The sequence below is a fragment of the Megalops cyprinoides genome, chromosome 17 (assembly GCF_013368585.1).
Source record: "Megalops cyprinoides isolate fMegCyp1 chromosome 17, fMegCyp1.pri, whole genome shotgun sequence".
NCBI lineage: Eukaryota > Metazoa > Chordata > Actinopteri > Elopiformes > Megalopidae > Megalops > Megalops cyprinoides.
In genome coordinates, this window is record NC_050599.1 from 29,714,032 (window position 1) to 29,835,927 (window position 121,896).

The window sequence follows — 121,896 nt, forward strand, 5'->3', positions numbered from 1 at the left end:
TTCCACTGCAGTAATTATTCAGTCATTCCAGTTAAGGGCGATTCCAAGCATATATTTGGGATAATGAAATATTTGAAAATGTTTAGTCAGGTAATACTGTGTGCATGTGCTACTGTATGTTGTTATTTAGGTAGTCAGTGTAATGTGTGCATAATGAATATGGTGAATTGAAATGAACGTTTCACAGAGTTTGCTGTTGCTGTTTGAGTGAGAGAAACCAGTGCACAAAATCAGTGCACTTCCCCAGGATATATTTAATGTAATCAGTTAAAAGAGAATGTGTTGAATCTATGAATGTTTGTTGTTTCTGTGCATGTTGAGTTCTTGCACTGGTAAGAATATAAGGGGGAAAAAAGAAATATGCTTCAAAATAATTCTGACCATTCAACCTTTAACATTAAATGTTGCATCTTCTACATTCTACACAGAATCTAGAATAGTTTGCTCCCGGCCCAGGTAACCCGAGGCCTGAGCGGGTAACATTCTTCCACAATGTAGCTTGAGTCTGATTTTTCCATACAACTTGTTCCCACAGTTTCTGCAGTCCTGGGAGTAAAGATGTCATACACTAATTTTAGGCATTAGTTGTCATAACAGTAAACTTTATGGTTAAATAGTGTTATGCGCATACAGCAGATTTTGCCCAAATAGGGGAAAGGTGTGCCACCATAAATCTGCTCCTATGTACAGATTGTACTGATGCCTGGCACAGAGCTATCTGCAAACACTACCAGCACTTCAAAAAGAAAGGAATCTGTAATGGGATGCATGTAGTTGTTTATGAGGAGAATGACTATGACAACACAGTCCTCATAGTAAATCTGTTACAAATTTTTTTAGCAGAGTCTGGGGAGGAGGAACAACAGTCAGGGGACTATGTAGACCAGAGTTTCCCAAACCTCTCCTGGAGGACCCCTTGTCCTGCATGTTTTAGATCTCTCTCCGTTCCAACACAGCTGATTGAAATGATCAGTTTGTTATTAAGCAGCTTCAGGAGTTCATAACGATGGAGGGACTCTCATTGTAGGAAGTTGAGCTGGTGTTCACTCACCTAACATCCAGAGAGCCCTCATAACACTGATTTTCTCTGTCTCTCTTTCCAGATCACATCTCTTCAGTCTCTTCAGACATACTTAACTGGGTAAGAAGGACACAGTCACTAGTTCTGTGAATAATTTTCTTTGTGAAAGGGAGAATATTCATTCCTTGGTCATTGCTTCCAGGGGAGAGCCTTTGCCTTACGGAATGTTGTGGCAGCAGAGAAGAGAGAGGTGGCCTATCTTCAGAAGCAGTGAGTTCATTTTCCACTAAAAGTTGATTAAATGGGCTATTAACGTGCATATGAAATGGTAAAAGATCTACATGTCTAACAACCTGTTTCTAAAAGTGTTATCAGCAGTAGAGATGGGTACAGTATATTCAGTGGGCTTCTACTAGTACAAAGTAATACTGTCTGAACGGTGTGCTTCTGTTGGTTTGTAAGCTGGAAGAGCATAAAGCTGAATTGGCTGAATGGAAGAAACCAGTCAGCAAGCCAACACCTGACTTCTTTAACCAGCAGCCCAGCTGTCCGATTCTCAAAGAGGTGAACTCTTGCCCACTGAAGATTTATCTTTCCTGCCAAAGTTACATGGTAATTAAAATACACTCTGCCCTCTTTGAGTGCAGTTTCTGGTGTCTTGTGGGATTCTCTGTATTTCAAGTCCCATAGCACCCCTCTCATGAGCAGACATACTCAAACACAATCTGCAAATGCAACAGATTGTAATGAAATTGATGTTATATCTTTTCTACTTTATGTAGTTTGGTTAGATTGTTGAACTAGCTAAAGACTGGCCAAAATGTATTGTCTTTGTACTTGAACTTGTAATTAGCTACACTATGGTCAACATTAGCACTATTCACAGTATTGAGGTGAACAGGAGTATTCAAGGAGGCAAAGAGTTTACTTGCCAAGAATCTGAACATTGTAATTCTGTAATCTGAGTTAATTCCCAGGTCATCGTATGTTTTCTTATGCAGGTAGAAGACAACTGTAGTTCAGGAAGAACGATGGGCTCGGATCTCTATGAGATTTCTGTCTGAGAAGAGTCAGCAGCTAGAACACATACTGTAGATAATATACACATATACTGTAAATAATATTTCCTGTTACATGCAATTATTCATTATTATAAACAAAATTATTCAGTTTCCTTGTCTGATTTGTGTCAATTTTTGCTCCAGAAAAAGTGAAGATGCAATGAGATAAATGTGCTCTGAGCAGCAAGAAATGTTGATCTAGTGATGGTATGAACAACTGTTCCTCATGTGTGCCTAAGTTGAGTATAGTCATATATTCAGCCTAGATGTTTGCTGAATTTAACGTTTAATACTTTCTGCCATAAGCACATGGTAGCTAAAATACACGCCTGGATTTAAATCTTTGTCTTGGAGATGGGATTGTCAGTTATGCAGTGAATGGTTTAAATAATTTAAACAGATTTGTAACAAGTTGTTTGTATGCAATAGCATCGTCGTCGGGGGGTCGGGGAGAGAATACAAGTCTGACAACTAGAAGAGGGAAATAAGTCTTCACACCATATGCACTGGCCAGAACAGTCTGCTCTACAACCTTGGAGCAACTGACTGTCCCTTCCCAAAGGGGTCACTCTTCCTACCCAAGATGCCTGTCTGGACTAGCTCACCAGTGATAGTGGTGGTGGTAATGGTAGTGCATGTACTTGACTTCTCATAGTTTTCTGTTTAGTTTCAGGTTAGCACAAGTCATCTTGTGGTGGTGCTTGAATGGTGTTCTAGTCACACTTACTGGTCTGAGAGTGTTGATAGCTTGGCCTGACACTGTTGCTTAACTTGGTGATAAAAGACTCACATCAGCACAATACTGTTTAATTTACTTATTACATCTGGCAGGAGAACTGACAGACTAAACACAGGACAACTCAATTGCAGAGTTCAGACAGCACTGTGCTTGCAAGAGACTAATGAAAACAGGTTTTGGGAAGAAAAAGAAATGAAAACATCTTAAGAACATGAGTTTTGAATATAAGGCTTCGATTATTATATAGATGTTGATGAGAGAGAGAGAGATTTCTCAATGGTTAAGCTTGGTGCACTGCAACTGGCTAAAGCAGTTTAGCAAAGCCAAAGGCACAGATTGGATTTGCACAGCTGCTCCAAAACCCTTTTTTGCCATTTTCCTTTCAAAATGACCACCAGGAGGAATCCACCATGTGGACATAATCTTTGTAAATCTATAAAACATAAGCTTGTGCTCACAGTGACATACCAGCAGCAACAGGCAACTTTTGTTGGAAACATTTGTTAGAGATTCTGCTCCATGCTGACATGATAGCATCACGCAGTTGCTGCAGATTTGTCGGCTGCACATTCATGCTGCAAATGTCCTGTTCCACCACATCCCAAAGGTTCTCTATTGGATTGAGATCTGGTGACTGTGGATGCCATTGGAGTACACTGAATTCATTGTCATGTTCCTGGAACCAGTTTGAGATGACGTGTGCTTTTTGGCATGGTGTGTTATCCTGCTGGAAATAGCCATTAGAAGATGGGTAGACCATGTCATAAAGGGATGCACATGGTCAGCAACAATACTCAGGTAGACTGTGGCATTTAAACGATGGTCAATTGGTATTAAGGTGTACAGGTGTACCTAATAAAGTGGTCACTGACAGTGTGTGTGTGTGTGTGTGTGTGTATATATATATATATATATATATATATATGTACACATGTGCCTGTGTAGAAATGCAGAATGCAGAGCCAGAATCTACAGTGCAGAGGCAGAATCACCATCTAATTATTAGCCACATCAAAGTAAAGGTACCCCCTCTCCTGTATCAGCAGTATTAACCATAGAAATTCTAGCAAATACAAAATGATGGATGTCTTGCATTTCTAGTGAAAGTGAAAGTGCATGTCTACACAGGCACACGTGTCTCGTCCCTGTCTAGGGACCCGGGAAGTAACAAAAAAAAAAAAAAAAAACAATGCAGCAACAAAATTATGGATACTCTTAACTATACTAGAAGAAAAGAAGAAAATAGCCAAGAAAATAACTACGGCTCTCTCTCTGCGACGGCTCTTCAAAACAGTCTCCAGTACCACTCTTCAAACACCAGAAAATGGGCTTTTTAAATGTTGGCACCAAAAAGGGGACCAATCACCTCCGAGCAGGTGGAGTGATTAACCAAATGCGAGAACGGGCATGCCTGCAAGGATTGACACATGCACACACACGCACACATACACAGAGAAAAAAAACAGCATCCAGAGCACCCATGGGACGTAACAACATGGCACTGCTAAAAGCCTTCTGGCTTCCAGCCACATGAAAATAACACAATGCCCCAGGTCTGAGACAGTGACATAAGCCATAGCAAGTACACAAAAATACCATGGCAGCTAAGCCAAGAAGAAATCAGGTAAAAGCCTACTACAGGTGACACTACCCTCATGATTGCACGAACACTGGATGTAACACATCATAGAAATGACCTCACAAAACCATAGCCAGTCATATCCTACAGTTCAAGGGCATGAACTGTTGTCACTAAATATGCCACTACAACTCATAGAACTCAAGCTCACACTCATGTCTCTGCATTTAAACACAACAGCATTCTATTGGAGTATTGACTCAATAGGTACAGTATGAGGCACATCACATTGGCAGATCCAGAATCCCAAATGGAGCAAATGTCCAAAGCAGTATTGACGTAGAGCGACTCCACCTCAGAGGCCTCACCAACCCCCACCAAACCTGCCTGCATGTTAACATACAGAAGCATGTGGCCCAACTCCCACAATTCCTTTTATCACCAAAGGCAAGTTGGAAATCAAGAGAGAACTTTGTGTCTCTCTGGGTCCTCATGGTAATGACTGTTTGGGTTACATGTTGTATTGTTTCTGAGGAGAATTCCTCTGCACTATGTAATCTTCTCAGTTTAATAACTAGTGGAACAAGGAACAGCAAAGGGATTGAAGCTACAAGTAAATTACTGACCCGTAGGTCATTTATCCTTTCTGGGCAGTGTTTTTCTTAGGACCAGATTCCATCAAATATATGGGCTTTGCATTTAACTTTGAATGACTGGATGAAGAGCGCAAAGAATTAAATAGCCCCTGTCCTCACTTAAACATCCACAAAGCCAGTCTGTGTATGTGAAAGTGTAAAGCAGACAACATAAAAAACTCAACACCACTTAAATAGGAATGTAGAATCTTCTACAACTTTGTAAACCTGACCAAACATGGAGACACATTTCATCACATGACACCTCTAAAGGATAAAATAGTTTTATTTATAGTCTTATAGTAAAGGTAGGCCTCAACTTGCAAGACAATTGTTGGCAGTATGTACAACATACCTGTAACTTCCATGGAATGGAATCAGACAAACAAAGATCTACTCCGTACACACTAATCTTGTCCAAATAAAGAAAAAAAAAAAAGGGAAAAGCGATACACATACACACATCCCCCAGAAAGGCAAAATGCTTCGTGGGGAGTCTTCTTCTAGAATTTAAATCGGCAACATTTAAGTTTACAGTGTAATGCACAAAACACTGACATGGACAATTCTTCCTCCTTTAATGAAAAAAATAAAATAAAGGTAACTACCTTCAGTTGTATTGATATAACATTCAGTATCTATTTCATGTGTTGGGAAACTAAATATAGCATATTAGTCTATTCCCACTGGCTATGAGAATAATGCAATGTACAAAACATCATGGAGAACCTGTGAAAATATCATATCAGAAGCCTAAACTGTTGAGCCACCTAACTCCATTCACTAGATCAAGCTAAATGACAAAGTACAATAGAGGTCTGCAAATTCTTTCAATACATCACCTTCAGTATAGGGATTTTTATTTGAAACAAATTCAGTGGAAAACCTCAGCCACATTTTGGGCCTGAGGTGGGTTGCTTATACATTTACATTTGTTTCAAAGTAACTTCACATTCTTTTGTGGAAAAAGTATAAATATTAAAAAGGTAAACTACGTATCAGGACAGATTTTCTAAGGTAGGTGAGTAAAGCTCTCTTTCAACAGGCTCTTACTGATCTGAGGAAAGACCTCACCACTGTTTTGATCTTGCAGTACTTGTATGTATGCCATCCATATGACTGGGAAGCAGGGTGGGGGGGGGGGGTACAAAAGCACTGAGTCCTTTAATAGCGAAGCTGCCATATTTGGATTTTTGGATAGTTGTCATTGCTGACATGTGAATGCTGGGAAATCAGAGAAAGCAGGAGGAGAGGGAGAGAGAGAAAGGAAAAGCAGGGGTAACATTGTTATGGTTCTTCTTCCTTCTTGCTGGTTTCCCTCTCTCCTGGGCTAGCATGGAGGGAAGGAAAAGACAGGAGGGAGGGCGGAGTCTCTAGTTGAAGCACACAGCAGGCGGTGGGGGGTTGAGACAGCACCGGGACAGGGGTGGGAAGGCGGGGGGGCGGGCCTAGCTGGACTCCACCCGTAGCTTTTTTCTGTTGGGAGGCTCCTCTGGCTCAGACTCGGAGCTGGAGTCAGACCCCCCGTCGAAGGCAGACACAGCACTGCCTTTGGGGTTGGTGTACAAGCTGCTGTCGGGGGAAGAGTAAGAGGCCTGGAGCTGCGTGCTTCCCTTCACCTTCTCCAAGGCACGAACTGTGGACCACAGTACAGACAGGAGGATACACAGTCAGCTCACTTGTGAAGCTTCTGTTCTCTAACAAACCCTAATGTGTGAATTTACACGTTTTTGTGCGAAGTAGAACACTGTCCATGGCTCAGCAGGACGAGCATGGAACACTGACCAAAGTGCTGAACTGTACGATAACCTCAGATATGCTGCATGTTGAATCTGTGATGCCTTAACCTTAGTCTCAATCATGGCACAGAACATGATGCATCCTATTTCACTAAGAGTGCCTTGGGAGGAGGGCCTACAGCCGAGATGGAATAGACACATCCATTTTTGGTAAGACAGGGCTGTGAGGGGAGGGCCTATCACCAAGGTGGACAAGGGGCACCTGAGCAGCTCACCTTGCTGCTCTAGTAGAGCGTTCTGTCTCTTCAGGTCGTCGATGTCCTGCTGGTGCGTGTGGTTTTTCCGTCTCATGTACTGGATGTACTCTGTGGCTTTGTCTAGGATTTGAGCACGGGAGGCCTGTTTGATAGATTGCTGTCAGCGACAAATGATAAACTAAAATATGACGTAAGGTTGCATTATTCTTATTACACTGCCAAACAGATCCTACAGCAGTGCTCCCCCTGCACATACCATAAGTCTTTAACAGTGTAGGGACATCACTGAGCCTCAACAAAAATACTCAAGGGTTCACACAGTTCACACAATTTTGCCAATCAATTTATCAATCACAATAGCTGATAATCACTGTGATACAAAAGTATGATTTTGTCTCAACACTACTCTAAAACTGCACAGGGATGAGCTGTAAAATTCCCTTCAACTCAACTGCAGACTCAATGGACTTAATTGTGATATTTGACATCATCACTTTAACATCCCATTATGTTCCAATTGTGTATTAGTAACCAGATTTTGGATCAGATCTGTAACACAACATATATAGAAAAATGACTTGCCAAGACTGAATTATCTTGAAATTCAGGTAATTCTCATCCCATTGCTGAGCCAACAGTGAAGTGAACAGTCAAGAATTTATGGCAGACAGTCTGGGCACATAACTGTATAATGCTAATGAACCAATGCTGTGGGACTGAGCCATGGGCTTCTTTTACATGCTGACAAACACTATGGCAGTCATCCAGCTTTATATTCTGAAACATTCATGGCTACCATCATTGCAAAAAACATGACCTAAGGCATGCAATTTTAACCGTTATTTCAATTGCTTAGTGATACAAGCAGTCATGGGTACACTTTAGCTAAGCAAATCTTCTGTCCAACTAACAATCTAGGCAGATATGATCCAACAGTGCAAACATTGTAACTGGCACTTGTGTCTTTGTGCAATGAGATCACTGCAAAACATCTGCACAGCACCTCGCTGACACTAAGGAGTGCAGAGGGCTGGAATGTCATGGAGGTGGGGGGACGGTGTAAACTCGCCATTATGTGCACTCAGACCCTCACATCAGATGGCAAAACAAGAATAGACATTAAATTTCCTCAAATTCTTAGTGTCAGTGGTGCCGTTATTTGGTTTGCGCAATGCACCCTTCTGTCTGGACTCTGCAGCTTCCTCTCTGAACTCTCTCTTGCATCCTCCTGCCTCTTGCCCTCCACAAGCTCAGAAGGCCCCGTCTGGGAAAGAACCCCTGGCATGTTTCTAGGCTTCGGCCTACCACATGTTCCGATGGGACTTGCTGTCTCATTCAGATCTGGTATGCAACGCGGGGACTCTAGGGTTTCAGCAAAGGCATTAAGTGGCAAAGGGGTGTGCACTGCTTGGGGAGCTCTCAAATGTCTCCAAAGATTTCTGTGGGCACTTGTGGCAAATGTGACCAGTAGCCACATCCGTTCAACATGAGTGTGCAGTTCTTCACAGGAAGACTATCCTCCATCCCCCACTCCCTTTCTTACAGGAAGTAAGCTGGGATGTCAAAGGACAGTAACTACACTAAGATCTTTACAATTAATTAGTGCATAGTTACTTTTCAGGGCTTTGCATTTTTAAACACAGTCTAACAACAACACATTTTACATTATCAACATGTGTAATGTGTCTCTTACATATTGATCAAAGATGGGGACTTGAGGCACTTGAGCGTGTTACTACAATGACACATTACCTATGCACAAGAGCATTGCTTTACAAACGGTAATCTTAATATAAAAGTGCCTATGGGAGTTCACCTGCTGTATTTTCAAGATATACCTTATATCACATAACATCAAAATCCAGACCATTAAAATGGGAAATATTTCAAACAACATACCATATGTTCATTCTCTACAAAGGAACAGTTAATGATAAAAATGAGGAAGAGCAGAAAAACTGTAAAAGAGGCTTTTCCTATCATGCTGTTGTTCCAGTGTGGCAAACACTGATCAGTTGCAGCAGGTCTGTACTAACCTTCTCCCCTTGCAGTGCAGGCACAGAGTCCCGTAGACTGTGGAAGCTGTCTTTGATGTGGTCCCTACGTTTACGCTCCAGTGCATTGTGATGTGCCCGTTTGTCTGCCTGCAATGAGAGATTCACATTCCTTTCAGCCCTGGCAAATTACACTGCTTATGATGCTGACAATGCTAAGTGCTGGATGACAGTATGAACACTGCTTATGACGCTAACGATACTAAGCCCTAGATGACAGTATGTGCACTGCTTATGATTCTAACAATGCTACACACTGGATAACAATATGGACACTGCTTACAATGCTATGTGCTGAACAACAGAATACACACTGCTTACGATGCTAACAATGCTAAGTGCTTAACAACAGTATGCACACTACTTATAATGCTAACAATGGCAAGTGCTTAATGACAGTATGTGAGGACTCATTAATGCAACAGCTACTTGAAATGATGGAAGGATGGTAATTCTTTCTAAACCAGTCACTCACCAAGCCAGGCTGATTCTAACAATAATGTGACTTCCCCTTCACTTGTAATGCATATCGAATTTAAGCAAGTCAAATTCATCAGTTCTAACACAAAATTATGATTTTGCCACTGGCTGATATTATCAACTGTGACCAAGCTCCTAGGTTTAACAGTGAAGTGCACTGCAGATAGATTGAATACACTGAGTCCACTAACACCTTATCACAATAAATTACCCACCCTAAGACAAGGGTATAGTTTGCCTTTCGTAATGTGAAAGGGAGGCATGCACCATTATTTACACACAATGTGGAGACACTCAACCCATCCTCCACCAGCTTTTTCCTAGCCTTCCCATTACACATTCAAAAAAAGCCACTTAATCTGCTTTAGACATATTACCAATGCAAGCAGTGTAATAGCTCAGAGCAAATGTTTGAATAACTTACCGATACTACATTTATTCTGCAATTGCATGTAGGCCTAACACTACTGTGGTACTGAATAGAAACAAGGAACATGTAATTATCCTCTTGGCTTGGAGGAAGTAGCCCAAATGTAAGGAGGGCCAGCACCGACACCTAATAAAAACACTCCAAGCTGCAAACAGCACATTTAGCTATTCTTAACTATGTCAGGTTCAAGATGTGGAAAACGCCAGAGAACCAGACAGAGTGACACTAAAACAGACAAAAGCTGAAATCTTCATCAGGTTGATCTATCAAAGCATTTAAAACTCTGCTATTTCTCTATTGTTGTATTTTTGGACATGGAAAGATATACCTCCATGAAGTCTCAACATCAGTGTCTGGACCAAGCAGACTCCTCACCTTCTCTTTTCGTGTATTATTGCAGAGCAGTGTGAGAGTGCTGTTTCACAGGGACATGAAGAAGACACATCTACTCAACTCCAGAGCTACCAGGCAGCCGGCCAGTCTCTTCTCTCAACCCACAGGATGACTGACTTTCCTTTGCCTGTGCTACACATGTGCTGACTTCAGTATTACATTCGTACCACATTAGTGCTGATATAATAGGATATAAGATGCAAAATATAACTGATTAGCAGAATACTTGATTCAGTGCCGAAACATATCAAAGTAACAACACCCTCCAAAGGCTCAGTCAGTTAATATCACTCTCTAAAATGTCTAATGCCTGTTTGTTTTCATTTATGGGACATAACTTCACTCTTCTCAGTTTCGCTGGCTTGATTCTTCTCCTTTTATGCTGCTTTGATTAAAAACTGCCAACTTCGCCTTTTGTTTTCTGTTACCAACCTTGTAATGAAATTGCACAAACTGATATCGAAAATCGTATTTCATATCTCTCCAAACAAAAATTCAGACAAGAAATCTACCAATGTAGTCCATCCCCTTTACTTTTCTGTCAGGGTACTATCAGACAGGACTGAAACCAAAAGTGTGTGGCAGAATTTGCAACATAGGTCCCTTCAGTAGGTCTGCTATACTTTACGGATCCGCACCCTGCATGGGGTTAAGGGTGGGGCTGAAGCTGGATTGGCACATGCCAGCTGACCCACAAACTAGGAACCAGTCAAAACTGAGTTATTGTCAAAGTAGTCCATCTCTGTCTTCAAGAAACATTTGAACACACAGCTCTTCCACTCTCACCTGAGCACCTGAAACATTACCATCTAAAGGAATTTTGCATATCTCAAAACTGTTTCCTACTAAACTTTTAAAAATGTAATTTAAAGGTTTAACACACCAACTAGCTTGTACCTTGTCTGGCCAACCATTGTAACCTGGTCATGCAGCACTTCTAATATTGTTGACTCCTTACCGTTTTTTGTTTGTGTTGTTTTGTTTCTGCCTCACTTGTAAGTTGTTTTGGATAAAAGCGTCTGCCAAATGAATAAATGTTAATGTAAATGTAATTTTTCTGCAAAGGCCAAGCCACTACATATGAACGACTTGCTACCCATGAAGGTTGAGTTCAAATTGAGCCTAGAATGATATTTTTAGTCAAGAGTTTTTTCCTGGTCACATATCAGATTACTGTGATTTCTAAACTCAGCATGTAAAAAAAAAAAAAAGGAAAGGAAAAAAGAGGAAAAACTCAGACTTTACATGCATTTTACCATGTACACCTATTTGGATTCTCTCAAACTTTCTCAGAGACTGAGAAAAACAATCATTCAGAGATCTGTAAATGGTGAGTCAGGATTGTGCAAGGTTTTTTTTTCCTACTTACTACATAGGCTAGGCTAACAGCAGCTACCAACCACAGCTGGCACTGTGGAGCCCTGCCTGCCTAAAACCCGGTGTGTGAGGAGGAGGGCTTGGACACTTTGTGCTTCAAAGAAACGAAACCAAAACCAAGTAAAAATAACCTTCACATAAACGCCATACCTCCCCCTCCACAATCAGCCAATCAGGAGAGGGGCAAGAGGAGCCTGAGCCTTAGTTAACAACAACACTGGACCTTTCAGATCATAAGCCTTTCTTTCTGTAGTATGCCAATACCCCTCCTTGATTAGGGGTGGGTATTGGCACAGATGCCCCGATTCGATTCCGATTCACAAGCTAATGATTCAATTCAATCTGATTTGATTCGATTTCGATTCGATAAGAATGAGATATGAAATACTATACAGCAGCTTTCCATATTTGGAGAGATGTTTAAAAAGCTCTAAAGGGAACACAAATTTACAAATGCAGAGTCACTGGAAATTGTGAAAATCACTAAAGAAAAGGCCAAAGGCTTGTACAGTCATGCGCCGCTTAATGTCCATTCGGACAACGTCCGTTCACATATACGTCCACAGTCCCATAAGGTTATAATAAAATTTAAAAATCCTGATCGCAGAACGGGACGTAGTGGACGTAACCGGACATAGTGAAGGCAGTGCTTCCCGCACGCAACACATCTATCTCATGTCTCATGGAAATAAAGAGATTGTGCTGCCAGGCGTATAATGGTACAGTACATAGTATACCATATAACACATATGTCTTAATAGCCATAATAAACGCCTATGCTTACGTCTTACGTAGCCTATGTACTGTACTTTCTATAGTTGTTTTAATGTGAACTTTGCATACTTACAATTAAAAAGTTTGCCGTGTAACAGTGCATGTTTCGACTCGTAAGCAGCAGCATCCAATCTTGTGCCTATTCCATATAGGTTTGCTAAGTATATAGTATGGTGTTTGCACAATGTCCAAATCACATAACGTCCTATCTCACAGAATGTATCGTGGACGTTAAGCGACAAATGGCTCTATACCAAAGTCTTTTTATTTGAGGAACACATGGGTATAGTTCCTTAAAAACAAAACCAACCTGCATCATTGCCTACTTATTAATGACACGAAGCAGCAATGTGTTTGCATTAGTTAGCTCAGGGAAAGCTAGTTTGTAAGGTACCTACAATGACTGACAAAACATAGCTGACTGCCAGTAGCAACTTTGCAATTGTGAACGTTTTCTTGCTAGCCCAATATAAACAATTAGCTACCTAGCTAACGAACATGAACAACTACGTTTCTCTTGAATCGCGCTAAATTACATTGTATTCATTAGCAAGTGTTGCGGTTCAGTTTAGCTAGCTAGCTAGTTAGGTAGCTAGGTAGTGGTTGGGCACTGTTTAAAGTTAAAGCTAAAAGCTGTGACTGCAGTGCACATATATATGAATATGTATACCAGGCATCTCCACGATTTTGGACACCCTTCTCCATGCATGTTTTTTATTTAGGCTATATCTCTGTACGTATCAAGAGACAAATTGTAGAGCATGGGGAAACCCGACACTGCCACAATAAGCTTCTCCTCCATGTTTCACTGGAACCAAAATGTTGGATCATTTGGTTCAGCAACGTGTGTCATGCTGCCTTCGCCGTGTCGCATCACTCAGTATTTGCATAAACCAGACCTCGAGTCTAGTCTATTTTAGCCCCATCTAGTCACCTAGCTGGCTTTCCAATGGCCACTTGTCTCTTGTCGCTGTAAATCGCCAATTCTCACTGAAAATGAATGGCAGCCGGTCGCTTTGTCTCTCTCCTGTGTCATCCGTGTGACCGTAAGGTTAACCATGGTGAACTTTGAGAGGTCATATCTTTGGGGGGGGGGGGGGGGGGGGGGGGGGTCAACTCAAGTCCCTTTAGGGGCTCCGTAGATTTGCACTTAAAGGATTTAGCCTAAACAATTTGCTTATTTATTTTCGTTTATATTTTATATCTTGCCTAGGCTTAATCCTTTTTTTCATGAAGGAGAAAAGGCATGTAGCCTACCTTTTTTTGTTACTGCGCCTCATTGCCGTTCTGTGTTCTGCATTTAACAATAAACAAGTACTGTAAAACTTCCAATAATTGCTGAGTCTCCAATAAACGCCACTCTCTTATAATCGCCGGTATGCCCAACCCTTTCCGTGAAATAAACGCCTGAATCAAATAAACGCCGGGGAAAATTATATTTATTTTTCATGACTATAAAACGAAAGAGCAGTGGGTTAAAATGCTTACAGCAGTCCTATTTATTTTTTGTGGCTAAAAAATAAAATAAACAATTTTTTACATTAGGCTAAATGAGGTTGTTTTAGTGAATTCAATTTGCCTTACGCATGTTCATCTTTTCACGAATTAGATTAAACATAAATGAACAAAACAAGCTGTCTTTCGGATCATGGCAGCCTAAATTCACAGTGATACTGCTATTCTTACAGACTGTGCTCTCCCGTCATAGGTTGCAATGACAATGTTTAACTTTCTTTATTAGTGATCCCTGTTTGAGTTGCTACTAAAGAGCGCTGTTAATGTATAATGTTTGTTAAGTAGGCTACTTGGGGAAAAAAACATGGTGAATTTTCCTGGTCAGTTCAGCTACCACTAACTTGCAGAAGCCTGAGGGCTCTGGGGTGAAATAAATGCAGGTCTCTTATTATCGCAGAGTCTCCAATAAACGCTGGTAAAGTTAAGTAATTAAAGCAAATAAACGCCTGGTGTTTATTGGATGTTTTATGGTATTTAATTTGTTTTAAAACTGTGTCATCTTTGTCATTTAAAAAGCATCAATATACCTAATAATAGCCTAACAATAAAGCGTATTTATATAGCACTAAAATCAGGATAGATTAAGTAATTTGGAAAAAAAAATGGCGGTAATACCACAGGGGAAATTCCTTCACAGAGACAGCCTTAGCAGTGACCCCAAAATTCCTTTGCCCACCTTTAGCCATGACGCTCTGGTCATACACTGTACAGACCTGTACTTCTGGATTAACCTCAGCAGGCCTTGTACCTGCATCTAACCACACAATGCAGGGTCTAGATTAATGCTATGCCTATGAGCAGATTCTCATTGGTGGCTTCTGGCAGCCAAAAGGGAAAGCTGTGACATTGCTATCTGGCCGCTGCTGTTTACATGTAAATCCATGCTGAGCCACAGGGAGCCAATGAGTTCCACAACACACGGGTGCATGACATGAACGAGCAATTGATCCTTTGAGACTAAGTGTGACCAACTGAAAGTGGCTGCACTGTCAGGAGGTTTTATGATTAAGTAATACATTAAACCATAATGAGGCTTCACAGACTAACTGGACAAACACAGCTAAGTGGAGAGCTAGATCAGAGGAAGCACAACCCATTGTGAATCTGTATGCTGCTTTTTGTGTGAAGACAGACCGCCGAGTGCATTCCCTGAACCCCTTTGTGACACATGGAATTTAACTTCATGATTACAAACATGCTGTGTAACGACATCATAGAAGTGGACTATTCACTGTGACAGGTGTCTGCAGCTGATGAACCCACAGAAGCTAGCAAGCCAAAATATGAGCTGGCATATGCCAGCCAAAAGTACTCCAACTAACCTAAAATATTGAGAGAATAAATTAGAATGGTCTTGGATTTCATACGATTTAGATTTAGATTCTTATATTTGACAAGAACTACTGATACATACTAGAGCCTGACCGATAAATCGGAGTGCCAATATTATCCGCCGATATGAGCTAATTGCAGATAAATTGGTACTGGCATTTATAATGGCTGATAAATGACAAAAAAGAAATGGAAAGAAACGGAAGATGGATCCTTCAACCATGTTATGAGTGTTGTTGTTGCAGACTTTGTCCACCAGAGGGCACATTGCAACTCCTCTGTTGGCAACACACATTTGGAATGCCACAAATCACAACAATCAGCTGATACTAGCAGAGTCGAGCAGAGTAACCCATGACGGAGATCTATGTTCATGGTAAACTGATAATTGTCACATGAAATACATTACTTAAATCATAATAAATATCCCCCATCACTTCTCCTCATAGCCTAAATAAGCCTGACGACATTCATGTCAGCCATGCCTGGTTTTGCTGCAGTAACATGAAAGCCGGTACCGTCAGTCAAACATCAAAATTACACTTAACGTTACAGTAGTTGAGTGATGTAGGCTAAGCTGCTGACAAACTTGATTGTAGGTTTATTTATGAAACAGTGTGGCAGTTCTATCGAGTAAACCAACAACAGTCCAAGCATTTCTCCCTTGTCACTTGTCTCTGGCAACATCACTTACAGCAGCTTATAACGCTGTCCACTGCTAAATTAGGTTACCCACAAAGCTAGCTAATGCCATGTTTATCAGTGGAAGACTGCTAACGTTAATGAGCGGTTAAACAATAGCGTTTACTTATTCTGCCTAAATGAAGCAAAGGTAAATATACAGTATCTGCGACTCACATGTCTGTAGTTACAGTTGGTGCATTGGAAATTATTAACCCTTTAACGCGTACGGTCACACCGGTGTGATTAGCCGTTTAGCGTGTATGCTAAAACTGGTGTGATTAGAACACTAGATTGGATAAATTCTAGTTAAATTTAGCTTTGATGAAACAGCCATTTAACTCTAAGAATATGGCAAATGCTAACTGAAAACTATGAGAAGCTTAATAACACTAATGAAAATATAACGAATCATGTAACACACACGCTACATAGCATAAAAATTAAGTTACGTGCGAAAGGGTTAAACCAGAGGGGACACGTAAATAAACGTTAGCGGAACAAGTATCTAACATGGCTTGGTAGCCAAAGTTATCTAGCTCCTCTTTCAAACGTGTAGTGTGAAATCCCAAAGTCGCAAGTCCTCGTTACAGATAGTCATGTAGTATTAGATGCATTCAAAATCAGCGTTTACTCTAGGTCACTGTATCAGTTTACTGCATATTTTAAGATGGCATATTTTTTTAAACACTTTTGTATTTTTATACATTTGACTCTTATTTATCAAAACTTTAATATATTTTGTTGTACTTTTGTTAAAGTACTATTTATAACAATAAAACAAGTTTATTTTTAAACTGTATCATGTCATGTTATCTTGGTGAGGACTCAAATAACTACACATAACAAATGTAAGGGAAAATCTTTGTTTATGTTATGTGTTTCTGGGGAAAAAAAGAATATCGTCCGATATGTCATTATCGGATTTTTAAATCCTCAAATATCGAAATCGGTATCGGTCTTAAAAATCCTATATCAGTTGGGCTCTAGTACATACGCCATGTACTCTACACATCAATACTACATGCATGCAACTCAAGAAGCAATAACTTAATCTGTGCCACATTTTTTCATATGCCTGTTCGCTTGGCATCGACTGTCGTTCGTGAAGATACTATTTGAATTTGACCAGTGCGTAACCCACGACAAAATGTGGGATTAGATTCGCGCTAGAATCAACAATGACAATAAAATTTTCCCTATTTCAAATCCCATTTTAACCTAGCCTGGAAGCTAGCTAGGTCATAAACGTCCACGACAGTCAGGAATCCTGTCGACCTCCGGGCATTCCAACAATAATGCTGTCAGGTAGTGATGCAATGACGTTATCAGTCATTCCCTACACGCAGTTTATTGTGATCAACACATACATCAACCCAGCCTAATCAGAAAATCTGACAGGTGTTCCAGTGATTATCTTGGCAGCATTCAACAAAAAAGCTACAGATACCTAGATAACGTTAGCTAGCTAATTGGCTGCCTAGCTCCTTAATTTATCTGAAGAAATGGGTTGTCACAGTAATTTAGTCTAAATCTAGGACGCGCTGTGACTTGTGGGATGGAATTGCCATGTAATGTTTAAGAATTTTCAAAAGCAAATTTTTATTAGTATTCATGAATGCCAAATATAGCTACATTATGGATGGCCATATATGATAAATATCAAACATGACAACTGCCTACACGACTGATGCCAGCTAACCAGCGCTAGCTAAACGTTTTCCACATCCGCCTCTGCAATGGCCTATGTAGCCGTAGCTAGCTATAGCGACCAGTCCCGTTTTAAGCAACAGCAAGGTTGGGACTAACTAGCTACTTAGCTAACTCACATTGCTCTTCGGCCACTGCTTCGGCTTTAGAAGTCCCTCAGTTCCAGCAATGCTTGCTCAATTGCCAGCCTCTATTTACTTTACCCACCCGGAAATAATCTCATATTTCAATGCAGGATCTACGTTCATCATTAAATTTCTAAACGTGACATATCTCTCCGTTAATTACGCACCACAGAGTGAAATCTCGGTGATTCTTCCTGTAAAAAAACAGAACAGAAAAGTGCAGTTGTATAATTGTAAGAAACGTTAATAATCGCTAATAACATTAGTAAACTAATGCTGGGAAACAGACACAGATTATTTGAAGCCGATCGTAAATCTAGGTAGCTAGCTAGTTATCCAGCTAGCGTTAGCCATGTGAACCGCAACCGCACTGGGAATCTCACTCAAGGCTGCCGATCTCTTCCTTAATCTAGCTACCAATCAGCAGTCACAAGACCAAAATACAGAAAAGCACAATGCGTTCTTATTCTCACCATTTAGCTAGGCAGCCAGCTAGCCAGCTAGCTACACAGCTCGACAGCTAAGTAACTAATTTTAACTGAAGTACACGATATGAATCCTCTACTCACGTCACTGTCGACCTCGATGTCATCGTTGTCACTCATGCTTCGGAGAAATATCGGATCAAATAAAAAAACAATGCCTAAAAACAAAATTAAATAGACAGAAATCTTAACGATATAAACACCCTACCAAATCTTACTGCAGGGACGGGACGAGATCAACGGACTCTTTCCACACGTGACTCGCCTACACACGGACATTTACAATTACACGACACGCATAGTGCGGCTGCCGTCAGGCGTCTGGGGATTGTAGTTCAAAAAGTTCACTTGCCCTCACCATGGAATGGAAACAAGTAATTTTAGACTACATTCCCCACAATGCCCATAAATTTTGGCGCTTCCAGGCAACAAAAAGCGGAGCGTTTCTTCCGCATAGACACAGGGAATTGTAGTTTATGAATTCACTGGGTACAGAGGCCATGATGAGGACACGTGGATAGACATTTCCAAGCCAAGTTTGAGGCTCGCCACTTTCCCGGCGGCATATGTGGATGGCAGCAGATTATCAATTAAAACATGTTGTTATAACTCAGTTGACAAACAACAACTGTGATAGACTGATTTCGTATGAATGTGGTTGTCACCTACGTAAAATGTAATCTGTAATTGCCATCAAAAACAACAGAGACAGAGGAATTAGTACAAACATATTCAGAAATGGACCCTTAGGTTTGAACATAAGATAAATATTGTATCATGACGTATGGTGCAGGCACACATTATCCATTTATGTAGGTGAATAATTACTTAACTTTCAATTCAAGTTAAGGATCTTGAGTAAGGGCACAGCAGAAGTGACCCACCTGAGACTTGAGCCTGCAACCTATAGGTTTTGAACCCTGCTTCTTGCTGCACTGTGTAGTCATATAATAACAAATGTCATGATATATGTATCATTTGTGTCAATGAAAAAGGCTATGATTTATTTGAAATTTTGAGTGGATAATACCAAGGGCGTAGGTTTGGTCTCAACATTGGTAGGGACACAACCACCGAGGGCACATCAGAATTATCTAATGTGACTTCACTCCAAAGATAATATTGGTAGGGACATGTCCCTACTGTCCATATGCAAACCTATGCCCTTGGATAATTCTGTATTTACCCTTTAGAAAACATATGCCTTATATTTTCATTGTATGCTTAATTTTGGAATAAATTCTCAATATAGAGGAGATACGTTGATCCTGATAGAAGCATGAAATAGGATTAAGTGAGTTATGGATAGATCAGTAAAAATACACAAAAATAATCCAGCTTTCAACAGTCAATTAGCAGAGGTCACAGGGTGAAGTGCCCTGCTTTGTCCTTCTTGCAGATGTTATGCCCTACCACTCCAGAAGTGCACACACTCATGCAAAATGGGTGCACAGTGACGAGGTTAAGAAACAACATGGCCTCCAAAAGGATGTCAATGTGGTGCTTTAATGCCAGCAATGACATTTTGATTTATTCATTCAGCAAACACTCTTTTCCAGAGTTACTTACAGAGTAAAGGACCATTAGTATATGTAATTAGGCCACTTAAACAGCGGTACAGAAAACATCAATATATGTCAATATATCAGTGCTATAGCAACCATTTCTATACTGAAAATAGAGACTAAGTACTATAGCAATGAAAACCTCCACAACAGCTAGCCTCAATGTATAGACCATCCCTAAAGGCATGTGCTACAACAGTTAGATCTGGTTCATTCTAGTTCAAAAACAGCATGACCTCCAACAAGAAATCAAAATATGTTCATCATCATCATCCTGCAATACTGACCCATTCATGGCCTCTTTTGACTAAAACTGTAGAGGTAATGGGGACACCTGCCTGCTGTTGGAACAGGGAAAAATTGGACAGGTGCTCACTGTTTCCACTGAGTTTGCCAGTGTATGTTGCATGTGTATGTATTAATTATCAGTTGCTCAAGTTTATTAACAAATAAAAAGTACAGTAACATGCACAATATGGAGAAATGTCCCCTAGGGTAACTAATATGATTGCATCAACTGAAGTGAGCTGTAATCACAGGTGGTTAGGCTAACTATATTCTCAGATATTGACTTTTAGGCAACACTATGATCTGGATGTGCCAGCAGCACCTCAGGCTTGAATCAGGGTTCTGTGTCCCACAGATAAGTCAAGTGATGGTGCCCCCCTTCTGAGCACATTCAGCACCATGACAGGGAGCTGTCAAGCATTACATTGCTGAACCTGACCCTTACTTGTGAGCACTTACTAACTCAAGCAGTGAGGTACATCATGTTCTCCTGTCTTGTCTTCCTAATGCCTTACCAATTAAGTATACATTAACCTTTGTTTTTTCACATGCCATGTTCTGATTGGATAGATATACTGATTACCATACACTGGCTTGGAGGCAAAAGCTCAGAGTAATTGTCAGGAGTGACACAATGCCCAGCCAGTTCGCCCTCCTAGGGATCCGCCCGCCACAAGAACGCCAGGACAAGGTGAGTAGGATAACAACTTTATTTTATTGGGTTAAAAAAAACAATTTTAATAAAACAATTCATAAAATTTGAGACGCCGCTATCCCTCTCCCAGCGAAGCCCCTCCCCCTATCCTTCTGTCCACCCCTGTCTGCCCTCCCCGGCTACAAACAGGCGGGAACGCTACCCAACCGCACACACAAAAATAAAGGAAAAAAAAAGGAATCTCCACACACACACACACACACACACACACACACACTTAGCCTCACTACAAGCACCCCGTGATCTGGCATCCCCGCCCACCTGGACACCGGGAGAGAGAGGACCGCTCAATTTCACCACTGAGGGGAGTGCTGCCGCTGCGGGGGAGGCTCCTCACACGCACGCACACGCACACCACACAAGACGAACAAAACGAAAACGAAAGTATAAGGGGGGACGTAGCTCAGCCCACGCCACGATGCCAGGCTTCGTCCCAAAAAAACAAAAAAAAAAAAAATTAAATAAACTCCAGACAAGGCCCCCGCGTGGGCTGGCGGCTCCGGCGGTGACCCACGTCTTCTCTCCGGTAGTAACTCCGCCGGCTCCGCGGGATCACACTGAGGGAGACAGAGCAGCAGCCGGTCAGCCCTCCCTCTCCACCCCGTGCTGGTGACTCACGCACTCTCTTGAGGTTCTGCGGTGCCACCTCCCTCCCAGCTAGGGGATCCACCTCCCCAGCACGCGCTTCCACGGGGTGGGGGCTCTCTTTGACCCCGGCTGCGTCCGGAACCAAGTGATGTTTTCCCCGCTCCCTCAGGGATTTGCCGCTGGAGCCCCTTCGGTCGCCGCTCTTCTGAGGCCGCCTAAGACACACTCGGCCCAGCACACCAAAGCAAAAGAAAAAAAAAGGAAATTTAACCAAGCAAAGCAAACTCAAAACCCGCTCTGGGTCGCGACTCCCAGAGCTCAAACTAAACGCAAAGGAAAAAAACAGCAAACCAAAAAAACAAACCCTAAACTCGGCCGTGCCGGCACGTTCAAAGGAAAAATCAAAAAAAACCTAACTCCACACTAAAACCCCGTGTGACAACCTCCGTCAGCGTCTCTCGAGTGCTACTCCCACTCACCTGCCTAAATAGTCCCGGCGAAATCACTATGGACAGGCAACAGGTGCGGAGCACACACCAGGCAGCGAACACCGTCATTAGCTAATTATTCAACCAATCATTCAGCCGTGCTGCACGCCTGAGCCCCCTCGCTCTCCCAGGGAGTGCAGCGCGATCATGTCAGGAGAAACTCCTGACATAATGGCCATGGAAACCCCACAGAGACCCATACTTAGCAGGGCAGGCATGGACCCAGTCCCCTTGAGCCTCTCCCACATTTGGCTTTTGCAGTTTCCCTGTAAGGCTTTGGTAGCGAAGTGAAGTAGTAGTGAAGCACAAACTATTATAGCAATCAGTCTGCCATACAGTGGTGAGATCAGATGTGGGGACTCTGTCTGTGTTCTCAAGGCTGTGTTTGGATGGCTGAAGGCCATAGGGCTGGGTAGCAGATCAGAGTTCAGGTCCTCAGGGCTGCATGTGGATGGTGGAGAGCCATAAGGCTAGACAGATCAGAGTTCAGGTTCTCTTTGCTGCTCATTGTTGTCGGTTTGGGGTGATCCTCAGCAATTTTTGCAATGTCTGGGGGCCAAAGAGCCTGTGGCCATGCAGCTGGGAGAGACAAGAGAGAGGGTTTGAACCTTAGAGGTATACAGTATACAGTTGACCCTCCCACATAGCGGCTTCAATTTTTTCGAGGGTCAGCAACAAACAATTAAATGAGATTTTCTTGGGAGCTTTGATGCTTTGTGCGGGAAACCGCGTAGCACTGCAGACGATGCACGTAGGAGGTGAAAAGTAAAGAAAACGTAAAAAAGTTTAGTAAGTCATAAATGAATAAAATATATTTATAATAGTAACATATTTTATCATTTAATACCTTAAATATACACTATATATATATATATATATATATATATATATATATATATATATATATATATATATATATATATATATATATATATATATATATATATATATATGTGTGTGTAAAATTTTACATATAACCCCCGCAATGTGGGAGGGTCAACTGTAAATGATTTTTGCTGCAGTACTTTAGGTTTCATTCAAATCACCTAGGCTGTCATTGTTAAATTATAAAAACTGGTCCTACCCTACAGACAATGATTCACTTTGAAAAAATGCAGGATCTGTGGAGTTCATAACAACATGGGGGCCATAACAACTGACCCAAACTCCATTTTAGCACAACCTGGAGTCAGGCCCCTTAGCAAAAGACTTTGACTCTGTTTTGGGATGGCATGGCCTCATTTTAAAATATGTCATTAATATGTCACCTAAAATATGTCATCATGAGTCAGAGTCAAATAGGAGACAACTTCTGTTCCTATCATCACTGTGTCACAGGATGTATGTATTCTCCAAATGTCAGTGCATTTATATTTCCAAAAATAGGTCTACTACTGAAATCACTACAGTAATGTCAGTACAGTCATGCTAACACATTCAAACCATCACGTTCATTATCTCATTCACACTAAAGTGGCACCATTCCAAAGAAGTACTACCTAAAGTTTCTGTCATTTGATCCTGTCATCTAAAAGGACAGATAATGTACACTGTTGAATCGTGAGACAGTTCTATAGGTTGTAACAAATGCCTTGATTGTTTCATAGTAAGTGGTATTTTGTATTGTTTTGCACTTTTTAATGAAAAAGCATAAATTTGTGATCCAGTCCAAATGGATGGGTTTACTTGATGTGGTCAGTAACTATGGTGAGTCATCCAGATGATTTAAAGATCAGAGGATATCCACAGAACCTTGATCCAGAAAGCAGCTCTATCATTCTGGTCTGTTTCCACGTAAATGTGCATTAGCAGCCAAGCCTGCATTGATCATTCAATAGCGGGCACTGTGGTGGAGAATGTGAGGCCTAAAGCACTAGTATGCACTAAAGCACTGTTATTAATGAAAGGCATTATATTAAGTACTACAATAATAAGCATTACATGAAATTGTTGATTTACTACATAAGCACTACAATGAATAAACATTTAATGATAGTATTGATTAAAGTGCCGCTATTGGAAAAGCATTAAGTACTGTTATTAATATGCTGTGATTCTGTATGATCATGGGTTTGGGTAAGGCCAGGGGTTATTCTAGGTTATAAGTATTTGAAAGCTATTGCAGGACAGTTGATGCCAGGGTATGCAACCTTGAAGAAGGAACACTGCCTTCAGCATTGCCCCTCCTTGGACGTCACCCCAGAACCTTTGTGCGCTATGTTGTTGTTTCATAGTCATGCCTTCTCTTCTCCTATTGGTTCCTAGTCTACGCTTATTGTATCTTTTTTCCCTTCTCTTCTCCTATTGGTTTACGGTCTACGCTTATTGTATCTTTTTCCTCTGACTCATAGTCATGCCACCTTCGCTTATTGTATCTCCTCCCCTTGACATGCCCCTACAGCATGTCAGCCTGTTTTTGCCCCTTTAACATATGCATCCCATTTTAGTTTTATATTTTCTTTTATGAGGTATACAGCTAGAAAATAACAGCTGATTGCCTGCATTGGCCTAGCTGACATCTACTGACAAAATGCTTGCAAACTGTATGTGGATTTACTGCAATTTGTCATAGTTGCCCATCATAGTAGTGCTGAGCTAATGGCCCCCCTTTGCAGGGTTCAGTTCTTCTGGCCCATCTCCTGGGCCGTGTCCAGACGGGGCCTAGTTCTTACATTAACCCTTTGTTTTAAGGCCTAACCTTGTAGCTTATGGCACATAGATATCTGTGTGCCTTTTTACAGTCTGCAGCACCGCTGTCTGGCTAACTGAGTTATTTGACCCTTAAATAAATACAAATAATGGTGTATAAAATGGAAGATGGAGTGATCTTGAAGGGGGAGCCTGGGAGGAGTCGGAAGTTGGGGTCTGAGATGGGAGGAGTGAGAAAAGGCATACAGGATGGATACAGGGGGGGGGGGGGGGGGGCAGAATGCTTGGGGATATGCTTGCGAATGCATTGTAACCTGTTGCTCCGCGGACCAACCCGGTTTGCTGTATATGACTGATCACCATATGCAATAAACCAAAAGCTTAATTACATCAGACTCTGTAAGAACTCTTATTTATTTCCAGAAGGCACCGAAGTGTGGAGGAAGGCCCTTGGTCCCTCTGGCCCAAACCCGGAGGATAGGCACCACAGCACTCCCAGTCTTTCAAGACATTGGGATTTGGGAAATGGACTATCCCATGAGGCAAGAAAATCTGCAAACACATTTCATGTGTTGAGATGACTTGAAATGACAGATTCTCAGAATATGTTTTGCTCCCCTGTGTTTAAATTAATTGTAGAGATCTCAAATTGGAGGTTCCATAGTAGTCAATGATAAAAGTTTCTCCGATATGTCTAGTCATAAGAGAATTATTATACAGACTAGTCAAAATGTATAGTGCCTTGAAAAAGTATTCAGCTCCCAACATATGAAGTTATTTTTAACACAAGCATAAAAGACAGTTTTGAAAGCAAATTTCTCGCACTGCAATCAAAAATCAAGTTTGTCTTTTTTGTGTCACAAAAAGGTTTGATTGCGAATAAGTCCTCTTTGGCTGCATTAAAAAAAGTTTTGCTTTGTGGGTCAAAAAGTTTTGCTTGCAAGTTGAATTGGACGTCATGGGCGGGATCTACGCTTATGGATGAGAGAAGAGTTTCTATTGGTGGATTTGACTTGGACCGACAGCATGGCTACACCACAATTCCCTCGCTCCCAGTAAGCACTCGACTGGAGAAGAGAGATAACGTTATTGCGTGTTGAGCTACATGGAGGTAAGTTGACATTAATGTCACTCTTTTTTAATGAAATGCTTTTAAATGTATCATAGCAAGATTCCCGTATATAATGATTTCTATTATTTATATTTCCCGCTGTCAATCGATAATCTACCGCTATGTCATTTTTAAAGAATGACATGGATGGCTAGCCATCTTGGCATGAAGCTTGACTGGCAGCAGTGCACCCTCTGTGGGCTAACATTACACACACTACTTCAGAGACATGACTATGGTAGCTAAGGTTAGCTACTCATGTTTAACACATTGTAAATGAAATCCAATGAGATTAGTTTTCTGTGCCCGTGGTAGTTGAAGTTGCCGAGGTTTTTGACAGAATGACGAGGTTACGACTATGGTAGTGTTTTCCATAAGACTCAGCTTAGCTAGCTACTAACCAGATAATAAACTACTAACCAACGTTATTAATAATCGTAAGAGATACGTTTTGGCAGTATGGGTATAGCTAACTATCCCTTTAATGATCATTGGACTCAAAATAGCATGTTTTTGGACATATCCGCAATGTCAACGAAACAGTGGAAAGCAATGTACAGGCACGCGGAAGAGAGTACGAGGGAGATGTTTGTATTCTTCCGGTTTCGCGCCAGTCACACAATCGAAATGTCATCAACACGCCCACTCGCTCGATTCTCCGGAACCTTGCCTGCTCTATTCACACATGGGCTCACTCCGACATGAGGCGGACTTTGTACTAGGGAGCTGGCAGAACGAAGTCCGTCACATGTCCGGTCCGACTGTTTCGGTCATTTGCGTTCTCACATACAGCTCCTCCGGCTAAGGGCCGGATACGTTCCGGCGTCCAGTGCATGTGTGAAAGGGGCTTATGAGTCCTCAAGACTGTTAGCCGGCTAGCTAACCATACCTCGACAGTCACCAGATAAGCGCAAAAACCACTGAACAAACATAAAATGCATACGCATTTCCTGGGTGATAGGACTAATTTTGGACCCTTCTCTATGTACGTAGTAAGTAGCTGTAGCTTCAGCATCTATCTTAACTTTGGCCGTCAGCCTCAGCCGTTAAACATGTAAAAACAAGATAAGATAGACCGGGGCCGAGGGTGCGGCTGCCCCGGGCCCACGGTTCCACCCAATAACAAAGGGGCCCACCTTGCCTGACTGAACATGCATTTTTGTTGTTTAGTTTAATATTTTGAATAAAGTTTGTTTGTGTGTCTTGATTGCCGCAAAAAAATAAAAAGTCAGACTGAGGGCGTAATGGTTTCGACCGACCTCTAGCTAAGTTTCTCGCCGCGATATTTATTTTGAATGAGCAGAGACAAAATAAAGTTACAGAAAACTTTATTCGCTTTCCAGTATTCTTGTGTAAGTGTACAAACAGGAAAAATTACGCCCTCTGTTCGAGTCCCAAAGTAGGAACTAGGCGATCGACAGCTGTCTTGTTTTATTCCTATCGCCGACACTGCTGATGAAGCCGCGATATTTAGCTATTTTGAATGAGCAGACACAATAGTTACAGAAAACTTTATTCGCTGTCCAGTAGCCTTGTGTAAGTGTACAAACAGAAAAATTACGCCCTCTGTTCGAGTCCCAAAGTAGGAACTAGGCGATCGCCGGCTGTCTTATTTGCCATCGCCGTCACTGCTGACGGAGCAGCGGTATTTGAAAATGGTCCATGAGAAATAGCACACCTCACCGTAATCCGCATTTCTCTCCGTTCCGCCCTTCTGTCTCCGTAAATTTCCCCTTGGATCTGTCTTGCATCTCCATACAGCCTGTAATAGAAGTTATGCATTCCTGACATTTATATATTTATATCGACGCCGGGGAAATAGGCCTACACACAGCAAAGCCTGAAGGCATACAAAAGCCGGGACATTCGAAAACGCTTAACGTGGCATAATGTTCCAAAACTGCAGTCAGTGATCACCAAATTTCTCTCGGACATCTCTTATCAGAAACACTTCATTCTGTCAAAAAAATCAAAACCGAAATCCTAGGAGTATGGTCGTTATCTGACGCGCTTTCCTCTCCATTGACGCCCATTATAGGGAAAAAGCTTAACGTCCCAAAACAGCGATCAATGATCACCAAATTTGTCTGACATCTCACATGTCATAAACAGTATCTCGTATCAAAAAAGCTAAACTCGCCATTGACGCCCATTATAAGGAAAACGCTTCGTAGCTTAATTTTCCAAACAGCGATCAACTAACAAAAAAGCAAAACTGAGAGGACAGCACTTAACACAACGTCGGCCTAACTACCATATTCCTTGGATTTTAGTTTTGCTTTTTTGGTGATCATTGATTGCTGTTTTGGAACATTAAGCCAAGTTAAGCCATTTCACGTTAAGCGTTTTAGAATGTCTGCAAACGCCTTGATGCTTGGTCGTACTTTAAGACGGGATTTGTTGGCGAAAGTGACGAGGACACCAATGGATATTCCGGTTGTATGTGGACAGGTTTGCACAAATATTTTTATTTTATTACAACTTATATTTGGAAAAACGGTTTTGATTTTTTTTTCAGGTGAAAGTGTTTATGACAAGAGATGTCTGAAAGAAATTTGGTGATCATTGATCGCTGTTTTGGAACATTAAGCCACGTTAAGCGTTTTAGAATGTCCGCAAAAGCTTGGTCGTACTTCAAGGCGGAATTTGTTAGCGAAATTAAAGTGACGAGGACACTAATGGATATTCTGGTTGTATGTGGACAGGTTTGTACAAATATTTTTTTATTTTATTACAACTTGTATTTGGAAAGCTGTAAGCTACACGTTTCGGTTCCTGGATTCCAGTTGTTTCTGCGAATTGAAGCGATCCATTTGCTTCTCTTTTCTTTAGCTTTCGACAGTCTGTAAAAAGATAGCTCCGATTTATTGTTGAATCTATTTATACAGTCAATCGTACGGAGCCCCGGAAGGGACATGGAGGAAAAAAATCAATGGGTGAAAAAAAAAGATGTACTTTTGTGAGATCTCGCAAAACCTTTGGAAACCACAACAATGGAGCGAGCACACACACACCCGTGGGAGAGGGCCATTGAATTGTATTTTGAGATTGGCCTCAAATATAAAGAAATTACATCAGTGCATTAGCAACCAACTGCAGTACTCTGGACAGCTTAACGGATACCGGTGGATGTGCGCTAAATGCAGAGAACATGGTCTACGTGTGAGGAAAGAGGATGTGCGCTTGGTGTTGAAGGAGCTGGATCCCAGAGGAGTGTCATTAAGGCAAGCAAGACGTCTGAGACGAAGGAGCTACTTCTCAAAAGGGTCGAACTTCATCTGGCACCTGGACTCATACGATAAACTGAAGCCATATGGCATTTGTGTCAATGGAAGTATTGATGGATGTTCAAGGAAGATAATCTGGCTTAATGCCTACACAACAAGTAGGCCTAATGACCCAAAGTTGATCGGAGGGTATTACATTGAAGCAGTACAGCGTTTAGGGGGCTGCGAGTTGTGAGAGGTGATCTTGGAACTGAAAATGGCTGTTAGAGGCTTTCAGCGTTTCCTCGTCCCCACTTACCCAGAGGGCCCCATTGATAGTTACTTGGAAGGAGCCAGCACCGCCAATCAAAGAATTGAATATTGGTGGGGTTTTCTTCGCAGCCAGTGCATGGAGTTCTGGTTATCCTTGTTTGCAGACCTCAGAGACAATGGGCTCTTTGATGGTGGGTTTCTGGACAAAAGCCTCCTTCAGTTTTGTTGCATGGGACTCATCCAGGTGAGTTAATGAATTATAATGTTTTCATATGTGTGTGCGCATGTATGTGAGTGAGAGAGGAGGGGTAGGAGCAGGAGGGAAGAAGAGAGACCATAACCATACATGATTACCGGCAACGGACACTCATACAATAAATTAATAACTTTCTGGGTATAGTTTTATGTTCGCAAGTTTATTTGAACATGTGTATGAACGTCCTTGTGTCTAACTGTGCTAGCTACCTAGCTAAATGACTAGCTAGTTGCACCTGACATTAACCTGCTAGCTATATAATACTGCTACATATCTAGCTATCGCTAGCTAACTTAATGAAAGAACTAGCAGAACTAGCTTCATCTGTTCAAATTAGTTGAAACTAACTGTACACAGCTGTACTGTTAGACTGTTTTGACCCTAGAGCAGCATTTCTCAAACCTCTCCTGGAGTACCACTTGTCCTGCATGTTTTAGATCTCTCCCTGCTCCAACACAGCTGATTCAAATGATCAGTTTGTTATTAGGCAGTTAAGTCCAACGATCAATTGCAAAATGCCAAGGACTGTGTTCAGAATGGTTCACTCGTTGACACACGATTTTGAACACAGCCGCATTGTTTTGTTTAACAGCACATCGAAATTGCATGATAGAAAATGTGAAAGGTGCTGGAGAGAGGGAGGAGAGAAAATGGGCAGAGAGAGACAGGAGGGGAGGGAGAGAAACAGAGGGTGGGGGGTGTTAATGTATGAATGCCATAATTTAGTGCTCTATTTAAGTTGATATGTATGTACAGTTGTTCCTGAATGTATTTATATATTCTTTTTAACAGGATGAGTTGAATGACACTGCACAGGTTTGGAACGCACACACCATCAGGCCATCGAAAAATCTGAACGTCCCCAGTGGTTGGCCCAATGTGATGTATGCATTGCCTGCACTTACGGGACAAGAGACTTCCTTTCCCCTGTTGACGATGAACATGTTCAACTGTGCAAAAATGAATGTGTCTTTCGGCTGACCAGACCATGCGACCCCAGATGTTCATGAACTATGCCATATCTTTATGGCTGAGTCCCATCTGACTCCACCAACAGATCCATATCAGGCTGTGAACTTGTATATGCACCTAAGAGAGGCCATCTGCGCATCTCTGTAAATCAGAAGTAGAGTATTTAGTTGTGTCCTGGAGGGGCCAGTGAGTTGAGCTGCAAAGTGAGAGGAGCTGTTGGTTCCACAAGTATTTTTCCTCTGTAATTTCCCATTTTAAAGTTTTCTTTTAATAATATTCTCAGTATTTGTCAATATAGAAACACAGGGATCTCCTATAAAATGTAACCATGTTTATGTTTATGTTCTATTAGTTTAAATTATTATTAAACTTTTTTTGAAGAAACATGTCTGTTTGGCTTGGTGTATGGATCAAAATACAACACCAATGATCCTCAGCTGGTGTTTTAGAGATAAAGCCTATCAAAAGTGGAATAAAACTTGTGCAAAATGAGCTAGTACTAAAACAAATAGTCCATTTATTACTTAGTCAATTGATGGAAAATTAATGTCACAATTTTGAACTATTAAATTGTTACTGTTCAAACAAAAATGTGAAAAATGACAAACAATGGTTCCAGTTTCTGAATGTGTATGTTTTCTGTTTTTCTCAGCCTTTTACAATAGTACAGTATCTTTGGGTTTTGAACTGTTGGTCAGACAAAACTAAAAAATGGATGTTATCTGTTGGGCCCTGGGAACTTCTGATGGGCATTTTTAGTTGCAACCCTATTCAAAACACTGTTGTTGGAACAAACATGCTGCCTTGGGTACTGAATTCATCTGAAACAGACCTAGAATCTCAAAGTAAACTTATTTAAGCTGTTGAATGTTAAAGTTTCTGTAGAAACCAGTTCTGTTAAGGTTTTATGAACTGTAAGATGACTCAAATACTACTTTGTCAACACCACTCCTCACTTTTGTGAGCATGTGATGGCATGTGTTTTAGAACTGGGAAACAAAAATCCTTACTACTTCTAGAACCAAGTAGTACAAACATCAAGTGGCATGTAATTGACAGAAAAGCACAGTGAAGATATCTGTGCATGAACAACCTGTGTTGCCAAGCATTGTAATGTCAGAAAGGGGTAGAAAATAACAAGCGCTTGATCTTTTTAACAGTGAGGAAATATTTTTATTAATAATTATTCTGTATTGTTATCTAGTGTGAAATCCTGGCCTGTAACCCTGATTAAATTCAAAATTTGCCTAATCAGCTTGGTTTGTCAATTAATTAATTAAGACCAATTGAGAACTTAAAAATATTAAAAATTGCACATTATGTATAGGTCACTTCATGGCAAAATGCACACACATTCTATTTAAATAATCTGTGATAGCATAAAGTTATAATTTGGTGCTGAGTTAAGACAGTAGTAAATGAAAGTGATATGTTGGAAATATTACATATACATTCTGAAGGCCAATTGAGCATATTAGGGCTTATAGTTAGAAACTGGTCTTTTCAGGCTACATATCACATAGGCCACATCAGCTTTTTGTAAACAGGATCTCACATAGGTATCTTCAACATTAACTTTCAAACAGTGTTTTTCCCTGAATGATCAAAAAGGTATGACTCCTTAACACCTTAACATCAACAATTAATTAACAATTCTACCAGTGATGGACAACTCTTTCTTATTAGCAACATAAACACAATATTAACCTCAGCCTCAATGCTGGGTTAGGGTCAAACTGATGGAAGTGAAAGCTGCAGTCATTTTCAAAGCATAATAAAAAAATAAAATATCCTTGTGAAAACTAATGCACCAACAGAAAACAGAATTGCAGACTGCTCATCGCATGGTTCAGTGCATCAGATGTTTCAATGACAAAACAAAAAACAAAAACAGACAAAAATATTAAATAAAACATAATACTTGATACCAAAATGACGCCTGTTACTAGTAGGCCTGATAAGGACTGCTCTCAAGTTCAAAGGATATCCATTTCAAAGTAGCTGCTGGACAGGATGTTGTCAAATTCAGTGCAAAATTCAGGATAAGAACTGTAAGTACATGGTACTTCAAGGGTAGCTCCACAGGTATGAGCAACAGGCCTTCTGTTGAGCCCAGTTTCAGCATTAAAGCATACCATAATTTTGTCAACACATATGACAGAAGAACCAGTGCAGAAATGTAGGATTTTTTTCAGCTTTGGTTTGGTCAGCATTTTTCACATAACGCTGGAGATAAAGGAGTTAAAGGTTGTCTGTTCTCTCTGAGAGAGCACCACATGTTTCAAAGAGTTGCAACACTCTTTTGCCTGTGGCCTTCTTTGACACATACAGAGACAACATACTTTCCTTTTCTGACAGTTTCAGCTGTACAAGTGCCATGGGTGTGGAGAAGCAATCAACTATATATTTTGGCTCTTGGAGAATGGCTTTATGAGCCATTGTTTCGATGACAGGCTCCATGTTGTTCTTTGGAGGTAGGAAATGGGAACCCATCCTTGTAAAAAGGTTGAGCAAGTCCTCTTCATCACTTTCCTCCATTGTGCCCTGGAGAGCCTTCTCAACAGCTGATCTGTCAACAGGAGGGAGGTAGTTGAGAAACAATGTCATCAGGATGTCTACATCAACTGAGTCAATTCCATGGATGCAGGCTAAAATGAAAGCTTTTGATAGCCTCACTGGCATGACACCATGGTCTAGTAATCCCAGCCTTGGAACTCACTCTGTTTCCCCTTCACACTGTTCGAGAAATTCCTCTCAGAATGCAGTGTAAACCTCCCTTGACAATCCAGCATCATCAATAGCTTTTTCATTTACAAAGTCCATCTTTAGAGTAAATTAATTATGCTACTGTCCATAAATACAGCCAAAAGATCTTCAACAACCTTTATCCTCCGAATTGATGCACGTCGTGGGCTCTCTGGATTTCCAGAGCTGCCAGCTGAGGTTGATGGGGAAAGTTGGCTGCTTGAATTTAAAGGCAAATCTTGTGGTAAGAAATTCAGTCCACTGTCCTGCTAGAAGAACAAAACATAGACATGACAAAAAAGAATGGTCAATGAATGAAGCAGAGGCCAAAATATCCTAATTTTTAGTATGTTTAGTATGAATCAAGGTCCAATTAATATTGGATCATATGTTTCCCATAATGCAACTCAAAAGCATCTCTTCATAAGACCCTCTTTCAAACTCCACACCTCCAGTTTATAACACAGACTTTCTATTCAAAATTTGTTGTCTCCAATCCCAAGCCAAGGTAAGCCTGACAACTTCAGTATGACATCATCACAGTTACTTTTTCAGACCTGACAGCTCCTCCAGAGCCTTGCAGGACATTATACAAATGTTTTTACAGGCCGCAGTTATGTAAAATCATACAGTAGTTTAAAGGATGTGTTCAGGGTTTCTTGCAGTGATGCATCTTACCTGTGCAGTTTGCACTGCTTCCTCATGTATGGACTGTACATGTAGTGTAGGCAGGCCATTAGCTGAAGACGATGGGAGTTTTAAATCCTGCATAGGTACTCCATTCAGCTCGGCACTCTGAAGGATGAATTAAGCATACGGTATTAATTGACAGCAGACACTTTGACCCTACAAGTCTAAGATGTGATTGCAGACTGTAATTTATAAAAGTCTTTCCAAACAAGTCTTCTACATCAGCCTATCTTCTATTTAAAACCAGGAACACTCATGAAATAGTCTGTAAAAATTCCACTTAGATTTTGAGAAAAAGACAAACCTCTTAAATTTCAGAGACAGAAAAGTATAATAAAGTCACAAATCAGTGTTGATAAAAACTGCTGCACAATCCAAGGAATCAAGTCAAAAGGACTCTTGACTTCCACTACTACTGCAGCCTGCTAAACTGCACTATTGCTATTTGTTTTTAATACAAGTTGTGCATGACTTTGCTATACCACTATACACTAGAAATGGAAGTTCAGGAAAAATATTTTTATATAGAAATTAGATCTAAAAAGGGAGAATTTTGAAGTTGTGAAAGCCAATGTGTCTGGCTTATGAGAGTAAAATGATATCTGAGTGGAATTCCACAGGTTTTCATCAGCTCTTGTTTGATTTGTTGCAATTTAAAAGGTTCTAAAGCAGCATAAGCAATTAAATGTTAATCAATTATTGCTGCGGCAAAATGAAGCTCTAAATAAACAAGGGGTGAACTAAGATTACAGTAAGTACAGTAAGTGTTTTACAGCATTGTAGGTTATTTCAATCGTATGCCCACAGAATAATGGGGGAACAGAACGGTGCATATGCCATAAAAATATAGGACATGGTTAATTTTTTTTTGTAATGTAGGAATGCTCATTTCACTTTTTGAATGCATAGAATCAAATTTTCTGACTATTAAAATCTAACCAAAACTACAGTGTGTACTTGAATTGAATTTAAGGAGCAATAAATTTCTCTATTTTGTCTGTTTTTACTGGTTTTAATACCTGTATTTGTATTTCTACCTCCTTACCCAAAAACATTCCTGATCTTATCACATTACCTGTATGACATCCTCATTGTTGACATTATTCAATGTTATCACAACTGTCTCATCACCATCTGCTCTGGTCATCTTCTGCATCCCATTCAACTGTATCTGCCTCATCTAATTCTGGAACATCTTCACAGATGTGCTCAGGCTCTGTTTGTGGGGAGTCATTAGGAACTGCACTGGTCAGATCAATACTTTCAAAGCAGTAGTCAGGGAAATCATTAGAAGGCTGGAGATGATTCCAAACTTTATCATCAGCATGATCACTTGAGTTGATGTCCTGCCCCTGGTCAATGTGAGTTTTTTTAAGGTCTGTTGGGGTTGAATGCAAGCGATGTGATTTTTCTGGACCTTCTGCTGCCACAGTCTCAGATGTTGCTCTTTATTTTTGGGATCTTGGTTGCATCTGGAAATGCAGATTCGGCAACAAATAAAAAACACATGTTTTAAATGTTGTTGACATCAGTAATTTTGGCAGGGAGAAACACGTTTCACATTTAATATTAAATGGTGCGCAAAAAATACATATGGCTCAAAGAAGCTCCACCAAAGCCTATTAAGAATAAAGGACAACTTGTGCAATATTTTTTAATTTTCTTACGTCTTCCCTCAGAGTCTCTATGATACATTGGCAGCAAACATATACACTGGGGTCCAAAATTATTGGGACACTCACTTTTTTTCTGAAAACCCACAATATTTTTGCTGCATATTCGATCAGATATTGGGAAAGTCATATTTATGTCAATGTCAATTTCAGCTTCATCTTCTGTGATCATGTTCCAACCTTGTTAGGTTTATACAGGCTTCAGTATGAGTGTTCAATTAGGGGCCAGGGCAATGTTCAATCAGGCCTAATTGAAGTGATGGTCATTTTTTGTTCACTTGACTGCACTCAATAAGTATGTAGGTACCTTTTAAAATTAAGTTAATGTCATGGCATTGTCAGTTTGTTTGGCAGAATTAATGTCATACATATTAAAATGTTGGAAATAAGGGTAGTCATCAGGCAATCGTGTGCCAACCACCTAAAGAGATGTTTTGAAAATGTTAATAGTTGCCAAAACATGTAACTGTTTTCGCCACACCATAAATTAGGTTCGATTGATAAAACTAATAACTACACGGACACATCGACACTTGACCACAAAATACCCAGGTGTCCCAATATTTTTGGACCCTAGTGTACATACAGTATGTAAGTGATATTTTTCATTAATAAAATGTTTCTTACTGGTGAGAAAAAAGGTGTGTACCACACTCAGCCAATGTGTTAATGAATACAAACAAGTAAGCCTTGTACAAATATAGTTATCCAAAAAAAACATTAAAAATAAATGTATTAAGGTGCAAAAAAATGCAACAAAAATGTACCTGACCACACATGTCAACAACAAAGTCCTGGAAAAATTGCATCCTGCAGAGGTGCAAGTATATGTAGATATACAGAAAGTTGCTGACGCACACTGGAGTGACTGCTGGCACACAATGGAACCTATCTTTTAATGAAGTTATTACCTTAAGTTTAATCTTAAAGCACCATCTCTTTCCATCTGTCCCTGTCATTATCATTACTTTATTTATTACAAATATATTTTCTACTCCCACAAACCTGTTCGCTAATGTCACTGTCAGATGAATATCCATGCTCCAGCAGATCTGTAATCAAATCATCTCCATCAATGTGAGATCCATGTTTAGTCAACTGTGAGTCTGCTCCCTCAGTGATGCGGACAGATAAATCGTCAGATAAGGAATCTTCACTACATTCATCCACTTCAGATGGGGATTGATCTGTTGAAAGTGCTTCTTCTTTTGTGCAATTGTAAAATCTAAGCAGCTTCAGTTTGGTTTGTTCATAAAGCCTGCCAACAGTGTCATCTATAGGAATCTGGTTTCTTTTAAAATCACATGAAAGGTAAAGTCTTCAGCTCGCCCTTTTGTTGAGTGTCCATCTGGGAAAAATAGCTCCTTTCCCATTGCCAAAATCTGAGCAATATTGTTGTTTTTTTCACAGTTGCATGTCTTGTTCCTCCGCCATTTTTGGTCCTCACTTGATGGTATTCATTACTGCTAAAATGAAGCCATCCAATTTCAATCTTCCTGGAAGTCTTTTCTCCTGCATTATTTCTTTGTCTTGCCATCCCTTCACCTTGCTTTTGGAACACACCTGATGTACCACACAGCGCTCCTTTTGTCTTTGATCTCATTTTTAGTGTTCCTATTTCAAGAGTCTCTTTATCTGTGCTGCACTTTGTTTGTTGACAGAAGGAGAGGACAGCTACTCAGTCACCATATGAAGTGATATATTTTGCCATCTGTTCATCAGTCATACATGCAAGCAAACATAAAATATTAGAAGAAATACTTGAAATGTTTACTTTGAACATGAATGATAAATACACACACACACACACACAAAGATCCAAAGGCAGCACTCTCTTTATTTAAAATGTTTTCAGTGTTTCAGTGGTAACCACCCCCGGGACATAACTAGTTTTATTTGTTCGGCTAATGGTGTGACCATACAAAATACAGCTACATAGATATTGTACATAGAGACGTCAAATAGAAATCTAGCTTACTTCACACAAAGTCCATTATATCCATTTCTATTCTGAAGAAATCTAGTTTTGTTTTGTTTTTAATTAATTCGGTGTAGTTTCCAGTTTAATAGTAAATGAACAGCCCTGCAAGTGACAGCACATTTATTTCTTCTGCTGCAGAAAGGTGTTCATGCTAATGCTTCAGCAAACGACAGTGCTCTGTCAGTGATCTGTTGGTTGATCCAATTGCCTGCAAAGTTATTTTGAGTTTAGTAGTTTTGGTCTTGTTTAGACCTGGCCAACATTAGGTCATTAATAAAATAATCTGCAAATGGAGACCGAATTGTGTTAAGGTTTCTGTTCACTGCTCGCACACAAAGTACGATCACTGGCAAGAGTTGCTTTGCTATATTCTATCTTGTTCAAAGCTGGCAAGATCACAGCCTACCTCTTTTAGCCCTTTGTAGCTCAAAATTTGTCACACTATGTTAATTATTTTCTCTTTACTATGTGAGCCACCGATAAATTACTGGCAGCAAGACATATTTGTAAAGCTGGTCACAAAAATACAATTTCGTGACAGAAGTATTCAGTTAGACCAGCCTCTGCAGTGCGTGTTTCTTGCCATGGCGTCCAAAGTTACCATGATAGCCACTTTTGACTGAGATTAAAAATACACAGCTCGACATAAAGCAAAGTGAAATTTTATAACATCTATAACCCTAACGACTTATGGTTGTTGGACTGGTATAACATTAGCTACAGCTAGCGTAACATTAACGCTAGCTCCATTTTTCACTAAGATAGTCACTTTCCCGGGCTCTGTGTTGTTAATGTAACTTATTGCGTTATTGACTGAATTTTCTGCCCACCTTCTCTATTTGCATTTGCATGATGTCCTCTTGTGGGACCTCTCTTGAACGCAGGAACTTTTCCAAATCCTCCTCCATGACTCTTCTTTGAAGGTGTCCAGAGTACTGCAGTTAGTTGCTAATGAATTCAACCAGCGTGATTTCCATTTTGCCGTATTGCCGCCAATCTGACCCGGAAGTACACTGACCTAAATGAAAACCTTTGCGAGATCTCGCAAAAGTACATCTTATTTTTTCACCCATAGATTTTCTTTTCTTCCATGTCCCTTCCGGGGCTCCGTACACAATCACACAACAGCTCTCTCCCATTTTAGATGCGTTTTTTTGTGTTTTCGCGGCATTCAAGCTGAACGCTGCCACTCAGTAAGTCTTTCTGCCACTCAGTGGATGTAACCCGCAGTGACTCAGCCTACTCTAACGTCATGTGCATAATCTCTATTGGCTGTATAAGGGCCCACTACAGGTCCTCGCCCCCTCTGCAATGAGCTGTCGGCTCCGCCACTGAGTAACATTGTTAACACTGTGCTACGTTACAGAGAAATACAAAACCGTGATAATGAGCCTTTAAAATATAAATTTTAGGCTACAAGCGCAGGCATGAAGCGAGCCGCCTGTTAATGACAATGCTAACGGCAAAAGCAGTAATGATTCTGAATGTGTCGGAACAACCAGCAAGGAGACTGAACATTTTGTTAATTTATTTCAACACAGTATAACATACTGTACGTGCGACAGCCCATTAAGTTTTATTAAACTGAGTGATAAGTTTTACGGTCGGAATGAAGGATTTACATATACTAGGCAGCTAACGCTCAGCATGAACTATACAGACATATTAATACTACATTCTTTCACATAACAGGGAAACATTGTCCGTAACTGGTCCTAAAAACATAAACATTGCAGTACTTACATTTAGGATGCACTCCTAATAATTCACAGAATAATTGACACCAATCGTAAATAAATGATTATGCTGGCGAATCAGCGCAGATTGTCTGTAGTTTGTGTGCTTGCGAAAGCTACAACGTGAGATTGTTTAATCAACAAGGATGGCATTTATCGATGTAAATTACTTTAAACGCTCATGACACATCACAGCTTTTGTGAGGTCTGTATTCTAAACATTACTGTTCATTGCACTCAACCTAACCTGAAAGTTTATTCTGTTATTTCAATCGATTTAACTAAATTTAGCTCCGTTTTGTAATTTGAATTTTTTTTAACACAAAAAAGTTATAACTTGAAACATTTAAGAGAAAGCTTTGGGATTACTTGCCACTTCATTATTCAAATTGCCATCCTTGTTATTTTGAGCATTTAAAGTAATTTAAATCGATAAAGCACACAAACTACAGACAATCTGCGCTCATCTATGACTATGAAAGGAGATGAGAAGCGAGTGATGACGGTATCACAGAGGCAAATACATTTATTTACGATTGGTGTCAATTATTCTGTGAATTATTTGTGTTATTGTTAATCAAGGAGGATAAAGGGAAACAGGCTGAAAGTAATGATAGATTTAAAGGTAGTGTTTCCGCTTCCCCTGTTTCCAGCTCACCTGCAGCCACTGAAAAACATACGGGAAAAAACCTAACGCCACATACCGGGGATAGCTGTTATTGCGCTAAAAATAGCTGTGCAATACATCGCGATGGCTGTATCGTTCAGCCCTACTTAACGTGTCCTAATGTCCCTGTGGTGGAAAATTTTTGATAAAGTGTATACCCCATATGTAAATTATGAGTATTGCCACTTTCACCACCCCCCCCCCCCCCCCCCCCCCCCCAGAGAAAAGCGGAGCTTGACGTGGTACGATTAAGCTTGTTACATGGTGGAAATAAGTTATTGCCAGCAAACACCATAAGCATTGCCAACAGATGTTAGCTTTTTAACCACAGTTATTGACATATTAACTGAAGTTATTTTTTTTTGTAATTTAAGTTTTTATTTTAACTTTTTAAACAAAGATGGTACATAACTCATGTTGTACATCATATAGAAAATAAAGAGTAAAACACATGGTCAGACATTAAAGTTAGAAATTAGAAAGTGCTCCTGGATAAAGACAATATCCATATATTGTATACATCTGCATGCAAGTTTTACAACATACAAAGTATGACCTTAATATGCATAATTTACAAAGAGAATGTTCAGCTATGTGGTAGTCTCTTACACTTATGCCACTAATCAGAGGTAAGGTACTCTTGAAAGAAGTCCCAACTGCTCAACACTTCAGGCCTTTTGCCTCTTATTCTGGTCAACATGACCTCATATGACACAGTTTCAGTCATCAAAACTTTCCATTCTTGGAATGTCGGCTTATCAGGTGACTTCCAATGTCTTAGTATAATTCTAGCAGCTGATGTTAGCCCTACTATCAGCACAGTGTGTGTATCTTTTGTCAGTTGAGGTATTACGGTTCTATCTCCTAGAAGACACAAACGTGGGCATATTGGGAGGTTTATTGTTGTCCATTTCTCCAAGAACTTCAATATGTTACACCAGAATGGCTTAACCATGGCACAGTCCCATATGAGATGTAAAAGCGTGCCAGTTTCCTTTTTACATTTCCAGCAGATATTATTATTCATTAAACCCATTCTAAAAAGTCTACATGGTGTCCAGTAAAACCTGTGTAGGATTTTGTATTGAATAAATTTACATCTAATTTCTTTGATATATTTACCATTATCAGCCAAAATATGTTCCCAAGTGTCTTTGTCTATGTCACATTCTAGATCTCTCTGCCAGATCATTCTTAAGTTTTCACATGAGGTACTGGTCAAACAAATCGAGCTATTGTAAAACACTGAAGCCTTATGATTACATGGCAATCGGAGATAGTCAACAATTGGGTTGTCAATGTCATTTGGTTGAGGTATTTTTAATATGCAGTTTCTGATCTGCAAATACTTCCAGAAGTCACTCTTTTCTTGCAGATTGTACTCCTGGGCTAACTCAGCAAAGGATTTAATAGTGCCTTCTTTGTAAAGGTCATTAATTGTGTGTATTCCGTTCTCTAGCCACTTTTTCCAAAACACTGTTCGTTTCCCAATTTTGATTTCTGGGTTATGCCATAGTGAGGCATATTGCTGTTTGTAATGAGACAGTTTGTATAACTTATGAATTTTCACCCAAACCTCCCTTGAGTGTTTAAAGACTGGGTTTCTATCCTCCTCAGAGTTAGTCACCTGTTGGGATAATGTCTGTATAGGATGAAAGGGTGTGGCAAGAGTCTCTTCTATAGTGGCCCATTTTAAGCCAGACACCATTCCACTCCAATGTTTAGCAGTCTTTGCCATTTCAAAAGATAGGCTGTACAGTCTAATATTGGGTAAGCCTAGCCCACCTTTATCCTTGGGTGCAAATAATTTGCTCAGTTTAAATCTAGGTTTTCTCCCTGCCCAAAGGAATTCTTTGATGAGATTGTCATACTGTTTAAAAATGTGGTCTGGTATGCTGAGGGGGAGCATCATGGATATGTAATTAAACTGTGGAGCAATCACCATTTTAATAACATTCACTTTACCATACAAGGTCAGATTTAACTTCCCCCACTTTCCTATGTTTGTCTTAATTTTTTGAAGCAGTGGTTCATAGTTCAAGGCAATCATCTCGTCAAAGTCTGGGCTCAACTTGATGCCCAGGTGGACCATGCCCTTTGACAACCATTTAAAGTTATATTGAGTGATTACCTGTGGATGACAATATTTGGACACTGGCATTGCTTCAGACTTAGTCCAGTTGATTTTATAGCCTGAGAGCTGAGAATATTGACTAATAGTGCTCATCAAAGCAGGTAGGGAGTTTTGTGGGTCACTAGTCAAAAAAAGAATGTCATCAGCATAAAGCATTAGTTTATGCTCACTACCACCTCCATCCACTCCTTTGATGAAGGAGTTTGCTCTTATGGCTATCGCCAAAGGTTCAAGGACAATTGTAAATAGAAGTGGTGATAGGGGACACCCCTGTCGTGTTCCTCTGGAGAGATTAAAGAATGGTGAGATCACCCCATTAGTCATAACTGCTGCCTTAGGATTACTATACAGTATTTTAATCCATTTCATGAAACCATTTCCAAACCCGAATTCTGACAGGGCCGAGTGAAGAAAACCCCACTCGGCCCTGTCAAAGGCCTTCTCAGCGTCCAATGAAATGGCCACCACTGGCGCAGTGTTAGAGGAATTGGACCACATTAAGTGCATGAGCCTTCTTAAATTATCTGTAGACGACCTGCCTTGTAAGAAACCAACCTGGTCTGGATGTATAATGTCTGGTAATACTGTTTCCAGCCTCATAGCTAGTACTTTGGCCAGTATTTTGCTGTCCACATTAATTAGGCTAATTGGTCTGAAATTGGCAGGATCAGTATGATCTCTGCCTTTCTTAGGGATCACTGAAATGAGCGCTTCATTCAGAGATGGTGGAAGAGAGCCTTTCTGAAAGGCCTCTTCATACACTTTAGTCAAGACAGGGGTAAGTATATCTATGTATTCTTTATAATATTCAACAGGAAACCCGTCGGTTCCAGGTGACTTCCCTGTTTTCATAGATCTAATAGCCTTCTTCACCTCCTCCTGAGACACAGGTTTATCAAGACATCCCACCTGTGCAGGTGATAAGCATGGAAGAGCTATGTTAAGGAAAAAGTTCTGCAGTGATAGTTTGTTAGGCATGCCTTCTGACCTATACAACTCCTCATAAAATGTTTTAAAGATGTCATTAATTTCTTTGGAAGATGTTACTAGTGAGCCCCCTCTTCTAATTGCAGGAATTACATGAGCACAACTTTGCTCTTTGAGCTGTCTCGCCAGGAGTCTTCCCGTTTTCTCTCCTGCTTCATAAAATGTTGTTTTTAACCTAAATAGGGCATATTCCGCTTTTTTGTTAAATATTTCATGTAATTTAAGTTTACTTCTACAAATATTATTAAACAGACTATCAGAGTAATGTTCTGCCAGTTTTCTTTCCATTATGATTAAATCTGCTTCCAATTTTTTAATGGTGTTAATATGCTCTTTTTTCTTTTTAGACGTTTGTGCTATAATTTTACCTCTAATATATGCTTTTGAGGCCTCCCAAACCATTGCCATACTGTCTGTGCTACCTATATTGATCTCAAAGAATGATGATAGATCTTTTGCCAGTTCATTATGAAATACCTCATCTTGCAGCATGGAGGTATTCATTCTCCATCTACCTCGCCTGAGTCTGTCTGGATGTATTTTTATACAGAGTACAACAGGTGCATGATCTGACAGAGAGATGGCATTAATGTTGCTGTCAATTACAGCATTGATTAGATTCTGAGAGATTAAAATGATATCTATACGTGAATAGGACTTGTGGCAGTGAGAATAAAAAGAATAGTCTCGTTTACTTGGATTGACCACACGCCATATATCAATCAAACCATTGTCTTTCATTAGCATATGAATAGCTGCTCTATCCTTAGGTATGGAAGATTGGAAAAATCTGCTTTTATCTAATGCACTATCAAGAACCTGGTTAAAATCTCCAGCTAATAGCACTTGTCCTTGTGCATTCCCCAATATTCTATTAACCTCATGGAAAAAAGATGGCTCTTCTTTGTTGGGGGCATAAATGTTACACAGTGTTAGTTCCATGCCATTTATGATGGTTTCAAGGCAAATAATTCTGCCATTAACATCCGCAAATTCCTTTACTAGTGAGAAATTTAACCTTTTGTGTACTAAAATAATAACTCCATTTTTCTTGCTTGAGAAAGAACTGTAGAAAACTTGTCCTACCCAATCTCTTTTAAATTTTTTAGCCTCATCATCTTTTAAGTGTGTCTCCTGAATAAATGCTATGTCTGTTTGTTGAAGTTTAAGATATGAAAGCACTTTTTTTCTTTTTACAGGGTTACTGCAGCCATTAATGTTCCAGGACACTACCTTAACATAGGAGCTATTTGCCATTCAGGCTTTTAAAGTAAATAAAAATGTATATGGGCAAATAAAAGCAATTCAAATTTGTCTGACCTTCATAAAACAATATCATTTTCAAAGCTGTTGTTGTACCATCGCTGAACAATTCCAAAACGTCTATAACTAGACAGAGAACAAGCATGACCAAACTGGTCAAAATAATCCCCCCCTTATCATTAAACCCCCTAACTGAAACAGTAGTCATACTTAAGAGACTCTTAACTAGAGACTCTTCCTTGTTAAATCTGTCCAAATGTAGAAAAATAAAAAATAAAAAGGAAAAAACAAAACAAAAAGTTGAGCTGGTCTGTGGAACGTCCAACTAGTCTCCTAGGTTCAGACAGCTTCACAAGTTATCCAACCACACCATACCTTTCTCAAAGTGTCCCTTAGTGGTAACTGTCTATACTGGATCAATCCTCACTGACGTTGTCTCTCTCATCGCTCTCTGCCTCTGTCATTCGTTGTTCAATGAACTCGACAGCCTCCGACGCATCTTGAAACTTTCTGCTCCTCCCCATCCATGTAAACCGGAGTGTCGCAGGGAAGGCGAGGGTGAACTTCACTTTCTTGGCGTGCAGTAGTTGTTTGGCCGCTGTGAAGGCTTTTCTGCTCTCAGCCAGGTCTCTTGTCATGTCGGGGAAAAGCGAGAGGTTACATCCACTCCACGTTGCTCCACCTTTTTCCCTCGCTGCTTTAAGCACTTTATCCCTCGCGGAGGAGCGCAAGAATCGAATCATTACTAACCTCGGAGATTTGTTCTCCTCCGGACGAATTCCAGGGGAACGATGAGCCCTCTCAATTTCAAATTCACTGTCGATATCCATGCCTAAGCCCTCAGACAGGATCTTTTCAATGCAAGTCTTTATATTGTTCCCCTCCTTGCCCTCCTTCAAGCCAAGCAACCTAATGTTATTGCGGCGACTTCGGTTCTCTAAGTCTTCCACACGGCTCCATAACATGTCAATTCGCTTACGATGTGCCTCGCGGTCATTGACAAGCTGTTGTGTGGTGTCTTCCACATCGGATATTCGAGTTTCTGCCTCAGTCAATCGTTCTTGCATGGCACTTACAGTGTTTTTCAGTTCCGTTGTTGTTTCTTTAATCGTTGACACGTCTGTGGCCACTGTATTAAGCGTGGAGCTCATCTTGCTCACTTCGGCCAAAAGGTTTTCAAGGCTAGCATTCTTCTCAGAACTTTTCGGGCTAGCACCACCAGCATCCAGGGAAGGCTTACCACGTGTGGGCTTGAAATATTTGGAGGATGAAGCCATAGGTTGTATTTGACGGTCAAACTGACGAAAAGACTATTAAAGGATTGTTGTTGAATTTGAAAATAACCACAAATAAGGAGATATTGACGGATAAATTACATTATATTGGTGAGGCTTCTGGACAACTTCTAGTGAGCAGCCATCTTGTTCGGCGATCCCACGTGACTCCATTAACTGAAGTTATTGATATATTACATTAGCTATTTATTTTATCTTTACTGTACATGTGGAGGTCTGGAAGTGTATAAGGAAATCAGACAATCTAATATGTTAGCCTTAAATAATATGTATTCTATTATACTTTGTATAGTGGAAAATATTGTTTGCATTAAGCACTACTACTGAAAAGTAATATGATGTGATTCTATGCCTAAATAATGCTGGGGGTTACCCTAGGTCATAAACATTGCATGTAGGTCATTGTAAGACACCGCTAGGGGGGTAATCTTGGGGGCTATTACAGGACAGTGGGTGACCTTGGAAAAGGAACACTGCCTTCAGCATTGGCCCTCCCTGGAAGTCACCCCAGAACCTTCGTGCACTATGTTGCTGTTCTATAGTCATGCCAACTTCTCCTATTGGTTCATGGTCTACGCTTATTGTATCTTCTCTCCCTTCACTTCTCCTATTGGTTTACGGTCTACGCTTATTGTATCCTTTTTCTCTGACTCATAGTCATGCCACCTTCGCTTATTGTATCTTCTCCCCCTGACATGCCCCTACAGCATGTCAGCATTTTTTGCCTCCTTTTAACATAGGCATCCCATTTTAGTTTTATATTTTCTTTTAGGAGTCATACAGCTAGAAAATAAGAGCTGATTGCCTGCTTTGGCCTAGCTGACATCTACTGGCAAATGCTTGCGAACTGTATGTGAATTTACTGCAGTTTGTCATAGTTGCCCATCATAGTAGTGCTGAGCCAATGGCCCCCCTTTGTGGGGTTTAATTCTTCTTTGTCTTGTTCCTGTGGCCCATCTTCTGGGCCGTGTCCAGACGGGGCCTAGTTCTTACATTAACCCTTTGCTTTAAGGCCTAACCTTGTAGCTTATGGCACATAGATATCTGTGCCTTCTTACAGTCTGCAGCACCGCGGTCTGGCTAACTGAGTTACTTAACCTTTTTTATTATTTAAATGTGGGCCTGGAAATAATGGTAATATTCCAGGCATACATGCTGTGTATTATTTAATTGTGTTTAAAAATCATATAGGTGTGGAGTGGAAATAATGGGAAATTTCAGAAGTGTTATGTTTAAAAATAATATACAATTAATGACTATGGAGTTTATGGGGCTTTCCAGGCGGGGTAAATGTAACAGCTTAAAAATTAAATAATGGTGCATTAAAATGGAAAATGGGATGATCTTGAAGGAGGAGCCTGGGAGGAGTTGGAAATTGTGGTCTGGGATAGGAGGAGTGAGAAAAGGCAAAAAGGACGGATGTAGGCTGAGGGGAAGGCGGAGTGATTGGGGAGTGTTTGTGAATCTATACACACTGCATATACACCTGTTGCTCCGCGGACCAACCCGGTTTACTGTATGTGATTGATCACCATATGCAATAAACCAAACAACCATGATTACATCACTCTGTGAGGACTTATTATTTTCTGGAAGGCATCAAAATGTGGAGGAAGACCCTCTGTCCATTTGGCCCAGACCAGGGGGATATCCACCACACTATATTTTTAATGTTAAATCGTTGTTTCCTAAAAGCTAAAATTAGCTAGAATTTTTCTAATCTAGTGTTTTAATCGCACCGGTTTTAGCATACGCACTAAATGGCTAATCACACCGGTGTGACTGTACACGTGAAAGGGTTAATTGAAAATTTGCATAAAGGTTCTAAATAAAAGGAGAAAAATATTAAATCGAGTATATAATTCAAAATGTAATAAGAAATAGGCCTTTCCATGTGGTCATTTATATAAACTATATATATTCAATGAATTAACAGAAAATGTGCTATATCGTGATATGTATCATTATCGGGATATGAAATGACCTATATCGGGATATGAGATTTTGGTCATATCGCACAACCCTACTCCGTACCATGCCCGGGACTGCTTGAAGAGGTGAGCTCGGGCACGGTTCAGTTGGACTTGGGCACAGTACGCATCAGTGTGATTGCTAACCGTGCCCGAGCACAAAACTCAAACATGACATCAATGATGCGACTGTCCCATTTAACAAATATATCCGTTATAGCAACAGTCAGCTGGATATCTGTTAGTTACACACCCAGTCATAATAAATCTTTTAAATCATCATTTGATTAGATAGCTGACTTCCTTAAATATAACAAGGTGGCTACCTCCAAAATGATCTTTGATTGGATAGTTCTGTAGATCTATACCTAAAAATAACTGTGTGGATCCCCACATTAACTTGATTATTAGCAAACAAAAGCAGCCCCTGACATTGCTGTTGTCAGGGGCTGCAACGCAGCGATTTTCAGTCATTATGCTAAGTGACAGACCAATATTTTGTGTCAGATTGCAGTAGCCTAATCACAATAATGTTTGCTAATGTTAACCAGTTAGGGCTGTTACTTGTGTGTGTTGCGCTATCATTACAACAACAAGCATCATCTATTACTGCTTGAATAGTACACTTTTCAATTCATTCGAGAATATTTTTTTATGCTGTTATCTCAAGATCACAAGTTAATTATTTCGTTATCTCAAGATAACAATGCTTGTTTTCTCAAGATAACGAGATAATTTATCACGAGAAAATGACTTTTGTTTTCTCGAGATCATGGGATAATTATGGAAAACTCGAAAATTAGTGTCTGATTCATTTGATCAGCATTTCCCAAACCTCTCCTGGTGGACCCCTTGTCCTGCATGTTTTAGATCTCTCCCTGCTCCAACACAGCTTTTAAATGATCAGTTTATTATTAAGCAGCTTCAGGAGTTCATAATGAGTTGATCATTTGAATCAGCTGTGTTGGAATAGGGAGAGATCTAAAACATGCAGGACAAGGGGTCCTCCAGCAGAGGTTTGTGAAATGCTGCATTTGATCACACCTGATTTCAGCCTTCGCTATCGCTCTCATCGCTATCATGACTGTCGGGGAGGATCTGAATGGAATCTCTAACAGAAGGACACAATGCAATTTATGCCTGTGTTAGACCTTGACTGAAGTACAGTCTGATGCGTTGATCACTAATGGGTACGCATGACATTTTCAGCTTCTGCACTCCTGATGTCTGATAAACATTATCAGTAATAAGAGGAGACGACCTTTTGTTTTCTCGTGATAACGAAATAACTAACTTGTTATCACAAGAAAACGAGCTTTGTTATCTCAAGATCACAAGTTAATTATTTCGTTATCTTGAGAAAACAAGCTTTGTTATCTCAAGATCACAAGTTAATTATTTCGTTATCTTGAGAAAACGAGCTTTGTTATCTCAAGATCACAAGTTAATTATTTCGTTATCTTGAGAAAACGAGCTTTGTTATCTCAAGATCACAAGTTAATTATTTCGTTATCTTGAGAAAACAAGCTTTGTTATCTCGAGATAACAAGATAATAAACTCTTGATCTCGAGATAACAGCATAAAAAAAATAATTGCAAGCATGGCCACGGCCGTTCTCGGCTTCCGTAGATTCTCACCTTTGATGAACGTGAATTGTAGTTGGTGAGTAAAGCTCCAAATTCCTCCCTCAACGTCAGCTGCCTCCATAAAAATCTTCTTATATGTGCAGCATGATTAACTGAAAATCGGTGCGTCGGTACCGTCGGTACAAGGCAACCGGTGTTCTGATTTTTTGCGTCCTTATCAGATTTTGCTACTGGTCGCAGGAATTGATAGCGTAGTCTATAAACTATTGCTAACTTGTCAAAAAATGCTACCGGAAGGCAGCAACTTTCACATGATTTTGACGTGTTATAGAAACAGTAACGTTAGTGATAGGAAGCACATTTTGATAAGTCAAACGTTAGTAAAGTCAGTGTAAGATAAGTAAATTGTGTAAATTGTATCAAAGTAAGTGTATTTGCCTATTTGCAACCCCCCCCCAAAAAAAAAGTCTAAAATGACCTTAGAAGAGAATTATACCATCATAAAACTACTGATAGCATATTTTGATAGTGTAAACACTCATCAGAAAATGCAACCAGTGTTTTAGCTATAACGAACTGTGACATATAGCACTGAAAACATTAGCCATAACTTGATGACCTCATTCGCTTTGATCTAGCATTACAGTAACATAGAAAATATTAAATCAAACAAATTACCTCTAGTCAATAGCCTGATACCATGATAAAATAGACAAAGTGCAGAAACGTTAGCTAGCTAGCAACATGTCATGAGATATGAACAGGTACATCAGCTAATCTTTCTGACAAGGTAGTCTGAGCACACCATTAACACTAAGCTAGCTAACTAAGTTTTAGACCACATGGTCATATAAATGTAAATATCGCATAATATGTCATTTTGTAGACATACAACAGAGAAACAATAGATGGCTAGACAGATAGTTAAGTAGTAAGTAGCCATCTAAGAAACTATTGTTTAAAAATAGCAAGAGAGTGTGGGCTACATCTACCATCAGAGGAAGCAAAAAAATTATGGGCGGGCATTTGGTACTGTCAGCTGTACTGTTTGCGCATGCCTATGCATGCGCACTACCTGCTGGTTGCATGTTCTGATGGGTCGCACCACCGGGCCTAGTGTGACTAATAATCTACTGATTGTGAAACAGAGCTGAGGTCTCGCCATGTACTTACGTAGTTTAAACCTTCTGTTCCTGTTTGTAGAGCTGCTGGTGAAATATTTGCTCTAAGCATAGCTCAAGGAGGACCAGCACCATGATTTATGCAAGAATGGCGCTATGACTACCTTGTCTCTGGGAACCTTTCATCTGATTGTGTTCATGACTCTACTTCATCACCATAAATAATAATGATAAGTTGAATTTTTAGGACATTATACCCACAGATTCATTACATCACACTTCAGTGTTTCAATTATTTGTTTATATAGTGTCATAAAGAGTTAATATTGTCTTAAGGTTTTACAGAATATTCTCCATCTACAATTAACAAATGCATGTTACTCTATGCCGCTGTAAACCATGGGTTGTGGTTTCCTGAAAAATTGTATGGTATGTTGTGAATGCAAAGCTTAAAAGTACAATTGAATTTTTTGGGTCTGATTATTTAAGATTGAAGATGCATTTAACATGAGTGCATTACTGGTAACAAGACATTCTGGATTGTGGCTACACAGGGAAAGTGCTACTGTCGATGTAACGCATTGCAGTGCGGCCTCAGATAATCACCATGTGCGGTTTGTTTTTTCTTCAAGAAATGTGAGGATAATGGCAAGCTCTTTCTGAAGTAAAGAGAAATGACCTCCAGGCTAAGGCACTCCTATTAAAACGCTTGAAATTTCTTCATTTTACTGACATGTCCATGTAGGAGTAAAAGGAAATAGTGTTGCCCACATGTAGCAGCAAAGCCTTCTTCAGGGCCATATTCTTCAGCCTGCTGCTGAAAGTCTTCACTGCTACACCTAGGCAACAGTGTTTTCTTACCCTGGAGATGATTTCTCTTAAAGTTTATTTCTTTTTTATAATATTTTATTGATTTTTAACACCAAATATCAGCAATTAACCAAAAATAAAAGTAAAAAAACACATGACAGCACATCCTGTATTACAACACATTTGCAGACTTTACAAAGATTTATGACAAAAGATGGACAAAATAACCTGTCAAAATCAGTTCAGCGCAGATCTGAGTGTAATTCATAGTCACATCACCATGAAATCAAGAGCCATGAGGTAATGCGGAGAGGGCAGGTGGACCCCACTTCAATTTTGGCTTCCCCTTCAGCAACAGATCAGTAAGGTCGACAGGTAAGTAGTCTAACAAAGGTTGCCATATTTTGTGGAACTCATCGTCATTACTCTTCGCAGTGGCACTAAGGCGTTCCATTGGAATGACCCTGAATATTTGTTTATACCACTGTGTGACTATAGGGGGGGGTTCCTCCTGATCCACTGAAACAATACACATCTCCGGGCTAGGATGAGGAGCTTTTTTATTAAATTACACTGCATTGGTGACAAAGAGGGGCCCCTCAACAGGAAAGCTCAATAAGAACAAACCTGGCTGCTGTTTTATTTCAGTTCGAAATGTAACCCTTTAAGTTCTTTAGCGATATTCTTCAAGAATTTGGTAATCAAAGGGCATTGCCAGAAGTAATAATAATAATTTCCTACCTCTGTCTTACATTTCACACAGAGTGATGAAATTAACAAAATTAATCAATTTTGTTCAAGGTATAAGGGGTATGTTGGAGTCTATGGAGGATCCTGTATTGGGTCTCATAGATTTGATTGCATGTAATTGCATGTTACAACTTTGATTGCATCTGACCACACCTGATGTCCTGGCTCATCTCCAATATCCTCCACCCAGGTCATCATTATCCTATCAATATTATGGCAATCCAAAGAGTAAAGTGGGTCATAGAAGGAGGAGATAATTTTTTTTTTATATTGTCAGGAGTGAGGAGGAACTCCTCAATCAATCAATCAATGGTGCTCCTCACTGGTTGATTCGAAGGGAATTTACAGTGAGAGAAAATGTCTAATCTGTAAGAATGCACATGTTTATGGGGCATACCATATTTGGTTTGGATTTGTTGGAATGACATAAGGGTACCTCCCTCATATAAATCACCAATGAACTTAATCCCTTTGCGTACCACTCTTCAAATATACTCCTACCTTGGCCTGGGAGAAAAGCCTTGTTCTGAGTCAAAGGACACAAAGCAGATGAGTAACTACGACGGCCAGCAAACTTCACAATATCATGCCACGTTCTCAGCGTATTTGTCATAATTAGGTTCTTCCTGATATCACGAGGAAGTTGTTGAATTTTATCTGAGAGATAGCTAAGTAAGGTGAAGGGAGAACAGCACCATGAGTCTATATGAGGTTCTGCGGAGTTTAGAAAGTTATGAATCCAACTATATATGTTATGTGCATGGCAAGCCCGGTTATAATAGAGAAGGTTGGGTAAAGCTAGCCCCCCTCTCTCCACTGGGAGTTTTAGAGTCTTAATACTTATCCATGGTTTCTTTCCATGTCATATAAGCTTAGACAAGGCCTTTTCAATGTCTGTGATAACTGACTTGCTAACCCTTAGTGGTAACACTTGCATAGGGTACAGGATTCCTGGAAGAACATTCATTTTGATAAGACTTATCCTACCTATCCAGGACAATGGGAGGTCATACCAACAGCTGAGATCATACTTAATTGCTGAAATAACAGAGGAAAAGTTGAATTTGTATAAATCTGATAAGTGTGAGGAAACTTTAATACCCACTTTGTATCTGGAAATTTTGCCAAAATCATTAATGGTGGACAGGAGTTCTGGAATTGAGGTTTCCAGGGATGTAAAAAACAGTAATATATCATCAGAATAGAGTGCAACTCTGTGGTCAGTCTTCCCAATTTTGACACCACTGATCCCCTTGAACACCAATTAGACTTATAGGCCTGTAGGAGGCGCAGAGATCAGGGGGCTTGTTTTTCTTCAAAATTAGGAAGATGTTAGCTAGGTTAAGAGTTGGCGAGCGAAATCCTTTTCAAATGACTCTGTGAACATCCTAGTCAGGGGTCCCACTACTAAATTAGCCATTTTCTTGGAGAACTCTGGACCAAAACTGTCAGGACCAGGAGCTTTTCCATTCTGTAAGCACTGAATTGTTGCAAGATGTTCCTGCTCAGTGATAGGTCTGCACAAGTCATCTCTATCTTCTTTCGATAATGGCGTCAGTTTAATTTGGTCAAGGAATCTTCCCCTTAGCTCTCAGATGCTCTGACATTCAGATGAGTATAAGCCCTATTAATATTACTAGGGCTGCCCCCTAATAGTCGACCAAACGTTAGTCGATAAGAAGAGTCTTAGTCGACCAAGTTTTCATTGGTGGGTTAGTCGCAGAAACCCCCCCCCCCCTCTCAAACTCCATTCGGGAGCTGTGCCTTGTCATTAAAAAATTATTAGACCATGTCGGGCAGGAAATCATCTAAAGTATGGGATCATTTCAAGTGTGTAAAGGACTCTGCATGCAAACTCTGCATGCAAAGATTCGCCTATCATTCGTCGACCTCAAACATGACTTATCATCTGAAACATGGGAGCTGGGACGAAAGTAACATGGCGATTTTCTCCGAGCCCATACAAGTCTGATATGCCTGACTGCGTCGGCATGTGCAGCATGCAACACTTACCAAAACCCGAAAAAACGCGTGGATACATATACGAGAAGCTGTTTTCAATGATGGAAAGTAAATTCACTCAAGCAGTCATTTTTTTTGAATGACAAGTTGTGTCTATTGTTTCATGTGTCATAGTCATGATTTGACAGATTAATTAATACTTTAACACATCCTGAAGTTTGCCATGTCAGAGTTTCTCACTTTAGAAGCAAGTCAGGTTTAACTGTCAGGAGTCATTGTTGAGACCATTGTAACAGTTGTTTCGTTTTTTATTGTTTTGTCCCTCTACAATAACAACTATACTTATTATATCATTATACTGAAGTCATTCCACATTTGTACAAAATAGTATCTGGTATTGATAGAACACACACATGAGTTGTTGATCACAACGAAAATTAGTTTCTGTCTGTAACGTTATCTTTTAAAATGACGTTTATCTGAAAAGTGTTACTTTCGTCCCGGCTCTCCCCTAAGTAGCCTAACGTTATTATCCCTTTCGCACGTAACATTTTTATACAATGTAGCGCACTGTTAAATTACATGGTTTGTTATGTTTTTATTAGCGTTATTAAGCTTCTCATAGTTTTCAGTTAGCATTTGCTATATTTTTAACGTTAAATCACTGTTTCCTCAAAGCTAACATTAGCTAGATTTTTCTGATCTAGTGCTTTACAGTTTTTCTGAATTGCTAAAACACTAAACCCCATTCTCTGAACCAAATGTTCAGTGGCTTGAACCTATTTATTGAATCGATCACTCTTTTGGCAAAACCATAAACAATTTTCATCTAGTTAGACACAATTTGCAGATCTTATTTACTCTTTCTGCAAAACTCTAAACACATTCTCACTCACTAACACACTTGTGATGCATAATGGTAACCACAGGTGGCAGAGGTTAAACACAATTACAGCACAAATGTCATAGCTTACACACAACGACTCAAAATGGTTCACACTTGTTGTTAATGATGTGATGAAACCAATATAAGCCAGTTCAGAGTGCACAGGGTGAGTTGAAGGTTGATACCAACAATGGATGGAAATAATCTGAGAGGCAGAGGAGGAAGAGTGCGTGTAAGAGGTGGTATACAAGGAGGACGAGGAGGAGGACAAGGCAGAGCAAGACCAAGACCAAGAACAATAATTTCAGATGAAATTTGAGCAATTGTGATAGACCATGCTCTTGTTCATGGAATGACAATGAGGGAAGCAGGACAAAAAGTACAACCCAATCTCGGCAGGTTCTCTGTGGCCACCATAATCAGGATATTCAGAGAAGAGAACAGGTAATTGTTTTTTTTTGGTCATTGAAAGTTTACTGTATACAGATGTTTCAGTACATCACTTTGCCAGTATAAAGGAGACTGGGGGGGAAGTCCATCAGTGTTTTTACTGCATATATATTTTTGTAACTGGACGTTCCTTTTTTGTAGAATTGTAAGACTGCCACGTGAGGGTGGAAGGACTCGTATGTTCTCCCAACAGCAAGAGGCGCTCATTGTTGACATGGTCCTTCAAAACAATTACACTGCGTGAAATACAGCACCGATTTGTTGAAGACAATGCAAATTTTGAAGGAATCAACAGTGTCAGCCTTGTCACCATTGACCATGTCCTCCAACGCAACAGGGTGTGCATGAAGCAAGTGTAGAGTACCCTTTGAGCGCAACTCAGAAAGGGTCAAAGATCAATGATTTCAGTATGTGCAAGTAAATGTACATTCAAACAGACACATTTAGTGCTGACTGTTTATAGTACAATACCATACTACATACTACTGTCAAGCGGCACTATATTGTAATGTATGTAAATCAGGAGTGCATACACTCAGCACAGCATAGGTCTGTCTTTCTGTAGCACTTACAAAAACTATATCTATTTTTATGTATAGAGAGTGTTTGAACTGGATTCCATGGAAAGACCCCATGAATACATTTTTGTGGATGAGGCTGGGTTCAATCTGACGGAGAGGAGAAGGAGAGGCCGGAACATAATTGGCCAACGGGCCATTGTCGAAGTCCCTGGCCAGCATGGTGGCAATGTGACACTTTGTGCAGCCATAAGTAATTGTGGGGATTCTCCACCATCATGCCACCTTGGGGCCATATAACACCCAACATCATCTCACATTCCTGGGTGGTCTTCAGGATGTCTTGTTTGGAGGTGAGCAGCAGGATCATGAGCAGGCAGAGCATCCTGTCTATGTCGTAGTTTGGGACAACATCAGTTTTCACCGCAGTGTCCTGATATGGGAGTGGTTCAACATCAACCAGCGATTCATAAATGTTTGCCTTCCACCATAACCCCCTTTCCTCAACCCAATAGAAGGGGTTTTCTCTGTATGGCGGTGGAAAGTATATGACTGAAAACCCTATACCACAGAAAATCTCCTATAGACCATGGAATTGGCCTGTGGTGACATAGGTGTGGAGTCTTGCCAAGGCTGGATCCGGCACACTTCTTGACTTTGATTTTGCAGTTACATTTACAGTGTACTGTAATGTGCTTTTCATTTACATTTTGTCTTGTCCTTTGGCCTTTTGCAGCACTGCATTTTTACTGTATGCAAGTGTTGAATCAACAGACATTCAATACTGTATTGCTTGCAGTACTTATAGTATGCAATCTCTAAACTGTGTTACTGATTTGTGATTTTTTTTTGAAAATGCAAAATGCATTTACTGTATTGTAAACAATAAACATTTTTTCTGGAGCTACATGCCCTGAACACTGTGCTTTCTGTTTTTTGATGTAGTGTGTAATGTGACTGGCTTTGTGTATGATCTGAAAACATTGTTTGATTTTGAGCACAGATAAAACTGTTTTGAGGCGATTGTTTGATTTTGCAAGAAGAGTTAGAGGTTTGGTGAATGTAGTTTGAAAATTGGATTTTGTGTTTACAGTTTTGAGAAAAGGGTAGAAGGTTTCAAGAATTGTGTCTTAGCAATTGTGAAAAACTGTAATCGCACCAGTTTTAGCATATGCGCTAAACGGCTAATCACACTGGTGTGACCGTACGCACGAAAGGGTTATTCCATTATGCTAAATAATTAATGGCCTAATGAATTAATGAATAATGAATTAATGGCATTAATGAATTGCCAAGTTAAGGCTATATGCAGCTAAATAAATATATTCTATATATTTACTGTAGTATACAGAATATGTATAGTCTATATTTGGCATAGAATATGGCACTTTCTGCCTTTTGTGTTAAAAGTTGGTTCAGAGAAGAACAAGTAACTTCAAATTTTTGAAGAACAGATATGGAAGATGAAGATTTAAATTTGTTTTCTAATTTAGTTATGTTATCTTCTAGCTCAAGCTGTGTACTAAGTGCTTCTCCTGGCTTAAGTGTATGATATAATAGAACCTCTGATATGTGCCTTTGTTGCCTCCCATGCGGTTGATGCTGAGACATCATAGGTAGTGTTTTCTGAAGTAAAAAGTTTCCATTGTTCTCCTAAATATATCACAAAAAATGGGTCACTAAGGAGTATAGGATTTACATGCCAGTGTCGGGACAGTGAGTCGTAGTAAGGTGGGAGCAGATCTATACTAACAGAGGAGTAATCAGATAGAACACACGGGTTAATATGATATGTTTTTGTCCTATCCAGGGCCAGTCTTGAGATGAAAATATAGTCAATTCTTGAAAAGGAGAGATGAGGCCTGGAAAAAAAGGTGAAATCCTTATCTCTTGGGTTAGTTACTCTCCATGCATCGAGCAGGCCAAGGTCAGAGCACAAATCCTTAGTAGGATTGGGGTTTACTTGCTGCACTGCCACGAGACCCTCAGTTGACAAGGGGCTGGTGGTGATATTGGGTGGGTGGGCTAGCAAATACATTATACCCATCAATAGTTCATGCTGCAGCAACAGCAGCATCACATCCGAGATACCAAGTTACAGCAACAACACTATATACCTTGTTATAGCAAGTGCTCTACAACAACACTCTGGCCTGATGCCAAAAAAACTGTTTTTTTCTTTCTCTCTCTCTCTCTCTCTCTCTCTCACACACACACACACACACACACATACACACACACACACCATTTGACTACTTTTCTCTGTACGCATTAGCACATGCCATTTTTAACGAAAACAAAATATGCAAGAATGATGGAATGATGGGCTATATGATAGAACAGAAAGCTCTGTCATGTAGCCTACAATGTCAGAAAAGGGTTCACCTAGGGATGCACTACACAAAACGTGTTCCAACTGTAATGACTGCCAATAGATACTGCAACTGTTTTTACCACAACCATTTTGCAAGACATTGTGTCAAACATCTTGTCCCGAATAAAAAAATTTGGTAACCACAGCAAAAATAATGGTCATTACAGAAAAGAGACAAGATGTAGACAGGAAGCTAAAGGAAACGTGTGTGATGGTCTTTTAAGAGGTCTATAGGCTTGGGCCTACCTTATTTGAAGAGAAGCTCACATCGATGACCTTTCTGGGATGCAAACAGGTTAATCACCATGTCATTGAAGTCCAGTGATTTTTGGATGAAGTCCCAAAGGCTCAAATAGTTCCTAATAGTGGCTAGTCACAAGCAGTGCTTGCCATTCTTTGAGGTATAATCCGAACAAAAAATATCCAGCAACAACGTAAAAAGTTGAATCATTCTGATTTTTTAATGTTGAACTTGCTAGATCAATAAGCTTAATCTGAAGAAGAGTCAGGGATTCATTTAACGGGAGTATTTCCCGTCATTTAGCTAGCGTTTTTAAAAGCTTTGAGGGATAGGTCCAAAATCACCTCTTATTTTAAGCAACAAAATAAGCCTTCAATATATCATCACTATATTAGATGGTATTACTGATAGCTATTTGACAATACTAGCTACCTAACGTTGGTTGACAAATAGTGAAAAGGTTATCTAGCTAGAAAGCTAGTGATTAGGGCTGGGTATTGGCACAGATGCCCCGATTCGATTCTGATTCACAAGCTAATGATTAGATTTGATTCCGATTCAATATTAATTCGATAGGAATGAGAAATGAAATACTATATTGCAACTTTCCATATTTGGAAAGGTGTTTAAAAAGCTCTAAAGGGAACACAAATTTACAAATGCAGTGTCACTGGAAACAAATTGTGAAAACCACTAAAGAAAACGCCAAAGGCTTGTACAGTCATGCGCCGCTTAACGTCCATTCGGACAAGGTCCGTTCGCATATATGTCCGTAGTCTCATAAGGTTATAATAAAGTTTAAAAATCTGGATCGCAGAACGGGACATAACCGACGTAACCGGATGTAGTGAAGGCAACGCTTCCCGCACACAACACGTGTATGTCATGTCTCATGGAAATAAAGTGTTTGCGCTGCTAGGTGTATAATCGTACAGTTCATAGTATACCATATAATACATATGTCTTGATAGTCATAATAAACGCCTATGCTAATGCCTTATGTACGTACTGTACTATACTTTATATTGTTTTAATGTGAACTTTGCAAACTTACAATTAAAAAGTTTATCGTATAACAGTGTATGCTTTGACTCGTAAGCAGCAGCATCCAATCTCGTGCCTATTCCATATAGGTTTGCTAAGTATATAGTTTGGTGTTTGCACAATGTCCGAATCACATAACGTCCTATTTCACAGAACGTATCGTGGACATTAAGCGACGTATGGCTGTATACCAAAATGTTTTTATTTGAGGAACACATGGGTATAGTTCCTTAAAAACAAAACCAACCTGCATCATTGCCTACATATTAATGACATGAAGCAGCAATGTGTTTGCATTAGTTAGCTCAGGGAAAGCTGCTTTGTAAGGTAGCTACAATGACTGACTGACAAATGTAGCTGACTGCCAGTAGCAACTTTTTGTGAACAATTGTGAACTTCTTGCTAGCCTAATATGAACAACTAGCTAGCTAGCTACCTAGCAAACAAACATGAACAACTATGTTTCTCTTGAATTGTGCTAAATTACATTGCATTCGTAAGCAAGTGTTGCTGTTCAGTTTAGATAGCCAGCTAGGTAGTGGCTGTGCACTGTATTAAAGGCTAAAAAGCTGTGACTGCAGTGCACACACATACGAATATGTATACCAGCCATCTCCACAATTTCAGACACCCTTCTCCACGCATCTTTTTTTATTTATATCTCTGTACGTATTGTAGAGTATGGGGAAACCCGACACTGCCACGATAAGCTTCTCCTCCATGTTTGACTGGAACCAAAATGTTGGATCATTTGTTTCAGCAACGTGTCACGCTGCCTTCACTCTGTAGTCGCCATATCGCATCGCTCAGTATTTGCATAAAACAGACCTTGAGTCTAGTCTATTTTAGCCCCACCTAGTTGGCTTTGCAACGGCCACTTGTCTCTTGTCACTGTAAATCGCCAACTCTCACTGAAAATGAATGGCAGCCAGTCGCTCTGTCCCTCTCCTGTGTCGTCCGAGTGACCGTAGGGTTAGCCATGGTGAACACTGAGATTTAATTCTCTGGCTATGTTTAGCCATTGCGGAAATGAACCTAGAAAACCGGGAAAAAATGCACATTAGCCTAAAAGATCGATGCACAAATTTTTCGGATCGATATCGAATCGGACGGATTTTAAAAAACGATTAATCGAAAACCGATATTTTTGCACACCTCTACTAGTGATAGCTAATGTCAGCTATTCACTAGCTACCTATTGACAGCCACTTTTTTTAACTACTCTAATTTTGCCATGATCATGTGATTATTAGAGGAAGTGTTCAAAACAGACAGTCAATAGATGTCAGTTACTTGTATCAGTTTCACTGGACTTTCTCGGATACTTCTCAATAGTTTCTGTTGGAAAACGATATTCAAATTAACCGGCACGTGACCACCTGAGACTTCCGGGTACTGGGCTGAATGAATTAAGCTCAAATGATCAGCAAATCAAGGGGCGTGCCACGAAATTGTCACTCACTTGACAGAAAAAATAAGCCCATTTAGATATATCCTGTGTTCTTCTTGTGACTATTTGGTGCTGTTGCTGCTCTAGGTTCCACCAAATTTTCTTTAAAATATCTGTTCTAAGGTTTTTTAACAATAATTTTCTCATATTTATTGTAAAAGATAGGGAGGGGTTAGCCCTGTTAGCCCATTTATACCAGTGACGAACCGTGCGTATCAGAACTGGGCCATCTGTACCTCCCCAAAAAAATAAATCACTAACAAAAAATACAGGGCGTCCCTAACCATTCTTCCACTTTTGGCAAAATATAATTTTACTGCTCCATCTTCGAAAATTGCGTTGTTCTAGTTATGCGCACGCTCTCACACACACACACACACACACACACACTATCGGACATCACGGAGGCTGTCACTTTATGTGTGATCTGCATTCACACAGGTAGCTCGCTGCATCGTTACACACAACAATTACTCCACTCAGCCACGAAAATGATGTTACATAGACAAATGGCTGCCACAAAACCACACCTTTGTAACAATTACCAAGAAAGACCAAGTCAAGACTCACAAATTAAATGCACAACAACCAATGCTTAAATTCAAGACAGACATCCATCATTCAACAAGTGTATGGAAACAAAATGCAACCAGTTCAACGAGATGCAACACTGTAGCAAAACCAGCGATAGAAATTCAATTTCACTCACCAATGAAGACGAAATCCATCCTCCTGTCCTTTTGGATGAATTTTTCAATAACCTGATCATAAAGCATTGATCACTGGTTTTCAGATCCATGAGAACTTGCTTTTCAATAGCTATGGAATCTAATGCAGAGAGTTGAGATTGTCCTGTTGTGTTCCTCGCATATGTTTTTATCCGTCTGAGGGCGGAAAATGTCCTTTCCATGGATGCAGTGGTGACAGGGATCGTTAAAACTAAACAAGTTAGTGCATATAGCTGATGCATGCTGTCACACAGTCCTTTACATTGGAGGAAGAAGAGGAAGTCAGATGGGCTCTTCCCCTGAAAATCTGCCATAGAATACATCACAGACAGCTCCGTTTTCAGCCGTGGCAAGTCAAAGTGCGGCCCGTAGCTGTCTGTCAGGCTTGAGAAGGCAGTTTCAGGGAATGTAGTCTTAAAGCTGGTGAACTGTTGGGGGTCCAGAAGGGAAAGGAATGAAAGTTTTTTGTGATCTTTAAATCGATTTTGCACTTGATTTAAAATATTGTCAAGAATGTCATCGTGCAGCTTCTTGTAGTGTGAGCGAGAATCTCTGTGGGCTTTCCGTCCAGTTGGCACAACCGGTGTTCTGCACAGTCTCGTCATATATTTGATCAAAACGTTCCCTCTGCCCCTCAATGCAAATACAAAACTCATCCACACTGGCCACAAAAAACTGCATGTCAAATGACTTATTCTGTAAAATGTCGAAAAGCACATCTGCATGTGCAAACATTTCGTTAAAACTTGAAAGTAGAAAGCAAAATTCAAAGTTGCCCAGGTTTGATATGAAGCCATCAGCACTGTGTATGGCAACATCTTCAAATTCATCATGGTGGTCAACTATGTAATCAAACAGATCCTTACAAGCATCCTTCTTTTCAAATACAGTGTACACCAATCTTGATGCAAAATTCCACCTGGTTGGTGCCATTCCTGGCAGTCGCTTCCGACATATTTCATCAAGCAACTGCATTCGTTTTGGCGAGCTAGAAAAGAATGCAGCCAGGCCAGAAAGGTCTGAGAATAAAATTTTGCATTCTCTAATTTTTGCTACACCTTGAGATAAAACCAAATTAAGGGCATGTGCATAACAGTGTATGAAAAACGCCTGTGGGATCTTTTCCTTCACCTTGGCTTGGACTCTGTTCAGCCCCAAGGCCATAACAGCAGCACCATCATAGCACTGGGCTACAAGTTTGTCCATGCATCCATGTTCCTCCAAGAACCCAAGGACCAGGGCTGCTATGTCCTCTGCCTAATTTTACTGCTCCATCTTCGAAAATTGCGTTGTTCTAGTTATGCGCACGCTCTCACACACACACACACACACACACACTATCGGACATCACGGAGGCTGTCACTTTATGTGTGATCTGCATTCACACAGGTAGCTCGCTGCATCGTTACACACAACAATTACTCCACTCAGCCACGAAAATGATGTTACATAGACAAATGGCTGCCACAAAACCACACCTTTGTAACAATTACCAAGAAAGACCAAGTCAAGACTCACAAATTAAATGCACAACAACCAATGCTTAAATTCAAGACAGACATCCATCATTCAACAAGTGTATGGAAACAAAATGCAACCAGTTCAACGAGATGCAACACTGTAGCAAAACCAGCGATAGAAATTCAATTTCACTCACCAATGAAGACGAAATCCATCCTCCTGTCCTTTTGGATGAATTTTTCAATAACCTGATCATAAAGCATTGATCACTGGTTTTCAGATCCATGAGAACTTGCTTTTCAATAGCTATGGAATCTAATGCAGAGAGTTGAGATTGTCCTGTTGTGTTCCTCGCATATGTTTTTATCCGTCTGAGGGCGGAAAATGTCCTTTCCATGGATGCAGTGGTGACAGGGATCGTTAAAACTAAACAAGTTAGTGCATATAGCTGATGCATGCTGTCACACAGTCCTTTACATTGGAGGAAGAAGAGGAAGTCAGATGGGCTCTTCCCCTGAAAATCTGCCATAGAATACATCACAGACAGCTCCGTTTTCAGCCGTGGCAAGTCAAAGTGCGGCCCGTAGCTGTCTGTCAGGCTTGAGAAGGCAGTTTCAGGGAATGTAGTCTTAAAGCTGGTGAACTGTTGGGGGTCCAGAAGGGAAAGGAATGAAAGTTTTTTGTGATCTTTAAATCGATTTTGCACTTGATTTAAAATATTGTCAAGAATGTCATCGTGCAGCTTCTTGTAGTGTGAGCGAGAATCTCTGTGGGCTTTCCGTCCAGTTGGCACACCGGTGTTCTGCACAGTCTCGTCATATATTTGATCAAAACGTTCCCTCTGCCCCTCAATGCAAATACAAAACTCATCCACACTGGCCACAAAAAACTGCATGTCAAATGACTTATTCTGTAAAATGTCGAAAAGCACATCTGCATGTGCAAACATTTCGTTAAAACTTGAAAGTAGAAAGCAAAATTCAAAGTTGCCCAGGTTTGATATGAAGCCATCAGCACTGTGTATGGCAACATCTTCAAATTCATCATGGTGGTCAACTATGTAATCAAACAGATCCTTACAAGCATCCTTCTTTTCAAATACAGTGTACACCAATCTTGATGCAAAATTCCACCTGGTTGGTGCCATTCCTGGCAGTCGCTTCCGACATATTTCATCAAGCAACTGCATTCATTTTGGCGAGCTAGAAAAGAATGCAGCCAGGCCAGAAAGGTCTGAGAATAAAATTTTGCATTCTCTAATTTTTGCTACACCTTGAGATAAAACCAAATTAAGGGCATGTGCATAACAGTGTATGAAAAACGCCTGTGGGATCTTTTCCTTCACCTTGGCTTGGACTCTGTTCAGCCCCAAGGCCATAACAGCAGCACCATCATAGCACTGGGCTACAAGTTTGTCCATGCATCCATGTTCCTCCAAGAACCCAAGGACCAGGGCTGCTATGTCCTCTGCCTGATTTTTCCCTGTCACATCCTCAAATTTGATGAACCTCTCTTTCACGCCACTGTCTGTTATTAAATGAAGAACAAGCGATAGCTGTGCAGTATTGCTGACATCTGTTTCATCCAGCATTACGGCTGCAATGAGTGCTTTCCTTATTTCTTCTTTGATGGTCTCAGCCATCACATCGGCAACAGCACTTATCAAGTTGTTCTGTATTTGACTTGAGGTTCCAATAAACACTTTGGATGTGGACAGATGGTAGTGCAAGTCTGGATCATAATCCGCTAAAAATGATAGAAGCTCCAAGTAATTACCACAATTCGCTGATTCTCTGCCCTCGTCATGGCCTCTTGAAAGGTAACTCCCGTTTCCCAGGGAAAATCACACAGTGGATCAGACGTTTCAAAATCTCCCTATGTTTTTTCACCTTTTGTGCATCGTTGTTTCTCTCCGCCTCTGTTCGTCCAGCTGTAGACCAATCGTTGTGTCTCCAAACATTTTCATGGTAATCTTTGCCTTAAGATGACCTTGTGTATTTTGGTGTTTTTGTGCAGCCTTAGTTAAACAGCTAAGATTCTCGTAGCCTTTCCAATTCCACGCACCCTTGTCGGTCCCAAACAACAAGCTCTCCCAGCAGTAGAGCCTCCTGTGTCGAACTGAGGCTGTAAGCCAAGTGTATCGTTCCCAGTTGCTAGCCTGAAAATGGCGAACATAGCCTGCATTTGATGGTTGATTGAGCTCGAGATGTTCGGGCGTTGGGTGGCCTTTTTTGTTTTAAACAATGTCCATCTTTTCATTGAACGGTCGTCTTGAAAAGGGCACTGATAATAAATCCGCGACAATCCTGTTGCCATTTTCGACGTCAGCTATCAATCGCTAGTTAGCACTTGTGTCTGAGCGAGCGAGCGGGTCTTCTAGAATAACCTGGAGCAGTGTTGCAGATCTCGCAAGAGAAACAAGCGACCAGGTCTGTGGAAACAAGCCCAAAAGAAGCAACTTGGCTCTAAAAAAAAGCCTTACCTACCACAATGTGTGTGAGAGAGGCCACTTTATATCAATTTATATATATATGTATGATTTTATTTTGCATTTCATTAGCAGCCATTTCAAAAATATCGTAACTAGTAATTTTACATTTTTCTTTTTAACTCTAAAGAAGTTGAACAAAATAACTGGCCAACAAAAAATGAGGAATGAATGAAAATGAAAGTAAAGAAGCTGCATATTACAAACTGGTCAAGTAATTATATCAGTGAAGGCAAGACATAGATATCTTGAACATGCATGGAGCAACTGCATGGTTGATTAACGCTGTGCATTTGGTCCGGTGCATTTTGATTTCTTTATCACAAGCAGATCCAGTCAATTCGCCAAGATAGTCAACAGAACTAATGGATGTGTGACAGGCTATGTAGGGTACTACCTTCAGCTCACTTCTGTGTCTTGTCTCGTTTGGCTTTGAGACTGTGAATCCAATGTCCGTAAGCCTCATTGACAAGAACGGTGCTGCATTTCTTTTATGTTTATCAGTGCTGGCATGTTGAACAAGATCTGCATGATGTGCACGTATTTCACACTTACAGAATCTGCACACTGCCTTTGAATCGTTCCCCACTTGAGATCAAATCCAGTCTTTTAATCCACTCTCTTTCTCCCACTCTTTGTTGTATTTTTTCCGTATTTCACCCACTTAGTCGCTGGCATTGTTTGCAAACTAGCTAAAGAAACTCCATCATTGATGCACCATCAATCGTGCGATTTTGATTTTTCATTTGTATGGGGAAGGGGAGGGACGGAGGGAACAGGGTTGTGGACGGATCCTGCAACAGGACAAACTAGGCAGTTTCGCTTTATTAAACAGGTATAGTGGAGAGAGGCAGGAGATAGGGAGCAAGCCCAAATAAGTAACAACACTTGAACCACAACCTGCGACTACCAATATTTGCAAGCGACTTTACAGAAAAACAAGCCCAAAGTCGCTTATAATAATTGGACTTGGCAACTGTGCCCTGGAGCCGTGGGAAAATCTGAAAGAATATGCCCATTGGCTACAAATCCAAATATGATTAGTTGACCAAATTGTTAATCCAAATGTACACTCTCACTTCGTTTAATGGTCAGGGCATTCTACCAAGGATATCCACAATATTCCAAAGTCCCATGATGCCTTGCACGGAATATGTGCAGAACTTCCGGTTTAGCGTAAACAAATGCTATGGTAACGTCTTAAAATGGCAGAAATTTGGGAACATACACAGACAACACTAAAACGACTTGATATTGTCCTACACCACCATTCTACCATAGAAGGATGAGAGGATGATATGAAAAAGTGGCCAGGAATTACGTATGGTAGTATTTTTAGTTACTTTGTCGAGTCTTTAGCAAGCAACAAAGAAGCTATGAACAACCTGAAAAGCTCAGAAGCATATTAGTATCTTCACAGCAATAAGGTTGGACAGGTTCTGGTGAAGACTGTAGACAAATACATTTATTTAAAAGCGGACATTAAGCCTAGCCAGAGCCTGAAGAGTCCGTACCACCAAGCATGGGTGGTTACTACAGAGACGGGAGGTCCAGACAGCAGGGTGCTCACGCATCGCTGGACTCGGGAAATCATGCAGTCATGCAGCAGTTGTTTATGGAAGGTTAGCTGACAGCAAGCGTAGATTGATAGATAGTTCATGAAGTAAGATTAAATCAATTTAGACACGTTTACGAATGTTGACGCTCATTGGGGAGAACATCCTCCATTCAGGATATTCTCCCCAGGGACTCAGTAGAACAATATCTGATTGGTTGCATTTTTTTCCAACACAAAACCACTCAAATGCGCAATGCATGGACAGAAAACAACGGATACAAGTCGGAGTAACACTGTAATATTATGGATAAGCAACACAGAGACCATTTTTATTTATTCATTTTATTTAAATTTTATTTTATTTTAATTTATTTATAGAATTAATCAGATACGTTTTTTTATTTTTTCATCTGAGGATTCCAGGGCCTTCTCTGAATACCTGGAAGGCCCTGACGGTTCACCACTGATTTATACCAGCCGTCCCTGATTATAACCATTGTCTTCTCTTTTCACATACTGTAGAAGATCTGATATTAACTAGATAACTCCTGAAGGAAATACAGTGCTTGCAAGTAGGCATGGGCAGTATCTATGTTTTTCATACCTTCATACCTTCCAGACATTTCACAAAGATGCAAACTCCTCACCTTTTGGTGAAATTCACTGTTTTGAGAAATTCATTTTGGGGGGTCGGTCGGGTGACCAACAACAGCAGAAGTTCAGAAACACTTGTTTACCTTCTCTGTGGACTGCATTTTTTTCCCACTCGCATTCTGCGAAGACCCGCCAGCCTCTGAATGGCTCTGACCCTGATATTCTTACCCTAACCATCTCACTCCTAACCAATGAAGGCAACGAGTACTAGGCAATCAGAGAAGGTAAAAAGAAAACAAAAAACAAAAAGTCCTGTGCGTTCCATTCGTTAGGCAGGTGGCTTGGTAGTCACTGCCTTCGTAGGCAGCATCTTAACTCGTAAGGTATCTCAGAAGGTAATGGTAGAAATTGTGTTTGGAATGCCCTTAGAAGTGTGAATGCGTCATATGAGACATTTACTCCCACATCACCGTCTTCATCAAACAGTAGTATTGACACTACGCGTTCACAGTAAGCTTTACAGGCACCAAACAAAATTACATTTTGTTTACACCAAAAGGATAAACCCTAAATGATAATATTGCCTATTATAATATTAATATATTATTCAATGGTGTATTCTCCCATTCATTTTCTGGTAGGAGAATCATTACTAGTAGGCCACATCATTAATGCTAGCTAGCCGCGGAAGAAACCGCTAACCTTGATGACTGTGAAGTCTAGCTTGCCAAACTTTTCGACCTGAGCCATCCAGCTACGACGAAACGTTTTGCCCTACAATGGATGGATGGGTGGTTGCTAGGGTGTTCATAGGCGTGACATGGTAAAGTGGTTACTTTCAGTATGAGGTATTTTACATCTACTTCCTTTTTTGGCATAACAATATGGATACTGTGTACACTGATACTATCACAGTTCTCAGTAGGGCTGAATGATTTATTGTTTGTTTTCACCCCCCCCTCCAAAAAAAAAACAATTTCTCCTCGGATCTGCACTAATCTCGTAGATGACCTATTTTGATCTCAAAACGGTGAATATGAGTATGCCCATCTGGCAATGCATGTCAGCTGGACCATTCTTGAAATTATGCCTGCACTATCAACTCGCTGCAAGGACAGCTTCACTCTCCTCCAAGTGACACGGTATCCCATAGCTAGTAGAGACCCTTTCACAAGCCTATAGCCTGCATCAGGCATTCTGGCTTTGATGGCTCTCACCTTCTGATCTAGGACACTGTCAGGTATATCAGAGTAGCAGTTTCTGACTGAGAGATCATGCTCTCTCATTCTCCTGTACAGTGTGGATCTTGAAATGTCATGGACGTCAGCTAGAATGGTTATTGGTAGGTTCATGCTTCGGGGATTTTCAAGGATGTCCCTATTAATGCTAAATTTAGGTCACCCCACACTTCCATTCCACTCAACTACAGCTACACTGTCAAGTAATGGAGCAACAGTGCTGTCTGAAAGGTGAGACTTTATCACCGCACTGAGATGCTGTAAGCCTACTACACACTGAGGAATGTCTATATAAGCTGCCCCTGCTCGAAGAAACTGCAATTCCTGAAAGCTAACCAAGTGCAGGTAATCAAAATCAATGGGCTCCCTACTGATTACTGTAGAAAGCCTATCCCTGACCCTTTGTAAGAGCTGCCATCACATGGCTTCCTGCAAGAGGGAAATCAGCAAGAGAAAATTAACTAGGACAAGGTGACCAAAAATGGTCAGATGTGCATATTACACAGATTATTAACCTTTTGGGTAAAGAGGTCCACATACCTGAACAAAAGATCTTGGTGGACAAGGTTCCATTCTGTAGAAAAGGGCATTATGACACCATTGGATTATTATTCATACACATACCACACTTACATCGATCCATCCATTCAGCGCTGTGTGTGTTTATGAGGAGATCGGGACTGGGACCTGGCTTTGTTGGTGCTTTATTCAACCCAACGCAGACATCTGTTACACATGCCTATGTTTTTGTCATCATGCCTAAATACTCTCACCGCATGTTACATGGAATATTAAAGCCACTAATATTGTCTCTCTCTTTCTGTCGCTCACACTGGGAAAACACATACCGTTAGCCTACAGCATAGCCAGTTAGCAGCAAAAAAGATAGCTGCCGTTGATGCTTTAGCATAAGCTCTTGATATTATTGATTTAAAAAGAGATGGTGATGGCGACAGACTCCATGACATTGACAAGATGACATAAATAGTGAAAATCTTGCTATGCTACATTTAAAAGCATTTCAATTAATAAAAGTGATATTAATGTCAACTTACCTCCATGTAGCTCAACACGCAATAATGTTATCCCTCCAGTCGAGTGCTAACTGGGACCGAGGGAATTGTGGGTGTAGCCACGCTGTCGATCCAAGTCAAACCCACCAATAGAAACTCTTCTCTCATCCATCAGTGTAGATCCCACCCATCAAGTTCAACTTGCAAGCAAAACTTTTTGACTCGTAAAACTTTTTGACCCACAAGCAAAACTTTTTGACTCGCAAGCAAAATTTTTTGACTTGCAACCAAAGAGGACTTATTCATACCCTTCGTAATTATAAGGCTAACCTTGCTCAGGTGGAAGATGTTGTCTTATAAACTCATCCAATTTGTTGATGGTCTCCGCCTGTGTAGGTAACAAGTGGATCACCTGTTTTGAATTATTTCATGAGCTTAAATACCTTTCCTCACTGTAAGGTCAAACAGTACAGTTGGATTTTCAATTGAACAAACCAAAATGAAGAGAAAAGAGCATTCAAAACAAGTGAGGGATATAATTGTGGAGGAGCACAAATCTAGGGAAGGATACAAGAACATTTCAAAGGCACTGAACATACCTTGGAGCTCAGTGCAGTCCATCATACAGAAGTGGAAGAAATATGGAACTACAGCCACACTGCCTAGGGCAGGCTGCCCCCCTAAAATGAGTTGCTGAACAAGAATGGCACTTGTCAGGAGGCTACTGTGATGTCAACTGTCACTCTAACTGATCTACAGTGCCTGCCAGTGACTACAACTGAAAATGATGTCCAAACACCATCCCCACAGTGAAATACGCTGGTGGTAGCATCATGTTATGTGGGTGCTTTTCAGCAGCAGGTACTGGCAATCTGGTCAAGACTGATGGAAAGATGAATGCTGCACAATATATGGAGATTCTGGATAAAACCTACTTCCCTGAAAGTTTAAACTAGGTTTATGTTTCAGCAGAACAACGACCTAAAGCACACTGCTAGAGCAACGCTGGATTGGCTTAAAGTGAAGAAAATTGACATCTTTGAGTGGCCCAGTCAGAGTCCTGACCTTAACTTGATCAAACATCTGTGGAAAGACCTCAAAATTTCTGTCTACCACCGCTCCCCAACTAACCTGGTACAGCTTGAGCAATTTAGCAAGGAGCAATCGGCTAATATTGCTCTAACACGTTGTGAAAAATTAAGAGAGACAAAAAGTCTGATGGCTGTAATAACTGCAAAAGGTGGTTCAAACAAGTACTAAAGAAGGGTGATGAATACTTATTAATTGTTATACTAATTAGATGTGTGAAAGCATGACCTCAAGCAACAGAGGAAAGATGGTTTACATTTGCAACTAGGATGTGGCTAAGTGGTTGCTAGGGTGTTACTAGGTTGTTGCCAGGGCGTTACTAGGTGGTTCCTAGGCTGTTGCTAGGTGGTTGCTAAGGTATATAAGGTGGTTGCTAGGATGCTGGTAGGTGGTTAGTAGAGCGTTGCTAGATGGTTACTAAGGTATATGATTTGATTGGTAGGGCGTTGTTGGGTGGTTGCCAGGGTGTTGCTAAGTGGTTGCTAAAGTGTTGCTAAGTGGTTGCTAGGGCATTGCTAGATGGTTACTAAGCTATATGAGTTGGTTGCTAGGGCATTGTTGGGTGGTTGCCAGGGTGTTGGTAAGTGGTTGCTAGGGTAAACAATATGGTTGCTGGGCATTGCTAGGGCGCTGCTGGGTGGTTGCCAAAGTGTTGCTAACTGGTTGCCAGGTGGTTGCTAGGGTGTTGGTCAGCGGTTGCTATGGTGTTGCTAAGTGGTTGCTAGGCGGTTGCTATGTGGTTGCTAAGGTATATAAGGTAGTTGCTGGGGTGTTGCTAGGTGGTTGCTAGGGAGTTGCTAGGGCTTTGTTGGGTGGTTGCCAGGGTGTTGCTAAGTGGTTGCTAGCTGGTTGCTAGGGTGTTACTAAGTTGTTGCTAGGGTGCTACTAGGTGGTTACTAGGGTAAGCAATATGGCTGTTGGTTCATTGCTAGAGCGTTGCTAGGTGGTTGCCAGGGTGTTGCTAGGTGGTTGCCAGGGTAAACAATATGGTTGCTGGGACATTGCTAGGACGTTGCTGAGTGGTTACCAGGGTGTTGCTGAGTGGTTGCTAGGGTAAACAATATGGTCACTAGGGTGTTGCTAAGGCATTGCTGGGTGGTTGCTAAAGGGTTGCTAATTGGTTGCTATGTGGTTGCTAGGGTAAACAATATGGTTGCTAGGGACACACCCACCTTTGGTGAGTGTTGGTTCACATGACCCAAAGCAACATATCAGGTCCTGTGGTTATTGGTCAAGTGGTGACCAAGCGGTAAGACTTTGAAAAATGAATTGATGTCAATGGCAGGATGGAAGAATGAGTAAACAACAAAAAGACGAGTGCGGATCAGTATGGGTTTCAATGAGTATTGGGTGGCATGACCTGAGCCAGCATATGAGGTACTATGGCTGTAGGCCGAAAGGTGACCGAACGGTAAGACTTCGAAAAATGAATTGAAGCCACTTGGAGGATGGAGGGATGAGTGAATGACAAAAAGACAAGTGCGGGTCAGTATGGCTTTCAATGAGTGCTGGGTGACATGACCTGAGCTAGCATATGAGGGATGTTTGTGTGATAGTAAGTGTGTGATAGTAATAGTTGATGTAAGTGTGACCGTGTGATAAGGCTTTGATAAATGAATTGAAGTCAACGGCAGGATGGAGAGATGAATAAATGAGTAAAAACACTGATGAAAAAAATGACAAAAAGACGAGTGCGGGTCAAGACGGTCTTGGATGAGTGTTGGATAATTTGTCCCAAGGCAACATCTGAGGTATGGTGGCTCTGGGGTGAGAAGTGGCCAAGTGGGAAGGCCATGAAGTGTGAGAGGGGTGTTTTTGAAAATGAAAGGGAGTCCATGGGAAAAAAGGGATGAAAAAACGACAAAGAATGGAGAACGACGGGGGTACGGCTTAGCTGTATACAAGCACACCGATCGGGGTCAGACCGGATGAGTTACAGTTGGTTTGGGGTCAATATCTCGAAAACTGTGGGAGGAGAAGCGGGACAAAATTTGGTGGAATAATAAGAAGAAAAAGAACTAGAAAGTGCATTTACTGAAGAAAATGCAGAGTGTGATTGTAACCCGGCAGTGAAAACGTGGTAACGTATAAGAGACGATTGCTAGGAAGTGGCTAAGAAGAATAAAACTATCGGATAACAATAGTTTGCTTGAAATGCTTCGCATTGCAAGCACACTAATAAAACTATCATAAAACTATCAGATAACAATAGTGAATAGTTCAGATAACTCTAAAAAGAAGAAGAAGAAGACTATCAGATAACAATACTGTGGAAAGTCATGTCAAGAATGAAAGAATAAGCCTACAAGGTTGAGGGAACTTGTTTCATTTGGTGATGAAAATGCAGACATTGTAATGACCGTAGGGCTGTACTACGAAGGGAGTTTGACCTACTCAGATCTAACTCGGGGTTATCAAGGAAAGTCAGGGTTGACAAACTCTGATTGCCTGAGTTGGTGTTAAACGGTACTACAACAGTGATTAAGATGTTGGTTAGTTGATTCGGTGTTGACTTAATCAGAGTTTGTTCGCATTAAAAAGGGGCGTGTTTGGCAATGCAGAGTTTTTGCATAATGGCTCGTGCTCTGTATTTTTCCCCAAAGAGTGCACGTAGGTAATCTTAGGGTATGAGGAGTTTAAAGAAACGTTAACAGCTAAATCTAACACAGTGGCGGCCAACAAAGCCAGAGAGACTTGTTGGCAGCGCATTGCCGACAGAGTAAATTCGTAAGAACAGTGTTCTTGTCGTATGTTCTCTATTTTGTCTTACGGACTCTTCTTTGATTTGTAATATGATTGAGATGTAAGTACACGTAGAATAGTATATCTAAATATGTGAAAACAATTAGCATAGTTTAATTATAACCTACACATGTTCTGACATTGACCCGTTACCCACTGTTAATGAATTAAGATTTACTCCCCAAAGCACCTAGGCTGTAGGGCTCCCTGTATGAACGTAATGCTATTGTGTTAAGAATAACTTCATTCTAACAATCTGTCAGGGCTCCGCCCCCTTAGCCGCGGTGTTCTCGTTTGTTTCCCCTGTGTCTTAGCCCCGCCCCGCTGCCTGTCTGCTCACCTGCACCCCATCACCTCGTCATCCCTGCCCTATATCTCCTCTGCGTGTCCCTGTCTGTTTGCTTGTTCGTTGCAGTGAGTTTTTTCCTGTCTCGTCCCCGCTCTAGCTAACCTGACGTTTGATCACTGTTCTCGGATTCCTGCCTGATTCTCGACTTCGCCCTTCGCCTGCCGTTTTGGTTCCGTCTGCCTGATTCTTGACCACCTGGTTACTGACTCCGCCTGCCCCGACTCCTGATCCTGGATCTGCCCCCGGACTGCCTTCCCGTGTCTCTGAACCCTGCCTGCCCCTGTACTACGAACTGCCTGACGATTTGCATTAAACGCTTGATTTCGCTTACCCGGTGGTCCGCGCTTGTGTCCCGATCCCCGTTCCTGACACAATCATTTCAGCTGCATCCCCAGTGGAAAGCATACCTGGACAGAGGACAACAGAGGAAGGCCCATGATGGAGGGGGTCGAGGGGGCAGTCAGTTCTGACCCTGGTGGCAGCTCAATGTCCACCCTTTATGTACAGGGTAATATAATATCAATAGTTTTGATTGCCCAGTTTAAAAGAATTTTATGTAGTTTACATGCCTGTCTTATGTACAGTTGATACTATTGATTTCCTCCAGCCACCAGCATGCCCCTCATCTGACTCTCAGGTAGAGGTAAGTGTGGAAATATTTGACGAGTTCTGTGGATTTATCAATGCTGATATGTTGACACAACAGTTTTTCTTTTTTTTTCAGGAGGACTTGGGTGAGGAGACCATGTCATCCATGTCTGACACACACATCCAGGTTGAGCCATTTCATCACTTGTTTTTTATGTCTATTTAACAGTGACTAACATAGGCTAATACTAGGCTATGTATGGCAAATTGTCATGAGCTGATATGTCCAGTCATACATCTATTGAATGAGAATGAATCTTCAAGAGAACAAAGCTTTGGTCAGTTGACAATCGCATTATTGTCTTTCAGGAGGAGCTAAATCAACCACTCTCCCCACCCATAACTACCTCATCTCAGAGAACTCAAAGGGTATCTTTTCCTTTGCTACTTAAGGATTATTCATACTGACAATATGTAACACTAATGATGCCGAATCCTGCATGCCATGTTCGTTATCTCAATGTGTTTTGCTGTGCAGGCTGGATCTGACAATGTGCGGTTGCTCTATAAGTGTATGCTTGAGCTTGACTGCCAGAAAAAAATGCTACAAATAAGAAAACTTAAACTGGAAATAGAAAAGCTGGAACATGACAAAAAGGTATTGCTATACATTGACCATCCTTTAATCAATATGTCTCTACCATCTGTAACTTTTTTTTTCTTTTAATTTTTAGGAAAAGGAGATTGCCAATAAATACACGAATCAAGAAAGAATAATTTCATGTGTCTTTTTTTATTGGTGAAAAATTGATTTGTGATGGCCTCTCTAACAGCTCTTCCTGTTGGGTGATCAAACATCACTGTGTCCACTACATCTGGTGGCATCGACAGCTGGCATGGTGCTATTTCTTTTCTAAAAGTGGCAATGTTATGGAACACCACACATGCTGCCACCACCTCACATGCCCGCTCCGGACGCACCCGCAAGCCTTGCAGGCAAGCAAAGCATGCTTTGATGACCCCAAATGTCATCTCTATCCTGACCCTTGTGTTACTGTGAGCCACATTATATTTTATTTGTATCCTTGTTTGTGGGTGAGGATAGGGGGTCAGTGGGTAGCACAGACATGGGTACCCTCTGTCCCCAAGCAGCAGGCCATCAAAACGCCCTTTGAACGATAGAAAGAAATTTTCACAATACAGCATGATGTGTGAAATATAGGGTGGTGGTTGTCTTACCTTGTTCACATCTCTGACCAAGAGTGGATTCCCGAAAAATGTGTGAATTATTCACCAACCCAGGCCACCTAGCCTCCAAACCGGTCACCATTAAATGGGGATCACATGTCCTCTGGCAAAGGATTTCAGACCATTTTAACATACTACCATTATAAGAAAATCACCACCTAATGTGTCTTTAATTGTCTTGAATATAAGTAGAAGTTTTAAGGACAAAATAATGTCGACTAGGCTACATGTCAGATCAAATACAATATGAGCAAATGCCTGAACACTGATGCTGTGAAATGACTTCCTATTCACATAATCCCCCTCATGTTCTCCCAGGGGCGCACTAATGGGGATATGCGTACAGTCAATTGCACTAATCACCCTCAGGATTCCTATGGAAAAAAATTGTTCTGTAAATAGGCCTAGCCTATGCATATTAAAAATAGACCAAGTATTTTTATATTGTGAATTACCTGCCATCGCATAAAAAGCCTCTTTGATCTTTAGAATGCTTAAGTGGTCAGGGAACACAACAAATGCATCCAGACGTTTAGTGAGAGCAAGTACCACCTTGCGAACTGCACGGCATACAGTATTCTTGCTCAGATGTTCAGCATCTCCAATGGAATACATGAAGTGTATATCGTAAATATCATAAATATCGTAAAGCAAGGCACACTGTCTGTTCAACAGTGAGGGCATTACTCCAGCGAGTGCCATTGGAGATGTCTGGCCCTAGAAGCTGGCAAAGATACTGAATTCCCTCAGATGAGAATCGATATCTTTCATAGGGAACATCATCAGGGTAAGCTAGAGGAGTCTGACAGTCTCTAAACACCCTCGCCCTGCGGAGTGAGCCTCTCACAATCTGTGTACCAATGTCGACTGAGTCTTCCAAATGTACCGGCATTTTTCTCGACAAGATTGTGGGCGGAAGGCGCGGTGCTTATATAGGGTAACATTGGGTTAACCACGAAGATAACCTGCTCGGAGCAGTTTAGAGATGCGGCGTAAATTGGCATGACAACATACGTCGGGTAAGACTTATCCACCTTTCGTAGTACGAGTTAATCGGGAAGTTACACCCAACGTCAAAGTTACTCCTGAAGTTACCTGGATAAGCCAGTTACCTCACTTCGTAGTACAGCCCTCAGATGCAACAAGTTCCAAGACATTGAGCTCATGTGTGATATGTTACCTTTATTGGATTTTCATTTTGGTGTACTGTTGCCGAGAGTATCTATTGCTGGCTGCTCAAGATTTGATCACCACGAGGCATTGACCAGAATGCAGGCTCTTTTGTGTCCCCTTTGTTAATCTTCTCCACAAACTTGAAAGAATGAATGTGTTCTGGGTATATGTGTAAGTGTGTGCATTAGGTGTGTGTGTGTGTGTGTGTGGTGTGGTTCTGTAAACAAACAGAAATGATACAGCAACAGCAACACAGTACAGATTCAATAGCTAACAATTAAACAGAACTAACATGAATGACTGCGTTACAACTGTATCCATATAAACTACCTAGACTTCTAACATAGTAATGTGAAGCCAGGTAACATTATATTAATTTGCCAACCGGCTAATTCTCGTTACAAGATGAGATGACGCTAGTCGGCTAATCATACAGCAACGGATCTAACCGTAAACTGGCATTAGTATCCTATACGAAAATATTAACTAACAAAACAATTTGCTATACCGAGAAGACACAAAATATAGTCTTTTACCATATTAAGTTACTTACTTCAGTGGAGCACACTTTTACTTAGGTGTCAAAATAAACGAACTGAGCTTAACATTTAACGAGTGCGAAAGGGTACGCACCAGGGGCCTCATTACAGAAACTTTGTGTACATTCTAAACATACATACAGGCATGACAGGACGACTGCCGATTGAAACATCGAATTTACAGTTATAGTTAGGATTTCTTAAGATGAGATAGGAGGTCTGAGATAGGATAGGACACAGCCATGAGTTTAGGAATTGCTTCTGTATTAGGAGATAGGATTTCTCCTATCTTTGAAACATAAGTTAAGATAGGACAAGCAGTTAGGATATTTTTCTGTAATGAGGCCCCAGCTGCCTAAGGCCGGGGCCACACCAGTTCCTTCGCGTGTGCGTGGCGGTCGCGGAAGGTCTTGATTTTCATTTTGGCGCCCATGTTAACGGGTTAGAGCAGCCACACAGCCTGCATACTTCAGGTGTTTGTCCTTATCAAGACGCAGTTCAGCAGCAAGATGGTGAAAAGCTCCAAGTTGCCTCCTTCTCTGATTTATTGGGTGAACCCACATTCTTCAACGGTTTCTCCTCCGGATCATTCGGAGTAAAAGATAAAGCGCTGTCTATAACTCGCACTAAAAACCAACGAAGAATAAATTAACCACATTAATATTATTTAGGAAATGCGAATAGACAGGTAGCCTAAGAAAAAAAGTAGCATTACATATAAAAAAGAAGAAAATAAATAGATAATAACAAGTTGTCCTAGGCAGTCTATTTTCTTCATGATCAACATGCTGTTTTACAAAATATTTTTCAATTAAACAAATAACAGAGGAGCCTACTTTTCCATTTGTAAGGGGAAAAATGTCGAACTTGAAGCAAGATATAGTTGCAAGATAAACACACCGCACTTCTGATTCAACAGAGACTGAACCCAAGACATCTGCTTCTACAGTTTTAGATTTGGTTTGACGTCTATAACATAAATTAAGGTCCCGCGATACTTCTCGATAAGCCCACCCCTGGAAACCTGTAGAACAGAACTCCGAAACCCCTCATGGAAATGGCTTTTAAACTGAGCCAGGCCAAGTGAAGAGGGATTGCTGTATTATTTATTTATTTATTTATTTATTAACTTTTTTTTTTTTTTTTTACAATTGAGCACACACTTCTTAATCTTTGTCTGTCTAAACTAAAAATAATTATAACTGACTCGCGAGCTAGCAGTGCTGCATTAATATAGGTCCGTCAGAAACGGCAACCAGACCCGCGCACTTCATAACATGTACATTTTACATAAGGTTTTAGCTCATAACAAAGGTAAGAGGAAAAAAAGATGAAACAAGTGAAAGAATGTTTAGAAAATTCAAGGAATTTTCCACAGTTCAGTTTTACCTAATTAAAAGTCAAATCTTTCAACTAAAAAAAAAATTAAAGCCTGTTATTTGTCCTGAAGAGTATATATTTTCATTGATGATAAAGACAATTAAAGGCTTAGAGGGAAAAAAAACAGTATGCAATAAACCTGTTAATACCTATAAATTCCCATAAATTCCTGTTAATTCCCATGGAAACTTTCCCATTTGAAAATTCTTGCAATTGTGCATTTAACAACTGAAATTATGCTATTGTAAAATTAAAGCGACTGCCTCTTGTGTACTTAAAGTCATCTTCCGGGATGCAGAAATGAGTATGATAACTTCACGGACACCAAAAAAGTTTGTATTGATAACTTTATCTCAGAGCCACTCCACAACACACTCCACACACTACTCTTTTCTTTCTTTTCCTCTTTTCCTAGCCAATCACAGAGCAGAACAGAACAGTCAATCAATCTCCATTACAATCAAACTCATTGTAGAACACTGAAACATTTTCCAGTTCCTAGACTACTCCCCACTGTGGGCTATTGTATAGACCACGCAATAGCCCACAGTTCCTGGTCATAAGTCAACCAGCGCCTCTCTGTTGGTGTGAGTATGTAGCTGCCATAAGCAATGACATTCTCCATATTACTGTCATTTATTTGCAAGAGCACACATCCAGTTGAGGTACTGGAGGCATCAGTGAAGAGCAAGAACTCCTTGGAGAAATGTGGATATGCAAGGATGGGAGTATGAGTGAGTGAATGGTGGAGAGCATCAAATGCTCTTTGTTCAATGTCAGTCCGCACAAAAGGTTTCCCCTTCTGAGTAAGAGCATGTAGGGGCTGTGACATCTTAGCAAACTGATATATGAATCGTCTGTAATATGAGCACAATCCTAAAAATACCCTGACCTCAGTGGGGTTGTCTGGAGTGGGCCAATCCCTGACTTTCTCAACGTCTTTGGGGTCTGGCTGCAAACCAGCAGAGGACACAATGTGCCCTAAGAAGGTCACCTGTGGTTGAGTGAAGGTACACTTTGATGGTTTTGGTTTCAAGTTGGCAGCCCTGATACAATCAAAAACCTCCTTAAGGCGCTCAAGATGCTCTTTGAAGTTCTTGCTGTACACACAAGACAAACTCTCCAAGAAAGCCCTTGTAGTACCAGTTGCATAAGGTGCTGAAATGTTGGAGGTGCATTTACCAATCCCGTAGGCATGACCTGGAAGTGGTATAAGGAGCAGCTGGTGGTAAATGCTGTCTTTTCTTTGTCTTGTTCATCAAGAGCAACCTGCCAATATCCTGAAGACAAGTCCATTGTGCTGAATACTGATGACCTTCTGAGCGCATCTAACATGTCATCTGTTCTGGGCAAGGGGTATGTGTCCTTAACAGTGACTGAATTCAGGCCTCTGTAATCAATGCAGAAACGCCAGTTTCCATCTTGTTTCTTAACCATTACAACAGGCGCAGCCCATAGGCCAGCATATCATCTACCTGTGACTGGATCACAGCTTGCATTTGGGGAGAGGTGCAATAGGCATGCTTTCTTATTGGGGTGGGTGAATTTGCGTTGATGTTATGTTTGACTAAACTGGTCCTCCCAAAATCATTGGGGCCGTTGCTGAACACATCAGTGTAGGGTAGGAGCAAAGACTTCAGGTCTGATAGTTCAGGGTCTGAAAGGTTGCCACATTTCAAATCAAAGGGCAAGGAGAGTGGTACAACAGAGGGGGCTGACACCAGACAGACTGAGCCTGTATCTGCACTGACCTCATCCTCTGATACAGGGGTGAACTGTCCAAGCTGCATACCTGGCTGAAGAACAATGGGGCTGTTTGCAGGATTCATGACATTCACTATGGTAAATCCATTTTCAGCCCTGGATAGTGTGCGAGCTACAGCAATGCTGTCTAAGTCAAGTTGATGAGGCTCAAGGAGACCACAGTAGCCGTCTGGTGTGCACCAGTTAACAGCAGAGGGTATCAGTTTGGCTGTACAATGCATCTCACATTGTGGCAGTACAGTGGTGCTCACTAAAGTCTGTGTCATGCAACTCGCTGGGGCCATTTCGGCGGTGCTCAGCAGCAGCAAATCCTGATGATAAAGGCGACACAGTCCTTTCCCTAGATCTAAAACAGCGTGATTCTGTTCCAAAAAGTCCCAGTGTAATATGATGGGTTGGCTCACATTTCTGATCACCTGTATTTCATGCAACAGGTTAAGTGAGTCTAGTCTTAAAGTAATATTGACAGTGTCTAATGTGTCTAAACTTTGGCTTGTCACTGACTTTGACAGAATAAAGTTCTTTTTGAGAGGCCTTTTGCACAGTGTTGGAATTGACATTCTCAAAGTCTCGCTGATAAATGAGATGCTTGAACCAGTGTCCAACATTACCTACATGTCAGAGCCTTCAACTATTCCGTTAATGAATGCAGTAAAGTCTCTTTTCATTCTCTGGCAACAGAAAGTGCATTGTCCTTGTAGTTTGTATATGTACTTTTATCACCAGTAGGTGGCACTGTTGGGTTGTAAGTAACAACTATCATCTGATCTCCAGACTCTCAGGCTTTGCCAAGATCCTTGAATCCCAGGTAAATGCTCAGAAAACAAAGTTCATGGTCCTCTCAAAATCTTGCTTACAGTTGCTTGATGATTTTAGCATTTTCACGTCCTATGGTAAATCCATTGAAAGGGTGCCCTCTTACAAGTATTTAGGTATATGGACAGACAACAAGCTTTTATTTAATGTACATATTGACAATCTAGTTAGGCAGCTCAAAGTGAAGATTGGCTTTTATTTTAGAAATAAATCCTGTTCTACTTTTAATGCTAAGAAAAAACTTGTGGAAGCTACTTTTCTGCCTGTGATCGATTCCGGTGATATATTGTATATGCATGCAGCCTCCTCCATTTTACAGAGCCTTGATTCAGTGTACCATGCATCAATACGTTTTATTACAAATGCAAAGTCTCTCACTCCCCATTGCATTCTTTATGGTTTGGTGGACTGGACATCACTAACCACTCACAGACAACAGCATTGGTTTATTTTTTATCTATAAAGCGATACTGGGTAAACTTCCAGCTTACCTCTGTACCTTTCTCTGCCTCAGCTTGGGTAGTTACCAGCTATGCTCTTCTAGGTGGTTGCTTTTTAATGTACCCCAGGCTTTAACAGATCTGGGGAAAACTGCATTTTCTTACCATGTACCTTGGACATGGAATAATCTACAGAAAGATTTTAAATTGGATACATTTATATCCGACACAGTCAACCACCAGACACTAATATCAAAACTGTCAGAGATGGGCATCTCTGGGACCGCCCTCTCTTGGTTCAAGTCCTACCTGACTGGTAGATCTTCCCAGATCTACTGGAAAGGTTCCACCTCTGCACCCACCCCTCTCACTACAGGAGTTCCACAGGGTTCAGTACTGGGACTCCTACTTTTCTCAATTTATATCAACTCACTTGGCCCACTTATCAAATCACATGGCTTCTCCTATCACTGTTACGCTGACAACATCCAACTTTTTCTCTTTCCCTCCCTCTATCTACCTCTACCTCTAAGTAATCAGGGTGACGGTTGGGTGAAAAACTAGTTGATCCTAAATTCTCCTGCAAATGTTTCTTTGTAGCTGAGAAAGAACTTTGCGTTTCAGGTGTTAAATTGTCCCAAACAATAAAAAGTTCAGGCAGTAATATAGTAGGCAGCTCCACTGCCATAATGAAATCGAAATTGACATCTACATCTCTGTAGTGCACTTCCTGGATTACCTCGTAGCGGTGAGCCCATAGTTGAACGGATTCACTGCCATTATGATTTCGTAATTATCATTACGAAATGGAGGGGGTCAGGTTGGAATATCCCTCACAGCTTTCAGTGGTTTACGCAGTACAGCTCCGGCGGCAGCTCCATTTCCGGATAGCGGCATGTCCTGGTACTTGTGATTCTTCATCTGACATAACTGAGACGGTAACTAAACTTATATGGAGCTAATAAAAATAAAAAATGATGGCTAAATATGTTAGCTTGATGAGCGTCTCACAACTAGGATCAGAGCGTCTGTGGCTGCTTGAGAAAGTTCAGACGAATCTCGCAACCTGAATAAGACACCACTGCAACTAGTGTAAAATTAAAGTGACTGCCTCTTGTGTTCTTAAAGTTGTCTTCAGGGGTGCAGAAATTGGTATAATACCTTCACGGTCACCAAACGAGTTCGTATTGATAACTTTTACCTCAGCGCCACTCCACAACACACTCCACACACTACTCTTTTCCAGAACCATGTAGAGAGAGAGTCGCGTCAACAGAAGTTCAAAATGCCTGATCGTCATGTGATTCATGTAGACTTCAGATAGTTCCAGGAAGCTTTTGGCGGGCAATTTGAATGCGTAAATACAGAGAGACAGAAATTTTGGTAATTAGTCGTTACCTGCCTTGTTGACATATTTTAGGCTAACGTTACCTTGGATAAAGAGCATGTTACTGTTGTTTATTGCTTTGAAATCTTTTTATTATTATCATTATGTTCTTAAACTTGTATGCTAGTCAAGAGCAATCGTATCTTAATGTTTATTGATATATTTAGAGGGAGGGGAAGGGAAGGAATGTTTCAGAATTCAGATCAGATTAATTTTCTAACATGGTCTAACATTTTCTAATTCATGGTGGTTTCAGTAATCCCATAGTAATTGAGGGCCTAAGTAATCTTAATGACTAATGTAATCTTTATGACTTTCAGATAGGACAGAAGGAGACCGACAGGTGACTATCAATGATTGTCATGAATTCATTAAATAAATCTCTAATAAACTCAGAAACATGAATAGCATGTCAAGCAGTTTTTCTGTGCTCTTTCCTCTGTCTTGTCCTTGCATGTAGTCTCCACCATGGTTTGCTGTGCTGCATGGGGATGCCCCAATCGCTCGGAGAAAGGAGTACGAATATACGGTTTCCCCACTGACACAGAGAGGAAAAAAATGGTTGGCTCAAGTCAGCAGGAGCAATCTTACTATCATCAAGATTACAACAACAAAAAATATGTGAGGTAATCATATTAATAGGCTGTTCGTTATGTGTTGCTAACTTTATCCAGTATCCTAGCCTAATCTGTTATCTAACTTTCCCTAAATCTACTAATTTAGTGGGGGATAATCCACTAACATGCTTTAATGCACATGTTAATTTGATTCAGATGTGCTGATAATATACTATCTGATTCTTTAACGTCTTACACTTTAAAGTGCATCACAAACGATCTATTCTGCTGCAATTCTACTGCGCTGCTAGTATTTGATGCTAACTTCTGGGAACTATTGAGAGGCTCCACAATCCGCCATTGCTGTAAAAAAATGGTCCATTGGAGCGAACGGAGTTGTCGCGATTCTCTCTCTACGTGGCTCTGCTCTCTTCCCAGCCAATCACAGAGCAGAACAGAACAGTACAGGAAAAAACAATCTATCTCCACTCCAGGCAAACTCATTGTAGAATCTAGAACACTGAAACATTTTCCAGTTCCTACACTATTATCCAATTTTAACTGAAACATGAAAAAACACTGTAGACAATTGGACGGAGTACACTTTGTCTTTATTGGTTTTATAAGGATGGATACCTTTAACAAGACCAAACAGACAAGAAGAAAAAGATTAAAATAAATACAAAATAGGATAAAAAAAATGTTACAATGTTTCAATTCAAATTGGTCAATTGGTCAGATTAATTTACAAGGTTAAGATGCAGACAGATCCATTCTATTTCACATGTTCAGTAGCAGATTAAGATTCAATAATTCTGTTGTTGAAAACACCAATCTCCCTTTTTCCAGAATAATTAAGGAAGGTGTCCCATATATCTCTGAACTCTTTTAGTTTACCCTTTGTAAAATAAGTTATCTTTTCTAAAGCAAGGTGAGATGACATCCCCTCCAGCCTCTGGGTTACCAGGACTCTCCTCATTTTTCCACATACAAGCAATAGCAATTATACATTTAGCTTCAAGCAGACATAGAGTAACTAAACAGGATTCTTTTTTAATTCACATTTAAGCCATCAGGAAAAATATGAAGAATGCACAGCTTTGGACTCTGGGGGATGTCCTTGTCAGTGATTACTGAAATGGAGTCGATTACCTTTTTTCAGAAACAAAGGACCAAAGGGTATTCCCACAAACGGTGAAATAGTATACCTTTCTCTGTTTTACACTCAATATACATATCCAGAATATTAGGATTGAAGCGATGTAATTTGGAAGGGGTAATATACATTCTGTTCTACCACTTAAATTGGAGCAACTTTAGACTTGTGTTAACGGTCTGGGTTTGGGCTTTGAGACAGGAGACTGCCCAGTCCTCCTCAGATGTTTCTTCCTGTAAATCTTTATTCCAGGCTTCAAGGTTATGATTATTTGATTTGATTATTTAATTATTTGATTATTCTTCTCTACTAAGAAGTCATACAAGATGGAGACTTGGCCTCTAATTTGCAAGTGATCTACGACTACTTTTTCTAAAGAGGATAGTGCTGGGGCTCAAGGGAGTGATGTCTTGAAAGAACAAAACTGCTTACTTGAAGATATTTGAAAAAATGTTTAGGGGGGATATGGGTGTTTTTAACTTCTTCAGAGTTCATAAATTTACCATCCTTATACAGGTCAGAAACCTTACATAAACCTTTCACTGACCAGAACGTAAGGCCTACATCGGATCTTCCAGGATGGAAAAGATCATTTCCATAGATAGGATTAAAGCGAGAGAAATGTGAGGCTTCTCCAAGATAAGACAGGACTTCATACCAGACTGAGATAGTGTTTTTAAGAAATGGATTTTTTGTTCTTTTGATGAGCTTGCTGCTTTCTGATGAGAATAGATACAAGCTTAGTGGTAGATTTTCTGCATGTTGTGATTCAATGGATGTTCAAGCTGGTGGAGACTGTAGATTCTCTTGAAGTAGATTCTCTTTCCAAGGTGGCAAATTGTAAAGAGTTAAGGAACGCTGACTATTGTTGTTCTTAAACCTCTGCATATTCTGAATTGTACAAAGTCTTATAGAATGATTTAAATTGTTTATTTCTTCAGGATTTACTGTAATGCGACCTTCATTTCCTTCAATAGCATTGATTGTGCTCTCTGATTGCATCTGTTTAATATGCCAGGCCAGAAGTTTCCCTGCTCTCTCTCCCTGTTCATAAGAGTTCTGCTTTAGGCGCATCAAGCACTGAATTTCCCATTTTGAAGATATTTCATTATATTGAGATCATGATTTCTGCAGTATAGATACTATGTTAGAAGTAGCATTATTGGAGAAGACTTGTTCTTCAAGTTCCTTAATTTTGTTCTCCAGGTTTTTAAGATCTAGTCTGGATTCCTTAGTTTTACATCTTACATAGTTTATCAACTGACCCCTTAGAAAAGCCTTAAATGCCTCCCAACGTATCGAAGCTGAGGTTTCAATAGTACTAACTTCAAAATAAAAATCTATCTGGCTGTCAATGAATTTAAAAAGCCAGGGTCTCTTAAGTTGTTTGAAACTGCCTCTAGAAAATCCAGGAGGTGCAAAGGTGAAGGAGACTAGAGCATGGTCTGAGGTGACTATACTATCGTACCAGCATTTTGTAATCTGGGATTGGAGATGAGCTGTTACCAAAAAGTAGTCAAGATGTGAGAATGACTGATGTGTATTTGAGAAGCAAGAAAACATTTTGGTGTTAGGGTTATTGAATCTCCACACATCTATCAAATTGAAATCTTTAAGGTATTGAAGCGACTCTGTGTGTGTTTGTTGATGGTATGTATCTACACCAGTTGCTCCATCTAATTCAGGATAGAAGGTACATCTGAAGTCTCCACCTATTATAAAGTAACCTGGAAGTGCCGCCAATTTACGAAATACATTTCTAAAAAATGCAGGGTTGTCATCATTTGGCCATTGATATTTACCAAATTGAATTGAGTTGAGAGGTGCATCCTTTGAATGATTAGAAATCTCCCCGAGCTGTCACAAATTGTATTTATTATTTGAAAAGGTACTGATTTATGTATTAAAGTAAAAATGCCCCTTGCTTGAGAGGAAAAAGGCGGGGAAAAAAACCTGCCTCAGGCCACCTTCTTCATCTTCTATCTATATTATCTGGCATTAAATGAGTATCTTGGAGAAAGATTATTGTGAATTGTAATCGTTTTAGTCTGTTCTTGTTTTAGCCTGACAAATTTATTTAAACTTCTGACATTCCACGAGGTGATCTGAATCTCTGTGTGTGAGGCCATTATATAACACTTGTAAGAACTATTAACTTCCAAGGTAAGAAAAGACACTGCTTGGAACCACACAACTAGGATATGAGCTTACAAACATCAGTGGCATTGGGAGCACACTAGAAACATTAGCTATCTTGCTGTCTTATAAACTAACGTAACACTAAAGTTAGCTAGCTAGCTAAGCAACACAGTGCCGAGCAAGCATACTTACCATAAATTTTGAGTCTTAGCAGGATGTTGTGCCACATCGCTTTGCTTCAGGGTCTTTATATTCTTCCACAAGCAACTTTGCTACCAAAGGGCACTGGAATGTGTGTTATTTTTGTGAGTCACGCAGAAAGTGAATGGTTGGATAACCCCATAACGGAGACCAGGGATGTGGAGAGATTGTAACTCCACCAAAGCATTCCTGTTGTCTACGGAGATCTGCTGAAGAACATCACACGCTCGTCCCGAAGAAGACGGTCCCCTTGGCTCTCGCTGCTCTCAAGGCTGACTTTGTCACTGTAGTTCAGAAACTTCATGATGACCGTTCTTGAATGTCACGGGTCCGCTCCCGCCTGGCCCCCCTCTCTTCATCTGATTCTATGTGCCCTCTCAATAACCTTGGTGGGGAAAGCGGCCCCAAACAGGTCTTTAGGGACCCACTCCAAGAAGGCACACGTGTCTTTTTGCCCTCAGCTTTTCAGGGAGCCCCACAAGGCGTGGATTTGACCTGCGATTAAGATTTTCTAGGTCTTCCACTTTGAGGCCAAGAGCTTCAATGGTCGCCTGCATTTTCGCGGTTTGACTCTGTATAGCTTGGATGCTATCCTCGTTTGTTCTCACACAATTTTCTGCCTCCGTTATTCGGTTTGCCAAACCTTGTATTTCCACCTGTACCCCATGAATGATGCTGAATAGTTTGTCAAATTTGGAGTTCATCTCTCACTGTCTGAATGACTTGGAGAATGCCGTTCGATGCTAAAGCACCAGGGCTAATGCTAGCATCTAGGTGGTTGGACGTCCCCTGGCACAGACTCACCCAGAGTCTCTGCTCGTGATTATTTCTGTGGAGCTCTAGATGACTTTGTAATAGGCATTTTGATTTTGGAAATGATTATAGATTGGTTGATGCAAAAATTTATATGGCTAGTGGTTTCTTAAATAGGATTATTTCATAATGTTTATGGCAGGCTCTAGAATACATATGCCTAGCACTGCGCCATAACCATAAGTCCCTTAGATGAAGTACACTTGATGGTATTGAATATTGCTGCCCAGTACCGGCCAGAAGCAGATGGGCTCCCCCTGCTCAAGGTTTCTTCCTGTTAATTAGGGAGTTTTTCCTTGCCATTGTTGCCTTAGGCCTGTTCTCAGGGGGTCTCAGGCCTGGGAACAATGTAAAGCTGCTTTGTGACAATTTGTGTTGTAAAAAGCGCTATACAAATAAAATTGAATTGAACTGAATTGAATATGTGAGCCATTCACACACATTTAAAACCCTTTTCAACTCATACAGGAGTGAATTAACCTTTATCATTTACTGTTACCACGAAGAAGGTTGGTTTTATTTGTACACCATGTGTTTTGTGTTTCAGCTGCTTTTGAGATGTGACTCGAATGTTAAAATATTTGAACAAGACTTTCATCTCTCCCATAAAGTAATGCACAAGGAAATACCGAAATTAAGAAAATTTAACAAACACTGAACTCTAGAACATGCAGTATTCAGGAGAGTAAGGTACCCTCCAAAAGTCATGTTTTCAAAATGTTTTTATTATATTTACTAAAAATGGACAGGCATCTCTACTCAAGCTATTCTTTAAGCAACTGATTTGTCAAAGAACAAACTAATTCTTCAGTACTCTGGTTCCTTCAGAGGTCAACAGAGTCAAGTGGACATTCCTGGTTCCTGGTTCCTGATGCAAGACTCTCACCCCACAGCTCTAGGGGGCAGTGTGCTCTGCCATACAAAGAGTATATAGTAATCAAAGAGAAGCACTTTTCCTTTGCAATCTAAGAAGTATCTGGAGTGTTGATGGCTGCCTCTGTCTGCACTGGGATTGGCAATTTGTGGAAATGTTCAACTGCCTGAGCAACTTTCTCTGGGCAAATGTTGTAGACTGGGTGAGTTGGTGCCTATGGAAAAAGGGAAAAGACTGCATTAGACCCAAGCTGCTCTGGAAATGAAATGTTACAGGAAAGCACACCTCCTTATCTTTTCATCATCGCACTAAAACTGAAATCTTTATGGAGTTGTTGGAGTATAGACCATAGGCTTAAGGCATATGCCCACCACTTCACTGGAGCTTTAGTCACTCAAATTACTCACTCAAATTACTTGTGCAGAAAACTGAAACTCATTATGACTTGACAGGTTTGTTATGGTTTCTTCCAACTTGAGGCATTTCCTCCACACCCTGCTCTGATGAGTGCATAAACACAGACTGCAAAGAGGGCTTAAGCCCTCTCTTTATGGATCCATTGTTGACATGGTTAGTGTACTCTTGCACATTTAGTGGCTTACCAGTCTATTCTCGTCTGCTCCGAGGATCAGCTCATGGTGGAAGTCCCTGCTTCCAAAGTGCTGGGCAATAGAGAGCCCACTTAAGCAGTAGCATGTGTGATAGAAGTCTCTTGATCTGGGGAAATGAAAAAGCACAAGAGGTGATATTTTCTCTGCTCACTTGTACCTTTCGTCAAATCTCCTTCCACCAGCTGTTACCCTTTCCCGAGTGCTCCATAAACCCAGTAGCTGCTGACACACATCTGATTACATGATCAAGCTCTACTGTGAACAGCGTGTTCTGAGACCTGCAGTGGGACAGTCCTGCTACATTGACATGTGAGAGTGTGTAATCTTTTCTGTGCATTTTTAACATCAGAGTATGTGTCTGATAGAGTGTTGGTAATAGTACAGTGCTCACTTTCCAGGTTTGTCCAGCAGCCCTCCTGCAGGGTTCTGGCAGCAGAGAAGGATGTACTCCTGAAGAGCCTGCTGGTCAAACATCCAACTCATCATGCTGAGGGTTGAGTCCCCTGGAATCACCATGACACCTCAGTTACCATTACCCCAATACAATTACCATTAATACATTACAATTAATGCTCCAAAATGCATTAGCAGTAAAATTACTGAAGTGGAGCAGCTGTGCAGAAGCTCTTTCATGTTTGCAAAAACAACTACCATTACTCCACCACAATTACTTTTCATCCAGTACGATTACAATTACACCTGATTTGTTACAATTACACGTATGCTGTTATTTTATGAAATTTCATATACACATTTTACAGGTGACATGCAAATACACAAAAATAACCCACCTATGCAGATTTTTAAGTGGTAATTGTTAAATTTTTTGATAACTGTTCTAATCCAGTCAGTGTAAGCAGTTGTACGGGAGCTTGTACAAGCATGTTTAAGTACATACATAACCATTGCCATGTGATGAACAGATAAATCCCAGGCATTGTGTAAAAATGTGCACATACACATGCTAGACTGCATGTGTCAGGGGAAAAGGGTTAGGGAGGCTCTGCCGGGGGACAGGTACCATCTTTGAAGAGGGCCCGGTGCAGCAGCGGCAGCAGACCTGCCTGCCAGAAGGAGTAGCACCCATCCACCAGCTTGTTGCAGCGCCCCTGGAACCCGCCTTCGAATCGCATCTGTCTGCTGGCCACCCAGTGCTAAGACACAAGATGAAGGCCTCAGTTTAGCACAAAGAGCTGCAAAACTTACAGGCAATCTCCCTGGACTGTCGCAATGCAATTCACCTGAAGCACCACCAGCAGGGCCAGTGGGAGACTTGGCTGTGTCTGGAAGAATTTCGGTAATAAACCAACTTTATGATAAACTCAGACTTACTCAAACCACTGAGTAAACTATGTTTATGGCTTTGACTGTGATGCAATGACGTGAAGCATGTCTAACAATTAGACACACCCACTTCTGCCACTTCCTGCTTTTTGGCATTTGCATTCATAATATTCAACATTTCCTTAAATATGAAAATATGAAGCCAAGTAGCGACATAATTAGATGGTCACAGTATTTTATATTTAAAGGCAGAGGCTCAGAAAGGTAGGCTGACTAAGCAAGGGCCCTCACTGTACCCACTCTTTTAACAGGATTACAGCATGAATAAATGGACTGAATATTTATTTATTCATATGCTTGGGTAATACATGTTAGCGCTGTGTTAGTCATGCCGAGCTGAGGTTGAATGCGTCCCTGAAAGTCACACCACAGCATTTAATATTAAAATGACCTTGAATCAAAACTATGGCTGCTGTTGGGGTCAATTTCATAATTTCCATTATACGCCTCCAATAATTAAAATATTACTCAATCAGCAATTCCATTATTATGGCAGAAGGTACAGTTTAAAATGGGATACAAAATCTTTATAGTTACCCTTATTTTAGCAATAGTTCTCCTTCAAAAATGAAACTGGCACTTTAGGCTTTCTCCTTCGAGGCTTGTGCAATCTGTTTACTTAAACTTACAACATACTCCACTTTAATGTAAGTGTGTTTTTGCCTCTGTTGGTGCTGTCAGAACAGGCCTTTCACTTGGCAATGTGAGAAGCCTCCCTGATGTCCCTGGTGTGCATCTCCATGATCCAGCATTCTGGCAGGAGTGACAGAGCAATCTTGAATCAGGCCCTATACACATTACTGCTGTTGTCCTTCTTCCTACCAGTATACTGTATTTGTGGAGCTTCGCTTTTGCGCTTGGTTTCGAGTTACAGTCCATTAGGTTGACAAACTTCTCCTTGGCTGGTCCACACATTTACGTACAAAGCTGTAGTGTTACTGACACTCTTACAACCCAGTAACATCAGAGGAATATGACAGAACATACTTTCACAAATTCTCAGTTGAATTCTCTTGCTAAATGACATCAGTTCCAGAGTACTGAAAGTGATACCGGATGTTCTATGCGAAATCTTGTGCTGATATAATATGAGGTGGATTGGTGAGACTGGTTGGATTACATTAGACAAGGTAAGGTGAGCTGAATGGTGAGGTTGGTTAGCTGAGATAAGGTGAGTGAGGTGAGGTGAATGGTAAGGTTGGTTGGTGGAGATAAGGTGAGTGAGGTGGGATGAATGGTAAGGTTGTTTGGTGGAGATAAGGTGAGTGAGGTGAGATGAATGGTAAGGTTGGTTGGTGGAGATAAGGTGAGTGAGGTAAGATGAATGGTTAAGGCTCTTTGCTTGGACTTACTAATAAGGATTTGAGGTCCAGCATGTGCTCCTTCCCAAGGATGACCATGGCTGCTGTCCCACAGAAGGTGTACCCACCATGGGCCTCCAGGCCTGGCATACCCCCAAGACCACCCTCCCAGTTCTGACATCTGTGAGCAGGGCAAGACAAACCATGGTTCACATCACAGACACAGGAATGGAAGGTAATCCATCATATACTACTATCACTATCATCAGAGGTAAGAGATGTCAATAATTCTGAGACATGCAATACACAATCAAACACAATGTACAGTTAAACACATGTATAGTGCCACAAAGGGCTGTGTACCTGATTATCCAGCTGGGTGTGCCATCAAACAGTGTGGGGGTGATGATGTTCGTTAGCGACGCCACTGAGGCAGCACAGTACACACTCCTGAAGGACGAAACAGGGCCACCAGGTCAGCAGCTACAGTAACTAACATTAACCAATGACTTTCAATGCTGCACAGCGCAGGCTCCCAGAGGCTGCCTGCCGGCACAGCCAAGAGCAGGGTGGAGAGCCCATGTTCCGGGCTGCAGGGCCTGCTGGCTTTTACTATGCCTCAGCACAAGGCTTAAATAATTAATGAGACAGAGAGCTATCTCACCTGCTGCAGATGAACATCAGACACTGCGCTAAAATTAAAACTAAACTGCTGCTTTACAACAGGAAACTGGAAAGCCTTTGAGGTGCCTTCCCATCCAGTTACTGCCACACAAACACACACACACACACACACACACACACACACACACATTTAATGAGGAAGAGGAGGACTTCTATTGGAGCACTGGGCATAGCAACTACTTTTCACAGCACACTACAACAAAGTATGTACCAGTGATCTGAGCCAACTGCAGGGGCCCGATAAGTCACAGTGTGCCTGAGAGAGGCGAGATGAGGAAACCCCTGCCAGCATACCCATGCCTATCCCACTGCGTAACAAAGCAAATTTATTCTGTCACCGTGGGCTTCCGGTCACGACAGGATGATGACCGACATGTGGAACTGATGCTGGGCCATAAAGCTCATAAAGCTCAGCGAACTAAGCCACACACAGACAGCTTCTCCTAAGAGCCAAGGCATAGTGAGAACCAGCAGACCATGCAGGCCTCCAAGAACACGGCCCCTGCTTTAGAGCAGGCCTGTTCCATTTTCATAAGGACAAGTTGCACACTTGGTTGAGGTGGGCTCTTCTGTACTGCTGAAAGGCCATTCATTGACTCTGTGATGGTGCAGAGTGTCTGCCTGTAATCTGCCCAGGCAACATATGTCACCCTTACTACTTCTAAAAGGTCACTTAAGACAAATGTGCAATCATTTTTGACATTTCTGAGGTACTGTGCATCTGGTACTGTGAGTGAATGTGACAGAGGGCTTCTATGTAAGACTGACAAGAAGCTGAAACCATGATGATGTCACCCACCTGACGTCAACCTCGCCGCCTACGTGCATCACAAATGAGCCATCTAGCTGCTTCACAGAGTACAGGAAGTCTAGGAGTTTCTGTCTGTGGGGACAAGAAGGAAGCTTTTATATTATATATTATATAATACTTATATATTAGTATGAAAGGGTAAGCACACCCCTTCATTCCTGTGTATGGGACAGTCTATGTTACACTCAGAAGCACAGTGACAGGAACTTCATTACTGTGCCATACCTGTCAATGACATCATAGGCCTCCTGTGTACCGATGATACAGAGGGCATTGATGGCGGCGTATGTGGGGGCGAGGTGGGTGTGCTGGCCTGGACCACCAGCGAATCCTCCCGTCGGGCTCTGGCAGCGGGCCAAGAACTTGCAGACGCTGCAATACAGAGAGGACAATAGACTCTCAAACCCTCTGACCCCAGCAGCTCCAGTGATGCAGCAAACACAGTTCTATCAGCCACTCCAGTGCCCAACTGCATCAGTGCTGTGGGAATTATGCATCAACCAAGGATGGTGCCAATTACAAATAATTAATTTGTGCTTCTTGCTAAGCCAGTCAACATTCACTCCCACTGGCTCTTACTGTAGTGTTTAAAACAACCGAACAATGCTCACTAAATAACTCAAAGAAAAATCTAGTAAAATCCTTATTCTCTTTGTACATACATTCCAATGTATTCTTTCTGAGGAGACAAGAGGCGGGCAGTGCCAGTGGACTCACTCAGAAGCAATAGAGGCAGGCACTGGCTCATCCAGAAGTTCCAAGCTGTGCAGGATCCAGTAGCATAGCCAGGGCCGGCTGGCATCCAGGCACTAGGCCAAAATAAAAACCACCACACAGTCAACCCTGTCTAAAGCACGAACACACTGATTACTGTTTAAACCATTCATAATAGTTAGAAGTGATGTCGTGTAATTCATAGCACTTGTGTGCCAAGTGGTCAGTTCACAGTCTATCATTATCTTCTTGTTGCTTCTTGTTTCTGGGTCCTGGCAGAGCATACCTCATAGGCATCTGAAAGATGTCGTAAACCTTTCTTCAAATATACATAGTGTTGTTCCCTTAGTAATGCAGGTCTGGAGAAACAGAGAGAGACATGAGCATCCAGGAGCTGACCTGAGAACTCTGACCATCATGCATAGAGGAGACTACAAATGGGGATCCAGGGGTATTTAGAACAAGAACAACTTTTATCATTTTATGCACATTTTAAATGTGTCCTTATTTCTCTTATGGATTGTTTCATTGGGGGCTTTTGTTTGCTTTTGTCTTTTTATGTAAAGTGACTTCTATTAAAATGAAAGAAAGCTTGCCATACAAATCAATTATTATTTAATATTATTTCACAGACTTTACCTATTTATCTATATCTAAATATACTGTATGTATGTATGTATAATGTGTGCATGTATATCATGCATGCATACAATAGCCTTCAGGTTTATTAACACCTTTTATAAATTGTATCAGAAATGTTTGCTAAATTGCTAGGTGCATTTTTGATTACAGAAAAATGAGTAATTACTTGAATTCCTTCAGCATTTACAGTTATATTTATATTCTTGAAAAACTAAGTACCACAAAAAAGAAATAACATAAAAAGAATTACTGATAAATAATAATGCATGTTGTGATTTAATTACTTCTGTGATGTTGTTCTGTATCTGGGCCTGTGGAATACCATTGAGAAGTCTAACTAGCAGGTAACTCAAGTCTACCTGCATGCTTAACTCTTCACATGGTGGGCTCCTCTCCACTTAACACCTCACACTGCACTTTCATATCCAATTGAAGTGACACATGCCTACACAACATTGACTGAGCACAGTACCAGACCCCAGAGAAAGATCCAACAGTACTTAAACATATACAGAGTAAAAATCAGTTTGCTCTGTACCACTCACCTCATTTAATCCTGTGCCCGAGTGTGCTGCAAAATTAGTCTTTAATCTGCTTTATGGTACTGCTTGGTAGTTCATCTGATGTTCTTTGCTCAAATATTGAAATATAACCTTTACAATGTGAAGTCGTGGCTGAAATTTTGACTGATTAACTAAATGTTTTCAAGATCAAACACATGCAGTATCATGGCTGGCTTCAAAGGGGATTTATTCTCCTCCAAATTGTAAGCTGTATGAGGAAGGAGGAACATTCCTGGGGCCCAGAGTTTATTTTAAAATATGCCTTAACTTTAAATATGCCATCCAAATGATAACGATTAATTTGCTCCGACAAACCCACTAAACCACTGAAGGCAGGAAAGATTGGCTGACATATACCCTGAATAATCCTCCAAACCTACACAATTTATAATGCATGAATCAGTGACCCCCAATAACAATGACTTTCTCAGCCATATAAACTTTGTGCTAATAGCAGCTGTGTTTAGTCATGGATCAGCCAGCTGTGTCACTATCACACCACACAAGGGTAGCTCTCAAACACAGTGACATCCTGTACACTGCTTCATCAGGTCAGCCTCACTCCAGCAGCATGGAGACAGGGTTTATCCCAATCAAACAGCAACCACCGTCATTGTCTGCTAAAGTGGAAAGACCCTCACAGACACTAGAGGCCAGTGATGTGCAGTGACCTACAGTGACCAAGTGGCTTCCCCCTGGCAGAAAGGTTATGGCTCAGCTCAGACTGATCGGTACTATATGACACAGCACTTGGGCAGTGTAGGATGTAAGGGTGTAACATTTCATCAATGCTATCAATTCCTCGATCTTAATTCTTAAACCTACATTAATTTGTAATGGATAGATTGAACATTATCAAAATATCTCCTTTTGTGGGGAGATGTTTCATCATACAAAAACAAAGGTACCCTGTTAATTTGATATTTAACAAAAAAAGTCAAAACTAAAGAAGATGGCTGGCAACAATGTTGTCAAAGCAGAATTTCTTCATTTTAGTTTAGGATGGAAATACATCATGCATTGGCTATATGTTTATGCTTGATAATGTGTATCAAATCGTTATGGTTCTCATCTTAGTGTCATCATACTGCATAACATGCCATCAAAATGTGCACTGAATCTCCTTTAAGCCACATTCAGACATGGTTCAAACAAAGTAATAACAATTATGCATGACATGTTCCTGCACATGTACTCCATAACACATCTAAATGTGAATTGTACCCCCAACTTCACACATATAAATGTCACGCCAGTTTTGCTGAAATAGCATCAAAATTTGTTGACTACCCCCACATTTCAGTTACGGGTCCTATAATTCTAATATATTTCATACTCGGCTGCCAGTTATGTCAACCCAACCATATTCCCCCCTCTCTACATAATGATTACTGTGGAAACCTCCGAGTCATGTGGATATTACATAGGTGATCATAAAAGGACAGGACAAGACAAAAGGACTTATGTAGGAAGAAGGTGACCAAATAACACAGAAGTTTTGGGGTCAGTGAAGCTAAAGTACAATGAAATTAAAATGAAATATGCAACTATTCAACAAAGGCTATCACATCTGTTTAGACAGATTCAACATTTCAGCAAATTGTCTACATAAACCTGAAAGGTGGCACGATTACAAAGAATGACACAGGCAAGCCCTTTCTAACAATGTGACACAATGGCATGCTGTGGGGTGTAACACTGTTAACCATAAACGGGTTAATGAGTGAAACCTGCTGATTGAACGCACAATGTGTGAAGTGGACAGACAGTTTGCAAATGGGTTTTCAGATAAACCAGCAAAGGAGGATTTCTTTCAGCTCACAGAAAAAAAGGGGAAAAAAAAAATCACACTTTACTTGGTGGGGCTTTCTATTGGTGATTATAAGAGGCAGCCAATTTTCTTCATAAATTAACCACACTAGCACAATTTGGTATTATACCTAGTCTATCATTTTTTTTTTAATGTAAGACTTGCTAGCTTATTTTGTCCTGACTAATTTTACATAATTCTCATTAAAGAACATTTTGCATGTAAATTGTTTACCACTATTATTATCATACTACAAGTACTTGAGTAAGCAGCAACAAAAACAGGAAATTCCACCATGCACTGCAAACAAAACACAAATACTGGAAAAGGTCATTCATGTATGGCTAGAGTTTTATTTATATTGTACACTATATTCTGTTATTTAATAACAGAAGTTATACAGACCATGAAGATAAGTGAGAATAAAGGGCAAACCTGAAAATGCTTTGTGGAGGTGTACATTAACTGTAGTATGCTAATGTTAATATGTATTCAGATTTTTGAGTTTTGCAAAACAGCCATGGCAAAGAAAAGTCTCTTGTAGCATTTTCTCCAGTGGTACGTTGCGGGTATAGTGCATTGGTAGTTGTGCATTTCTCTGGGTAAGCCCAGTTCTGGTTTAGCTGGGGCAACATGAGATAAATCTTCAATAACAATTAGGGCAAAATATACCACAAACATCTGCGTGCACCTCCTTATCACTTGGTAAATTGTAGTGTTTGTGCAACCAAACATTACTTACTGCGGTAATGTGTGATTTTGCTGGTAAACACTGAGTACCTCTTGAATACTGCATTCGACTTTTTTCTGGATAACAAAACAGATGTGGCAGTGAGACATAAAAAACAGAAAATGCAAGCATCCAGTAAGAATTATGAACATGAAATTAGCAACATGAAATTATTTCCGATGTAGTGAATCCTCACGCCTTCTCAAGATAGCACATGCGACTGAGAGGATACAGGAAATTTAGAGTTTTAGTGGAAAAAAAACGACAGCTAGCCAACAGTGATCACGCCGAAAAGGGGATTTATCGGATTGGATAAATGGGATTACACTCTTAATGAATTTAAACAAGGACATCGAACAACGGGTCCCGTGAGCGTGAACACGGCTTCTGTCATTTTAAACGCCAAAGCGTTTAGACTTTGCATCGCTGACTACAGCCACCTTTCTTCACAACCGTAATGAACCAAAATTTTAGCTGTCGTTCATTACCATTATCACAGAAACAGACAATGCAGCAACCAGACAACCTAGCTACAACAAATTCGATAGTAACCTTACGGCTCATTTACGTTTGTACGTGCAGTAGATGGTTAGCCTGCTAGCAAGCTAACTAGCCCTGCAGCTTGCTAACAACTTTCGACTTCAATGAGCAATAAAACGTTAGCTAGCTAAGCTACACAGCATAGCGATGCAGTGTCAAAAGCCACTGTTAAATGTTTCACTTGCGCTAGCAAGCTGCTTTAGCTATGTACGTGTATGTGTCGGTGCCTAGCTAGTTTAGGCAACGTTAGTTGATTTAAAACTAATTTAGCTACTAGCTAGCCAGCTAGCTGTAAACAGAAAATGAGTGTTCTTTTCCACAATCTGTAGCAGGTATCCTAGCTTGTAAAGCGAATGGTTTCCATCTAGGGAAACTCTAACCAATTATTTTACTAATGGCGAGTTAGCTAGCTCCCTAATTACTAGTCTACCAAGGTGCTCTGTGGGCTAGTTGGACTAGTTTACAACTTTGCATTACTCCCTCTCTCACAGGAATATTAAATAAGTACTGTCAATTGCTGGGTAAATAGCTAGTTAACCAACATTACAAAAGTTCTAGCTGGCTAGTTAGCAAATCAAACATCTAGAAAGCTATGAACTTGCAACGACAAAGATGCTGGCTAGCCTGCAGACTCACCTGTTCGACTGAAGTAACTGTTTTCACACTGTCATCTTTAAACAATTCCAATGCATGACGTTCACGAAAACAGCGTAAGGGCGTGACTGAGTTGTCCATTGTGAATCAAAACAGTAGTATGAAACAAAACTACTAGCATTAGCAAAGTTAAATATATCTATAAGATATAGATTGTACGGTTCCCTTTCTTGAACACAATCCCAATTTCCCGTAAAATAAGTAGGCAGTGGTGAGAGAGCAAATACGGCAAGCCAATACGCCCAAAAGCTGTACCTTAATCTAAAGAAAACGCATCGGAGTTCACAGACGACGTCTCGGAGAATTAGGCAGCAGCTCTTCGTTGTACCGGGAATGTTTTTTGAAGTCATCATTTCAGACAGTCGGCGATTGAAAAGTCACTAATTCCTGTAAATTATGAGGGGGAATATATAGGCTAATTGTATAAACGACTTCCTCAATCTAAAATGTACGGCACAGACAGATATTAATAAATATTGCAATTTACAATGTTTTAAAAAGTCATATGAACGTTGGTTCTGCTTTCAAGTACAAATATAAGTGTTAATGAAAACGGCCAACGGAAAAATACTGTGCAATATACGTTAGGCCTGAATCCAATTAAGAAAGAAAACGTTTCGCTCGATGGTATAGGCTTCCCCGCAATCTTTCCGCCCATTTCTGCGCTGTCAGTGATGTCGGAGAGCGGCTGCAGCGCGCATCCCTTATGCCTTCTCACCCCCCGTCGAGAGAAGAATGAGGACCGGATCCACCCTCCATCGCTATCGGAATACCCCCGTGCACATTGTTGTGTAACTAGCTAAACTAGGCAGACACGGAAAGAACTCTGGGGTTTGAATTCCGGGAGATATGGGAAATAAATGGATTAGAATTAGACAATCGATGCAGAGTTAACATTTTCTATGTGACACTATGGCCAAGCAGTATGATGTACTGTTCCGGCTGCTGCTTCTCGGGGATTCTGGGGTTGGGAAGACCTGTTTGTTGTGCAGATTTACGGACAGTGAATTTCATTCTTCTCATATTTCCACAATTGGTAAGATATTTGATGCATGCATTACTCAACGCTCTTTATTTTGTGCTCCTCCAACCCGGTCCAAATATTTCAGTTGCTAATTCCTTTCAAAATCATCACTATTGTTTGCATGCATGCCGTTTTCACAAACATTTCTGACTGCTGTTTGCTTTCAAATGCCATAGAAAAATATACAACATAATTTGTGTTTACCTACATCTAATGTGTTTCCTACCAACAGTATTAGGCTGCATTTAGCTAGTATTGCCGTTTTCCCAGATGGGTCATGACACTTAACGAAGAATAATTTGCTAAAGAATTCACCTGGATATAGGAAGCTCTGGGAATTGCATTTGAATGTACATTGGACATTAATGTTGTATAATCGTTCATCGGTGTTTAAAAAGAAGACTACGGAGAGAGATGAGCGCCTCGTGTCACTGTGTAAGACAGAGGGTGACTGAAAAAGAAATGTACTGTATGTCAGTATGGGATGAAATTCAAACAGTATAAATTATAAAAGTCCATATGACAATAGCTGTAATTTATACAGATTTATGTGTATTCTCTTTTAAAGCATATTGAAAATTGCCCTTTTCATTATTTCAGATTTTATATTCTATCAAGCCTCACAGAGAAGTAAAAGTTAAAAATAAAAAAGGAAATAAACAGAAATGCATTTTTGAATATGTCAACATACATGACATATTTTATACATATTCTGTTCATTTTGTATAATTGTGTATACACTGATGAGCCAAAACATTATGACCACTCACAGGTGAACCGAATGACGTTGATCATCTCCAAACAAGGGCACATGTCAAGGTCTGGGTAGATTAGATGGTAAGCAAACAATCAGTTCTCGTAGTCAACGTGTTGGATGCAGGAGAAATGGGGAGGAATAAAGACCTGAGCGACTTTGACGAGGGCCAAATTGTTCTGGCCAGACGACTAGGTCACAGCATCTCTGACACAGCAAGACCTGTGGGGTGCTCCCGGTCAGCAGTGGTGAGTACCTACCGACAGTGATCCGAGGAGGGACAAACCACAAACTGGCGACAGGGTGTTGGGCACCCAAGGCTCATCGATGTGTGAGGGCAATGAAGGTATCCCATCTGGTCCAGACAGACAGAAGGTCTCCTGTGGCACAAGTTACAGAAAATTTTAATGATGATTATGGGAGGAATGTGTCACAACACACAGTGCATCGCACCCTGCTGCATATGGGGCTGTGTAGCCGCGGACCGATCAGAGTGCCCATGATGACCCCTGTCCACTGTTGAGCACGCGAGCATTGGAACTGGACCTTGGAGCAGTGGAAGAAGGTTGCCGGGTCCAATGAGTCCCATTTTCTTTTAGATCACGTGGATGGCCGTGTACATGTGCGCCGTTTACCTGGGGAACTGATGGCACCAGGATGCACTGTGGGAAGATGACAAGCCGGTGGAGGGAGTGTGATACTCTGGGCAATGTTCTGCTGGGAAACCCTGGGTCCGGCCATTCATGTGGATGTCAATTTGACATGTGCCATCTACCTAAACATTGTTGCAGACCAGGTACACCCCTTCATAGCAATGGTATTCCTTGTCGGCAGTGGCCTCTGTCAGCAGGATAATGTGCCCTGCCACACTGCACACATTGTTCCGGAATGGTTTGAAAAACATGATGAAGTGTCCAAGGTATTGCCCTGGCTTCCAGATTCTCCAGATCTCAATCCGATTGAGCATCTGTGGGATGTGCTGGACCGACAAGTCCGATCCACGGTGACTCCACCTTGCAACTTATAGGACTTGAAGGATCTGCTGCTAATGTTTTGGTGCCAGATGCCACAGGACACCTTTAGGGGTCTTGTAGAGTCCATGCCTCAGCAGGTTGGCGCTGTTATGGAGGCACACAGAGGACCAACAGCATATTAGGCAGGTGGTCATAATGTTTTGGCTCATCAGTGTATATACTTATGCAGTTTATTCCTATAATTGCAAAAAGCAAATGTGACATTTGATTATAGTTGATGTTTGTAATATATAAAATATATGTTGCGTAATAGTGTTCTGTATGGTCCATATATTAGTTTCAGATTGGACTATATTGTGGATACAGGGATATTGTATGGTTTTCTCACTTTTCTCACAAGAAAGAGTAGGCTTTGGCTCAGTGACTGTACTGTGAACTCTGCCCAACAGCACCTGTTCACTAACTGCTTTTTAGGGGTTGAATCAGAACAGACAGGAAGCTCATCATTGCTTTATGTTCATATAAGACTATAGGATTATAGGGGAAACATAAGTTGAAATGCCTGAGGGGTCATGTATCAGAGAGACTTGGGTGCATTGATGTCAGGTGTGTGAGAACTTGGGTGTGAGACATACTGCATCAGGGATCCCAGCTCAGTGTTGCTCATATCGGCCTGTGCTTATTTTCATTGTTGACATATGCATAGTGATGCATTTCTGAAACAATGAAATGAGCTGTGCTGCTCTTGGTACGGACAATTTCCTACAAGAACTTAACGTAAATTCATGCCCTCTCAGACTTGGTCTTTCTCTGTGCCAGTGGTTTAGTTTCTGTTCAATCCATCTAACCTCAAACTGTCCCTTTGCAATAGAAGAATTAGAATTCGACAGTTCCACTTTCCATTACATTACCTCTATACCTCAGAAACTTACACAGAAGCTTGAAGCACTAATTACTATATAAATACAAACATTTCTGAAGTGGAATACAAGTTAGAGGTTGTGTGATTGTCACTGTAAAAACCTGAGCCCCAAAACGAACTAAACCTAACCTTAACCCTCACACTGAGCTTTTTTGTAAATAACATGTCTTGTAATAATGTTTTCTTAGGAAGCAGTTACTGCACTGAAATTACTGCACTGTGCAAGACTATGTGAAGGTGTGTTGCTGAATTCTGTACCAGATCTAGCAGGCTAAGATGATAACCAAATGTATATTTAAATATTTGTATAGCCAAATGTATATTCAAATACTTTAGAGAAGAATTTGGAACACATGCTGGAACGTGTACAATGTGTTAAGCTGCTTTTGTGGTATGCAACTCAGAATGGTATGGGAGGAAAAACAGCCAAATCTATCATTTTGCCTCATTTTCCTTTGGCCTTGTAAAGCACAACAGCACTGACAGTTCAAGCTGTGGGTGGCTTTTAATATGCCTGCAACTGTGCAGGGACCACTCTGCAAATAAACAGTAATGAGCATTACGAGTAACTAGAGTTTATTTAATGGTAATTTAGAAGCATGCATAATAAGAGCTTTCTGATTGACCGGAACTTGGATGACAGGAGAGGGATTTCCCTGCATGGACATTGCCATGTTTTAGTCCCTTTTGTCCTCTTGGATATGTGTCACTGAGTGCTCTCCATTTTCGATCTGATTATTTCCAGAGAATGCCATGCCTCAAAGACTCAAATTAATTTCTACAGTTGAATTCATCCAAAATGTGATTTTAGAGGTTTTAATTCTCAAAAATGTAAAGGAGAGACTTCCATAAAACTATTACAAAAATCAGACTAACGCATATTATTAGGGACAATATCTAAAGGCAGTTGCGTGTTCTTTTAAAAAAATCATTCTCTTAACAAACACTTCCCGCAGTACAATGAACATTAACAGTAGAGGGGTGTGTCCTAAATACAGATTTAGAGAGCAAACACAGTTACCATTAATTAAACAAAAACAATTACAGAAATAAATTAAACACATTACCACATCATCACCTTTATATCTCATATAAATGCTTTGTTTTAGGAAAGGAAAGCCACACTGCTCAGCATCGTCTAGCTATTTGTATGGATCCTGGCTGTAGAGTTCTCAAGATTTAAAAAACTGATACAAGACTGAATGTATTTGCAAAGCTGCACAACTGCTGGGAAATCCCAAAATATATGGATGCACTTCCTGACCACTCTGAGGAAATTGTTACATTTAAATTCTATAGATTACCTTCATTCAAAATGAGACTTTGCACATTTAAGTGTCCAAAAATATAAAGAAGGACACAGTATAGAAAACTACTACAAAGGCATATTATAAAGGCCAGTATCCAGGGCCAGGAGCATGTTTTTATCCATTCAGTACTATTATTGCTCTGAGCAGGTGGACTTTCTGTCATGCACTAAAGCATCAAGGTTAGTATATGGCCAGCTTATTGGAAGGGGGTTTGCCCTCCATTAATGGCATGTTCCTTCAGGCACAGATTAGAATGGTGTAGAGGTCCATAGTGTGTCTGTTCTTGGCCATAGAAAAGCGAAGGACTCAGCTGGGTTTCCTGTGTTGCAGCCCCTGTGAAGGACCTGGCCAGGACATGTAGACCACAGAAGCAGCTTGGCTCTGCGTGGCTGACCATTGTCATTCTGCTCATGCATTTCTTCCTCCACTCTGCGATGATGTCGTCAGTTCTGTATGACTCACCATAGGAACAAAGGGAACATGACAGCAGGCTGTGTGGGAAACCAAAGTGTATCTGGATTCATATGAAAATAGATGGCACACATTAAAAACTGTGTTTCATGTTAAGATGTTAAAATATAGAACACAAATCAAGAGGCAAATATACATATGAAATGAAATAGCATTTTCAGTATAAGCCACAATATAATGCACATATTTGGAAAATTTATTTTTAAATCATTTTGACCTGCAAATCATTTACGGATACTGTGAGGTATATCTTCCAATTAGAGTAATTTCACAATTATTTCTATAACAAATGTGTGCTCCTTTAATTGTAACACCTGTTATTTTTTCTCAGGTGTTATGTGTCCTCATGTACTTGAAATGCTCTATCTCTAATAGGCTGATGTCATTTTTCTCTATGTACCAATGAAGTAATGGAATCATTTATATACTCAAATAGAGCCTGTCATACTAAGGAATTCTTTCAAATAACCATGAGTCATTATAAAAATTTCAGACTAAACATGTAACATACTTACTGGTGCACACCTTGCAGTGCTGGGCATTGTTGATTGTTTTCCAAGCTTGAGGAGTGTCAGAGACATTAATCCTGTTGGCATTTCCAGCAGTAGCTTATACAGTATATGACATTTATGTGAGGGTGGTGGTTTACTTCATAATCTGCGGCTCCCCTTTGAGTGACGTTGTCTCAGAGTGTGGCCAAGGAGCTGTGTGTGGACACCATCCTGTGAGGGCAGCTGGTATGAGGCACAGTTAACAGCGAGCAATGTTAAATTATGATCTCACTCATCTTACAATACTGTCAGCAGAAATTGCTTTGACTGGTTGTGACAACTTAGTACCATGATGTTTCCTCACCACTGTGTCATGAAACTTAGCATCAACAGCATGCATTCACACCTACATCACGTATCTCCACCATGCATTTACTGTACACCTGCACCATGCACCAATACCATGCATTTATTAAACACCTGCACCATGCATCTCTAGCATGCATTCACATCTGCACCATGTGTTGGAAATGAAAAAATGCCGGCACATTGGGTGTTACTGGATGAAGCTAAGAGCTACCATTACACTCAGCTCTTGCGACTATGTTTGTGTATACTGTATCTGTGCATATATATATATATATATATTATTTTATTTATTTATTTATTTTTTTTGCATCAGTGCAACTGTGATCAACACTTTGCCCAGCCTTCAAACCTTAGACATTCATGAACTGTTACTGTGGTCAGAGGTTATAGGGAAGAGCTCATCAATTGAATGAGATGTTCAGTGTTGTATGTTAAAATATTAAAATATGAAAGTGTGCAGACAGAAAGGAAGAGAAGGAGAGAGTGTAGACAGAGAGAGAGAGTACAGAGGGAAAAAGAGGAAAGGCAGTTTATCTGGAGAAGTAGTTAATTTTGCCACAGGGCAGAGAGCAGGCTGCTCTGGAACAGTCATGAGGCCTGTCCTAAAGAACTATCTCAGTCAGACGGCTCTCATTGTTGCTTGACATTCCTTAATCACACCCAACAGCCCCAGTCAGAGCAGGATTAGTTGTCTTCCTTTTGAGGTTGTGCTTGTTAGTCTCAGCATAGCGCACCTGTCAAGTACAATAGGAAACACGATGGTGTTGAAGCTGCTCATATTTTCCATGGGTAGGGGTAACAGCCTGGTTATTGCAAGTGGCTGTAATATTTTTTCATGTGAGCCTTTGATAATCCTCTGTGTCTCAGATTCCTCTATTCCTCTAGTGTTTATAAACATGACTCCCACTATCTTTCCACAAATGTCAGGCTCATTGACATACATCGGACATACAGTCACTCACAATCCCTACTCCTTACTATGCACAATGACACAGTGTGTCTGTGTGCTGACTACATTGTCCACTGCTGTAGTGAATATTAAACTGCATGCCCACATAGTCAGCTGCCACAGAGTATCTCTTATCCTCCTTACATATGGTATGTCCGAGTTTGTGTGTGCTGCTTCAGTCTCGCAGCTGTTGTTCCATATAGGCCGTTTATGAAATGTTTTCAGTGGTATGAATAAGAGCTACTGTCGCTTCATGGTTCCCAAACCATGTGTGACGCGCAGGTTAACTATTGTGAGACCGAAAGGTCGGTCCGTTGTGTCTGATGCAGGTCAGCATGCTACTTACTTACTCATGCTAAGCATGAGAAAAGAGGTGCTTGTGTTGTGTCATCACTGCCCACCGCAGGTGAGCGAGCCCCACTCCTCCGTCGAAGATTGTGCACGTCACCGCTCTGGTGCCCTCATACCAATGAGAAGGGTAGATTACCATTTTGATGGCCTCTCACTGTCGCAGGGACTTAACCCTGACCTCACTTTGAGTTCCTTTAATATTTTAAATCCATTCATTTTTTACATTTCTTACATTTCTGTAGTTTTTCTGAGGAGGATCAGTCAGTCAGAGCAGCTACTGGAAAGCTTAGATCCTTTCTGCTTCAGCCATGTATGTTTAAGCTGCTGCATGTTTTTGTTCCATGGGTGAAGCTATTTCACCAGAACGCCTAACACTGTATACAAGATATCATTTATGTTAGTGCTCCACAGTTACAAGGGGCTTTGATCATTGAATGAATCCACAAGTACAGCCATTAGAGAGAAGAATAATGCAGTTCATTTGCATAGCAGCATTATACCCACAGCTTTAACAACAGAGGGTATATTTTATATTTTCATTAGCAGACACTCTTCTCCAGAGCCATTTCCACAGTTAGAAATTTTTGCATGTCATCCATATATACAGCTGGCTTCAGTTAAGCACTATGCCAACGTGTACAACAGCAGTGCCCAACCCATAAAATGAAGCAGAAACCTTTAGGTTCAGAAACCTGTTCCTTACCACTACATCACACTGGTACCCTGCTCCTTACCACTATTCCCCACTACTGCTCCTTACCGCTACACCACACTACTGCCCTGCTATGCTCAGGGTTGGATGACCGAACGGGCCTACCGGCCCCGGGCCCAGAGGCCCAAGGTCTCAGGGGGCCCCGAAACCAGAGCCTCTGCGTGAAGTCGCTGTGTAACTTTGCATTTCTTGTTGCATAATTAAAGGGCTTAATCATTCATGCCAATAACAGAGCCCCAAAAGTCCTAAACATTCACTTTGAAAATGTCACAAGAAAAAAAAAGTCACGATACTGTACCTTTTAAGTGAGTGTTTATCCCTTCAGTTTATCTATAGGACTTTAGAGGAGCTGAGTACTCCATGCAAAACAACAGCATTAGAAGCTCTGGCTAAGGGGCCTTTCAGAGGTGGTCATAGACAAGGACAAGGTGGCACTTCTGTAATGTCATGGTTCATGAAGACCCCATTATGTTGTTATCCACCCCTGATCTGTCTGAATGGGGCCTCTCAATCATATAACATGGGCCTGCAGACCAATCTACAACTGCATGGCCATACAACAGTAGATTTTTTTACAGGGCAGGGCAGGATATTTGAGGTGCTGCCTGTTGAAGAATGCTCTTTGAAATATTATGCATGCCAGATAACCTACATTAATTGATTTTATTTTATTTTTTTTTTTTTTGTAGTGTATCACTTTTATTTATTTTTTATTTTATTTTACCTTTATTTTACCAGGAAATCCCACTGAGATCAAGAATCTGTTTTACAAGAGAGACCTGGCCAAGACAGCAGCCTGACAAACTCACAACATATACAACATAAAATATGACATATACAACATAAAATACAAAAATCCACAACAAAAAACAGCTATTTAAACTCAGTGGCCTCTCAAGAAAAACAACCACGTCTCATTCACCACATTCTTTATGATGCACTTAAATTTATCACTGGATATAAATGTATCTAATTTTAAATCTTTCTGTAGATTATTCCATGTTCAAGTTGCATAGTAAGACAATGCAGTTTTAATTTAGGCTTATAAAGTCTTCCTGTGTTTGCTATACTGTATGTGACACATAGCTTGCTATCAATTGTTTTTTAGGGTTTTTTTGTTAATATTAGAGGTGGCTTAAACTTATCTCTTACTTGTGGTTGAGAGCAGTGTATTTTGTTAATGTTCTGTTGGTTTTAATTGAGTGTACCTGCACTGTAAATCCTGTGTTGTTGAGATACAGGTGAATTTATTTCTAGTTATTGGGCTGTTGGCTTTGAGTGTTCCTGTGCTGTAAATCCTATTGAGATGCAGCATGCAGGTGAATGTATGTATTAGCTAATATGTGTATGGAGAGTACCATGCATTTTATGGTTCTTTGCCTGGTCTGGGTTTTGATTCCTTTCCCCACTCAGGACCAGACCAAGGGCAGATAACATAAGTCAACAAATACACACACATAGCAGGCAAGAGGGCGAATGCCTACCACCATAAATACCCCTAAATCAGTGACCTCAGGTCACATACCAACTTCTTGAAAACAGTAACATCCAGATGGACCATAACAGCGAAGGTTGCCTTCCCCCCCCCCCCCTTTCTCCCCTTCCTGAGCACAATCAGCATGTGTGTGTGTGTTTGTGTGTGTATATGTGTGTGTTTCTTTGTGTGTATCTACATGTTTGGATCACTTACCCTTTTATACCCCACAGTTAATTGTACCCTCTTGTCATGGGTAAAATGTTGGAAAACCCAATGTTGTGTGATAACATGTGTTTCTCAATATAGCAGCAAAACCACCATTTTACCAGTTCCTTTGAGCCAACTCTCTCCTCTCAACCCATGCCTATTAATGTTTGATGTCATTGCAATGCTCATGAAGAGCTGAATGCAAAAATGATAACTCAAAAATATATCTGGTATTAGCAGATGTTTGGATCTAAAGCACAAGATTAAGTCCTGAAGAAACTTCCAGGCGCTCCCCCACCATAAAATTAATTACGTGTGAGTCAGGGAGGTGGAGAGAGCTCCTCTATGCAGGCTTCTATGCTCAGTTTTGCTCAGGCTCAGTTTTTTCCTAAGCTCAGCTTTGATGTGCAGCCAGCTCAGATAGACGCTCAGTCATCCAGTCCGTGGCTCAGTTTCTCCTGCAACCTTTTGGATTTTTCCTTTTGGAGTTTTGCTGCTATTGTGAGTGGTTCCTGTGTTCTTCCTTGGGAGAGGTAAACAATTGGCTTGGGTAATTTTCTCTTCACGCATTCATTTATCCATTCCGTGATCCATCCATGTTCTTGTTAATGTCTTTATGTAATTTAATGTCTGTTAAGGTAGTGGACCAGGTATGGAGCCCAGAATATGAATTTTGTCTTTGTCTTAGTGTAACTGCTCAATAAACATTTTTAATTTATTCCAGTTGTGATTGTATATTTCTGGCAAAGATTGATCCACCAGAGTGCTCATTTCCTATCAACGAATTTGGTGATTTAATTGATAATTAATATCATTTAATTAATCATCAATTAATTATTTTACATGTTGGTTAAGTGAGGAGTTTTAGTAATTGTCTAAATTTCTAAGACCGCTGGGCTCAGACCATTTAATTTTTATCAAATTCTCACTTCCCCAACATTTGCTAATATAATAATATAATAAGTCAACCTGTGTACCTGCCCTGCCCTGCCCAGGGGGGGGGGGGGGGGGGGGCCTTTATACGTCCGTGCCCAGGGGCCCATTGTCTCATAATCCGCCTATGGCTATACTGATGCTTGGCCCTCAGCATGGCAGACTGGTGGGTGATTTGACACAGAGCAATCTGTTTACAGTGCACTAGCTCCCTTCCCCTTGCCTGTATCATAGAGCAGCATCATTCAGAGAGAACACTACAGCGCTGTGCACCTCTGCCTAAGCCATGAAACTGAGGTTTTAGGTTTGTGTGTTTATATTCAAGTATTGACTTTTTACTCTTAAGCTTTTTATGACATATCCACAGGTTTTATATACAGTACCTTGCAAAAGTATTCAGACCCTTGACCAATTCTCACCTTTTATTTAATTACAAATGCATGCATTGAACTTTCGTTTTTGTGTCATACTGTATTTAAACACACAAACTTAAAATTAACGCTGCACAAAGGTGACATTGGTTTTATGTTAGAAAATATTTTAAGAAAAATAAAGAACTGAAATATGCAGTTTGCATAAGTATTCCACCTGTGCACATTAATATGTGGTAGAGCCATCTTTTGCTGCAACAACAACTTTAAGTCTTTTGGGATTAGTATCTACCAGCTTTGCACACTGTGAGGGAGTGATATTTGCCCATTCTTCTCAGCAGAGTTGCTCCATGTTGTTCAGGTTGGTTGGATGATGCTTGTGGACAGCAGTTTTCAAATAGTGCTACAGTGGGATTGAGTTTAGGACTTTGACTGGGCCACTGTTCGACATACCTTGTTGTTTGTGAGCCACTCCAATGTTGCATTGGCCTTGTGATTGGGATGTTTGTCCTACTGAAAGGTGCTCTTTCTCTCACGCTTCAGTTTTTTAGCAGACTGAAGCAGGTTCTCTTGCAGTATGTCCGCATATTTTGCACCATCCATTCTTCCATCAGTTTGCCCAGTCCCTGCTGATGAAAAGCATCTCCACAACATAATGCTACCACCACCATATCTTGCTGTAGGGAGGGTGTTTCTTTCCTTCACATTCATAGCATGACCAGTGATCCTTAAACAGAGAGGGGTTTTATCCAGAAAACCCCAGTTACTTTAATGGTTCACATGTAAAGACCAATGGTAAGGCAGTTGTATCCTCGTAAGGACATTTTTTTTTATCTCTAAACTTGGAAGTACCAGAGCACAGTGATTTAATAGTTATGCAGGCAGCATATTTCAGTTTTTTTCTTAAAATATTTTCCATCATAAAACCAATGTTACCTTAAAATTATTTTTGTGTTTTAATGTTTTTAAATGTGGTATTACACACAGTGAAATCTCAATGTATCATTTTTAATTCAGAAGAATGTAAGAATTGGTCATGGGTCTTAATACTTTTGCAAGTCACTGTGTATTCATTTATACATTAACATATGATGGAACATGTGGTGTATTTTCACATCACACACACACTTTTAAAATACATCTCTGCTAGCCAATATGTGTTTGTGGTTCCTAGGATAGAATCATTATCAAATGAAAATTGTTAATTGTTGAAGACCTTGTTACACCTGGATCAGTCATTTTGTTGAAAGAACTGAAGTGGAAATGATATGTTGAAACTGCAATGTGTTCTGATTAAATATGGCATGAATCTGAGCAGTGTATGAGGACATATCCTGACATATCCATTATGAGGATGTTACAATATGTAATGATTTTAAACACAAAGCATTTTATATCACTTGATTGAATGAAGCACGGTCAGGTTGTCCTCTTCTGCAGACAATTTCCTGCCCAAGTACTGTAACTGAAATGCCACCTTTCTTATCTTGCAGGAGTTGATTTCAAAATGAAGACATTGGATATGGATGGAATCAGAGTAAGAATACAGATATGGTAAGGTGGTAAAATGATTGATATGAATGTACCTTTGCAGTTAGTGTGTGAAAGTTCCAATAGGATACATTAGGTCCCCCTGCAAAAAAAACATCTCCAGTTGTAGGGACTGGGGTGGGCTTGCCAGTGATTCTAGATCTATTTGAGCCTCTGAGTGACATTGTGAATCCAGAAGCATTCTGATGCTGGGGTGGCATAGTTCCCTGCCATACATATGCCTCCATGTACTGCTGTGTACTACAAATGTGGTAGTTTATCACATTTCACTGGCTTTGCAGGTACTCAGCACCACTTTGTACAGTGCAGGTTTTAACCCATAAGCATTTCAAACAAATGAGGTAAAGCACTTTGCACAAGTATGCACTCTAAGTGCATACATACTCTAGGATACATGCTAACTGTGTCACTCCAGGGACAAATATTAACTGTGCCTCTCCAGGGATGTATGCTACCTGTGTCTCTGCAGGTTGTGTCTCTGTCTGTCCCTCCAGGGATACTGCTGGCCAGGAGCGATACCAGACTATCACAAAGCAGTACTACAGACGAGCACAAGTAAGTTCCCTCTACATGTATAATGACATTAATGTCGCATTGTCTCAACTTTGCTAGCAAGCCACAGTCATGTTATGGTGGGTTTCTACCAGACACTTAAGTCTCTCCCTGCCCCAGTTGCATGTATGATTCAACTGTCCTAAGGTAGACTATGAGGTTTAAATAATTCCATATTCATTCACATGTGTGTCAATGTTAGTAATGAGGCTGAGAATTGTGCCCTCTTCTCCCTCCAGGGAATCTTCTTGGTGTATGACATCACCAGTGAGCGCTCCTTCCAGCACATTATGAAGTGGGTCAGTGATGTGGACGAGGTGAGGGATGTGGTTCCAGCACCAGTCTCCACTATGTAAAAGAAGCCCCACACAAAGATGTTCCACATACACTCCCTCCCTGCACATACACATGAACTTCCTGTGCACTTACCCCAGTCATGTTCACACCCCCCCCTCACACATACGATCAGGGCTCAGGCACGGACTCAGATGCGGACCACGAGTGCTCTGATTCCAGGTGTTTATTTGCAGAATCGTCAAACAAGCAGGCAGGGTCAACTAACCAGGCAGGTAGTCCAAGGGCAAAACAAGGATCAAAACCGGAACAGGCAGGGTCAAACCGTGAAGGCAGGCAGATCAGGCAATCAGGGCAGAATGTCAGGCAAAGACAATGTTCAGGAGCAGGCGAGGCAAAACCAGACAATCCAAGCAGGGAAACACAGGGACAAGCAGGGTAGATATAGGGCTGGGCTGATGAGGTGATGGGAAGCAGGTGTGCAGGCAGGCAGGTGGAGATGATCAGGTGGGCAGAGACAGGGCGGACAGCGGGCGAGTCTAGATCACAAGGAAAACAAAAGCACATGGACAGGGAAAAACTAAAACACAACAGCTAGTGGGCGGGAGCGCTGACACATACACTCCTTATGCACACACCAACCACTTCTCAAAGTCCAATTTACATTTAAATGTTCTCCGTCTGATTCTTGGCATGACAAAGTACCTGTATCAGCAAAGCATATATAACAAAATGAACAACATATTAAGAAAGCAACAACAAAGGACGATGAACACACACACACACACACACATACACAACACATTGTCCTTGCTCTCCTAGAAGGACTAGAAGTTTTTGGATGCCTGGGAGGTTTGTGAATAGTGGGCATGCCGTATTTATTTTTGAATTAAAAAAAAAATATTTTAATATAGATTTTTCTGGCTAAACAGCATTCCATGTGACATTTCTGTATTGTTTGTACTGGTGGACTGTAATTATAATTGGGATGGTGTGGTTCTGGTGTGATGTTGCAACCAGGATTAGAAAATTGAGCCTCCGTGTGAGGGGACCAACTGAGCAAAGGGACTCTTTTCTGGGTTTTCCTGTTGGCATTGCGGGACTTTATAATGATATGAGTGGGAGTTTGCTATTTCTAAATGTTTATCAAATTTAATTAAATTTTAATTTAATTTAGATTATTAGTGGCCTAATTGTTCCTTGTATTATTTGGAGTTCCAGGGTAGCTTTAGAGAATTTTGCATGCAGGGTTTCAGTTGGGTGTTTGTCCCATTGAGCAATCTTTATCTGTAAGCAGACCCCACATATTACCCCACTCTTTCCATCTTTCTTCCATAACCTTTTTTCCATACTGTCCAATTCAAACAACCTCATTATAGCTGGAGACTTCAATACCATCATTAACCCCACAATCGACTGCTCCAGCACCTCTGGCAACTCAAGGAACTGGCACTCTGCTGACATAATAAAGCAATATATGGAGGACTATGGCCTTAGCGATAGTTGGAGAATGAGAAACCCATCTTTAAGGGAATATTCATACTTCTCATCAGTTCACCAATGTTCATCTAGAATCCACCTATTTATTGTCAGTAACTCGCTTATACCCAAGATTTCAAATAACACAATTCACCCAATCGTGATCAGTGATCTGTCATGACTGCGGCGTCTTAGCCAGTTGTTTTCTTTTCCCTGTCCATGTGCTTTTGTTTTCCTTGTGTTCTAGCCCTGCCCCGCTCTCCGCCCTGTTTCCGCCCAGCTGATTGTCTCCACCTGCCTGCCTGCACACCTGCTTCCCATCACCTCATCAGCCTAGCCCTACTGTATATCTACCCTGCTTGTCTCTGTCTTGTTTGCCAGTTCATCTCAGTTTGCTGTTTCGTTACTCGCCGTCTGTTCTGGTTTGCCTGTCGGTTCCTTTTGCCTTATTTTAAGACTCCAACAAGATGGCGCTTCAATACTCCACTGCTTGAAGACCCCAATTTTATAACATTCATAAGGCGAGAGTGGGCATTCTTTCCGGAGATGAATGAGACTCCAGACACCTCACCTTCACTGCTATGGGAAACTGGGAAAGCCGTAATCAGAGGAAAAATCATATCATACTCTTCACATAGGAAAAACAGCAACAACAATTGGAAAATACAATAGAACAAAGAATCAAACACTTAACAAACAAAATATCCTGCAATCCCAGTGAACCAAAACAAAATGAATTAAAAGAATTCCAAACACAAATTGAAGATATCATACAGAAAAAAACACAGTTTCTAATTCATCAACTGAAATATAATGGTTTTCAATACAGTAATAAAGCAAACAGTAAATATTTGGCAAATCTACTCCAACACAAAAAAGAGCAGTCAATCATCCCATCCATCTTGGACTCTACAGGAACCATCACTCAGAACCCGCAAGATATAAACAACGTATTTTGAAACTTTTACAGCAATCTTGACTCCTCTGCTCACCGATCCACACAATCTGAAATTGATGCTTTCCTTAACAATCTGACCTTACCGAAACTAACTGCTGAACAAATGAATTTTCTAGATGCACCCCTTAACCTCAGTGAATTCACCACAGCTCTCAACAACATTCCAAGTAGCAAATCTCCCGGACCAGATGGATTACCAGCCAAATTCTACAGACACTTTTGGGAAATATTATAACCACTATTCAACAGAGTAATTACAGAAATAAAAACCCCCTCCACCATACCCACACACGAATACCGCTGCTATGACATTACTATTAAAACCCAACAAAGATCCAACTCACCCCTCTAGCTACCGACCTCTTTCACTAATGAATACCGACTTGAAAGTTATCACCAAAGCACTAGCAACCAGAATAGAAACAGTCATCCCCACGCTCATTCACCCAGATCAGACAGGCTTCATAAAAAATAGACACGCCACAGGTAATATATGCAGACTTTTCAACCTAATCAATATATCACAACAAACCCAACAGAAAACCATTATCACTTCACTTGATGCAGAAAAAGCTTTTGACAAGGCAAATTGGTCGTTTTTATTCAACACATTACACAAGTTTGGTTTTGGAGAGTCGTTCATCCACTGGATTACAACACTGTACACATCACCCAGAGCCACCATTAACACTAACGGAATCACTTCACCAAGTTTCACACTGCACCAGGGCACCAGACAGGGATGCCCACCCTCGCCTTCTCTCTTTGCTATTTTCATTGAACCTCTTGCAGCAGCAATACGACAGAACATCAAAATCCAAGGAATTCAGGTGGCTAACATACAACATAAAATCAATCTATATGCAGATGATCTACTACTCTACTTACATACCCATACATATCACTTCAAGAAACTTTCAATATCATCAATAAATTCTCAAAAATTTCACATTACACTATAAACTGGAATAAATCAGTCATATTACCCCTCTCAGAAGATGCCTGGGATTCTGGAGCTCAGGACTCTCCCCTCTCTCTTCACACTGGCAACATCAAGTACATAGGGGTTAATATCTCCCCTAGGCTGTCAGAGCTCTTTAACCTCAATTATACTCCCCTCCTCAGAAAAATTGAAGACGACTACAAATGCTAGACCAAACTCCCTCTCACACTTGGAAGAATTGCCGCAGTCAATTCTTCAGTCTACCCCAGATTAACTACCTATTTTCTATGATCCCCACTACCCCTACAGATAAATGGTTTAAAACACTCAATTCATTAACAACACAATTTTACTGGAAAAACCAAAAACCCAGAATTTCACTCTCAACACTACAAATTAAAAATCATATGGCGGGCTCAAGGCACCAAACTTCCTTCACTACTTCCCTGCAAATCAATTATAGTACTTAGTCAAATGGATCCAAATACACAAATACAATTACCCCCGGCTGGAACTGGAACAAAACCAATGTACAAACATCTCAATTGCAGACCTCCCCTTCCTCCCACAATCAATCAAAAAATCTAACTACTGTAAACTCATTACTATCTCTACAACTCTGACAGCCTGGTGGAAAACGAATCAAATCACTAAATCATCGCTAGCACTAAATAAGTTCACCCCACCCTGGCACAACCCAGTCTTCATGTTGCAGAACAAACCTATTTACTTCTCCACATGGGCACAAAAGGAAATCACACAACTTCACCACCTGTTTGAGAATCATCAACTCATATCATTCAACACACTCATACAGAAATATGGGGTTGGGAGAGACCAATTCCTTCAATATCAACAACTTAGATTAAGACAAAACCAGTTTAACCAACAACACATTACAACCCTCTCAACTAGTTGATGAACTCATGAAAATCAATAACTCTAAAAAATTTACCTCCAAACTATATACACTGATCCCCAACTCAAATAATATAATAACAATACTAACAACCAAGTGAGAAGCTGACCTGGCCCTCTCTCCCAACCCTGATTTCTGGGAACAAATCTGTAAGAATACCTTTTCCATGACCACTAGCACAAACCTGCAGCTCATACAATACAAAGTCATTCACAGAACTCACATCACTAGTAAAAAGTAAAAAGTTAAAAATGGGACTAGCCAACACAGATATCTGTTCACAATGCACTTTAGGTAGCACAGACAACTATCTTCACGCCATCTGGCTCTGTCAACCAGTCCAGTCTTTCTGGATCACGGTTACTAAGACACTCTCCACCATCCTGAGCTACAGAATCCCACCATCCTCAACACTCTGTCTCCTCGGTGATATCTCCAAAGCTCACATCCCATCAAAACTCAGGAATTCGTTGCTCATTTCTCTAACTGTCGCTAAGAAAGTAGTCCTCCAAAACTGGAAACCAAGGAAATCCTGTCACATCACTCATTGGACTAATCTAATTTCAGAATACATTTCAATGGAAAAAAGTAATGCTCACAAAAAGAACCAAATATCAGCCTTTGAAGACATTTGGTACCCATTTCTAACTTTTCTAAATTCAATCCAAACATAACTACAAGCCGTGTATATTACCAGACACATACCCCCCTGCTCCCCTTTTTCTGGCGCACGACTCCCCCCACCCCACCTCACCCCCTGACCCCTAACTTTCCTACTCTCAGTTACCCCCCCCCCCCTTTTTTATTTTAGTTACTTATTTTGCCTATCAGTTACCACAATTACACATACACATAGACACATGTCACTTACACTCTTGCAGAATATATCTGACAACCTCCTTCAGCATCCCTAAACCGTGACCACCCAATGTGAATCATAGCTTACTTTACTCAATCTCTAATAACTTGCCTCTTCATGTTCGTCAACTGTCTTGTCTAGTCCTGTCTTCCCAGTCCTGTGCTATTGTCCCGTCTTACTCGTCACTTTGTTTTGTCTTGTGTTTTCTTTATTTCACATTCTGTATGTTGTGCTATACACAATCCCCTCCTTTTATGGATATCCATGTTCCCACTAAAATAGGGTGGATGATGATGGTAGGATAACAATGGCTGTTCTGAATTCAAAGTTGAATGTAATATATTGAGTATATTATTACGAATGTATTGCCTTATTAAAAATAAAGTTGTCCTCCAAAGAGGGGGGTGGTGGTGGGTCTTAAAGAAAAAGAACAAGTGAAGAACAAGAAGAAGTGTTAGGGTAATTGCCAGGACCCAGGTCTGGCAGCACTGCTCTAGTCATGTTCTGCAATAATTTCTGTTCTGTGGGCAACAGCACAAATAGGTCATCTGCACAGAACAGGAATGATGATTTCTTTGATTTTTTTAGCATGTAAAGTAAGACCAGGAGATGGAGAATGTTCCAAAACTGTGGCAAATTCGTTGATATAGATGTTGAATAGTGCTCTGGTCAAGCTGTAGTCCCCTCTCTTTCTCTGCATCATTCCATCATTCACCCTCTCTCTCTCTCTATCTGGCCCTCCATCAGTATGCTCCAGATAAGGTACAGAAGATCCTCATTGGGAACAAATCAGATGAGGAGCAGAAGAGACAGGTGGATACAGAGCAGGGTGACAAGGTGAGGTCACTTGCCATCACACACAGACTGTCGGATGATGCCGTGTGTTTCTATACTGCTGCAAGCAATCTGTGCATGTTTAAATGCAAATGAAACCAATCACACCCTGTCACTAATGCAATATTAAACCCGCAGCTTGCAAAGACCTATGGAATGGACTTCTTTGAGACAAGTGCCTGTACCAACCACAACATTAAGGAGGTGAGTGAAGTGGGTCTGTTTGGAGATGTACTTCAAATGGGTGTAACGATATACTCAGCTCACAGTTTGGTGTGATACATGATACTGGGTTCACAGTTTGAACAAAATTTGAATGGAAACAAATTATACCTGAACAAAATTTTGTATTTATTCCTGAGGCATAAAACAAATTGAACAATTTGTACAATGTCTTACTCAAACCGTTAAAAAATTGTAGAATCTCTTGTAAAAAGATTACTAAAATAACAAAACTGAGCTTTTAAAAACCCATGTTCGGACTGTGCTTGTAGTACCCTCTGCTGATCACATAATGTAATTAAAGCCAAAGAGAGTGCATTTTGGACACATTCTGTAGCGATTGGTAGCATAATTAAATGAAACGTTGCAGTTGATATCGTGAATGCTCCGCAATGTGTATCTTCATGTTTTTGTTTCACAATATTTAATTACACTCGTAGTACTTTACTTTTCACAAGAGAGGCCTGTTTCAGGATATTATACTTGGCAGAGGTCTGAGAGACAAGGTGATGCTGCCTCTGTTCCATCTTCATCCAAAACACTTAAAATACCTTTTTGACATTATGGCATCTTCAGCCTTGAGCATGGACTCAGTGATAATTGTCTAACTTCTGCCCTTGTCCACATCCCTCTGTGCCCCCAGTCATTTTTCCGGTTGACGGAGCTCGTCCTGCAGGCCAATAAGAAGGAGCTGGACATCCTGCGGGTGTCCATTAAGGAGGAGCTCAGTATTGCCGACATGGAGGAGGATGAGGGTGTCAACAACGGCAGCAGGAGCACCCAGAAGGCCTGCTGGTGTTAGGCTGTGAGACGTTCCTCTGCAACAGCCGCTCAAAATACCTCCCAAATGACAGCCCCTCCAAACCTCTTCATTTTAATACTGTCCCCATTACCGTTATCCCCCGTTTATAGATGTTGGTGCTTTCTGTTCTTTTTTGAAACATTTACATGTTCTATCATAATCATCCACACTGCTGGAACATTGATGACAGTATTTCACAGACTCTGTATTAGTGTGTTTTGCCACAAGAGGGCGCTAAATCCCTTAATCGAGTCTCTCCTGTGTGCAGAATGTAGGGGGGCTGCAGCGAGCTCCGTCAGGTCCTCTAGCATCAAGCAGTGGGGTGTGGTGGAACAAAGCATCTCCTTTTCTTCATATGGGTTTTCAAAACTAAATTTTTAAAACCTTAATTTTTTACCCCAGTAATTCGGTCATTTTAATACACATTTGAAAATACACACCGGAAAAGAGACTTTTGGCTTTTTCTGTAAAATGTGTTTTTGCTTTGCTTGAACAACTCAGTCTCTTGCTCCTTGCTTCACCAGGGCTATACATTACATACAGATCTGCTATTCTCTGTATCCCTCTATATGCACTCACATTCAAGTGAACTTGAGCATTTTCTCCAAATTCTTCAATACTCGTTGTCAATTGACATATAGCAAAATGGAGCCTAATACTAATTTATGATCTAGTTATGTAGAAAACAGCAATAAAGTATTTGGGGGAAAAAATCAAGTTACAAGCATACACCAAGATGAAGGTCCTTATAAAGCTGATTGGTAAATGCTTGGAATGGCTAACCATTGCTTTTTCTGGGTGGTATGTTTTCAGAGAATTACCCCAGGTCCCCCTAAACAAAATGGCATTTCGAGTTCTCTTGATAGCCTTTACACAAATGTACCATGACGCACCATGAGTGAGCTTGAGCTGTTGGTTCCTGCAAGGCTCTTGTGTCACATATCACTCCTATAGCAAGTTCAGAACACTATTATGCTGTTGCTGAAACAATGCAGTTTTGTTATGCATTATCCAGGCAGGTGTTCCTCCAGCTGGGAGGCCACTTGTCACCTCTGATTGATTGACAGTTCAGGAGCAGAGAGGAGGTGAATCCTGAGAAACAAAGGCGCTAGCAGACCATGCTGATTATTCACCTACTGTAGGGTGACAGCTTGGCTGTCTGAAAAATGATACTTTGAGGCCAACTGCTGTGGCACTGATTAGCATTTAGACAGGATAAAAGAACGCAGGCAAATGATGGAGAAATCCACCAACTGTCTTTTTTACCAGTACCTTGTCTGCAGCATACAATACCCCAATCCCAACAACTTAACCCATTTGCTGCATGCATTTGCACCAGAGCAAGGGTTTTTCTTCAGGAAATGTCAAATTATTGGTGAGTGTAGAATTGTGGAATGTAAGTGTATTCAGCTGTCCTTGATCTTTGTATTTAAAAACATTTTACCTCATTCAAAAAACCCTGTCAATACAGTGTATGATGGTAAATATTACAGCAGGACTGTTTACATTTACATTTATTCATTTAGCAGACGCTTTTATCCAAAGCAATGTACAAAAGTGCATATAGTGGGCAAACAGGCACAGGCACAAGGGCAAG

The 121,896-nt window shown here is 40.7% G+C and overlaps 3 protein-coding genes and 1 pseudogene across 9 annotated transcripts; 1 reads left to right on the forward strand and 3 right to left on the reverse strand.

Moving 5' to 3' along the window:
- Positions 1–5,353: 5,353 nt before the first annotated feature.
- On the reverse strand, positions 5,354–18,640 carry LOC118792131 (protein max). 4 transcript variants are annotated; one of them, XM_036549855.1, is made up of 5 exons: positions 18,472–18,640; positions 18,070–18,096; positions 9,068–9,175; positions 7,050–7,173; positions 5,354–6,671 (listed from the first exon to the last, which is right to left on the reverse strand). In XM_036549855.1, exons 1-5 carry the CDS (start codon positions 18,505–18,507, stop codon positions 6,484–6,486), a joined length of 483 nt encoding a protein of 160 aa, XP_036405748.1. In that variant the 5' UTR covers positions 18,508–18,640; the 3' UTR covers positions 5,354–6,483. The 4 variants fall into 4 exon arrangements, with proteins under 4 accessions (XP_036405748.1, XP_036405747.1, XP_036405750.1 ...); XM_036549854.1 differs by having other exon boundaries at positions 7,050–7,188; XM_036549857.1 differs by lacking the exon at positions 18,070–18,096.
- Positions 18,641–55,868: 37,228 nt separating this feature from the next.
- LOC118791866 lies at positions 55,869–76,820 on the reverse strand (annotated as a pseudogene).
- Positions 76,821–89,068: 12,248 nt separating this feature from the next.
- Positions 89,069–100,009, reverse strand: LOC118792738 (protein farnesyltransferase subunit beta-like). 4 transcript variants are annotated; one of them, XM_036550646.1, is made up of 12 exons: positions 99,554–99,764; positions 98,390–98,454; positions 94,919–94,991; positions 94,636–94,727; positions 94,144–94,290; positions 93,907–93,990; positions 92,787–92,873; positions 92,475–92,604; positions 90,800–90,932; positions 90,170–90,281; positions 89,770–89,884; positions 89,070–89,381 (listed from the first exon to the last, which is right to left on the reverse strand). In XM_036550646.1, exons 1-12 carry the CDS (start codon positions 99,650–99,652, stop codon positions 89,259–89,261), a joined length of 1,260 nt encoding a protein of 419 aa, XP_036406539.1. In that variant the 5' UTR covers positions 99,653–99,764; the 3' UTR covers positions 89,070–89,258. The 4 variants fall into 4 exon arrangements, with proteins under 4 accessions (XP_036406542.1, XP_036406540.1, XP_036406539.1 ...); XM_036550649.1 differs by lacking the exons at positions 94,919–94,991; positions 99,554–99,764 and adding an exon at positions 99,827–100,009 and having other exon boundaries at positions 89,069–89,381; XM_036550648.1 differs by lacking the exon at positions 94,919–94,991 and having other exon boundaries at positions 99,554–99,624.
- An 89-nt stretch (positions 100,010–100,098) lies between these two features.
- Positions 100,099–120,396, forward strand: LOC118792739 (ras-related protein Rab-15-like). The gene is made up of 7 exons (XM_036550651.1): positions 100,099–100,607; positions 112,380–112,440; positions 112,932–112,992; positions 113,229–113,306; positions 119,189–119,278; positions 119,414–119,479; positions 120,141–120,396. The coding sequence occupies exons 1-7, from the start codon at positions 100,484–100,486 to the stop codon at positions 120,297–120,299; spliced, it is 639 nt and encodes a 212-aa protein (XP_036406544.1). The 5' UTR covers positions 100,099–100,483; the 3' UTR covers positions 120,300–120,396.
- The last annotated feature ends 1,500 nt before the right edge of the window (positions 120,397–121,896 follow it).

Coding starts and splice junctions, on each gene's coding strand:
- LOC118792738 (XM_036550646.1), bottom strand. CDS start 99,652: ATGGACAACTCAGTCACGCCCTTACGCTGTTTTCGTGAACGTCATGCA. Junction 94,992..98,389: donor CAAAATCACACATTACCGCA/GTAAGTAATGTT, acceptor CTGTTTCTCCAG/ACCTGCATTACTAAGGGAAC. Junction 94,291..94,635: donor CCTGCCTCTATTGCTTCTGA/GTGAGTCCACTG, acceptor TCTGTATTGCAG/CGTCTGCAAGTTCTTGGCCC.
- LOC118792739 (XM_036550651.1), top strand. CDS start 100,484: ATGGCCAAGCAGTATGATGTACTGTTCCGGCTGCTGCTTCTCGGGGAT. Junction 112,441..112,931: donor AGAGTAAGAATACAGATATG/GTAAGGTGGTAA, acceptor CTGTCCCTCCAG/GGATACTGCTGGCCAGGAGC. Junction 112,993..113,228: donor AGTACTACAGACGAGCACAA/GTAAGTTCCCTC, acceptor TTCTCCCTCCAG/GGAATCTTCTTGGTGTATGA.
- LOC118792131 (XM_036549854.1), bottom strand. CDS start 18,507: ATGAGTGACAACGATGACATCGAGGTCGACAGTGAC. Junction 9,176..18,069: donor CACCGAGATTTCACTCTGTG/GTGCGTAATTAA, acceptor CTCTCATTGCAG/GCAGACAAACGGGCACATCA. Junction 7,189..9,067: donor CTGCACTGCAAGGGGAGAAG/GTTAGTACAGAC, acceptor TGTCGCTGACAG/CAATCTATCAAACAGGCCTC.